This window comes from Capricornis sumatraensis, chromosome 1, assembly GCF_032405125.1.
Source record: "Capricornis sumatraensis isolate serow.1 chromosome 1, serow.2, whole genome shotgun sequence".
NCBI lineage: Eukaryota > Metazoa > Chordata > Mammalia > Artiodactyla > Bovidae > Capricornis > Capricornis sumatraensis.
This window is the reverse complement of record NC_091069.1, coordinates 566,764-674,737: the sequence shown is the minus strand read 5'-3', so window position 1 is coordinate 674,737 and position 107,974 is coordinate 566,764. Positions and strand designations below refer to the sequence as shown.

At 59.4% G+C, this 107,974-nt stretch overlaps 2 protein-coding genes and 1 pseudogene across 2 annotated transcripts; all 3 read right to left on the bottom strand.

The window, feature by feature from the left end:
- Positions 1 to 18,224: 18,224 nt before the first annotated feature.
- Positions 18,225 to 19,720, bottom strand: LOC138087336 (zinc finger protein ZPR1 pseudogene; annotated as a pseudogene).
- A 9,713-nt stretch (positions 19,721 to 29,433) lies between these two features.
- Positions 29,434 to 29,869, bottom strand: NRARP (NOTCH regulated ankyrin repeat protein). The gene has a single exon (XM_068987578.1). It carries the CDS (start codon positions 29,867 to 29,869, stop codon positions 29,525 to 29,527), a length of 345 nt encoding a protein of 114 aa, XP_068843679.1. The 3' UTR covers positions 29,434 to 29,524.
- Positions 29,870 to 34,600: 4,731 nt separating this feature from the next.
- On the bottom strand, positions 34,601 to 107,592 carry EXD3 (exonuclease 3'-5' domain containing 3). The gene is made up of 22 exons (XM_068975796.1): positions 107,342 to 107,592; positions 94,364 to 94,450; positions 90,666 to 90,730; positions 85,147 to 85,320; positions 84,658 to 84,825; positions 79,691 to 79,744; positions 78,003 to 78,142; positions 70,003 to 70,100; positions 66,514 to 66,587; positions 66,373 to 66,411; positions 64,859 to 65,025; positions 64,334 to 64,457; positions 63,955 to 64,165; positions 63,753 to 63,862; positions 63,126 to 63,288; positions 62,887 to 63,050; positions 62,260 to 62,427; positions 50,438 to 50,491; positions 50,178 to 50,309; positions 36,779 to 36,872; positions 35,167 to 35,205; positions 34,601 to 34,940 (listed from the first exon to the last, which is right to left on the bottom strand). Exons 2-22 carry the CDS (start codon positions 94,425 to 94,427, stop codon positions 34,654 to 34,656), a joined length of 2,589 nt encoding a protein of 862 aa, XP_068831897.1. The 5' UTR covers positions 94,428 to 94,450; positions 107,342 to 107,592; the 3' UTR covers positions 34,601 to 34,653.
- Positions 107,593 to 107,974: the final 382 nt, after the last annotated feature.

The window sequence follows — 107,974 nt, the reverse complement described above, 5'->3', positions numbered from 1 at the left end:
TCTAGCGCCACCTGAGAAGCCCAGTTTTAAGGTCAGCTTGTCAATTTCTGGGCATCCCTAGTGGCTTAGCTGGTGAAGAATCTGTCTGCAGTGCAGGAGACCTGGGTTCGATCCCTGGGTTGGGAAGATCCCCTGGCCAAGGGAACGGCTATCTGCTCCAGTATTCTGGCCTGGAGAACTATAGTCCATGGGGTCGCAAAGAATCGGACACGTTGAGTGACTTTCACTTCGCTTGTCAATTTCTGGGGAAATGAAAAAAAGTTTCCAGGTCTTGATGGAAATCACAGCGAGTCTAGAGATCAGGTTGGGGATAACGGCCCTCTCTTGTCTTTTCTGGGGCCGCTTTGGGTCTTAGTCGTGGCAGGCGAGACCTGCGTTGTGTTATGTAGGGCCTTCCATCCTGGCTCACGGGTTCTCCAGCTGAAGCACGCGGGCTTAGCTGCCCCAGAGCACGTGGACTCCTCCCCAGCCAGGAACTGAACTTGTGTCCCTGCATCGGCAGGCGGCTTCTTAACCACTGGACCACGAAGGATGTCCCTCTCGGCATGCTTTGGATAGCAGGGTTTTCCTAATAACAGTTCTTTATCAGGTAAGCCTTCTGCTGATATTCTCTGTCTGTGGCTCATCTTTTTATTATCTGGACAGTGTTTTTCCCAGAACAGAAAGTGTTAATTGTAATGAAGTAATGAGTTTATCCATTTTTTCTTTCATGGACTGTGCCTTTGGTTTTGTATATCAAAAGTCATTGCCCAACTAAAGGTCATGTAGATTTCCTCCTGGGTTGCCTGGAAGAAGTTTTGTAGTTTTGCATTTTACCTTGGGGTCTGATCCATTATCAGTTACTTTTTATGAAGGGTGCATTTTAGGTCTAGATTACCTTTTTTTTCATGGGGACGTCCAGTTGTTCTTGACAGAATCTTGTGGATTTTTCATTTCAGTTTGTCTTTTATCTCCAGATTTCCATTTACTTTCTTTTGTCTTTGAATCACTTATTACAAAGAAATATTATTTTCAGTCTTGAAAGTTTTAGAACCAAAGCATCTTCTCTTACTGAAGAAATGTTTGCAAACAGTGAAAAATGATGGAAGGCCACAAAAGCATTTTGAAGGTCCAGGGGCGAAGCCTCAGACTTGCTCCGGAAGCGTCAGTGGCTGAGATGAAGGGTCGCACAGGGACGTTCTCTTTCGAATGCCGAGCTGGGAGTCAGCTCTTGCTGCACAAGGATCAATCAAAGCCAAAACGACGGAGCCCGCAGTGGAAGCTGCGGACACACCTGGGTCTGTCCGGTGTGAAGCTCTGCACACACACCCTGACTGCCGGCGAAGATGGCAGCCGGAGGGAGGGCTTGGGTCCCCTGGAGCCTCGACGGACGAACTGCAGCCAGCGGCGGCAGCTGCAGTACTCAGAGCCTCCAGAAGGGGTCAGTACAGCTCGGGAGAGAAGCGCCCGCAGCCAGATTCCTCCGCGCTCAAAGCTGTGCCGCTTCAGCCGTAGGTGACACGCGCCGCCCGCGTGTTGCTCTGGGGCTCGTCCGTGACCTTCGGCAGCGTTTCTGCTACACGATGTGCCAGAGGAGAGGGAGGGAGGCTTGCCCAGCGCCTGGTGACTGTCCGGGGGTGTGAACTGGTGGTCTCCACCCTCTCGCCTTTGGAGGCTACTGGGTGGCTATAGGGTTCCTCAATTTTTTTTCTAGAAGTGATGGGATTATGCACCCACAAGAGCATTGTGGGGATACGTTTTCCGGAATGTACAAAATGCATAGAGTTTTTCTCGGAATGAACGTCTCCTTTTGCAGGTCTTGAAATAGCCCACAGTCACTGAGGGCAAGTCCGGCGACCCATTTGGAATTCAAGTTGTCCAGTTATGGGGCTGACGTCCAGGTGGGTCTTGAAGTGGTTCAGGTCTCGGGCTTCGGCCTCACTGGGGTGTGCCCCAGGTGTCAGAAGCGGGAGCGCCGTCTGCTCCGCGTCCCGGCCTCCACTGTGCGCTGCAGCCTTTCAGAAATTACTCTTCATTTTACTTTTGGCTTGCATGGCACGCGGGATCTTAGGTCCCTGACCAGGGGTTAAACCTGCAACCCCTGCGTTGGAATCACACTGTCTTAACCACTGGGCCACAGGGAAGTCACCTTTGTGCTGTAGCTTTTAATCCCTCGTTGACATTCTGAGTCTCAGACTGGCGGCAGGAAGAGACCAGGTGCCCTTTTCAGCGCTTCTTTGGGCTTGTTAATAATCTGCAGTCCATATTGCTGTTGTTGCTTTAGCTGCTAAGTTGTGTCTGACTCTGCGACCTCATCGACTGTAACCTGTCAGGCGCCCCTGTCCACGGATTCTGCAGCCAGGATCACTGGAGTGGGTTTCCATTTCCTCCTCCAAGAGATCTTCCTGACCCAGGAGTCAAACCTGAATCTCCCGAGTCTCCTGCACTGCAGGCAGGTTCTTTACTTGCTGAGCCACAGGGAAGCACCCCCCCACCCCACAACACACACACACTCAGAAATGTAAATATAATTCCTCTTTCATCATTTACGTTTTTGAAAATACTTAAAATACCTGCGTTGAAGTCCCTTTGTGCTGAGTCGAACATCCACCCTCCGTCAGAAACAGGTTTCGGGTTATTTTTAAACATAGTTTTCTTTGTTGGGCCGAGTCACATGGCTTGGATCTTAGACCTCTGCCTAGGGATTGAACCTGGGCCGTGACGGTGGGAGCCCGGAACCCTTAACCAGTGGGCCGCAGGGGGCTCCCTCCGAGACAGATTTTAGTGACTGTCCCCCCTTGTGTGTGTGTCACGCTTTCCCGTTTGCGTGTCTCCTGGCTTTAGTCTTGCCGCGGCCAACCTGGCTGGTAACAGATCTTCTCGGGTCACTCCCTGGCAGGTCAGCCCCAGCAGTGGGGCAGCTACGCCTGTGGCCTGTCCAGCTGCCTCTCCCGTGTGAGGACAGTTGGGGGGAGGTGTGGCAGGGCGACCCCGGCAAAGTTGCTGTAGGTTCCTATCGGTGCTCTCTGAGCCCCCACCGTATTTCTTGCATAAGCATTCCCGATGCCTTTGATCAGTTCCCAGGGTCCTGACGTTTCTGCTTGTGTGCTAGGTTCCTCGGGAAAGGCTTTCTGAGCTCAGTCCTCCGCTCTGGATGCCCCTCCACCTCTGCTTTGCTCTGCCTGTGGGCAGAACTCCGCACCCATGGAGCCATGCGGTATGTTCACTGTGTCTGGGCCCGGATCAGCACGGTGCTTGGGAGACGCACCCCTGTTGTGACGTGCAGCCGAGTTTCCATTTCCGTCACTGCAAGCATCTCGTTTTAGGCATCTTCTTCATCCGCCACACTGCCAGTACTTGACGTTTGCAATATTTTTGCTATTGTAACACCACCCTCAGTATTTCTGCACACATCTCCGCACACAGGCATGCACAGCAGTTTGGGTACTCTTATGCCTTGAACTGTGTCCCCTGCAAATTAATATGTTGGGTATAAATCCCAACACCTCTGAATATGACCTTATTTGGAGAAAAGGTCTTTCCAGAGGTAATTGAATTAAGTTGAGGACTTTGAGGTGGGCCCTCATCCAGCGTGACTGGCGTCCTTATAAAAATGGGAAGTTTAGACCCAGGCAGACATGCACAGAGGGGAGCGCTCAGAGTGTCCTGCTTTCTGCGACCCCACGGACTGTAGCCCGCCAGGCTCCTCTGTCCATGGGATTCTCTAGGCAAGAACACTGGAGTGGGTGGCCATTTCCTCCTTCAGGGGATCTTCCTGACCCAGGGATTGAACCCGTGTCTCTTGTGTCTCCTGCGTTGGCAAGTGGGCTCTTCACCACCGTGCCACCTGGGAAGCTCGTGCACAGCAGGGAGGCCGGGGGGAAGCCAGCCATCCACAGCGGCGTCCAGACGCCGGGCCCCCAGGGCTGAGAGGTAACACGCTTATGCTGTGTAAGTCACGCAGTCTGGGGTGCTGTCAGAGCAGCCCTAGGGAGGAGAACTGTGTGTATACCTTGGGGTGGATTTGGGGTCTCAGTCACTAAGCTGCACTGTCCCCAGAGACGCGGCGTCACCGCAGCACCCGGGAGAGTCCCTCTCGAGCCACAGCGGCACCGACCGTCGACAGTTGGGGTTGTAGAGGCGTCGCCTGGAGGTTTTAGCTTGCATTTCCTGGATGACTTTTATCAAGTGGCTGTTCAATGTTTCTTAAACATTTTGAAGTCGGTTGTCTTCTTCTTTCTTAAAACATTTTTCTTGTTAAAACCTGGTTGGTTTCAAAGCTGTGTCGGCATCCGGCGGGCAGCAGCCTGTGTGTGGGCACGCACCCTGCCCCATCGCAGGCTATCGCCAGGTGCTGAGTGCGGCCCTCCGCGCTATACAGTAGGCTGTCTTTTTCCTCCTGTTTCCTAAATGCCTCACGGATTCTGGGGGGCTTCCCTGGTGGCCTGGACAGTAAAGAATCTGCCTGCAATGCAGGAGACTCAGGTTCGATCCCTGGGTCAGGAAGATCCCCTGGAGAAGGAAATGGCAACCCACTCCAGTGTTCTTGCCTGGAGAGTCCCACGGACAGAGAAGCTTGGCGGGCTACAGTCCATGGGGTCACAGAGTCAAACACGAATGAACGATGGACGCTTCCGCTTTTCACACGTTCATAGGTTCTGGAGACGAGCCTGTTGCTGATGGTATGTTCCTCCTTGTCTTTCCTCTCCTGTAGCTGATGAACAGATGTTCCCGGATTTTAATGTTTTCATGTATATTACTTTTTTCTTTTTTTTTTTTTTTGGCTTTTTGTGTCCTTTTAAAGAAATCCCTTTTTACCCCTGAAGGCAGGAAGGCAGGCACCCATATTATGCTCAAGAATGAGAGTTGCTTGGCCTGCAAACCTCCCCTGACCAATTGAGTTTTCTGTGTCATGTGATGTGGGGTTGAATTTTGTTGTAATTTCGATGTGTTCTTCAGTGTGCCCTGAGCCAGGCGGCTTCTGGCATTAGCCGGGTCTCGCGGACCCTGGGCCCCCTCTCGGGCCCACTGTGGGCAGTGCTGAGTCTGGGGTCTCAGGCAGCACCTACTCCCACCAAGTCCCCACGTGTTCTCGGGCCTTTGTATTTTTCACAACAATTTTAGAGTCAGCCTGTCAAGCTCCTCCTGAACCCTGAGGATTCTGATTAGGGTTTCATGGAACCTATGAATCACTGTGATATCGAATCTTCTCTCCTCTGAGCTCGGCTTAGTGTCTATGAGTCTGCGTCTTTAAAAAACTCTTCTGCAGTGATTTCTTGTTTCATATGTAGAGGGTTCACACTTTTTAAAAAATATTTATTCCTAAGTCATTTAGGTGATAGTCTTTCTTGCGTCTTGGTGTATATTTTCCAGGGTAAAAGCGAACAGATGTCTGCCGTATGATGCAGTGTGGCGGCTGCTGTTGCTTAAACACTTGATAGTCATTGTTTCCTCATATGTTTAATGTTTCAAGAATATTGTGGACTATAGTAACAGAAGAGTGAACATCAACATCTTAGGAATCAGTGAACTAAGATGGACTGGAGGGAGACGGCCATTATATCTACTGCTGTGGAGAAGGAGACAGCAACCCACTCCAGTGCTCTTGCCTGGGGAGTCCCAGGGATGGGGGAGCCTGGTGGGCTGCTGTCTCTGGGGTCGCACAGAGTCGGACACGACTGAAGCAACTTAGCAGCAGCAGTGGGCAAGAATCCCTTAGAAGAAATGGAGTAGCCATCATAGTCAACAATAGAGTCTGAAATGCAGTACTTGGGTGCAATCTCAAAAACCACAGAATGATCTCTGTTCGTTTCCAAGGCAAACCATTCAATATCACAGTAGTCCAAGTCTATGCTCCAACCAGTAATGCTGAAGAAACTGAAGCTGAACGGTTCTGTGAAGACCTACCAGGCCTTCTAGAACTAACACCCAAAAAAGATGTCCTTCTCATCATAGGGGACTGGAATGCAAAAGTAGGAAGCCAAGAGGTACCTGGAGTAACAGGCAAGTTTGGCCTCGGAGTACAGAATGAAGCAGGACAAAGGCTAACAGAGTTTTGCCAAGAGACTGCACTGTGAAAGTGAAGTGAGGTCGCTCAGTCGTGTCCAACTCTGTGACCCCATGGACTGTAGCCTATCAGGCTCCTCTGTCCATGGGATTTTCCAGGCAAGAGTGGTGGAGTGGATTGCCATTTCCTTCTCCAGGTGATCTTCCCGACCCAGGAATCGAAACTGGGTCTCCTGCATTGCAGGCAGACGCTTTACCGTCTGAGCCACCAAACACCTTCTTCCAACAACACAAGAGAAGACTACACATAGACATCACCAGATGGTCAATACCAAAATCAGACTGATTGTACTCTTTGCAGCCAAAGATGGAGACGCTCTATACAATCAGCAAAAGCAGACCAGGCTGCGCAAGATGGCGGAGGAGCAGCTGGATGTGGAGCACATCTCTCTCCGTGGACACATCAGGGACGCGGCTTCAGACCCAGAAGTGCGAGTGGGACACCAGCCGAGAGCCGACTGAGGGCCTGACCAGCAGAAGCGAGTACACAGAACCTCGCAAAACTCGGTGGGATGAAGGAGCTGGCGGGGAGAACAGGAGTGTTGCTAGGACCGGACCTGCCCTCAGCAGGTGGGGGGACTGAAGCGGGGGTCCGATCCCCATATCAGGGCAGTTGTCTGAGTCGGAGGAGAAACATTCAAGGCTGAGAGTGAAGCCGCTGATCTGTGGCAGCCTAAATGGGATGAGATGGACAGTCCCTGCTGCAGCCACACACCCCGGACAGCTTTGCAGGCCCCTTGGAAGGTGCAGCGGCTGGGAGCTGGAGCTTAGGGATCGTGGAGCAACCCCAGGGCGAGGGCTGCTGCTGACTGCGGAGAGATGGGTCGAGGGGATGTGAGGGAGGAGATCGTGGTGGGAAACGCCTGTGGAAGAGAGCCAGGCAGCCGTGGAGCCAGGCGACGCTGCCGAGTCAGGGGCAGGGGGTGCAGCCAGCACCAGAGCCTCTCCCCACAGCCGGCACCTGCAGCTGAGCAGCAGAGAGGCTGGCCCGCCAAACCCCTGACGCACTGAACTGCGGAGCAGGACCCCACCCGGGGGGCCCTCTATGTGCCTGACATGCCCAACAACAGAGAAGGATCCCAGGTGAGGGAGCCCCCCAAGTGCCTGAACAGGCAGAGCTGTGGGGAAAGACTGGCCAAAGAGGCCTTCTGATCGCCAGCTACAAGAGGCTCGAAGAAAGATCGGCCCGTAACTCCTGCAGTGTAGGCAGCCCGTGCCGCTGCTCTCTTGGCACCGCCAGGGGCCCTGCGACCCAGGCAGCCGTGCCACCTTCACGCTCAGCCCTCACTGGGGCAGAGTGCCACAGGCAAAAACCGTCTTGCATGTGTTCACACGGGGTCACTTCAGTTGTGTCCAACTCTTTGCTGCCCTGTGGATTGTGGCCTGCCAGGCACCTGTCAGGGAGAAAGGGGTTCTCCAGGCAAGAATACTGGAGTGTGTTGGCCGATACTGGTTGCCACGCCCGTCTAGAGCTCTGTATTTCCTGCTGCCCTCGCCGCCAACTCCCCTGAGTCCCTGGTGCTGCCGAAGCCCCTGAGACCCAGGCAGCCGCGCCAGCTCCGCACCTGGCCCTCACAGGGGCAGACCCAAGCCCTCCAGGGCGGCCGCAGGAGCAAACCCCAGAGGACGACCCACGTGCAGAGGGGGAAATGAAACCACAGGTGAAACCCAGGGGCAGTGTGGCTAAGGACAAAGATCCCAAACCTTCCCACCAGCTGTACAAGCTGCAGATTTAATCCACACGCTCAACTAGGCAGACTCTGTGTCTACGGAACATATAAAAGGCCACTGAGAGCTCCCACAAAAGAAAACGCGCTAGTTCTGACAGCTGTGGACATGGGAGGCAAGAACACACAGGAGAAGGACCAGATTAGAATCTGAGCAGCCCCACAGCAGGTCCAGAGACCAGCACAGTGCTGGAGGGCGTCCTGGGGAGCTGGGGTGGACCGTGACTCCCAGCGAGGGAGAGGACGCTGACAGCAGCGACTCGAGAGAAACGTTTATCATTCTTACGTCTTGACTTGTTCTGTAGTTTCTTTTTGATTTTTATCCTTTTTCTTTCCTTTTTTCTTTTCTCCCCCCTCTTGTAGTTGTCAATTTTATTGGCACTATGAAATTTAATTAAGTTTAGAGTTTCTTTTTTTCTTTTCAATCACACTTTTTATTGGCGTTATAAATCTCTGCCTGTACGTTAGGCTGTTGGAGCTCTGTGGAGTTTTCCTTTTTTTTTTTTCTTTCCTCTTCCTCTTTAAAAATTTTTTTCAAACTTATTACTATTTTTTCTACATTTATTCCCTTGATTGCCTTTCCTACCGTTCTTTTCTCCTTGAAGCTAATCTTTAACACCTATAAATCTTACCTACCTCTATTTAACTTTGCATATCTGTTCTTTCTTTCTTTCCTTTCTTTCCTTTCCTCTCAACGTATTTTCCTCACTGTAGGATATTTTCCAGGTTGTGCGTTGGTTGGTTTTGTTCTTAACTGGTAGATATAACTTTTGGTTCCCTTTGTTCACCAGGTCAATCTATTGTACTTTATTTTTGTTGGACTCTTTTGGTTTTGCTTATACGTGTATATGCATACGTGTATATGCATACGTGTATATTCCATCATTATTTGCCTGATTTTGTAGCTGCCATTTGTCTGGGGTTTATCTTTGGTTGCTTGGTTCTGAATATTTGCTCTACTCTCACTTAAAGCCGTAACAAACCACTTTTGGAATCTTTGTTTCTGACCCGAGATCGAGCCCTGAGCCTTTGGAGTGGAAACACTGACTCTAAGCCCCAGACTACTGGAGAGCTAACCCTGGGGGTATCAGCAGTGAGAACTCACACCAAGGAAGCCACCTGAACACAAGACCCAGCACCACCCAACCACCAGCAGCACCCTGTGCAGGACGCCTCATCCAAACAGCAAGCAAAGCAAAAATACAAACCCAGTCATCAGCAGACAGGATCACCCCCTCACTCAGCCCTGCCCATCGGAGGGGAAAAAAAACTCAGCTCAAATCTCACTCCATAAGAAGCCTACACAAACCACTGCACCAATCTTTCTTCAAAAGGAAGAAAGAATCCAGCCGTGAAGCCTGGGAAAAGGAGACCTCAAACACAATAATAGAAAGTGATGAAAAGGCAGAGAAAGACTGCACAAAGAAAGTAACGAACTAGAGACACAGAAATCCGAATAAATGAAGAGGAAGTGGGCAAACGATTTGAAAAATAATTCAGAATAATGATAGTAAAGATGATAAAAAACCTCCAAAACAGAATGGGTACAATGCAAGAATCAATTAACAAAGACCTAGGAAAACTAAAGAATAAACTCACAGAGGCAAACAACGCAATCACTGAAATTAAAGACACTCTGTGCTCTGCTGAGTCGCTGCAGTCGTGTCCGACCCTGCGCGACCCCATGGACTGCAGCCCACCAGGCTCCCCCATCCCCGGGAGTCTCCAGGCAGGAACACTGGAGTGGGTTGCCATTTCCTTCGCCAATGCATGAAAGTGAAAAGTGAAAGTGAAGTCGCTCAGTCGCGTCCGACTCCCAGCGATCCCATGGACTGCAGCCCACCAGGCTCCTCCGCCCCCGGGAGTCTCCAGGCGAGAGCACTGGAGTGGGTGCCATTCCAGAAGGAATCAACAGCAGGCTATCTGAAGCAGGAGAACGGATGCATGAGCTGGAAGACAAAATGGTGGAAATAACTTCTGCAGATCAGAATAAAGTAAAAAGAGTGAAAAGAGCTGGGGGGCCTCAGAGACCTTCGGGACAACATCAAACGCACCAGCATTTGTATTAAGGGGGTCTCAGAATAAGAAGAGGAAATGAAAGGGCATGAGAAAATATTTGAAGAGATTATAGTCGAAAACGTCCCCAACATGGAAAAGGAAATAGTCAATCAAGTCCCAAAGGCACAGAGTCCCATCCAGGAGAAACTCAAGGAGAAGCACGCCAAGACACACACTGATCAAACTAACGAAGACTCAACGCAAAGAATATTAACAGCAGCAAGAAGCAGCAAGCAACATTGAAGGGAAACCCCACACATTTAGCAGCCGATCTTTCAGCAGAGACTCCGCAGGCCAGAGGGGAATGGCAGGATATATTTAAAGTACTGAAAGGGAAAATTCGGCAACCATGATTACTCTACGCGGCAAGGATCTCATTCAAAATTGATGGAGAAATCAAAAGCTTTTCAGACAAGCAAAAGTTAAGAGAATTCAGTACCACCAAACCAGTTTTACAACAAATGTTAGAGGGACTTAGAGTCAAGAAATACAAGAGAAGTGAAAGGGCTACACAATCAAACCCCAAACAGTTAAGACAATGCTAGTAGGAACATGTACCTCAGTAATAACTTTAAATGTGAACGGATTAAGTGCTCCAACCCAGAGACACAGACTGGCTGAATGGATACAAAACAAGACCCACATATACGCTGACTACAAGAAGCCACTTCAGACCTCAAGACACATATAGACTGAAAGCAAGAGGACGGAAAAATATCTTCCATGCAAATGGGCAGCAAAAGAAAGCTGGAGTAGCAATCCTCATATCTGACAAAATAGACCTTAAAATAAAGAAGAGTCCAAGAGATAAGGAAGGCCGCTACATAATGATCAAGGGGTCAATTCAAGAGGAAGACAGAGCAGTTATAAATATCCACGCACCCAACATGGGAGCGCCTCGACACATAAGACAAACATTGACCGACTTCAAAGGAGAAGCTGACAGTAGCGCAATAAGAGCAGGAGACTTTCACGCCCCACTCGCACCAGCGGACAGGTCATCAAAGCAGAAAGCTAATAAGGAAACGCAGGTCTTAAATGACACATTAGATGAGATGGATCTCGTTGATATCTTCAGGGCATTCCGTCCAAATGCAGAACACACCTTCTCAAGGGCACATGAAACATTCTCCAGGCTAGACCACATCTTGGGGCACAAATCAAACCTCAGGAAATTTAAGAAAATTGAAATCAGATCCAGCGTCTTCTCCAACCACAATGCTATGAGACTAGATATCAATTACAAGAGAAAAACTGTAGAAACACAAACACGTGAATATTAAACAATACATTTCTAAATAAACAACAGGTTACTGAAGAAATCAAAAGGGAAATAAATTCCTAGAATGATAGTGAAGACATGACAACTAAGAACTTACGGGTGCAGCAAAAGTAGCTCTAAGAGGGGAATCGATAGCAACGCGACCCTACGTCAAGAAACGAGACAGACGCTGAAGAGACAGCCTGACTTTACAGCTAAAACAACTGGAAAGAGAACAACCCCCCCCTCCCGCCAATAGCAGAAGGAAGGAAATCATAAAAACAGAAACAAATGGAAAAGGACATGAAGGAAATAACAGCAAAGATTAATAAAACTAGAAGCGGGTTCTTTGAGAAGACAACCAAAATTGACAAACCTTTAGCCAGACTCATCAAGAAAAAAAGAGACAAGAATCAAGTCAACAAAATTAGAGATGAAAAAGGAGAGGCTGCAGCAGACAGTGCAGAAATGCCAAGGATTATGAGAGGCTGTGAGTGGATGACCTGGAAGAAATGGACAGATTCTTCGAAAAGGTCAGTCTTTCAAGAATGAACCAGGAAGAAATAGAAATTATGAACAACCCAATTACAAGCACCGAAATTGAAGCTGTGATGAAAAAAATCTCCCAAGAAACAAAAGGCCAGGACCGGATGGCTTCACAGGAGAATTCTATCAAACGTTTAGGGAAGAGCTAATAGCTGTCCCTCTAAAATCTTCACAAACACTGCAGAGGATGGAACACTTCCAAACTCATTCTGCGAGGCCACCATCACCCTGACACCAAAGCCAGGTGAAGACACACAGAGGAGAACTGCAGGCCAACGTCACCGATGAACAGAGATGGCAAAACCCTCAGGGGAACGGTGGAAGGCAGGGTGCAACAGCCCAGCAGAAGCTCATACACCGTGGCCAGGGAGGGTATCCAGGGGTGCAGGGATTCTTCACTATATGCAGATCAACCAATGTGATACACCATATTAACAAAGTGAAAGGTAAAAACCGTATGATAATCTCAATAGATGCAGAAAAAAGCCTTTGACAAAATTCAGCACCCATTTATGATTAAAACTCTTCAAAAAATGGGCATAGAAGGAACCTACCTCAACATAATGAAAGCCATATATGATAAGCCCACAGCAAACATTATTCTCAGTGATGAAAAACTGAAAGCATTCCCTCTAAGATCAGGAGCAAGACAAGGGTGTCCCCCTTCACCACTATTCTTCAACATAGTTCCGGAAGTCCTAGCTCCAGGAATCAGAGAATAAAAAGAAATGGAAGGAATCCATATTGGAAAAGAAGAAGTAAAGCTATCCCTGCTTGCAGATGACATGATACTGTACATGGAAAATCCTAAAGATACGATCAGAAAATTACTAGAGCTAATCAGTGAATTTAGCAAAGTCACAGGATACAAAATCAATACACATAAATCACTTTCATTTCTATATACTAACAATAAAAAATCAGAAGAGAAATTAAGGAATAAGTCCTATTCATCATTGCAACAAAAAGAATGAAATATCTAGGAATAAACTTATCTGAGGGACAAAAGAGCTGCGCGCAGAAAATTATGAGACACTGATGAAAGAAATCAAAGATGACACAGACAGATGGAGAGATAGTCCACGTTCCTGGGGAAATGACTGTACCACCAAACGCCATCTGCATATTCAGTGTGATCCCTACCAAATTACCAACGGCATTTTCCACAGAACTAGAAAAAAAATTTCACAATTCATATGGAAACACAAAAGACCCCAAATGGCCAAAGCAATCTTGAGAAAGAAAAATGGAGCTGGAAGAATTACCCTTCCTGACTTCAGATTAGACACAAAGCTACAGTCATCAAGACAGTATGGCACTGGCGCAAAGACAGAAATACAGACCAACGAGCAAGACAGAAAGCCAAGAAATAAGCCCATGCACCTGTGGGTGCCTTATTTTTGACAAAGGAGGCAAGAAGATACAATGGGGCAAAGACAGCCTTTTCAGTAAATGGTGCTGGGAAAACTGGACAGCTACATGTAAAAGAATGAAATTAGAACTCTTCCTAACACCAACACAAAGATAAACCCAAAATGGATTAAAGGCCTAAATGTAAGACCAGAAACTATAAAACTCTTAGAGGAAAACATAGGCAGAACACTCGATGACATAAAGCAGTATCCTCTATGACCCACCTCCCAGAGTAATGGAAACAAAATGAAAATAAACAAGTGGAACCTGATTAAACTTAAGAGCTTCTGCACAGCAAAGGAAACGATTAGCAAGGTGAAAAGACAACCCTCAGAATGGGAGAAAATAATAGCAAATGAAACAACTGACAAAGCATTAATTTCCAAAATATACAAGCAGCTCATACAACTCGACACCAGAGAAACAAACGACCCAATCAAAAAGCGGGCAAAAGACCCAAACAGACGTTTATCCAAAGAAGACATTCAGATGGCTAACAAACACATGAAAAGATGCTCAGCATTGCTCATTATGAGAGAAATGCAAATCAAAACTACAATGAGTTGTCACCTCACACCAGTCAGAATGGGCATCATCAAAAAGTCTACAAACAATAAATGCTGGAGAGGGTGTGGAGAGAAGGGAACGCTCTTGCGCTGTTGGTGGGAATGTAAACTGATACAGCCACTATGGGAAACGGTATGGAGATTCCTCTAAAAACGAGGAATAAAACCCCCGCAGGACCCAGCAGTCCCACTCCTAGGCATACACCCCGAGGAAACCAAAGTTGAAAAAGACACATGTATCCCGGAAGCAACCTAGACGTCCACCGAGAGACGTATGGATAAAGAGCCTGTGGTGCACAGACACGGTGGGATATTACGCAGTCATAAAAAGGAATGCATTTGAGACAGTTCTGATGAGGTGGATGAACCTAGCGCCTATTATACAGAATGAAGTAAGTCAGAAAGAGAAAGAGAAATATCATATACTATCGCATATATAGGAATCTAGAAAAATGGTCCTGAAGAATTTATTTGCAGGGCAGCAATGGAGAAACAGATGTAGAGAATAGACTCATGGACACGGGGAGAGCGGAGGAGAGGGTGAGCTGTGTGGAGAGTAATACGGAAACTTACATTATCTTATGCGAAGTGATAGCCAACGGGAATTTGCTGTACGGCTCAGGAAGCTCAAAGAGGGGCTCTGGATCAACCTCGAGGGGTGGGATTGGGTGGGACATGGGAGAAGGTGCCAAAGGGAGGGGATATATGTGCACCTGTGGCTGATTCATGTTGAGGTTTGACAGAAAACAACAAAATTCTATAAAGCAATTATCCTGCATTAAAAATAAATTAATTAAAAACACACAACAAGACCGGGAGCTGACTGTGGCTCAGATCATGAGCTCCTTATTGCCAAGTTCAGACGTAAATTGAAGAGAGTAGGGAAAACCGCTAGCCCATTCAGGTATGACCTAAGTCAAATCCCTTATGATTATACACTGGAAGTGACAAATAGATTCAAGGGATTATATCTGATAGACAGAGCGCCTGAAGAACTATGGATGGAGGTTCGTGACATTGTACAGGAGGCAGGGATCAAGACCATCCCCAAGAAAAAGAAATGCAAAGAGGCAAAATGGCTGTCTGAGGAGAGCTTACAAATAGCTGAAAAAAGAAGAGAAGCTAAAGGCAAAGGAGAAAAGGAAAGATATGCCCATCTGAATGCAGAGTTCCAAAGAACAGAAGGAGATAAGAAAGCCTTCCTCAGTGATCAATGCAAAGAGATAAAGGAAAAGAACAGAATGGGAAAGACTAGAGATCTCTTCAAAAAAAAATAGAGATACCAAGGGAACATTTCATGCAAAGATGGGCACAATAAAGGACAGAAGCGGTATGGATCTAACAGAAGCAGAAGATATTAAGAAGAGGTGGCAAAAATACAGAGAACTGTACAAAAAAGATCTTAATGACTCAGATAACTGCGATGGTGTGATCACTCACTTAGAGCCAGACATCCTGGAATGCGAAGTCAAGTGGGCTTTAGGAAACATCACTATGAACAAAGCTAGTGGAGGTGATGGAATTCCAGTTGAGGTATTTCAAATCCTAAAAGATGATGCTGTGAAAGTGCTGCACTCAATATGCCAGCAAACTTGGAAAACTCAGCAGTGGCCAAAGAACCAGAAAAGGTCGGTTTTCATTCCAATCCCCAAAAAAGGCAATGGCAAAGAATGTTCGAACTACTGAACAATTGCACTCATCTCACACACTAGCAAAGTAATGCTCAAAATTCTCCAAGCTAGGCTTCAACAGCATGTGAACTGAGAACTTCCAAATGTTCAAGCTGGATTTAGAAAAGACAGAGGAACCAGAGATCAAATTGCCAACATCCGTTGGATCATCAAAAAAGCAAGAGAGTTCCAGAAAAACATCTACTTCTGCTTTATTGACTACGCCAAGGCCTTTGACTGTGTGGATCACAACAAACTGTGGATAATTCTTAAAAAGATGGGAATACCAGACCACCTTAATTGCCTCCTGAGAAATCTGTATGCAGGTCAAGAAGCTGTCAACAGTTAGAACCGGACATGGAACAACAGACTGGTTCCAAATTGGGACAGGAGGATGTCAAGGCTGTATATTGTCACCCTGCTTATTTGACTTATATGCAGAGTACATCATGAGAAACGCTGGGCTGGATGAAGCACAAGCTGGAATCAAGATTGCTGGAAGAAATATCAATAACCTCAGATATGCAGATGACACCACCCTTATGGCAGAAAGTGAAGAGGAACTAAAGAGCCTCTTGATGAAAGTGAAAGAGGAGAGTGAAAAAGTTGGCTTAAAGCTCAACATTCAGAAAACGAAGATCATGGCATCTGGTCTCATCACTTCACAGAAAATAGATGAGGAAGCAATGGAAATAGTGACAGACTATTTTCTGGGCTCCAAAATCACTGCAGATGGTGATTGCAGCTATGAAATTAAAAGACGCTTGCTCCTTAAAAGAAAAGCTATGACCAACCTAGACAGTATCTTAAAAAACAGAGACATTACTTTGCCAACAAAGGTCCATCTAGCGAAAGCTATGGTTTTTGCAGTGGTCATGTATGGATGTGAGAGTTGGACTATAAAGAAAGCTGAGAGCTGAAGAACTGATGCTTTCGAACTGTGGTGTCGGAGAAGACTCTTGAGGGTCCCTTGAACTGCATGGAGATCAGACCACTTAATCCTAAAGGAAATCAGTCCTGACATTCATTGGAAGGACTGATGCTGAAGCTGAAGCTCCAATATTTTGGCCACCTGATGGGAAGAGCTGACTCCTTGGTAAAGACCCTGATGCTGGGAAAGACTGAGGGCAGGAGGAAGCGGTGACAGAGGATGAGACGGTTGGATGGCGTCACCGACTTGATGGATGTGAGTTTGAGCAGCTCCAGGAGGTGGTGATGGACAGGGAGGCCTGGCGTGCTGCAGTCCATGGGGTCCCAAAGAGTCGGACACGACTGAGCCGCTGAACTGAACTGGAAGTGACAGGACTTTATTATGTGGGTTCACCACATTCTGGTGTTTTTATTTAAATTGAGGAGTAATCAACAGACAGTGAGATGCCAGTGTGTACACACCAGTGACAAATTCGTGTATCTATGACCCACATCACTCTTATGATAGAGAACATTCTTGCCACCTTGGAAGGATCCTGAGCCTTCATCACCCGCCCCACGCCAGGGAAGCTACTTTCTACCAGAGGGTGGTTTTGTCTGTTATAAAACCTCTAGAGCTTGGTAGAAATGGAATTACATGAAGGCTTCATCGATGTCCAGCTCCCCACTGCTAAGCTGTGGTCCTTTATAGGAATGTCTGAGCATTTTTAAAATGACAATTTGACAGATGTTTGGGGTGCTAAGGAATAGAGCTTCTACGAAGATTCTTGTATGTATTTTGTGTTCTTATGTTTTATTTCTTTGGAGTCAAAGGGTAGGTGGATACTTGCCTCTGTGAGAACGGCTAGACGGGTTTCCACGGCAACGACTCTGCCTGACACAGCCTCCTGCGGTGGGTGTGCGCGGTGGGCTCAGCCCTCAGCGTGGCCGGGCGCTCTTGGGCCTTTCCGTTTCAGCCAGTCTAGCCTCAGGCGGCGTCTGGCTGCTGTTTCGATACGTGTCACCCTGCTGACTGATCGTGCGGAGTGCTTTTTCACGTGCTTGTTGAGTGTTGGTGTTTGTGCGTGCTCACGAGGGCTTCCCTTGTGCGTGCTCACGAGGGCTTTTCGGGGGCTCAGTGGTAAAGGATCGGCCTGCAATGCAGGAGCCACAGGTGCCATCCCTGGGTCGGGAAGATCCCCTGGAGGAGGGCAGGGCAACCCACCGCAGTGTTCTTGCCTGGAGAATCCCATGGACAGAGGAGCCTGGCGGGCTACGGTCCATAGGGTCACACAGAGTCGGACACGACTGAAGTGACTTAGCACGTATGCACGGGTGTGTATGAAGTCTCTGTTCCAGGTTCACCCGTTTAAAAAACTGGGGGGTTGTCTTTTCCATTTAGTTCTATTTAAAAAAATTTTATTGGAGTACAGTTGATTCACAACGTAGTTTCAGGTCTGTGGCAAGGTGAGTCAAGTTACACATACATCAATCACCACTGTGGTGTTTTCTTAGATTCCTTCCCCAAATAGGCCATGACAGAGTATTGGGGGGAATTCCCTGTCGTGTATAGCAGGTTCTTATTAGTTATCCAGTTTACGCACAGTAGTTTGTAGGGGTTTGTCTTATTTAAAAAATAATTACTTTTTATTGAAGTATGGTTGATCATCTTCTGTTTTCTTAAATTAAGTCATGATTTATTTGGCGGTGTCAGACCTTAGTTGCTGCATGGGAACTCTTATTGGTGGCATGTGGGATTTAGTTCCCTGACTCAGGGATCGAACCCCAGCCTCCGGAATTGGGAGCCCAAAGTCTTAGCCAGTGGACCACCAGGGAAGTCCCGAGTTCATTTCCTATGTCTGTGAGTCTCACAGAGGAACTATACAAAAAAAAAAATCTTTTTTTTTTTTTTTTTTCGTTTCTGGGTTTCTTTCCACACCAATTCAAATCCTTCAAAGTAAGATCAAGTAACCCAAGAAGTTTGTATTTCCATCACAAACTGTTCAGAAAGTGTGCCCAGATCTCCGACTTAGACCAAGTGTCCTCCCTGCACGGGCAAGGCCTGGTAGGGGGGCAACTCCAGCCTTTTCCAAAAGCAATAAATAACCCCATCGTCTGAGTAGCACTGGAGGCTGGCCAGGAACCGCCACTGCTACCGCTGGGCAGGCAGCCCTGTCTCATAGCCCTCTGTCTTCATGTCGTTGAGCCCCAGCTCCTCGTTTTGGTCAAATGTGCGCTTATAATGCTCTACCTTCATCTCAGGATCATCTTCAGGTGCATACACTTTCTGCAAGTAGCTATTTCCTGCTGGATCATCCATAATAAAGTGAGCCTTCAAAATACCCTCGAGGATCTGGTCCAACTTCTGACTAAACTCCTGCAGTTTCTCCGTCTGGCCAGGACTGGAGCTGTCACCCAGTGTGAAAGGGTTCTTGGTTACCAGTTCCCGGATGTCTTTCAGCATCCCCTCCAGTGTGGTGAACTTGCCCCCAAGGACAGCCATTCCCAGTTCAAATTCCAGCTCTGGGATTTCCACACGGCATGTCTCAGACTTGAGCAGATCTCTGGTCATATCTGAGGGATCAGTGATGTGGAAGGTGATCCTGGTGCCCAAGGGCTCCACAGCTCCTCCAGATTTCACCTCGTTGGTCTGATGGCCGCAGTTCTCGCAGTTGGTAGCCATGATGATAACCTCCTTAAAGTGAGGGATTTGAACTAGCTTCATGTTGGTCTGGGCTGGAGCATTGCATTCTGGGCAATTTGTGTTGAACTGGAGCACTTCGTTTCTGATGTCTTCCTCTTCTGGCTTCTCTTCTGGTGCCTCTGCCTGGAGCCCCAGCATCTCCTCCTGCTGCAGAGTCCGATTATAGTGTGTGATCACCAGGGCATCATCTTTCCGGGGAGCATGTGGGTTTTCCACAAAGCTGTTCCCTGAGGGATCATCAATGATTAATGTGAAAGGAGAGGCCACTTGCTTTAGCTCTTTCAGTTTGGCAATGAATTCATCAATTCTTTCAGCCACGGCTTCTTCGTTCGCCCTTCGAGTGGGCTGATCCTGCTCCAGGCCAGAGATGGCGCGGCTAATCAACCCTTCAACAGTAGTCAGAGCTCCTTTCTGGCTGAAGGCAGGAATTTCAAAATCCAGTTCTGGTATCCTTGTGGTGGCAGAGTCAGTCTTCACTACTACATGCCCTCCTGAGCCCTGACAGTCAGAGTGTAGCGCACTCCCTGGTCCTGGATCCTGCCCGCCGACTGGATCTCCGTGTTGTTCCGGCCACAGTGCTCGCAGGAAAAGGAGCTCACGATTATTTCTCTGAAGAAGGGGATCTTGGTGAGCAGGAGGCGCGTCATGCCATTGCGGTAGCAGTTCATGCACAGCGACTCGATCTCAGTGGGCTGCTGCTCCTCGTCCTCAGCACTGATAGGCCGGAACAAGTGCCCGGGCCCGGGATCCCGAGCCGGGGCGGGCGAGGGAGCGGCAGCCGCCGCCGGGAGCCCAGGCTCCACAGCTCCACCGGCCGACATCACCACGCGAAGCAAAAAAAAAAAAAAATCTTAATGACTCAGATAATCACGATGGTGTGATCACTCCCCTAGAGCCAGACATTCTGGAGTGTGGAGTCAAGTGGGCCTTAGGAAGCATCACTGCAAACAAAGCTGGTGGAAGTGATGGAACTCCAGCTGAGCTGTTTCAAATCCTAAAAGAGGATGCTGTGAAAGTGCTGCACTCAATATGCCAGCAATTTTGGAAAACTCAGCAGTGGCCACAGGACTGGAAAAGGTCAGTTTTCATTCCAGTCCCAAAGGGCAATGCCAAAGAATGTTCAAACTACCGCACAATTGCACTCACCTCACACACTAGTAAAGTCATGCTCAAAATTCTCCAAGGCAGGTTTCAATAGTACCTGAACCAAGAACTTCCAGATATTCAAGCTGGATTTAGAAAAGGCAGAGGAACCAGAGATCAAATTGCCAACATCTGTTGGATTACAGAAAAAGCAAGGGAGTTTCAGAAAATCATCTAACTGCTTTATTGACTATGCCAAAGCCTTTGACTGTGTGGATCACAACAAACTGGACAATTTTCCAAGAGATGGGAATACCAGACCACCTTCCCTGCCTCCTGAGGAACCTGTATGCAGGCCAGGAAGCAACAGTTAGAACTGGACATGGAACAACGCATGCTTCCAGATGGGGAAAGGAGTATGTCAAAGCTGTATATTGTCACCCTGCTTATTCAACTTATATGCAGAGTACATCATGAGAAATGCCGGCCTGAATGAAGCCCAAGCTGGAATCAAGATTGCCGGGAGAAGTATCAATAACCTGAGATATACAGATGACACCACCCTTATGGCAGAAAGTGAAGAGGAGCTGAAGAGCCTATTAATGCTGGTGGAAGAGGAGAGTGGAAAAGCTGCCTTAGAACTCAATATTCAAAAAACTAAGATCATCGCATCCGGTCCCATCACTTCTGGCAAATAGACAGGGAAACAGTGGAAACAGACTTTATTTTTGGGGGCTCCAAAATCACAGCAGATGGTGACTGCAGCCATAAAATTAAAAGACACTTGCTCCTTGGAAGAAAAGCTATGACAACCTTAGACAGTGTATTAAAAAGCAGAGACATTACTTTGCTGACAAAAGTCTGTCTAGTCAAAGCTATGATTTTTCCAGTAGTCATGTATGGATGTGAGAGTTGGACCATAGAGAAGGCTGAGGAATTGATGCTTTTGAACTGTGGTGTTGGAGAAGACTCTTGAGAGTCCCTTGGACAGCATGGAGATCAAACCAGTCCATCCTAAATATCAGTCCTGAATATTCATTGGAAGGACTGATGCTGAAGCTGAAGCTCCAATACGTTGGCCCCTGATGTGAAGAGCTGACTCACTGGAAAGGACCCTGAAGATGGGGAAGGTTGAAGGAAAGGAGAGGGGGATGGCAGAGGAGGAGGCTGGATGGCATCACCAACTCAATGGAGATGAGTCTGAGCAAGCTCCGGGAATCGGTGATGGACAGGGAAGCCTGGCGTGCTGCAGTCCTCAGGGCTGCAAAGGGTCAGACACGACCGAGCGGCTGAACCGAGGCTATTTCTGTTTTGTCGATGAGTTCAGCTGCGCCATATTTCAGATTCCCCATGTAAGTGATAGCGTGTGATATTTGTCTTTCCCTGTCTGACAGTATGATAATCTCTAGGTCCGTTCACATTGCTGCAAATATTCCATCCTTCTTTAGTGCTGAGTAATCCTCCATCGTGTGTGTGCGCGCGTGTGTGCGCGTGTGTGTGCGCGTGTGTGTGTATATCGCATCTTCTTTAACCATCCTTCTGTGAACGAGCATCGAGGTTGCTTCCATGTTTTGGCTATTGTAAATAATAGTGCTGCTGTGAACACTGGGTGCATGTATCTTTTTGAAGTAGAGTTTTCACCTTTTCTGGATAAATGCCCAGGGTAATGTTTTATTTTCTGAACGTTAACTTGATGAGATGATTGTCTAAAAGCACCCTGGGGTCAGAGTCCCAGTTCTTAGGGCTCAGTGCCCAAGAGACAGGAATGGCTGCTGCTGCTGTTACTTCAGTCGTGGCCGACTCTGTGCGACCCCAGAGACGGCAGCCCCCCGTCCCCGGGATTCTCCAGGCAAGACCACTGGAGTGGGTTGCCATTTCCTTCTCCAATGCATGATAGTGAAAAGTGAAAGTGAAGTCGCTCGGTCGTGTCCAACTTGTAGCGACCCCATGAAGTGCAGCCCACCAGGCTCCTCCATCCATGGGATTTTCCAGGCAAGAGTGCTGGACAGGAATGGAGTGTTTTCTAAATGTAAGGGGGGGGGTCCTGTGCCCACCCTCCCCGGGCTCTCTGAGGGGCCCCTGTGCTGCCTGGACCTTTATTTAGGACAATTCTATTTCCAGAAATACTACCAATGAAAACTATCCTGTTTTGTGGTATCAGCCAGATTTTTCTAGTGGGAAAAGAAAAAGACCTACTCCCCTCTCCAGAGTCACTGCCACAGGTCGGTGAGCGTGGTAGAGGGAGTCAGAAACCCAGGGAGTGCTCACGGCAGTCCTGTGGTAGGTGACCCTGTAGCCCATGGGGAGGGCTAAGGTGACCTGGGGCGGGGGAGCCGGCGGGAGAAACATGGGGGCTGAGGGGAATGCCCTGTGTTTGGCTGTGTGGATTACCTGGGTGCACACATCTGTCCGTGCTTATCACACTCTAAATGGCTGCATTTCACTGTATGTAGATTACACCACAGTAAAGCTGATTTTTAGGGACGTGAATGATAAACTTAACGATTTTCTTTCAACCTTGATTAAAATGAGAAGAAGCCCCAAAAGACGTCTTGGGACACTTGAGAAGGAGACCTTTATTGACAAAATAACCTTGAGAACTCCAAGTCCTGGGTTACTCATTACTTTGACCTGAGATAAGGGAGCGGGAGGCGGGCGAACCGGCAACAGGCAGCAGGGCGCAGAGGCTGGCCCTCGTCCGTGCCCAGGCCTGCCCTGGGCACCCGAGGAGCAGGGCGCCCCGAGCGTGGCCCGGCCTCCCGCCTCCCGATGGCCACGCAGCAGCACTGTTCACCGGACCTGCAGCGTCAGCTCTCTGCTGGAGAAGCGGACGGGCGCCCCCTGCTTCGGGGTTCTCAAGGGGCGGTGCAAGTGCGATCTGTCGGCCCCGGCGGTGTGGCTCCCAGTGCCCACGAGGCTGGCTTTCGCCCACACCCAGGAGCGCTTCCGCATTTCAACTGTTAAGTCCATCGTCGGACAGTTTTGTTAGAAAGTTCTTCAGCAGAAACCTCCCGTCGGGCAAGAAGGCAGAGCACGGGACGCAGACGCGCCTGCCCGACGGCCCGGCCCGGACGCCGCTGCCGCGGGCAGGGGCAGAGCACCCCACGGCTGCAACTCTTCCTCCTCTGGCCTGCTCTACGCCGGGCCGTCACTGAATGAAGACTACCCTTCCCAGCCTCTCTTGCAGCGAGGTTGGTCATGTGACTGTGCTAGCCAATGGGATGTGAGGAGATTTAGCAAAAGAGGCTTCTAGGAAGTGCCCTGGAAGGAGAAGGCCCGGGCCTCTTCCGCTCCCCCTCCCCGCCCTTCCCCCACTCCTCACTGTTGGCTGGAATGCAGTCTTGATGGCTGGATAAGGGCTGCTGTTTTGAGCCATGTGAATGAAAGGCCCGCCCAGCAGAACAGCAGTCTGTACCCTAACGCCACACATACCAGCCCAACTCCAGCTACTCTAACTTCAGGATGAGAAATACACTCTGTCTGGCTTACACAGTATCATATCCCTTCGGAAAGTTTGTAGGACAGCTTGGGCATGGCTCCCTGGGGTGGTCTTGTTCACAGGGTACCAGTGAGGGGCCCCTCGACATGGAGAGGCAGAGTTCACCCACCAGGGGTAAACCTGGTCTCCAGGCCCCACGTCTGAGCCAGGCAAGAGTTTGGACAGAGAGAGGTCTTTTCCTCGGCCGTGCCCAGCACAGACACTTTCTGTGGAGTGGAGGACAGGGCAGGGAGATGGGCAGCAGATTGCAGCCCCAGGGCCAGCCTCCCCTGACCCCTGGAGCCGTGCCCACCACCGGCCCCTCTGCTGGGGCTCCAGGCTCTGCGGATGCTCCTCTGGCCCCCCACAGCTGGACCTGATGGTTCTGACGGATGCAGTCCGTGTCTTGAAGTGAGTGGCCCTGTCCACGGGGCTTGGGCTCATCCTCTGTCCTGCTGACTGTCTGCTCTTTGTGGCCCGGGGCCCTGGAATGTCCTTCCTTCCCCCTTTGACCAAATAGGAGACCAGCGCACTATAGCCAGTCACTCCACCAGGGCCGTGATGGGCTCACTTCCCCGGGCCCTGGCCTGGGTCTCCTTCCGGGGCCTGTAGAAGCCGTGATGGGCTGTACAAAGACCGGGTCATCAGCCGCTGCAGTCACGGACCTACAGGGCACCCTGAAAGGAATTCAGGATGCAAGACAGGCTGAGGCACTTTGTGCTTTGGGAAAGCAGGCCCCTTAGAGAGTTAGGTATATTTCAGGAAAACTTGTGGAGAGATTTTTGTGTCTTTCCATACATAGAAAAACGAGAAAATCATCAGTGCTCCCAGCTACCTTCTACTGAGATGTGTGCTTGGCTGCAGCACTACGGGCGTTCACCGCCCCCCCCCTCCCGCCCCGGGGGCTCCCCCGACCCCCCCACCCCCCCGGCCAGGTTACAAGGATGTGGGTGCTCCCGCACTCTTAGGGAGCAGCCCCTCACTCAGAGCTATGGGAAACTGTCTCCGGGACTACAGTGTTCCCTAAGATCCCGAATAAAACTCAGCTCAGGACACTGAAAGTTGTGCATTTTTCTTGGACCGTCGACCTGCTCCAGCGCCCTACACGCCAGGCAGCGGGCCTCAGCGGCCGCCCCTCCACAAGGTGCCCCCTGGCCCGGCTGACCGGGGCCTGCAGGGCGCTGTCCCCCGCGGGCACCCGAGCCAGGCCTGCGCCCACCCCGACCGCCTTCGGCTCGAAACCTGACCGTCGAGTCCCGGCCAAATAGGAGCTGCCCCGGGCCCCTCGGAGAAGACGAGGTCGCGGGTGCGCGGGGGACCCCCGGGCCGGGTCCGCGGCAGGCGGGGTTGCGCGGCCCGGGAGCCCCGGCCCCTGGCGCAGTGTCCGCGGCGGCCGCGAGGCGGCAGCACAGCCCGCGCCGCCGGCCTCCCCGCCCGGGTCCGAGCCGGGCCTTGGGTGCCGCTCGCCGGCCGCGCTCGTGGGCGCCCGGCCGGCGGCGGCTTCGCCCCGGCCCCGAGAGCCGGCTTCAGAGGCCACTCGCTTCCAGCCGTCGTCGCCCTTCGGACGCCGCGCGTCCTCTCCGGCCGTCTCGCCCCGTCCCCTTTCGCCGCGACCCGGGCCCCGGGGCACCGCCTCGGGAGGGCCCGCATCCAACCACCCGGGCCGGGGGGCAGCGGGGCCGTCGGGCTCCGCGTCCCGCCCAGTCCCCCGCCTGCGCGGGGCGCAGCGGCGGGCGCGGGGGCGGGGGCCTCCAGAAGCAGCCGGCCTCCCCAGGCCGCGACCCCAGAGCAAGAGGACAGCTGGTCCCTACCGCGCGCACCCCTCGGCCCGCGCGTGGGTGCGCGGGGCGGGCGCCCCCGCGGGTTCTGGACGCAGAGACCGGGCCTCCGGGAGCGCCCGCCGCCCGCCGCCCGGCCGGGCCCCACGGCCCCGCCGCCCCGCGCTGCCTCGCCACGCCGGCTCCCCCCGCGGGCGCCCCCGGCCCGCTCCCCGCCGCCCCCCGCCCCTCCTCATTAGCATAGCAGCTGCTCGCCGAGCGGACCCGCGCGCAGCAAAGGGCAGAGGCCTCGGGAATGAATGGGGCCCGCGGCTTTGGAGGGGGCGCGAGAAGAAAGATCGACAGACGGACGCGAGCCGCGACGACCCGACGTACAGCCAAGCAGAAGAATGCGCCGGGCAGAGAGGAGGGGAGCCCGGGCCCGCCGCGGCGGGGCGGGGCGGGAGGGGCCTCCCCAAACCCAGGAGCCCCGGGAGGGGGTGCCCGGGAGTTCTCGGGAGGAGCCCGCGGCGGTTCCCAGACCTCCCGGGGCCGCGCGGGCAGACTCTGGCCCCGGGCTTTGTTTCTCAGTTGCCCCCAGAGCCTGGCAAGCCGGGTGTAGGCCGGCCTCCTCCGGCAGGCTCCATGCGGCCCGCGGAGGCACTTGCCTCCGGCAGGTCGGAGCTGAGCGCCCTGTGCTGGCCGCAGGGCCTTCGCGGGGCAGAGCCGGAGGGCCGCCGGCGCCCTCGCCCTGCTCACCCGCTGCTTCGGCTCTCAGCTCCGGCCGGCTCTCTCCTGGCTCCCACGCCCGCTGGCTTTGGACATCACTCTTTCTGGCTGACCATTTCCCTGCATTTCCTGGTCTCTCTGGCATCCCCTCCAACAGTAAACACTTCCTGAGTCCCGCCGGGCTTAGGTCGGAGAGCCCGACAGTCGCCAGGAGCTGCCAGCAGTCCTGGCCGGGAGAAGGGCTCCGGCCCTGCCCTTGGTCGCTGGTCTGCCTGCCTCCTCCACGGCAGCCACTCCGGGGCTTCGCAGAGGCCCAAGGGCTGCCGGCCAGACCGCTCCCCCTGGGGTGCCCTGGCCGGGAGGCCTGGCCTGCTCGCACACACCTCGCACACACCGTGGGATCCTGGAGGCCGGGCGGGGGCGGGGGGGGGGTCACTGCACCTCTTTGTCACCCGGGCCACCAAGAGGCTTAAAGAGCTGTTCCCGCGCATCTGAAGCCTGAGGCGGGGTGGTGGGGACCCCAGGTAGTGAGCGCCCGGCCTTTGACCCCTCAGCTGGGGCCTGCGTCAGGAGCCTGCGCCCTCTCTTCGTTTGCTGATAGTTTTGACTCTCTCTCCTGTGGTGTCGGAGTGGGAAGTGGAGACGTGTTCCAGCCACTTGGGTGGCCAGGTAGTACCCAGGCCGGATGTCCCAACAGTGTCCAAATTCTTGCAGCACCTTTTCCTTTGGGGCCAGGCACCCCTCCCCCCAGGACAGACCTTCTCACTGGGCCTGAGCGGCCAGGTGGACACCACCTCCCCTGGGGGCTCATTTGCGTCAAATATTCCGTCGTCTCTGTGGTGTCTTAGGAGGGAGCCGGCCCGTCGGCCCAACACCAGCCGAGGGTCCACGAATGTCTGTTTAACCAACTGAAAATCCCCTTGGGAAATCCTCAGGGCGGAACAGAGCTGGAGGCGCAGAGCAGGAAGAGGGGAATGGCAATGCATCTTTGTGTCTTGGGAACAAAATGTGGCTGTAACCCTCCTGAGGGGAAGCTGTAACCCTCCTGAGGGGAAGCCGACGCCCTCAGGCTTCTGGAAGGGGTGTCTGAAAGATTTACAAGAACGAGTTTCCTTGTCACTCCCGAGTGGCAGTCAAGTTAAAACTTCGAGGCCTGGCTCTCTCAATCCCCTCTGGGCTGGCTGCTCTTGCAGGGGGAGGAGGGCTGGGGGAGTAGGGGGTGGCTGTCCGTCCCTTGAAGCCCCTCCTATACCAGCCCCAGGGGTGGACCAGAGTTGCCTTCGGGGTCTGTGCCCTGGGGGAGTGGCTGCTTGGGGCATGCTGGCCTTAACTCTCAGGAGGCACTAGGGCCAGAGGGGAAGAAGGGGCCTTACAGTCATCAGAAGCTCCCCCACATTTAAAGGGTACCCTTTCTGTGCAGCAGGTGGTCCAGCAGAAACCCACAGTAGCTGGGGGCGAGGAGACAAGAGGCGCCTTGGCAGGCTGGCTTTGGGGGTGGGTGGGGGGGAGTTTCCAGCAGAACTCCCAAAGGGAGGCTTTGGCTGCTTTGCCAGGAGCAGAGGAAGCGGCTCTGGGCGCCCTGGGGTGCTCCTGCGGCTGGAAGAAGGTGGGCAGGCGGGGTCCTCACAAGCCCTGTGCGTGGCCACTGCGGTGCCTCTGGGCTGAGCCCAGAGCCAGCTTCCCAGGCTCTGTCTGGCGGTGGAGACAAGCCAAGCGCCACGAGGTCGTCACTGTGAACAGCACGTCGTAGCCTGACTCTCATTCCGTGCCAAGCCCAAGAAGACCCAACAGACTTCTTTTTAATATAAAAACATCAATGAAAAATTTATTTATTTATAAATTTTTCATGCTGGGCTACAAGTCTATATCGTACACTCAGGAATGTGCTGCAGACTTCATCCAGTTAGAAGTGATCACACCGGGACCCATACACAGCTTCCACGTAAGCCTAGAAAGTCTTAACATTAATTAACATAATTAAGGTATTTGCATCTAGAAAAAAATATACAGAAAAACTCCTTTTGGAGTAATCTGTGCCTCAATTTCAATGTCTGCTTTTCACTGACATTATCAATATATTCTTCTCACACAAGGTTTTATAAAAAGCCACAGATGACTGCCCAAATCTGACCAGCCACGCACAAAGGGCCTCCACCCACCTGTGTCCTCAAGTGCTCCCCATTTTTGCACGAAGGGTCAGCAGCACTTCTACCCTGGGGAAGCCTCATTTAAATTTGAATAATTCAGCCTTCCTTTTATTTCTCAGGATCAAAACAACAAGGGGTGTGGGGTTGCATAGAAAATTGGAACCTCGGAGACCAGGAAGGGCGCCTTTCGGGACGAAGAGTGACGCAGAGGGACGGCCTCCGGCCTGGGTCCTCGCGCGGCCCCTCCCGCCTGGCAGGGCTTTCGGATTCGAATCGGGTCCTGGAAGCTCTAGGAGGCTGAAGAGGGCAAAGCGGCCCTTCAGCTCACTCGGCAAGTAGCACAAGAGATTCACAGTCTTATAGGCATTTTATAAAAATATAAATATGGGTACAGTTGCCTTCACAACGCTGGATACAACGCCCTTTAAAATGGGGTCTATAACCAAGATTTAAAAAATACACCTAAAACTTGGCTTAAAATATGTTAATATTTTATATTGTCATAAATGTTATGACATTTAATTGTGGCAAATCCATTTACTTTTTTTAAAAAAGTGTGCAATCGACTGTTAACTATAATAGAACTAACTAGAAAGGCTTGATCCCCACCTCCGCCACCGCCACAGCCGAGCACCCAGGCTCCCACGGGAGCTCTGAAAACCGGCGGGCTTGGCGGCTGGCGGCCTCTCACCGGAGAAGGCGGAGGGGGGCCCGGGGCTTCCAAAACTCACGCGGAATCGTGTGTGTGAGAGGGGAAGGCGGGGCGGGCGGAGGAGAGGAGCTGAGGGGGAGAAGCCGGAGGGGACGGAGCAGCGCGGGGGAACCCTCAGGCTGGGCGGTATTTTCAGTGCAACCAAGAAATGACAAAACTCAAGTTTTTAGTTTTCAGACTAAAAAAAAAAGTACATCTCCCCGCCCACCCCCCTTAACCACATTGACCACGCACAATATTTTCCAAACACAAAATTCAGGCGCACAAACATCACCCACAAATATGCACACACGTGATAAATAGTTTGGAGCCCGGGGGAACCGCAGAGCGTCTCCTCCGTCGCGCGTCGGCCACGGGTCCTTCCACCTTCAGGAGAAAACATTTCGAGCAGGAGGATCCGGTGTCTCGGGATTCCGAACTTGCTGGTGGCGAGACTCAAATTTCAAAGGGGCTGGGGCCCGCGCTCCTCCCCCCACCCGCGCGGCGGCGGGCGGGGCCGTGGGAAGCGCCCCGGCCGGTCCCCGGTGGCCGCGGGGGGAGGCGGCCCTGGCCCCCGGCCGCGGGCGGGCGGGCGCGGCCCCCGTGGGCACGGACGTGCGCGCCGGACTCGCGGTGGCCGCGGGCGCCGGGGGCCGGGCGCACACCGAGGTAGTTGGCGGGAAGGTACAGCAAGGAGGACGCGCGCGGGGCCCGCGTGCGGGCCGGGGTCTGGACCGGCATCACCGGCCTCCGCCGGCGTACTTGGCCTTGGTGATGAGATAGAGCACGATGTCCTGGTGGCCGCCGAACGCGGCGATGTGCAGCGCACTCCAGCCGTCGCGGTTTGCCAGGCGGATGTCCGCGCCGAACTTGACCAGCAGTTTCACTAGCTCCAGGTTGCCGTCGATGACCGACTGGTGCAGCGCAGTCTGGCCCTCTGGCCCGAACGAGTTCACGTTGAACTCGCAGTTGGTCATGTTCTGCAGCAGCGACTGCAGCTCCTGCGTGTTGCCCTTGCGCACGGCCTCCTGGAAGATGCGCTGCGTCTGCGGCGCCGAGCAGGTGGACAGCTCGGCTTGGCTCATGCTGCCGCCGGGCGCGGGCAGCGGCTCAGCGCGGGCGGCGGCTTCGGCGCGGGCCCCCGGCTGCCTCGGGGCGCGCCTCGGCGCATGGAAGGCGCGGCGCCCCCGGGCCCCGCACGCCACCCCTGGGCGCTCCGGGCGCTGGGGGCCGGGGGCCGGCGCCTCGGGACCCCCGCCACATCCAGCCGCGCCCGGCGGACGGGCGACGCGGGCGGGCGCTGCGCTCGCGGGGCCGGCCGGGCCGGGGCAGCGGCGCCGCGTTCCCGGTCCCTGCGCTCTCGGGCTGCGGCTGCACGCGCCTCGCCAGGCGCCGCTGCACTCGCCCGCCCGCCGCGCCCGGGCGCCTTTTACCTTCTTTATATTTGCATGACAATAGGCGCCCGTGACGCGCGCGCCCGCCGCCCGCCCATTGGGCAGCGCCCGCGCGGGGCGGGGCCGCGCGGGGCGTGTCCGGCGGGGCGGCCGCGCGGCAGGGGGCGCTGGCCGCCGGGGGCGCGGGGCCGGGAGCCGGGTGGCCGCGGGTGGGCGGGGGTCCGCGTCCCCGCCGCCGCCCCGCCCACGCTCCCTCTAGCCACCCGGGGAATTCCAAGGTCCGTGCGCGAACAAACCAGGCCCAGCCCGCGGCCGGGCGCGACCCCGAGGGGCGCGAGGGCCGCCTCCTCTGGTTGGGTCTTTGCTGGCATCTCAGACCGGGGCGGGGGAGCGCAGGGCTCGGGTAGAGACCCCCAGTCTCGCTCCCCGCTCCTGGAGTGCTAGCCGCGGACCCTCCACATCCCCAGCACCCCAGGCGCTCGCAGGGATGAGACCTGCCCAGCTCGGCCCGTAGGACACATTTCCCCCAGGGAGACAACTGCAGGACACCTCGGGACTGTGACCTCAGCCACGCGGGGCCTTTCCGCTGGAGAACCGCTCCCCTGGGGGCCTCGGTAGCTCCCTAACTTGACTGGCAAGAGGAGCCAGGCCCTGAGGTTTTCTCAGCCCTGCCCCAGAAGAAACGGGTCTGTGTGGCCCCTGGACTGGGGTCGGCCTGGCAGTCAGCTACACTGCCCTAGAGGGGCCTACCTCCTCTCCCGGGCCACCCCATCGGCGGGAACTGGGCCGGGTGAGGCCTGGCCAGGTGAGCAGTCCCAGGTAAGGTGCCAATGCTGCGCTGAAAGGGAACTCTGAAATGACTCACTCCCAAACAGTAAACCCGCTTTTTATTGACAGACACTAACACTGCCGCCAAATTTCCTCATTAGAATTTCACAGTTTATAGCTCTGCGGTGGTCGTTGGAAATTAAGGAGGAATGAGCCTCAGAGCAGTCGGCCTGGGGCAATGGTGCTTCCGCAGCCACTGGAATTCCTTCAGAGGCCACTTGGGATTCCTGGGAGGCAGCTGGGGAGACCACCCTGTTAGGCCCTGTTTGGTGATGAACTCGGTGGGTGTCTGTCCCATGTCCCCTAGGCCTGGAGACCCACGTGGGTGAGGTGGCTGCCCCTGCCTGGGGTCCTTCTGGTGGCCAGAGCCACCCAGGCCCCGTGCCCTGCTCTTCCCGAGGCTGGTGGTCCAGCCCCTCTGCTCAGCCGTGCTCCCCACTACACAGGTGGTTATGCCCTGAGCTGAGCACAGACCCACCCCAGGCCCTGTGCTCAGCCTGGCCCTGGCATGACTGGGGTGCTGCTGCTTTGGGGAGCCCCTCCTTTGCCCACTTATCCTGCAGACACACGTCCCTGGGCCCACTAAGGGGGCCTGGGGTCAGTGGCTGCTGAGCTGACCACCTTGAGAGTGGGGGTCCCTGTCCACTTCCAGCTACCCTCCCCGCCAGCCCCAGAGACAAGCTGTGGTTGGGAGGGAGGCGCTGGGCTCTGTGTACTCAGGCCCATGTTCGCCTCTGGAGTGGGGAGGGGTGACCCTGCAGCACGGAGGGGCCGCCACTCTGCAGGCAGGACCTCCTGCTGGTTTCGTCTGTGTTTTTTGTGTATCTGCCGGCTCGGCTGTGCCCAGGCCCATCCCCAGAAGGTGGTGGGTTCACAGAGCGAGGCCCCACCCAGGTGGGGGGCTCAGGCCCCCCTGGCCTGGAGAAGAGCGTCTGGAGACCCCGCTGGGCCCGGGAGCAGAGCCTGGGAGAAAAGTCCCATTGACACCCGCAGCGGGCGGCAGACAAAGGGGCCCTGTGAGCTCAGTGTGGGAACGTGAGGCCACCACCTCGGGGCATGAAATTGTCAGCTCGGTGCCCCCGGGCAGGGACAGTGTGGCCAGAGAGGCCACCGGAGCCCAGCCTGGGGTCACTGCCAGACCCCCCCGCCCCCCCCCCCCGCCCCGGCCTCAGCGTGGGTCAGACAGGTGTAGCCCTACGATCACACGGCCCCCAGCCCTCTGCTCGTTTGTGGGGCCGGGGTGATGGCCACCCTGTCCGCGGGGAGCCCATGGCCCCTGCTTCTCCGTGGCAGAGGGGAACTGTGCCTGGGGTGGCTGTGGTCCACACACCATGTGCCCAGGGCTGCCCGTCCGAGAACAGGACCTGAGAGGGGCGTGGGGGCGCTGGCTCCCGGAAGCACTTCCTGATGTTTGCTGAAGGACGGGTCCAAAAGGAGGACATTTGTTCCAAATGATGTGCCGGGCGGGGAGGCAGGGGTTAGGGACCCCGTCAGGCCCTGTCCTGGGGCTCGGAGAAGCCCCCAATGTCCATGACATTCCTTGGTGATGTCGTCACTTCCACAAATAGGCGAGGGGCTCACTGGCTGGGAAGGAGAAGCCCTCAGCCTTGGATCTGGGGCGACAGGCCCAACGCTGACCAGAAGGCTGGACCGACGTCCTCTTGGGAGCTGGCCCGGGGGTGTGACCCCAGGAGTCCAGGGTTGGAGAGGGTGACCTCCTCCCCCGGGGGACCCCTTTCCTTTAGAGGCTCAGAACAGTGGGTGCCGGGAAGCCCCTCGGCTGGGGAGGGCTGGGTGGGGCAGCGGGGAGGACCGTGCGGAAGGGGCGCTGGCCGGAGCCGGGAGGCCGCGGCCACCTTAATGCGCTCGGCAGGGGAGGGAGGCTGAGCGGGCCTCGGGCCGCGGGGCGGGGCCTCCAGCTAATTCATTAAAATGTGTCGGGGAGCGTGGGAAAGAGGAGAGCGTTTCTTCCCAGCAGCCCAGACACCTGGTAGAAGGGCGCGAGGATAGAGATCAAATAACAAACACCAGCCCCGGGCCAGCGGCCGCGGAGGAAGGAGCCCGGGGCAGGAACTGCGGCAGACAGTCCCCGCGGCCTGGCACCCGGGCGCAGCCCACCCTGCCGGCCCGGCGTCTGACCCCTAGCCCAAAGTGGGCCCGGCCGGTCACAGGGCGTGGAGGATGCTTCCCGCAGGCCGAGGACCGGGGAGGGGGCCGGGGCTTGGACGGGCTAGCAGTGAGCCTGAGTCCCCAGACGGACGGCAGCCAGCCTGGCAGCAGAGGGCGGGAGGCAGGAGGCAGGCCCGGCGGGGCCGTGCGGCCTGAGGACTGGGTCGTGCTCAGCTGTCCTGTCCTCTTCGTGGAGTGCTGAGTGGGGCTGGGGCAGACGCGTCTGAGGGCCTGGAGGGACGCGGCCCAGCCCTGAGCCTGTGGCCGTGGCTTCTGTCCGGGGCTGCGAGTCAGGGCAGAGTCCCCAGGACGCAGCTGGCTGGGACACCCCCTCCCCCCTGCCCCCCCCCCCACCAGCTTCCTCTTAATCCTGTGGGGGAGGAGTGGTCGACGCTGCTGTCCCAGGACAGGACATGGGGCCAGAGGTCCTGCTCCTGGAAGCAGGACCCCAGCTGCAGAGGGTCCCTGCCCCCGTGGGGGCCCGTTCACCCTGGCACCCATGTCCAGCCCAGGCCCTGTGACCTCAGGGGAGACGAGAGCCAGGTGGGCAGAGCGGCCCCGCACACCGCCCTCGTCCCTGGGTGGCCCGTCCCATCTGTGGAGTGTGCCCTGGCCCAGCGAGGCCCAGTGTTGCTGGGGGGCTGAGTGAGTCTGTGCCCGGCACATGGCGGGGGCTACACCCCAGGGGGCTCAGAGGCCACAGCCATCCCTGGCGTGGTCAGGAACACGGGGCGGGGCAGAGGGTGCAGACGCCCAGCCCTGCAGCCAAATCTGCGCTGGTTTCCGCTCTGGGCAGGAAGGACAGGAAAGGGATGTGGGCCAGGGTGGGTGCGCATTCCTGGGGCTGAGCCAGGGGGAGGCGGGCGAGGGCAGGCGGTGGTCTGGTCCCAGGCCTGCTGCTCACAGGAGATCCCTGGGTGCCCACCCCGGGCCCCCAGGGGATTAGCGCGGGGTCCGAGCCTGTGTCTCCCTGGGCGAGAGCGCAGATACTTTCTGCCTTGTGATGACGAGGCTCCGACGCACGCGGGTTCAGGGCCTTCTACACGGCAAAGACCCGAGAGGGGGCTGCCCAGCCCGATGGCTGAGGCCCCGCAGGGTCATGGCCTGGCTGGGCGGGGGCCTGTCTGTCCCCCAGGACCCTCTCCTGTGCTCGCAAGAGTCTGAAGTCCCAGGGGAGCTACAGCCAGCTTCGTTGGGGGAAACCAGGGAAGACCCTGTCCCAGGACCTGGGGGCCTGGCCCTCATCCTGGGGGGTGCGTGGTGGAGGGGGCGACAGAAACGGTCACAGCGCAGTGGGGGGACCCCCACCTCCCACCCCCTGAGCTCCAGCAGGTTTGGGGGGCCACCTGGGTCCAGCGCTCAGGCTTCGAGGGGCTGGTGAGCGCGGGGCAGGGGTGAGCGGAGACCAGAGGAAGGAGCCCGCGGCCACCACCGGTGCAGCTTCTGCGTGTTTACTCCAGGCGGCCCGGGCCCCGCTCTCAGGAGGGGCCGCTGGCTGGGCGGGGGGCGCCCTCCAGGACCTCTTGGAAGTTGCTGGTGACTCGGGCCAGGTGGGAACCTTCCCAGAAGACTTTGCCGCAGCCGGTGCAGCAGTAGAAATGCCGCAGCCCAGGCCGCCGAAGCACGCCTGCCGGGACGCCCGCCAGCTGCAGCTGGGTGCCGTTGGCCAGTGTGGCTGGGACGCGGGTCTGCAGATCTGCGTCCTCCAGCCAGCGGCAAGGGGGGTCGTAGGAGCAGCCCCCGGGGGCCTCCTCCGGGGCTGAGCCTGGACATGGAAGCGGCCACCCTGAGCCCTGCCCGCAGGCAGGCGGCCCCCATCCCGCTCTGTTCGCCCGCCCCCTGCCTCTCCTACTAGGAACCCTCTGGGTCACGGGGGACTGGCCTCTTCCTTCCCGGCCCTCCCCGTGGGGCACGGGCCCATTCCCTCCCCCCATCCTGGGGCTCCAGATGCCAGGGCCCCTCGTGTCCCTGGTGGGTGGCCCAGGGCTCACCTGCCTCCTGCTCACCATCGCTGTGGGGGCCCTCAGTGCCTGTCAATCAAGGAACTCAGGGTCAGTCCCAGGGAAGGGCGGGGGGCCCCAGCACCCACAAGGCACCTCCGAGTGCTCAGCCCCCACCCTGCAGGGAGAGGGCAGAGGGCAGGGGGTCAAGATGCTCTGTGCCAGCGCAGTTCCCTCCCACGGGAACTCACACCTTGGGACATTCTTGGGGCTCAAAGGTCCTTGGGAAACAAGTTCTGGGCACAAGATCGGCTGATTAGGGCACTTGGGGGCCTGAGAGCCGCGGGCCGGGCAGGGTGGGGGCGGCCCATCTGTGGCGATGAGCAGATAAGCCCACTGCCAAGAAGCGCGTTTCGCAACCAACCAGCATGGGGCAGGGCGGGGTGGGCAGAGGCCCAGGGGACCGTGGGGGCTCCGGGTGCAGGATAGACCCCGTGGGAGGCCCCACCTCCGCGGAGGGCACTGGCCAGCAGGTGGGAGAAGCTGCCCAGGCCCGCTGACCCTCTTAATTTGCTCGGCAAACATCACCCTGCAGATGGCTCCAGATTAACCGCAGCCGGAGGCTGAATGGAGGTGGCCCCCCGCCCAGTCCTGCTGCCTCCATGGGGCCCAGTGAGGCCATGACCTCAGGCCTCAGCTGACAGCCCGAGGGGTACTGCCCAGGGCCAGGGTGAACCTCCAGTCGGGGTGTTGGGGGCCCCCTACGGGGGCCACTGCTCATGTCCTGCCCCTCTCCCCGCCTCAAGCAAGTTGCAGCCGCTCTGCAGAGAGCAGAGAGCTGCCCAGGGCTGGACACTGGCCATCACCAGTGCTCATCCACTGTGCGGGCGGCCCTGAGACTTCGAGGGATGCGGGCAGGGCAGGAGCGGCCAGCAGAGAAGACGGCACCCGGGGGCACCAACTGTGCAGAGGGGCCCTGGGCTCAGGCTCCCTCCTCAGGCTGTCCCAAGAGGCCCTTCTTCCGTTCCCGCCTGCCCTCCACGCAGGGAAGCTGAGGCTGGGCCCCTGATCTGGACAACCGGGGCTCACCCGCCTTCCCGGGCGCCCAGGTTCCCCAACGTTCAGACTGCTGCTCGGCGAGGCCCGTGGTACAAGGGCAGGCAGGCGTGAGCCTGCGTGTGGCCGAGCGTGCGTGTGGCCGAGCGTGCACAGGCAGGCGTGAGCGTGCACGTGGCCGAGCGTGCACAGGCAGGCGTGAGCGTGCACGTGGCCGAGCGTGCACAGGCAGGCGTGAGCGTGCACGTGGCCGAGCGTGCACAGGCGGGCGTGTGAGGGTGCACGTGGCCGAGCGTGCACAGGCAGGCATGTGAGCGTGTGTGTGCTGCTGAGTGTGTCTTTGCCTGAAAGCGTGTCTTTGCATGTGTGCAGGTGTACTCCATGAGTGTGGCGGGGTGACTGAGCAGGGCCCACTGGGGAGAAGGTAGGGGACACGACCCTAGAGGCCCTGGGGGCCTGCGCGTGCAGGTCCCGTGGGCCAGAGGCCCCAGTCCCCTTCCTGGTGCCCCCCCGCCTGTGGGCACCGCCCTGGTAGCCCAAGTGGGTCAGCCCCAGGAGCACCCAGCGGCAGGACTGCCGCCCACAGACCCCACAGAGCCCCACTCACTGGCACCACCAGGGCCTCCCAGGTGGACGCTGAGCCGCACCAGCTGCTTCATCACGTCCTTGGAGACCTTCAGGTACTGGTCACAGTTGCAGGCCTGGGGGGCAGAGGAGGCGCTGGGGCCGCGGGGCATTCTCGCAGCCCCTCCGCCCCTAGCCCTGTACTCCCTGTGGTTCCGACCCAGCCCAGGGGGTTTCACAGACACAGGACATCTCCCTTCCTCTTGCCACAGGACGCGGGGCACACCACCTCCGGGGAGCCCTCCCCCACTGCATGGGCTCCGAGCTGGCCCGGGGTGGCCTCTTCCAACTCCTGAGCCCCTGCAGGGCTCTGCCACCAACCAGCGGTCCTCCCCAACCCCAGCGCCAAGCCTGGGCCCCGATGGCTCAATACTGGTGAGGGACGGAGGCCCTGCATTAGAGTTAAGGGGGGCGGCCCTATAGTTGCTCTGACTCCTCAGCCCACTTTGGAGCAGGCCAAGGCCATTCCGGCGTCCATGCTTCTGTGACACCTGGCCCTGCCTCCCCCCGGGGGTTGGCACCATCTGGAGCCTGCTGGGCACAGCGTACGTGCAGGGCAGGAGCCCAGACACGCAGGGTCCTGGTCTAGGACGTGCAGTGAGCTCCCGTGAAGACCTTGGCTCAGCCCCCCCGACCTCACCATCCCAGGGGTGGGATGGGCTTCCCGATGCGGCTAGCCCATCACTTCATTACGGCCACTGCCTGGCAGGGATCTAGACACAGGGTCCCCAGGGGCAGACAAGGTGGGCCAAGCGGGAGAGCGGGGGGCGGGGGGCGGGGGACTGACCGGCTCCCAGATGGGCACACAAAGGCGCCCTGTCAGCCAGGGGGTGAGCCGGTCCACGGGAGGGCTCCTGTTTGGTGCTCCTGGCACCCCCCTCACCTGGTGAGCCCCGTCAGTGCCCCGGAGGTGGAGTGCCTGGGGCGGGCAGTGGTGGGGGCCCCTGGAGCCATGGTTGGGGGGCTCCTGCCCCACCCACACATGCCCTCTTTCCCCCCAAGCCTTTCATCATGGAGCTGGGCCTCCAGCATCACAGCCAGGGGTGGGCAGGTGCCAGAAGGGCAGGGTCAATTTCCCAGAGCCCCCCGGAGGGCTTCCCCTCCCCTGGCCAGACTCTGGCACAGGAAGACACCTGGGTGCTTCTCCCTTTTGGTTGCAGGTACCAGGGGCGACTGGGCAGGAGTGTGGGCGGGGCCCCGGCTGCATGTCAGGCCCGTGGGCACTCCAGGCCCAGCCAGGAAGGAGCTGGAAAGAGGCGGGCCAGCTGGTCTCTGGGCTGGGCTGCTGCCTGGGGCCCCCAGAGGGTTAGCACCAGCAGGTACGGGAGCCCGGTGGGGTGGGGTCCTCTGATGGGGTCTGTGGTCTTCCCAGGACCCGGCAGTGCGCAGCCGGGGCGGGGCGCCAGCTCACGCTGAGTCACGCACAGACAAACGCCTGGTGCCCCGCAAGGCCTGCCCCACCCTCGGGAAGCGCCGGTGCCGGCTTTCCCACGGCCGCTGCCCACGGCCAGGCGGTCACCCCTGCCCCCACCGCCACGCCCAGCTGGAAGAGCCGGTTCCGAGCCGCCTGCCCGCCCTGTCTTGCGGTCCCCGTCTGTAGGAGGGCCCGTACTCAGGGCCTCCCTGTCCATCTCCTGTCCCCCGCAGAGTCCAGCCACCCTTGCCCGGCACCCAGAGCGGAGCCAGGGGCTGAGCGCCCACCCAGTCAGGGGCTGACGGCCCGTCCCCATGCCCCATGGGGGAGGATGGAGCCTCCAAACCCCTGTTCTGAAGGAGCTTCCCAGGGGCTGAGAAACCTGCTCACGGTCACCCATCCGCTGGGCAGGCATCCCCACCTGGCAGGGGCCTCAGCCCGCTGTGCAGGCGTAGGCAAGTGGTGTCTGAGCTGGGCCCACTCCCTGCAGGGGCTGTGCAGACCCCAGACTTGGACATCAGTGGATCTGGTCAGACACCAGCGGGGGCTGTGGGTGCCCCGGACAGTGTGGTCTCCTGGGTCCCTAGAGGTGTCTGAGACCCCATCCAGGCTGGGGGCCTGAGGGCAGGGCGGACCTCCACCCCCAGAGCCTGGTCAGGCAGGTGAGTGGGGGCAGGAGGGGTGGGCAGGCTCCTGACTCCCCTGTCCCGGGGTCCGCCTGGGCCTGGCTCCCACGGCGCTCAGGCTGTCTGGAGCTCATGCCCACTGAGCCGCCCGACTCCGGGTAGGACTAAGGCCCTCCTAGGCAGGGTCTGGAGCCCAACGTCAGGGAGGCTGCCTCCCCGGGGTGAGGCCGCCAGCAGGGACTGGCCCAGGCAGGTGCGCTGGGCAGCCCGCCCTCCACAGCCCTAGGAGGGCGGTGAGGGGCTACTCCGGCCACTTCCTTGGGAGGCATCCCTGCCCGCGATGGCCTGGCATGTCTGTGAGCCTCTGAGACAGAGCTGGGGAGGGGCGGCTGAAGAGGTGCTGGGAGCCCGTCCGCCAGCAGCCTGCTCTCAGCTCTGAGCCCAGGAGTCCCGGCCGCGGCGGCCGTGGCGGCACCTGCACCCAGCAGCGCCTGCCGAGAGGGAGGCCCCGGGTTTGCCCCGAGTCACTTGTCTTCAGGCACGCCTGCTCCCACCAGCCCAGGGCACACACACGCCAGGGCCCACGGTGTGTGCTGTGCCGCTGGGCAGGGACGGCTGGTGCGCCGGGGTCAGGACTGGGGGAGGGCTGCCACTGTGGGCCTGGCCGGGCCGAAGAGGCCAGTGGGAAGGCCAGGCGTGGGTGCCAGTGGCCTTCCCCTCACCCATGCTCTGCCCACGGGCCGCACACAGCCTGGTGCAAACTGCCTGTGAACACCCTTAGGCCTCCACCAGTCTTGGGCCAAGTCGGGGGCTGGAGCGGGCCACATGGGGGCCCCCAGGGCCCAGGGCATGAGACAGAACCAGCGCTTCTGAGGGGGCAGGCCCACAGGCTGGGAGCCTAGTGGAGGGATCCACTTCCGAGATCCTCGGCAAGGCTCCCTGCCCTGCCAGCGGCAAGCTGGGACTGCGCTCCTGGTGGCCCAGTGCCCTGGCGAACCCCACAGGCCTCGCTGCCCACCCCCAGTGGGAGCCAGGCCCTCCAGGATGGGAGATGCGGTCAGTCTGATACCCAGGCCCTGGAGGCCCCACAGGCAGGGAAGACGGGGGCTTGGGCTGAGAAGCTATGACATGCTCTAGAATAATACCTGTTCTGTACTCATTTAGAGCAAATTTACAGCAAAGCGTAACAAAGCAGAAAAAATAAACCTCATCTTCGCACAACCACGTGGCAAGAAAAGCACCCATGGGGCGGGGGGTTGCAGACGCCTTTCCGCGCACTTGGCAAGTGCCTCCCACTCGTGTCAGAGGCCTGGGGACGCAGCGGGCCTCAGCTGCAGGACACCAGTGTGTTCCCAGGCTCCGGGCCCCATTTGGTCCCTGTCAAGCTTCCCCCACCCCCCATCCTTGCCTGAGGTCCTGAGACCGCTGGGTCCAGAGGCCCCCCTGGGCCAGTTTGTGCACCATGACCCCCCAGAGCCGCCCCAACAAATGGTGCTGGGCGCAGGGACAAAGGGCTGCTATGAAAGACCCCTTGGTGGGGGGGGCGGGCCCGACACCCTGTGGATGGACTGGCGGTGATGGAGGAAGCGATTAGGCGTTGCCTGGGTCTGCCCTCCACCTCGCTCTCCCACGCTGTCCGGCGGCTCTGGAAGGGCCCTGGGTCATCTATCAGCTCCGAGTGCCCAGGCAGAGCTGCGCGCCTCCTTCCAGACCAGCCCTGGCCCCGGGCTGGGGGCTGGGAACCCTGCTGCCGCTCCACCGCCCTGGCTGAGCCCTCAGGCGCTGGGGGGGCGACCCCTTCCCCACCACAACATGTGGGGGCAGCAGGGCCCAGCCCAGGCCTCCCAGGAGGTGTGGGGTTGGGGTGGGGCCTGCTTGGGGAGGTCTGAAACCCCAGCCAGGGCTCTCCTGACCCGTGAAGCAGGCTCCAGTCCCCCGCCGGTGCCTCTGTCCCCGTTGCTGGAGACCCAGGCTGGCAGCCCCGCGGGGCCGCTCCATGCCTGCCCTGTCCCCCGGCCCAGGGAGGGCAGTTCCCACAGGCCCGGCCCCTCCCCCACACGGCCATGGCCCAGCCCCTTTGGGGGCCGCAGGCGGGATGGTGGGGGACCGGCCTCCGGCGCTGTCGGCACCCCAGGGGGCAGAGCCGGGTTGGGGCCCCGGAGACCACGATGGGGTCAGCTCTGGACTGGCGTGGATCCCTCTCTGCACGAGGGTGCCTTGGAAGCACCCAGGTCCTCAGGGTGCAAGAGCACCCGCCTCAGTGCGGCTGTGTGTGTCCGTGTATGCACATGTGTGTCCTTGTGTGTGTGTCCCTGTGTGCGTCTGTGTATGTGTCCTTGTGTGCACGTGTGTCTGTGCATGTCCATGTGCACATGTGTGTCCCCATGTGTGTGTCCTTGTGTGTGCATGTGTGTTCCTGTGTGCACATGTGTCCCTGTGTGTGTGTGCAGGTGTCTGTTTGTGTCCCTGTGTGCATGTGTCCTTGTGTGTGCACGTATGTCTGCGTGTCCGTGTGCACATGTGCATCCCCGTGTGCACGCGTGTCTGTGTGCACATGTCCTTGTGTGTGCACATATGTCTATGCGTGTGCACGTGTCCTTGTGTGTACACGTCTGTGCGTGTCCGTGTGCACATGTGTCCCCGTGTGCACACGTGTCTGTGTGCACATATGTCTGAGTGTCCATGTGCACGTGTGTCCCCATGTGCGTGCGTGCACGTGTCTGTGTCCCTGTGTGTGTCCTTGTGTGTGCACGCATGTCTGTGAGTCCATGTGTGCATGTGTCCGTGTGCACGTGTCCTTGTGTGTGCACATATGTCTGTGCATGTCCGTGTGTGCATGTGTCCATGTGCACGTGTCCTTGTGTGTGCACGTATGTCTGTGCGTGTACGTGTGTGCATGTGTCTGTGTGCACGTGTCCTTGTGTGTGCACGTATGTCTATGCGTGTCCATGTTCGCATGTGTTCCCATGTGCGTGTGCACGTGTGTGCATGTGTCTGTCCCTGTGTGCACGTATGTCTGTGTGAGTCCATGTGCACATGTGTGTCCCCGTGTGCATGCGGGCACGTGTCTGTGTGTCCCTGTGTGTCCTTGTGTGTGCATGTGTCTGTGTCCTTGTGTGTGCACGCATGTCTGTGCAAGTCCGTGTGTGCATGTGTCCATGTGCACGTGTCCTTGTGTGTGCACGTGTCTGTGCATGTCCATGTGCACACGTGTGTCCCTGTGTGCATGTGTGCACGTGTCTGTGCATCCCTGTGTGTGTCCTTGTGTGTGCACACATGTCTGTGCATGTCGGTGTGTGCATGTGTGTCCCTGTATGCGTGTGCACGTCTGTGTCCGTGTACGTGTGCACGTGTTGTTGTGTGTTCATGTGTCTGTGTGTCTATGTATGCACGTGTGTTCTTGTGTCCATGTGTGTGTTCCTGTGCGTGTGCACGTGTGTCCTTGTGTGCATGCATGTCTGCGTGTCTGTGTGCGCATGTGTGTCCCCGTGTGCATATGCATGTGTCCTTGTGTGTGCACACGTCTGTGCGTGTCCCTGTGTGTGTGTGTGTGCACCTGTGTCTGTGTGTGCATATGTCCGTGTGTCAGGTGAGGACACGAGTCTGCAGGAGTGGAGGTGCCCTCCTGTGCATGCACACACACATTCACACTTGGGGTGCAGAGGTGTGTCCCGGGCCTCCACTGTGGGGTGGAAGGAGCCGTGACGGGAGTGCTGCCTCTGCAGGCGGATGGGGAGGGGACGGGCACTGGGGACAATGAGAGGAAAGCACGTCTGGTGCCGCGGAAGATAAGCACGGGTCCGAGAAGCAGCCTGCATGATGGGCCTGACTGAGGGGCAGCCTGGCCAGCGTCGCCCCACTCGCCCCCCGCCTGGGGCCAGGGTGGGTCTGAGCCCCGCCCTCAGGCTCTGGGCTGCGGTTGGGGTCCCTCCTCGCCCCCCTGGTGCCTTGATCCTCTCAAGGCGTCCCCTCCTCTCCCAGCCGCAGTCCCAACCCAGGTCCACTGTGTGGGGACAGCGGGCTGACAGCTCAGGCCGCCAGGATAAGACCCCACGTCCATTCACCTGGATGCAGGTGTCCACCCAGGCAGGCAGAGGGCTGTGAGCATGGCCCAGATGGGTGGTGAAGTCCCCCCGGCCCCTCACAGTGGACGGTCGCAGCCCCTGTCCCACAGGGGCCAGCACGCAGGTCTCAGACCGCTGGTGGGAGTGTGCTGGCTGCTCCCGTCCACCGGCTCTGTCCTTGCCTTCGCCAAGTCCAGCGACCGGCCACCCGGGCCCTTAGGAGGGGCAGCGCCAGTGAGGGCTTCCCGGGACCTGCTCCCAAGCCGGGGGCCCCAACGCAGGGAAGGGGCATCGCAGAGCTCACTGTTCCCAGGGGACAGGCAGGCATGGCCAGGACCCCCAGTGTCTCTGAGGCCAGGGCGGGTGGGCAGCCACAAGCCCCAGGTTCACTCAAATACAATCTGGGTCAGAGAATGCGGCGGGACTCGGGTCCTGGGGCGGTTCCCCAACCCTGGGGCCCCCTCAGTCTACCCTGGGCGGCAGGTCCTTGGGACCCTACCCAAGCAACTCCCGAGGCGGCACACAGCCCCTCCCGCGGCTCCCAGTTACTTCACCAGGCACTATGCGCCCTTAGGCCCCCCAGGACCCCACTGGGAGCACAGGCGACCCCTCCCTGAGCAACCCCTCTAGGCGACCCCTCCCAGCGGTCCCCCGGGCGGCCGTGCCCCTTCACCGTCCCCAGGAGCCCGGGTGGCACCCCTTTCCCGGGGCTCCCCGGCACCCCCGGCGCGGCAGGCGCGGGCAGTTCCCAGACGGGGGAGGGGCGCGGCCGTGAGAACCGCCGGCGGCGGGCGCGTGGGAAAGCGGGCGGAGGGGCGGCGCGGGGGGCGGGGCGCGCCTGGGAACGGCCCCCGCCCCCGCCGGCCTTTGAAAGGGCCACTCAGGGCGCCCGGCCCGGATTCAAAAGCAAACGGCCGCCCGCCGCCTTCCCGCGCCGGCGGGGCGAGGTGGGGCGGGGGACCACAGCCGCCCAGGGCCGTGTGGGAGGGGGTGGGCGCCAGCCGGCGGGAGAGGGTTGCGGGCTGGGGAAGTCCGGGAGGGGCCGCCCCCGTGTGCCCCCGCCACAGGCAAGTAGGGCCTGGCCCTCAGACAGTGGGGGGGGGGCTGTCACCCACAGACCAAGAAGGGGGCGCCCCAGAGTCTTCCTCCAAAGGATGGTGGTACTCCAAGAACTGTGCTGGGGACCTGGAAGACTTCCTGGAGGAGGTGGCATCTAAACTGAGGCTTGGCAGGCCTGATGGACAGAGCACCTGCTCAGGTGCACCCATAGCTGGGGTGACATGTGGGATCCAGTGAGGTCAGCAAAGGCTGGCAGGAGCCGGGTAGCTGGGGGTCCCCGGTCCTTCCCTTCCTGCCCCTCCCAGGGCTACTGAGTCAGGCCAAGCCAGAGAGGACCCCTTTCCACCACCAACTGCTCTGCCCAGCCCAGCTCCTCCACTTCTCGGAGGGACCCCAACAGCGCACCTTCCCCCGCCCACTGCCCACCTTCTCCTGAGGCTCCTCGTTCTGGGTTGGCTGTGGGCTCACCAAGACCCCCACCCACCCAGGTCAAGACCCCACCAGCCACCCTGGCTCCCTTGGAGACCTTCAGGGCCACCCTTGGCCCAGATGTGCCTCCAATGACTAGCCCTGGTCAGGGTGGTGGGTGGGCGGAGGGGCTGCCTGGGAGGGGGCGGGAAGGGGTCCCCTCCCCCCAACTACTCTGTGTGGCCAGGGAGGGAAAGGTGGCCAGGGAGGCTGGGGTGACACGTGCCTTTCCTGGCGCCTGCCCACCCGCGGGTGCCCCCTGCACGGGCCATCTAGCCAAAGGCCACTGCCCTGTTAGCACATGGACGGGCTCGTGACCGCCCGGCAGGCCTCGCTCTGTCACCCCGAAGACCCTCCCGCACCCAACCAGGGCTGCACACTCCGAGGCCCCGAGCCTGTCCTGCCTGCTCCATCCAGGGCTGAGGGAACAGTGGCCAGGCCCCTGGGTCCATCTAGCCCTCTCCGGCACTAGCCCCAGCAGCAGAGGTGGGGTGGGTCCCCTGCAGGAGCAGCTGTGGGCAGCGAGTGGACACACAGGGCTGCTGGCGACGCGCCACCCCCTGCAGACCCCGAGGCCTGTGCCCTCCGGCTCTGGCTCCTGAGCTGTGAAGTCTGGCCTCTGGGGGAGGGTGTCTCCCGCCCTCCCACCAGCCCGGCCGCGGGGACCCTCACCCTGAGACGGGCCCTCTTCCACCCGCCTTGCTGCTCCGGCTGGGCCCGTGTGCCCCTCACCCTGAGGAAGGCAGGCCCTCAGCGCCCTGCCCTCCCTGTTCGTTTCTCTCGAGCTCACTGAGCGGTGGGTTTAGAGCGGGCCTTTGACGTGTGTGGGGCTCCCTGGTGGCTCAGGTGGTAAAGAATCTGCCTGAAATGCATGAGACCTGGGCTCAGTCCCTGGGTGGGGAGGACCCCCTGGGGAAAGGCATGGCAACCCGCTCCAGCGTCCTTGCCTGGAGGTTTCCACGGACAGAGGCGCCCGGCGGGCTGCAGTCTGTGGGTCAGAGGGTCAGTCACGGCTCAGGGCCTGACACCCTGACACACCCGGCCCGGGGCTCCTGCTGGCTCCGTGGCTGGCTCAGGCAGTGGCGTAGGCTGGGGGAGGGTGCCGGGGAACAGGAGCCCCCAGACTCTCGGGCGCCCTCTTGCTGCCCAAGGTGCCTTACTGACCCCGGGCCTGAGGATGGAGCCAAGGGTACCAGGCGGCTCCCAGAGGCCTGCCTGTCCTCTCCCACCCACACCGGCTCCCCTCAGGCCCACGTCACGCCGGCCTGGCGGGGGCCAGTGGTCATGGCTGGGGACCGTGTCCACCTCACGGGTCTGTGTACCAGGAGCCGGGCACCCCAAGGCACTGGGCCCTTCTGGGCTACACAGCTGTCCTCTGTCGGGTGAGGCCGTGCCCTTGGAGTGCCCACTTTGAGCGGGTCGGCCCTTTTAAACAGTGACCCTCTGGGGCTTTCCTGGTGGTCCAGTGGTTAAGAATCTGCCTTGCAAAGCAAGGGGAGTGAAAGCGTTAGTTGCTCAGTCGTGTCCAATTCTTTGCGACCGGATGGACTGCAGACTGCCAGGTTCCACTGTCCATGGAGTTCTCAAGGCAAGACACTGGAGCGGGCAGCCACTCCCTTTCCTAGGGGATGAACTTCCTGACCCAGGGACTGAACCCAGGTCTCCTGCATTGCAGGCGGACTGTTTACCACCTGGGCATCGAGGGAAGCCCCAGACATTCACTTTCGGAAAGGGCCGACCCGCTCAAAGCCGGAACTCCGAGGGCACAGAGTCATACCAGTCCAGTCCCTGGTCTGGGAAGATGCTGTGTGCCTCGGGACCGCGGAGCCTACGCAGCACAGCCACTGGAGCCTGCATCCCAGACACTGTGCTCCCCGAGACAGACGTCTGAGGACCGTAGCTTAGGAGCAGGCCCTGCGCACGGCAGTGGGGACCCAGTGCGACGACAGCGAGACTCACGGCAACGAGGACCCAGCGCGATGACAGCGAGACTCCCTTTTAGAGTGAGCACCTGTCAGCGTCCAGGAGGTGTATCCCGGGGGAACCCCAGACAGGGGGCAGGGGCCCCTCTCAGGAGCACATGGTCAGGACCGAGGTCCAGAGAGAAGCGGCCCCAGGAAAAAGGGAGCCAGGAGGTGGGTGCTCGCAGGGCACCTCCAGTGAGCAGGACCAGGGTCCTCCCGGGCACTGAGCCGGGCCCCCGCCCCGGCCACTCCAGGGGCCTCTTCACATGTCTTGGACAGCACGGGCCCCTGGGAGCCCTGCGGGAGGGCGTGAGGTCTACCTGGAGCAGGTGTGCTGACAGCCAGCCGGCCGGCACCTGAAGCAGTCCACTTCAGTGCAGGGGTGTGGGCGGCGCTGTCATGCCAGCCATGGGGCCTTCCTAAAGAAGTGGGCCACCAGGAGCGGGGTCCCGGGCCATGGGGGTCCAGGTCCCCAGGTCCCCCAAGAGCCGAGTGCTGGGACCCAGGCTGGGCTCCAGTGGAGCCGGGGCATTCCCAGAAGGGGAGGAGTGCGTCGAGAAGGTGGCCCTGTAGGCTGTGGGGAGGCCTGGGGCGATCTGCGGGGCCCACCTGAGTGCCCCCTCGGGGGGCTGTGCTGAGCTTGCCAATGACCCCTCACCCTGGCTGGCATCCTGAGTCTGGGGGCACGCTGGGCCCGTCGGCCCCCCCGCCCTGGAGGCCTGTGACAGGCCCCTCCTGTGGCCTCGGGAGCCAGTGGCCCCAGGTCCCTGCCTGCACAGGGTGGGGCCCCTCCTCCCGCAGCCTTTGTGCCTGCGTGACCCCGGGGGCATGGAGTGTGGGAACGGGGCTGGGGGCCGAAGAGCACAAAGGCGGGGAGTGGGGGGGGTGGGGGTGGGGGTGGGTCAGGGCTGCTGCCTCTTCCTGTCTGTCCCCACGTCTGTTGCTGCCCCTCAGGACACAGGGAGGGTCTCCACGCCTGGGGACGGCTGGGCACCGGTGACCCAAAGGCCCCTGTGTCCAGACTCCAGGCCCCCGTCACTGCGGGCCTCCCAGGTGTGGTGCGGACGCTGGAGGCCGCTGGCCCAGGGGCCTCTGGCGTGCTCAGGCCCCGAGAGCCCTTGCTCAGCCGGCTCCCCACCCGACATCAGCCGGGGCAGCACCCTCCTCCCTCCCACGGCCTCTGCCCAGCTCCGGGCTCCTGGGCCGTAAACCCACCCCGGAGGCCCCGCCCCGAGACGCTGACCCTGGCTGCAGGCTCCTCCCCCAGCACCGCCCCCGAGGGGACCCTCTGCTGAGAGCACCCCCCTGAGGTGGGGTGACTGTCCTCCTAGAGGCCACTTCTGGGGCCAACGTCACTGACCCCCAGGACACCCCTCATAGGGGCATAGCCCATTCCCCACCACAGAAGAGGGGGCTGCAGGGATGGTAAAACAGACATTATGCCTGACCATGCCTGGGTTCCTGCTCTGGGACGTTTTTTAAGCTTAAATTTCTTTGATAAGATCCTTTCCCAGGGCGGACGGCACTGGGAACGCCTGGCGGACGTTCCTGATGGACGGTCCCAGGCCCCAGTCACCAGCTCCGGGGGTCATGACCCTGCCCTGCTGGAGGGATCCAGCGCACCTCGCCCTCTGGGACCTGGGGTGGGCGGGCTGCCCCCCCACTGCCAGGGGCCGCCCCTGCGTGGCCGGGCCCACTGACCCCTCCAGCCTCACTCGCTCCCGCCGCATACCCCGATGTGCAGCCCCAGGAGCGGCCAGCGGGCTCTGGGAACGGTTCGTGTGTCCAGTGGGTTTTCCCTCTGGGAACAGCACCAAAATAGCAGAAGGAAGGAAAAGAAAATGGAAACTCAGCCTGGCGGCGGGAGCTCTCCAGGGAGGCGGCCAGGCTCTGGCCTGGGCAGGGGCGGTGGTGGCTCTCAGCCAGCGTCCAGGGAGCTCGGGCCCCGGGGGCACAGGATGGGACCCTGGTGGTCGAGAACCACACGGAGGTACCCCCTCGGTCAGTCCTATGCGTGCGGCTCTCTGCTGGCCAGTGGCCAGTGCCCTCTGATGTCCACCTGGGCTCAGGGGCCATGCAGGCCGGGGCTGTGGCCTCAGGCAGGGCAGGGTCCGCAGTCGCATGGAGCCAGTGGTCACTGTGCCTTAGGCCATCAACTTGGGGCATCCACGTAGCCTGGGCTTCCCTGTCCACTTGGGGGAGGCCCTGAGGCCAGCCGGCTCAGGCACCGGGAGTGAACTCACACAGGGAGTAGGGAGGCCACTGAGCTGGGCCGGGAAGGGAAGGCGTTCCCAGCCACCGTGCTGGGCTGAGCTCCTGGGTGAGGCTGGGAGTCTCATGGCTAGGGGGCTCTGGGCGGGGGAGGTGGGGTGTGTGGCCTGAGGCGCCCTGCCCTGGGGCAGGCATTGCCCGTCAGCAGGGAGCACTCTCCACTCACGGGCACTGGGCGCCGCCGAGGACCGTGGTGGGAGCCGCCGGCGTGGCCCCCGACGCCCGCGTGGCCCCCGACGCCCGCGTGCTGACAGGCTGTGTGCGGATTCAAGCACCCTAGCTCTCAGGGGCCCTTCTTTGCGTGTGGCCGTGCCTGCCTCCTGGGGTCCCAGCGCACAGCTGCGGCACTCCTGGACAGCGGTCTGCCACCGGGTGGGGGTCCTGCCCTGGGGTGCACTCAGCCCACCTTCCTCAGCAGCTGAGCCCCACTGGAGGCTGCTGGACAGCCCTGGGCCTCAGAGGCTCCGCAGGGGACCCCTCCCGACGAAGCCCCACCGGGTGCCGATACCCCGCCTCCCTCCTGGGCTGCAGCCAACAACGGGCACATGGTCTCTGCCTGGTGCCTGCCCCCTGCCAGCAGCCCCGTGGCCGCCCTCCTCTGTCCTCACTGCCCGCTGACCACATGTGGGATGCACACCTACCACACAGGGACCCTGCTGGCAGGACCCCAGCCAGGCAGGAAGCCCCTTTCCCCAGCGCCTACCCGGAGAGCCTGGTGCACCTGGCCCGCCCTCTAGACCAGCCTCCTGAGAGCCCACACCCAAGACCTGCCCTGCCGACGGCCTGGGCCTCAGCCGCAAACCTGGGACCCCGGGCCCCACCCTGCGGCGTGTCCTGGGCCCTCTGCACCCCACTTTCGCCCCCCGGCTGCCGCCACCGCTCACCTGGGCAGATACACCACTGACTGCAGGCCCCTCAGCTCCCTACTCGGGGTGAGGACGCCGACTCTCCCATCCACGGCAGCCGGGTCGGAGCCCGCGCCTCCCTGGGCCCTGCTGCCCCCAGGACTGTCTCCTGTCCCCGGGGGCACTGGCTGCTCCCCCCGCCAGGGTGCAGCTCTGCCCCCTTCCTTTGAACTGGCCCCACGCCACCCCTGGGGTGTCCTGCAGCCTGGCCCCTCCACGGGGCCCCCACTGGGGCAGGGAAGCGGTGCCGGGATGTGGCCCGGACTCTTCCTGCGAAGGGCAGCGACCACCCTCACGGATCTGAAGGCTCCACGGCTCCCTGGGGTGCCAGTGGGGTGTCCTCTCAGTGCCCCAACTCCGTTTTCTCAAGAGGACACACCAGCGCAGGTTCTGAAAAGCTGGTAAAAACGCCCGCAGTCTCCCCCGATGCCCTGGGGTCTTTGCCACAAATGCACCTCCCTTCCTCTGGAGGTTGGGGGGGAATGCACAGATCGGGGTGCTGCTCCGCCGAGCAGAAAACCAAGGCCCGGCCACACACGGGGTCTCGCCAGTCACCGAGCCTGGGCCGCACACACTGGCCCCTCGCCCAGCCTGGGGCCCGCGGCACCCACCTGGCAGCGGCTGAAGATGTCTGCGGGGGTGACACGCACGTTGAAATGCCTGAGGATGGCCTTCGCCTGCTGCTGGGCCTTGAGGGAGCAGTCCACTGCCAGGCAGCGCCCAGCCCCGACCTGGGCCCGGAGCTGCGGGCAGAAGCAGCCTTCGCGCGGGGTGGAAGCTAGGCCCCACCCCCCCAGCTGAGGTGAGCCTGGAGCATCCAGTCTGCCCTGGGCGGGGGCAGGGGGGGCAGCCTGGGCCGGTGGGTCCTCACCTTGTGGTACGGCAGCCCCGAGGTCAGGATGACCCTCCCCTCCTGCCTGGCAACCTGCGCAGGAGGAAAAGTCAGCAGGTGAGGCTGCAGGCCCACTCCCAGGGCCAGGCCCCTCTGCCCCAACCTTCGCCACCATCCCCCCTGCCCCCACCCCCCCCTTCACTGTCTCTCCTGCATCTGAAAGTAACAGAAAGCGGGAGTATCGGTGACACAGTGGTGATCGACCCTTTGTGACCCCATGGGCTGCAGCCCACCGGGCTCCTCTGTCCCTGGAGTTCTGGTCCAGGCAAGAACACTGGAGTGGGAAGCCACTTCCTTCTCCAGGGGATCTTCCCCGCCTGGGGATCGGGTCCAGGCCTCCTGCGCTGCTGGCAGGCTCTTCACCATCAGAGCCACCGGGCTCCTGCACCCTGAGCCTGGGCACCGCGCGCTGTGATAGATTTGGCCTTAGAGACATGCGAACCGAACCGCCAACGAGGTTAAATTTAAAAAGCCATTTCTATAAACCCAAAAGAGATGAGACACACGAACCACAAACAGAGAAATACTCCAAATGCCAGGAAGCCACAGCGAACTGACCCGGCGACTCTGGGGCTACAGATCGAACTGGAAGACACCCTGCAGTGACACCCGTTGGTGATGGGCACACCACCACGGCTGTTCTGAGACGTTTGTGGATTGTGACGTAAGCCAGATGGGTAATGCTGGTGTGGTGGTAGGATTTTCCAGCTCAGAGAAAGGAGATCTGGGAGAAAGTTAAGCAGATCACACAAGAAGCCCTAGATCTGAATGGAAAACTTCGGATGGGTGTTATATATATTTGATGGATGTTTCATTAGTCGCTCAGTCATGTCCAACTCTTTGCAACCCCATGGACTGCAGCCCGCCAGGGTCCTCTGTCCGGGGATTCTCCAGGCAAGAACACTGGGTGGGTGGCCATTCCCTTCTCCAGGGGATCTTCTTGGCTCCCTTAATAGGTGCTACATACACTTAGAGGCACTTCATCCCTGGCCCGCCGCAAAGGCCTGGAAACGAGAGCCAGCCCTGCAGCTCTGAGCACCCTCACGCAGGCTGACTCCTAGACAGGGCTCGTGCTAAAAGGAACCGGGGAGTTTCGGAGGAGTAGCTGATTCTAGATCTGAGGAGCTGGAGTATCTCTTTAGATGAGACAGCAAAGTTATCAGAGTCTACAAGGATCACACCAAAAGGGCTCAGGATCCACCCTGCAAGCCACGAGGGGCGCAGTGCGCGTCAACAACGTGACAGCTGTGACGTGTCCAGCTTGCTTCCTTTCCGTGTGTTATCTTTGGAGAGTGTGAGGGGCCAGCTCACTAGCGTGAGAGCTGAACACTGCAGCTCTGGGAAGGAAACGCCAGGGAGAGTCATGACGTTGTATTTGGCAACAATTTCTTGGCTGTGGCACTGAAAGCAAAGACAACACAATTAAAAATAAATTGGACTTTGTGAAAGTTAAAAAACTTTTGTACATCACAGGACACTGCCAAGAAAGTGAAAAAACAACCCACAGAATGGGAAAAATATTTGCAAATATATATCTGGACATCTAGGATATATGAATAACTCCCACAACTCAACGGCAGGAAAAGCAGGTAAACCAGCTAATATGTGGGCGAGGGACCTTGCCCTTCTTCTTCTCTGGAGAAAATGCACTTCTCCAGAGAAGGCACGCAAATGACCAGCATGCACACGTACGGATGCTCAACATGAGTCATCAGGGAAGCGTGGTACACTGGGGATCACTTCACATCTGTCAGGGCGGTTTTTATTTTTAAAGAGGAAAATAAGTGTTGAGGAGAATGCACAGAAGTCTGGAGCCTTACGCGTTGCTGGTGGGGATGTAAAGCGGTGCGGCTGCCATGGAGCAGCGCTGCAGTGTCCCCAAAGATCAGACGCAGAATCACCGTGCGGCCTAGCGATCTCCCGGCCAGGTACAGACCCACAGGAGCTGAGAGCAGAAGCGTGAACAGATGCTTGCTCATCACAGTGAACAGCAGGAGCGGATTCACAATAGCCAGATGGAAGCAACCCAAGTGTCCATCAGCAGATCACACACACACACACACACACACACACACACACGCACACACGCACAATGGAACTTATTCAGATTTGGAAAGGAAGTAAGACCCTATACAGGCTACAGCATGGATGGCCTTCGAAGACATTCTGCTCAGTGAAATTAGCCAGACACAAAAGGATAAATGTTGTATGATTCTACTTAAGTGAGGTCCCTAGAGGGGTTAAATTCATAGAGAAAGAAGGTGAACAGCAGTTACCAGGGGTTGGGGGAGGGGTGAATGGAGAGCGACTATTTAATGCTGCAGAAGTTCGGTCTGAGATGAAAGTTCTGGAAATAGATGGTGGCAATGGCCACACACACTGTGCACACACTTAATGTTGCTGAGCTGTGCACTTAGATATGGTTACGATGATCAATCTTCCGCCATATATATTTTACCACAATAAGAGAGAAAAAGCAATGAAGCAAGTGGTTACTTTGTAGTGGAAACAAAGACACATCTATGTGATGAATAAAAACAGAATCGAAAACAAACACACATAACCGAGGTGAATATGAAGAAAGACCCAGACAAGAGGGCAGTCGAGAACAGAGCCAGGAGCGACAGGGCAGAGGCGGCTGTCCAACAGCAACGGCAAGAGCAGGGGGCTCTTCTCAGAGTCCTGTCAGGCCGCAGTCACAGACCCAGCAACACGCCCTTTCAGGAGAGGGAGGAAACAGAATTTTCAAGGAAAAGCGGCCCCAATGAAAGGTCATAGCAAAGGAAATCCCTTAATAAAGAGTTCGCCTTTTCTCGGAGTGCCTGTGCATGTCCATACACCATAGATTCTAAGAGTCACTGAATACGTAAAAGAGAGGTAACGTCTAATTTGCAAAACTAAGGAAAACCACCATGTGTTAAAAATATTGGGAAATAACAGTAAGATGGAAAGCAGGTGAGAAAGCTAAAATGATCTGAAATCTCTGGATTAATTTTAACTTTACACGTTGTTAACTCAAATATACATGCTGAAATTTCCAGGCTAACCCCTGAAAGAACAGAAGTAGGATTTGTAACTTTGAAATTAATAGAGAGAAAAATAGAAACAAGGGTGAAAAAGAGAAAAGAACAGAAGAACCAAAGGAGAAAAAAGAACAGAAAAAGCAGGAGAGAGAGAGCAGATCAGTGTGTTCCAGCCAAACACAGACGAGCAATTACAACAAATGCAAGTGGACGGGACGAATGGGCTGGAAAACAAAGGCCGTCGGGCTAGACCTTGTAAAACCAGAAACAATTCATCACAAGAGCAAAGGAAGGCTGAAAGCAGAAGGATGAGAAGGTGACACGCAAGTCCTGCCCTGAGGGCGCTGGAGGAATGGCATCAGGGTCGGCTCAGTCAGATCTCACGGCGAGGCTGCTAGTGGAGCCAGAGGCTCATCTCGTAGGACATCTCGCTCAGCAGGGAGACATGAGAACTCTGGAGGCCGTGTGCACATGCGACTAACAGCCACTTCCCAGCAGGTGACGCGAGTGCGGACGTGACCGCAAGGAGAACCTGAGAAGCCCAGTGCCCCCCGGAGACTTCGGCACAGCTCTCCTGGGCATTGGCAAAAGTGGCAGAAAAGTGACCAAACAAGATCCAGATGATCTGAGGAAATACTGAGTGAGCTTGACCCACTGAGCGTGCCGAAGCAAGAGAGGGACGTGAACGTGGCTGGAAGAGGCTGTGGCCTTTTAAAGTCCACGTGGAACGTTTATAAAAAGCACCGTCTGCTTGGCTACAAAGCTAGTCCCCCCAGACGTCTAAATCGGCAGTATACAGCCTACAATTCACTTAGGTTAGAAGCAGATTCGTAAAAGATGCCAAAAAGCTCTGAAACCCCCAGCTTTCTGGAACTGAAAAACAGCCTTTCAAATAAGTAATTTGAACTCAGATTCAAAACTCAAAACCTATTAGCACTAAAAAGTAATGAAAAGACTACATATCAAAATGGATGGAACGCAGTGAAAATACTACTTCAAGAAAAAGTTACTGTCCTGAACGTTTACATCGTAAGATTTAAGCGGCTGAAAATTAAAGAGCTAAGCACGCCTCTTGGAAATAACCCCAAGTAAGCAAAAGGAAGGAAACTATAAAGATAAAAAGAGAAATTAATGAGATTAAAAACACACACAAAAATCCAACAGAAAGGACCAACAAAGCCGAATACCAGTCACTTGAAGGGACTCGTTCAGTTGACGAGCACTGCGTACAGTCAGGAAACAGGTGAAGCACAAGTGACAACAGTCAGAGTGAGGCTGATCGCGGCGAGGCCCTGCGAAGCTTCACAGGCAGCGAGACTTGCCTCGCCCCTGGAGCACCCAGCGAAAGGGGCACACTCCAGAGGAAGGCATGGCTTGCCGAGCGACTCAAGAAGACGCAGTCGGCTAAGCAGTCCTAAAACTATTAAATAAAAAGAATCAGAAACTCCTAGATTCCTCCGTCCAAAACACAAGGCTGAGGTGGCCTTGCAGGAACTCAGCCAGTGTCTGAGAGAAAAATCCAAACATCACTCAAAGTGGCAGAAAGCAGAGGAGGGAAAACTCCCCAGCTTGTTTATGAAGCAGAAGAGAAGATGGTGAGCAGGAGAAATCCTGTGTCAGAATGGTCCTGAAGACAGGTCCAGCCACGTGACATGCTGGCAGGCCGGGTGCAACTGGAATGCAAGGCTGGCTCCAAACTGAAAAGGCTCGTCACGTGCACAGATCACAGGGACGATGTCAATGGCTGCAGAGGCAGCATCAGGGAGAACTCAGCTTCTTTCGTGACGACGTGTGCAGCAGGCATGAAGCCTGCATCCTGCTGTGGGGGCCTGGGAGCTGCCACACGTCACGGAGGAGCAGCCCGTTAAGTCAGAACTGAGACAGCCGGCCACAGTTCCATCTGTTAACCCCACCAGGGAGGCCTCGACTGCTGTGAGAGGATACGGGACAGAAATGAGACCCGTAAAGACTGGGGAGGAAGGAATGAAACTATCCCTGTCTACAGATGGTTTGTCCGCAAAGGAGACCCCAAGAACCAACAGCCAACTCAGTAGAACTGAGGAGATTTCTGCGAGGTTTCCAAGGTAAGATCAATTCTCAAGCAACTAGGAGCTAAAGGTCCATGCAGTTCTGCGTATCAGCAGAAAATAAAGCAGCATCATGTGCTGCAGACCAACTGTGCCAGCCCAGTGGGCCTTCCGAGGCCAGGGTCAGAACTGCGGCTTTCCGCCTGGGGCCCTTCACAGGGGCACAGGCAGCGAGCAAACACAAGAAAGGCTGCCTGGCTTCACCGACACCCAGAGAAAGGTGAGCAAAAGTTCTGTGAGACGTGACTGCCTGCTGACGAGACTGGTGGAGAGGACAGTGAAGCAGCGACCTCGGCCGCTCAGGGGACGGAGCCCTGGGCACGGTTCCCGGCCCACCAGCCAGCCCCGTGGGCTCTCCTGCAGGACCTCCATGGGGAAGCCCACGGCCACGTTCTGAGGAGCAAGGCCACAAAAGGCCAGGGACACTAGTGACCCCTTTACCCGTGGAGACAGGTCCTCAGTGCCCTAAATCCACCAGGTCAGTGGCCCAGGTGCAGGACATCGGAGCCGCTCAGATGAGCCTTGGGGATGTGTGTCTGTCCTGGTGCCCCGTCTGTCGGGTCCCTGGGGCAGCGGGGCCAGCCAGAGGCACACTGAGGTTTGCTGCAAGGAACTGGCCGCAGACGTTAGGGGAGGGTGGGGCCGTCAGGCAGACCCTGAGCGGAGCGGCGGCCGCCCAGGTCGACCTGCTCCCACTCCGGCTCCCGCCAGGCAGGTGGCTGCTCAGCAAGACTGCGTGCTCCTCAGCTCCTGCCCAGGGAAGCCATCCATCACTGAACTTTGGCCTCTGCCTGCATCTGCTGGGGCTGCAAACCTCCCCAATCGTCACGCCCGGTTCCTCTTTGCTGGCCGGATGGCTCTCTGCTCGGCGGACTCTACCGCCTCACTCACACTTGACCCCAAGCAGCAGGAGGGCTGGGAGGCACCTTAGTGCAGCCTGGCCGATCCTTGACCGGTACCCAGGCTCATCCTTGAAAGGTCTGCTCCCTGCCAGCGCAGACACAGTCCCCGAGCTGCTGCTGCGGGGGCGGGAGCCTCCTCCCTTCCCTCGCCAGCAGTGCTGGCTTTCTTTGGAAGCATGTTGATAAATGCTAAGGGAGCCGCTGCTCCTTACCCCTCGTCCAAGGTAAGGAGCAGCGGCTGCGCTTTGCTGAAGCCGCCGTGAAGAGATACCCCACGCCCAAGGTAAGAGAAACCCAAATAAGATGGTAGGTGTTGCAAGAGAGCGTCAGAGGGCAGACACACTGAAACCATACTCACAGAAATGTGGTCAATCTAATCACACTAGGACCACAGCCTCGTCTAACTCAATGAAACTAAGCCATGCCCGCGGGGCAACCCAACACAGGCGGGTCAGGATGGACAGGTCTGACAGAATGGGGTCCACTGGAGAAGGGAATGGCAAACCACTTCAGTATTCTTGCTTGAGAACCCCATGCTGCTGCTGCTAAGTCACTTCAGTCAGGTCCGACTCTGTGCGACCCCATAGACAGCAGCCCCCCAGGCTCCCCCGTCCCTGGGACTCTCCAGGCAAGAACTCCGGAGTGGGTTGCCATTTCCTTCTCCAATGCAGGAAAGTGAAAAGTGAAAGTGAAGTTGCTCAGTCGTGTCCAACCCTCAGCGACCCCATGGACTGCAGCCTTCCAGGCTCCTCCGTCCATGGGATTTTCCAGGCAAGAGTACTAGAGTGGGGTGCCATTGCCTTCTCCGGAGAACCCCATGAACAGTATGAAAAGGCAAAATGATAGGATACTGAAAGAGGAACTCCCCAGGTCAGTAGGTGCCCAATATGCTACTGGAGATCAGTGGAGAAATAACTCCAGAAAGAGTGAAGGGATGGAGCCAAAGCAAAAACAATACCCAGCTGTGGATGTGACTGGTGATAGAAGCAAGGTCCGATGCTGTAAAGAGCAATATTGCTTAGTAACCTGGAATGTCAGGTCATGAATCAAGGCAAATTGGAAGTGGTCAAACAGAAGACGGCAAGAGTGAATGTCGACATTCTAGGAATCAGCGAACTAAAATGGACTGGAATAGGTGGATTTAACTCAGATGACCATTATATCTACTACTGCGGGCAGGAATCCCTTAGAAGAAATGGAGTAGCCATCATGGTCAACAAAAGAGTCCGAAATGCAGTACTTGAATGCAACCTCAAAAACGACAGAATGATCTCTGTTCGTTTCCAAGGCAAACCATTCAACATCATGGTAATCCAAGTCTATGCCCCGACCAGTAACGCTCAAGAAGCTGAAGTTGAACGGTTCTATGAAGACCTACAAGACTTTTTAGAACTAACACCCCCAAAAGACGTCTTTTTCATTATAGGGGACTGGAATGCAAAAGTAGGAAGTCAAGAAACACCTGGAGTAACAGGCAAATTTGAATTTGGCCTTGGAATGTGGAATGAAGCAGGGCAAAGACTAATAGAGTTTTGCCAAGAAAATGCACTGGTCATAGCAAACACCCTCTTCCAACAACACAAGAGAAGACTCTACACATGGACATCACCAGATGGTCAACACTGAAATCCGATTGATTATATTCTTTGCAGCCAAAGATGGAGAAGCTCTATACAGTCAACAAAAACAAGACCAGGAGCTGACTGTGGCTCAGATCATGAACTCCTTATTACCAAATTCAGACTTAAACTGAAGAAGGTAGGGAAAACCACTAGACCATTCAGGTATGACCTAAATCGAATCCCTTATGATTATACAGTGGAAGTGAGGAATAGATTTAAGGGACTAGATCTGATAGATAGAGTGCCTGATGAACTATGGACGGAGGTTCGTGACAGTGTACAGGAGACAGGGATCAAGACCATCCCCATGGAAAAGAAATGCAAAAAAGCAAAATGGCTGTCTGGGGAGGCCTTACAAATAGCTGTGAAAAGAAGCGCAGCGAAAAGCAAAGGAGAAAAGGAAAGATATAAGCATCTGAATGCAGAGTTCCAAAGAAAAGCAAGAAGAGATAAGAAAGCCTTCCTCAGCGATCAATGCAAAGAAATAGAGGAAAACAACAGAATGGGAAAGACTAGAGATCTCTTCAAGAAAATTAGAGATACCAAGGGAACATTTCATGCAAAGATGGGCTCGATAAAGGACAGAAATGGTATGGACCTAACAGAAGCAGAAGATATTAAGAAGAGGTGGCAAGAATACACAGAAGAACCATACAAAAAAGATCTTCACGACCAAGATAATCACGATGGTGTGATCACTCACCTAGAGCCAGACATCCTGGAATGTGAAGTCAAGTGGGCCTTAGAAAGCATCACTACGAACAAAGCTAGTGGAGGTGATGGAATTCCAGTTGAGCTATTTCAAATCCTGAAAGATGATGCTGTGAAAGTGCTGCACTCAATATGCCAGCAAACTTGGAAAACTCAGCAGTGGCCACAGGACTGGAAAAGGTCAGTTTTCATTCCAGTCCCAAAGAAAGGCAATGCCAAAGAATGCTCAAACTACCGCACAATTGCACTCATCTCACACACTAGTAAAGTAATGCTCAAAATTCTCCAAGCCAGGCTTCAGCAATACGTGAACCATGAACTTCCAGATGTTCAAGCTGGTTTTAGAAAAGGCAGAGGAACCAGATATCAAATTGCCAACATCCGCTGGATCATCAAAAAAGAGAGTTCCAGAAAAACATCTATTTCTGCTTTATTGCGTATGCCAAAACCTTTGACTGTGTGGATCACAATAAACTACAGAAAATTCTGAAAGAGATGGGAATACCAGACCACCTGACCTGCCTCTTGAGAAATCTGTATGCAGGTCAAGAAGCAACAATTAGAACTGGACATGGAACAACAGACTGGTTCCAAATAGGAAAAGGAGTACGTCAAGGCTGTATATTGTCACCCTGCTTATTTAACTTCTATGCAGAGTACATCATGAGAAACGCTGGGCTAGAAGAAACACAAGCTGGAATCAAGATTGCCGGGAGAAATATCAATAACCTCAGGTATGCAGATGACACCACCCTTATGGCAGAAAGTGAAGAGGAACTAAAAAGCCTCTTGATGAAAGTGAAAGAGGAGAGTGAAAAAGTTGGTTTAAAGCTCAGCATTCAGAAAACGAAGATCATGGCATCTAGTCCCATCACTTCATGGGAAATAGATGGGGAAACAGTGTCAGACTTTATTTTGGGGGGCTCCAAAATCACTGCAGATGGTGACTGCAGCCATGCAATTAAAAGACGCTTACTCCTTGGAAGGAAAGTTATGACCAACCTGGATAGTATATTCAAAAACAGACATTACTTTGCCAACTAAGGTCTGTCTCGTCAAGGCTATGGTTTTTCCTGTGGTCATGTATGGATGTGAGAGTTGGACTGTGAAGAAGGCTGAGCGCCGAAGAATTGATGCTTTTGAACTGTGGTGTTGGAGAAGACTCTTGAGAGTCCCTTGGACTGCAAGGAGATCCAACCAGTCCATTCTGAAGGAGATCAGCCCTGGGTGTTCTTTGGAAGGACTGATGCTGAAGCTGAAACTCCAGTACTTTGGCCACCTCATGCAATGAGTTGACTCATTGGAAAAAGACTCTGATGCTGGGAGGGATTGGGGGCAGGAGGGGAAGGGGATGACCGAGGATGAGATGGCTGGATGGCATCACGGACTCGATGGACGTGAGTTTGAGTGAACTCCGGGAGTTGGTGATGGACAGGGAGGCCTGGTGTGCTGCGATTCATGGGGTCGCAGCATTAGACACGACTGAGCGACTGAACTGAACTGAACTGAACTGTTAACGGAGCTCATCACAGAAAACAAAACCCACAGGGTAACCCTGCTGAACAACACAGCCACGTCACCTCCTTGGGAGTCTGCACAGGAAGCGCGTGGTTGGGAAAGAGCCACAGGAGAGAGGACATCCAGGGGCGTGGTGGGCCGCTGGCTAGAGACAGTATCTCCAGGAAATGCCAGAGGGCTCCACCTGCATGAGACAGCGCCACAGGTGCGAGAGAGGTGGGCACATCGCCCCACTGTCCAGAACGCTTCGTGACACACACAGGTGACAGTATTACCCCCCACCCACCCACGGTAGGGCAGGCATGAGGACAGGCCCTGGGAACTCCAAGCACAAGGCCGAGTGGACAAGTGGGCAGAGTCAGTCCGTAACCACAGGGGCTGGAGCTACAGCCGTGTTCCCAGGAAGAAGCACCTCACCTGCCACACCCCTAGGGAGGGCACTTGGCCTGCGGCCTCAAGACTGCGATGTTCCAGGTTCTGAGGTCCAATCCCCTGGCTCTAGTCCAGGTCCGGCTGGGCTTCAGCACCTGCTCCGTCTGGGCCATGCTGACCCCAGCAGGTCCCCAGACTGCCCCTCCCGCGGCCCTGCTGCATCTGAGGCGCCTGTTACAGCAGCACCGACTCTGGGCTCCCGTATCCACTGGTTCGCCTCCGTGGCTGCAGCCACTTAAGCGTGAACTCAAGCCGAGTTCTGCGGGGGTGGGCGTGGCCAGGCTCTGGGGTGCCCTGTGCTCTCTGCCCCGTGACTGCTGACGTCTCGTCTGGGGTCCTCAGGAAGCCAGGCTGGCCTTCTCATCTCAGCCTCTGTAAGCTAGAAACAACCCCCAGCAGGAGGACTGAAGGGTTTCCGACAGGGACAGCAGCCAGAGCCATTCTTGACACGATCACGCCTCCTTCCCTGGGAGCCAGGACCAGGCCTCCGGAAGAGCTGGCCGTGAGGGGCCAGGGCTGAGGAAGGTGGACAGCCTCTCATGGACGTGGGGGCCGGCTCGGGAGGCAGACGGCTCCCTCCTGGCTCAGCCCTACCTCTGCAGCCCCTCTGTTCTTCCGGCCCCAGCTTCCTCGTTAGGAAGGGTGGGAAGGCTGCCGAAACATCCAGCGGGCTGTGCAGTGTTCAGGGAAGGGCTGCCTGCCAAGCTCAGACCCCACTCCCCCCACCATCCCCTCCCCGCCCCATGCCCCAGTCACCCGCTTGCTGAGCCTGGCGACCCTTCCCAGAAGAAGGTGTCCAAACGCATAAGAGAAACCACACGTAACTACGTAATGTCGACCTGGCCGCCTCGGTACTCTTTCGTGGCTGCGCAAGTCACAACGGCCTGGGTGCCCATCACTGCCCGGCGGATGGATCCACTGTGGTCCATCTGATGGAATGTTATTTGGTTGTAAAAAGGCCTGAAGCTCTGACAGATGCTACAACGCAGACGAGCCCGGGAAACACCACGTTCGTGAAAGCAGCCAGGACCAAGAGGCCACGAGCAACAAGTCCCCTGGCACGCAACATCCAGAGCAGCCGGAAATCAGGCTGCCAGGGCCGGGGGGCGGAGCCTGGTCAGGGGCGGAGCCTGTCGGGACGGGGCGGAACCTGTCAGGGGCGGAGCCTGTCGGGACGGGGCGGAGCCTGGAGGGGGCCGCTTCACGGGAGGGCGGGGGAATGAACAGGGCCTAGAAGCCACCCTGGAGATACCTGCGCAAAGCACGCAGTGAACTGTGGGGAGAGGGGACTGCATCTCAGCGAACCCAGTAAAGAACGTTTGCCGGCCACGTCCTCACTCCTGCCCGCACCAGGCCCACCCCCCACAGGAGCCTGCAGACCGCAGGCCCGGACAGCTACAAACCAACCCGGCAACCGGGGGAGCCCTGCCCCACCTCGGGGTGGGGGGCACGTAGCTGGGGCGCTGCTGCCGCCACGAACACGCCCCTACCCCCGGGCCCGCTCACCTCGGCGGCCTGCCGGTGGTCCTCGCCAGAGTGCAGCACCCGCACGTCGACACCCAGGCAGCGGAGGGTCCGCCCCAGCCCCCCCAGCATGCTGTCACACACCACGCGGAAGGCCCGGGCTGGGACCTCGGGGGCCGTGGCCTCAGGCGAATGCTCCTGCAATACAGCCTGGCTCAGCAGCCCACCCCCCATGTGGGCAAGGGGCAGGGGGCAGGCGGGGAGGGAGGGCTCCCAGGGCGCTCAGCTCCTGTGAGCGATGTCAGAAAAGCAGGGAAGCCGGGAACACAACCCTAGACCCCCCAGGACCTCAGGGGGCTGGCACATGTCTCCTGGGGGTGGGGTGCACACTGGAGTGTGCCAGGGTCTCAGGGACACACAGGGACATAGCCAGAGGCTGCCCTGGGTGCTGGCGGGGGGCATGCCAGGCTGGGGACGCCCCCTCTCGTAGGACCCTAACCCCCTGCTTCTCTTCCTTTGGGGCAGAGGGTCCAGTGTGGATGGACACAAGCCCCCAGATGGCTCTCCCCAACCCCTACTCTGGGTCTCCAGCCCTGTGAGGTTCCAGTCTTAAGGAGAGCGGTTCTTCCCATGAGAATCCTGATAAAGGGCCTAGGGGGCTTCACCTACTTGCCAGGGGGAGGCCGAGGCCTTCTGCGGGGGTGGCTCCCAAGTCCCGTGTCTCTTGCTGCGTCCCAGCCCCAGGCTCCAGGGCAGGGCCCCTGGCAGGTGGAAGCGGGCAGGCTCTCTGCACAGCGCCCAGAACACCTCCAGCAGGCAGTAGGCATCCGCAGCTAGGGTGGGCAAGGTCAGCCTCAGCCTCCAGTGTGGGGCGTGTGGGGTCACGGGGCAGGAGAGGGGGTGCCCACCTGCATAGACCAGCTGCCCCTCTCCCAGCGGCCGCCGGTCCCAGTTGGAGAGCTGCTGTGTCTTGTCCAGGGGCTTGCCCAGCACCTGCTGCACCAGAAGGCTGAGGCCCCGTGGCCCTGCAGCCCCGTCCACAGCAGGGGCTGGCCTGTCCGCCACCCGCATCTGCAAGACAGCACCCCTGGGGGTGAGGCGCTTGACCTGGGGGGCGGACAGCACCGCACACGGCTGGCTGCCCCACGGGGGCCCCTGGACAGGCCCTGTGCCCGCCATGATAGACAGTGTCCTGAGAGGGGGTGCAGGAGGCCCAGGCAGGCTGTCTCGGGGTCTCAGGGCCTCAGGGCGGGGTCACCCGCCCACGGGTCAGCTCTGGGGCCCACATCTTAACCCCCAGGGGTGTGCTGAGAATCCTGGAGGCAGGGGCATAGCCAGGCTCGCCCTGGGAAGTGTGGGGATGTATGGCAACACTCTCTCCTGGGGGACCCTGTACTCTGGGTCCCTGGTGACCTGGGGCCAGGGATCAGGGCTGGGGCCAGGCAGGAACAAGTCCTCAGTGAGACCGCTGCCGGGCGCCACTGTGTGGGCAGCTCCGCAGAGCAGGGAGCCCCCAGCACACCCCCAGTGCTGACCTGTCTGTGCACCTGTAGCAGGTCCAGGCCGCCCTGCAGCTGCTGCCCGGCCTGCGCCAGGGCTGGGTAGGACGCACCCAGGCTCCGCAGGTCCCCCACCATCCCGTAACCTGCAGTTGGGGGATGCCACTGTGATGGGGGCCAAGGGAGAGGCCAGTCCCCCAGGTCCCGCAGGGCTGGGGCGAGGGCGGGTGCTACTCACCCAGCTTGGTGATGGAGGGATCTGAGAGCAGCCGAGACACCAGCTGGGAGAAGGCGCGGGGTGCCTGCCCTCCCGCAGGACTCGAGAGCCGGGGCAAGTCCAGCAGGAACACACGGCCCTCCACGGCCACCTGCATGAGCGACACCCGGGGCCGGCCGCCTGCGCCGAAAGACGGTCTCCACTCCAGGTCCACACCGACCACCTGGCCCGGCTGCAGACAGAGGGGCTGGTTGGAGCGGCGAGGCGAGCGCTGCAGTCCAGGGGAGGCGGCCTCTGTGGGGAGGGCTTGCCCAGCTGTGCATGCCAGTGTGGCTGGAGCCCCCGGAGGCCGTGGTGAGCAGCCCCTGACGCCAGCCGCCTGAGGGGGCCGGGCACACACCTGCAGGAGCGTGTCCTCGTGCCTGGCCAGCTCCTCCCAGGAGGCCAGGAAGTGGATGTCCTCCCTGGCAATGGGCAGCCGGTAGCAGTCATCCCGCCTGTCCTCTGAAGGTGCCTTGTCCGTCCTGGGGAGGAGCAGAGCTGCAGAGCCCCTGGTGCCCCCTTGGACATCCCCAGCTGGCTGCAGGGCCAGGGGAGCTCTCAAGGCCGGTATGTGCCTGGGGCCTTCGGGGTCTGCTTCCCACGCCTCTGCCCACGCACCCTGGGAGCGGCCAGGTCCCCAGGCCCCTCCGGGTTCTCTCCAGGGGCTATGTGGCCCGGCTGAGGCACCCGGCCGCTGGGGCTTTGCTGGAGCCTGCGGAGGGGCAGGACCTGCCCGTGTGTCTGCAGGCCACTCATGCGCCCTGCGCCCCTCCGCGGCCCTCCCTACTTCTCACTGCCAGCCTCCAGTCACTTTCCAAGGGTCGGGGCCCAAGGGCGTGTCCTCCTCCTGGTCCCCCTCCCCCGGAGCCTGGGGGATGCTCACCTCTCCTGGAGCTTGAGTTGGCTCATTTCCGCCACTACTGTGGCTGGGAGTCGCTCCTCAGGCAACGACAGGTCCAGGGCACACTGGGCGACCGCGGCCACATCTTCCTGAGAGGCCAGCAGCTGCAGCAGCTGCCCCTGCAGGCACTCGTCCTGCCCCACCAGGCCCTGGGGGACGGGGTGCGGGCTGCTCCACGGGGCTGGCCCCGAGGGACGGGCCCATCCTGTCAGCCCCCAGCCCAAGAGCACCCCTCAGACTGGCCCCAACCTCCCATCAGACCCGGCCCCGACCACCCCTCACGCCTGGCCCCCACCTCCCCTCACACCTGGTCCCGACCTCCCCTCTCAGGCCTTGAGACCCTTCATAAAGAGGTTTTCCTCTGGAGACCAGCGGTCCCCATGGCTGAGCCTCATGGTGGCCGAGCTGGCTTGGGCCAGCGCCGCCTCCCAGGGCACCCTCTCCTTGGCCCTCGTCTCCGCCCACATCTCTCCTGCACACCTGCTCACCCCCCTCAGCCTTGGCACCACTGTGCTGGGGGAGGAGAGGCCGCAGGGCCTCCACTTGTCTTCAGGGAGGCAGGGGCCGTGAGGGCTCATGAGGCCACGTGTCCTGTCTGTCTGTCCATCTGTCTGAAGGCCCACACGGCCTATAGAGGTCCTGGTGGGGGTGGGGGCTCCTCGGGGCCACAGGCCGCTGTGGACCCCACCCTCCTGAGGAGCCCCTGCTAGCCGGCAGGCGGGGCCACTTCCCCACATGGCTCTGTCCCCAGCAGCCTCGGTGGCCGCTTCCCGCAGGCTGCGGGTTCCCACGTGGACGACAATATGTGGAAACCCCTCCACATTCTTCAGGATGTCCGCTGCCCTTCCGGCCGGCTCGGCCTTGGCACCCAGGGGGGACCGGCCTTCCGGGCCTTGCCCGGGGGTCCGCGTTCCTCTCTGATGACTCACCAGCACCGGCCGGTCACTCGGGTTGGGGGGAGGGCAGGGGCAGGGGTGGCTCAGCACCGCCCTCCACTGGCAGACCCCGCACGGGCACTCAGCAGGAGGGTCCCTGGTTCCTGACCACTGCGGAGTGCCCCGCACACGGCCCCCCAGCACCCCCAAGAGCCCACCTTCCTCCCAGGCCACTTCGCCCAGAGCTGGGGACGGTTCTGCACCATGATGACCCCAGCCTCCAGCTCAGGACTGGGGACACAGGCTGCAGGCCAGTGTCCTGAGGGGATGGCAGTCCCTGGCCTGGGACTGGACCTCCAGTCCGGCCCCCGTATCACCCCAAGGGGCAGCTGCCTCCTCCTCAGGGTCTGTGGGCGCCCCAGGCCTCGGATCACAGAGCCATGGCGAGCAGGGCGCCCGAGGACAGTCTAGAATCTTCTCTCGGTGAACCTCTCTCCCTCTAGCACCTGGGAGCTCTGTCCACGGGCGGCAGGGAGGGAGGATCCTGGACTCTTGGTGATTCCGATTGTGTCCCACCCTGCCCCACGGGGGGTCATCATGTGCCGGGACCTCCGAGCTCACCTGCACCAGCTCAGCCCAGCTCTCCCGGGACATGCTTCTCTGCAAAAGTGGACACCAGTGTGAGCTTTTCTATCAGCAGCTCCGGGAGCAGAGAGCAGGCCTCGCTCAGAGCTCCCTCCGCCCCGCCCCGGGGCCACGCACCTCCACCAGCCGCTTGTAGCACAGGTACCGCAGGGCAGCCAGGCGCTGCTGAGTAACCACGTTGGGACACAGGGCTGAAAGAGAGGGTGGGCCCCGGCCGGGCTGGGTGGACAAGCGAGTGCGGGCTGGGGCTGGGGTCTCCCGCTGTCTTCCTGCCCCCGCCCCAACCCAGCACATTCCTCGCAAGAGGCCTTCACTCTGGCTGTAAAGGAAGGCGTCCCGCCCCGGGCCAGGCACCGGGGCCTCCGGCCTGCCCTCCCTTGGGGTCTCCTGGATCGGCACCTCTTGGGCTTTCCTGCATTTTTTCCAGGCAGCTGGAGCTTTTGTTTCTCCCCACGCCCCAACATGAGTTTCTTGAGAAAGGGGCTCGTCTTGCTCTGTGTTTACAAACTATGCGGACCTGTCAACTTCACCTTCACATTCTGTTCAGAGTCCAAGGCGGCCTGGGAAGGGTGCCCACGGTCCGCTCACCCCGCCCTCCAACCAGCTGCTGCTCCTCCCTCCTGGGGCCAGCTGTCCTCGAAGCCTGGCGGTCTGGGGGGTGCTGACCACAGAGCCTGCCTACCTGCAGGCCTCCACCGGACCCTGACCAGGACCCCCTGTTCTGGGCGTGGCCGCCCCAGCCGGCACCCTGCAACCAGCTCGGGGAGCACCCTCACTGCAGGGGCGCTGTCCAAGAGTGCAGAGGTCAGGGCTGCCTGGGGCCAGGGCCTGCCCACCACCCAGCAGCCTTCTCTCCCCTTCCCAGCAGGGGCAGGAACGCAGGATGCCAAGGGCTTCAGACCCGCGCCCCACAGGCTGGTGGGGCCAAGACTGCAGGAGGAAGGGATGGACGAATGAACTGCTTGCAGCAGGAGGGGATGGTCAGGAAGGGGAAAAGAGGCAGCCAGAACTGTTGCAGAATTACGTCTCCCTCCAGTGGAGAGGGAGACCTGCTTTCCTGAAGTTTCTACAATGTCACACATCACTTTGCCAATAAGATGCTTTGCCAACAGCCGATGGACACAGCATCACCCTCAGGCCCCCTCTGTACTGCCTGGCTCGTCTAAACCCACACGCCCCGCTGGGAGACAGAGCTTTCAAAGGAGAAGGCGCGGGTGAGCCAGACTCAGCCACCTCGGGCGGGCCCTGCTGCCTCTGCCGGATGCCTGGGCTCCACCCAGATCCAGGCCCAGGAAGAGAGCGCTGGGTGCGCTCAGGGCAGAGGGGCGAGCAGTCCCCACCCTGCACCATGTCTGACCGTCCTCCCACAGAGGGCACAGGGTCTGTCCACTCAGAGGTCCACACCAGGAGGGCAGCCACACAGCAAAAACAGCATGGACTCAACATAAACACAGAGAAGAGACCAGAGCAAGGAAGGGGGAACAGGCGATATCCAAAAGAAATAATGACCGAAAACTCCCAGGACGGATTGAAGACACCAATCCATAGATCCCAAAGTCCCATAACTCCCAAGTAAAAACAGTAAAGAGAAACCTCCAATGAGTCTCCTCACAGTGAACCTGCAGAACACCAAAGACAAAGAGGAGATACTAAAAGTGTCCAGAGGAGGAGAGACTGCTTCCAAAGGTGAGAAGCTAGATTTCTTCTCAACAACACATTCCAGCCCAGTCAGAGGGCTGACATCACAGCGAGCACGGCCTCCAATCACAGTGAGGTGAAGGGAAAACCAAAAGTGTCACAGCCTGGAAATGACAGGCACACTGCTAGCTCCTTTATAGGTAAAAGAATAAAATTACAGTGGAAATTAAATCTCGAGCTGAACAATACTGGAAGGAATGCATGCTGAAACTTGGGGTATATACTCAAGAAAGAAGGCCTAAGATTCCGTGTAGCGGGTTGAGCAGGGCACACAACTGACAGGATCAAAACCACCAAGATCAGGGCAACAGAATCAGTAGCAACCAAATGAAAGGAAACCTCTGGAGTGGGAGAAAATATTTGCAAACTATGTATAGATAAGAGGTTAACAGTCAAACCAGGTAAAGAACTCATAGGATTTAGTAGCAAAAAAAGCCCAAATAATCTGAATTTAAAAGCAAGAAGAGGAACTAAAGAGACATTTTCCTAAGGAAGACACAGAGACGGCCACCAGGCCAAGAAAAGGTGTTCAACACCCCAAACCTCCAGGGGCCGCAAGTCAAAATACAGAGAGGCACCTCCTCACAACTGTCAGAACCGCCACATCAAAACCAACAAATAACAAATGCGGGTGAGGATGTGGGGAAAGGGGAGTCCTCGTGCCTTTCCTTGGCTGCTCAGCCTACAGGATCATAGTTCTTCTACCCGGGATCGAAGCTGTGCCTTCTGTGGTGGACGTGCAGAGTCTTAACCACACTACCAGGGAAGCCCGCTGTGCACCGTTGATGGGAATGCAAATCAAACACTGGGGAGTTTCCTCAAAAAAGTTAAAGACGGAGCCAGCATACGGCCCAGCCATTCCACTTCCGGGCGTTTATTCACAGGCTACGGAACCAAAACCTCAAAGAGACATCTGCACCCTACACTGACTGCAGCTTCACCCACAACAGCAGGGGCGTGGAGACCACCTGAGTGCTCACCCACAGGCGGATGCGCAAAGAAGCTGCGTCACAAGCGCACAGCGGAGTGTTACTTTACTAGGGGCACCTTACGGCGGCCCGTTGGGAACCAAGTGAAACAAAGTCCTTGAGAAAACCACAGCTGAGTCAAGAGTCCTGCTTCCATCTGGAAAGGCAATCGAGATTCACAGGTCATTTCCACCAAACTTCTCAGGAAGAAAGAATTCCAACTTTTACAAACATCCTCCGTGAAAAGAAAGGACACCCACCGTGTTTTCAGAGGCCAGCGTTACCTTGTACACAAAGCCGAAAACAGACATCTCAGGAAGATGAAGTCTGAGTCCAGCTTCAGCTACGGACACAGATGCAAAGTCCTTTAAGTTAAAGCAAGGTTGGCAAGCCAGACCGGGTAGTGTAGAGGGCAACGCAACCTGGCGGAGACTCGGCCGTGGCAGACACCCGAGGATCACCTAATGTTACGCAGTCAGTCCATGCAACCCACCACAGTAACAGACCAGAGGGGAAGCAGATGGCATCTCCCCAAGACACCATCCCCAGGTCCATTCCTGGCTTCTGGGAGCAAAAAGGGGACCTGACATGATTCCACCTCCGTTTCCGATGAACACTCACAGGCCGGAAGCAAGAAGAGCTTCCACGGTCTCATGACGTGAAGCCAGACACCGCCAGTAAGTCTGTCCCCGAGACGCAGGACGAGGATGCTGCGCTCGCGGTGGGGGAGGGGTGGAGGTGCTGTGCAGGCTCGGTGGTCCTCACCCACGAGGCCCAGACTCCCCGGGGGCAGCCCAGAAGGGCAGAGAGGCTGCTAAGGGCAGCGAAGAGACCGGAAGAGACGCCGACCAGACCGAATGCTGGGGGGCGGTGGGCCCCAGAACCCCAGCAGTGCCCACCCAGCTCCCGCCCCCGAGCAGTGTGTGGGGGGCTCACTCACCAGGGCCCAGGCGGTACTGCTCCAGCAGCCGCAGCACCTGCCGGCCCAGGGCTCTGGGGCTCAGCCTCTCCAGCCGCAGGGTCGCCTGTGGGTACCGCCTGCAGGAGACACACGGCTCTGGTCGGCACTGCTTTCTCTCAGCCGACGCATTTCAAGGTCTTAATTTTATCAGCATCAGACGTGTGCACAGTTCAGAAGCCAAGTTTTCCTACAAGGCTCAGAGGAAGGCAGCCCATCACAGTCCCCTGCTCCACAATTCTGACATGGCTCAGATCCGCCCCGTGTTTCCAAGAACCATCTTGCACTGTGACGTCTGGAGGGTTCAGCTCTAGGCACTCTGCGCGGAGGCCTCACCATGGAAGGCTCCCCTCCCCAGACACGGCATCCTTGGTCCAGTTCGTGGGGCACCAGCTGCTTTCACAGAATTATAGCCACGCAAGTATGACTGGTGGTGGGTTCACGCTTGCCGGTCTGATTGCTGCCTCGGCCACCTGTCCTGAGGACGAGTCACTTCCCTCCCCACCGCAAAGAGGACAGCCCCTCCCTGTTTGGGTCGCACTGCACCTCTCCTGCCTCCAGGCTGTGGCAGAGTGACTCCGTGGGCAGCTCCCAGAAGCCAGGAATGGACCTGGGGATGGTGCCCTTCAACTCACACTGGACTGGAGGGCTGATAGTCTGAAACAACTCTCCCCTTGCGCTGGGCATCTGCTGCTCCAGGAACCCAGGGCCCGACTCCCGCTCTTTCTGAAGGTTCAAGGCCCTGGTCCTTGGTGGGGCCTCTCCCCATCCTCTCAGGACTGTGCCTGGAGTGAATTCCTCCACACTCCCCTCTTTCTGGAATCCCCATTATTTGGATGCTGGGTGATCTTGACAGAATCTGTTGGCTTATTATTTTTTTAAAATAAAAAAACCCTTTCCTCTCTGATTTTCCTGCTTTGGAAAGGCTAGGAAGAATCTTCCAAATATTTTACTGAGAGTTTCAGTCCCGTCCTGCCGTCACATTTCTATGGACAAGTCTGCTCTGAGTCCCGAAGGCACTCTTTGCACAGCTGTGGGCTATGTTCTGGACACGGAATCTCTCTGAAGTTCTCAGTTACAGCTTTCATACTCATCATGTGCCCTTCTACTTCCTCTGGGCTCCAGGCAGGCTGCCAGAGGTCCCCGAGTCCTGACTGGGTCCCTCTGCACAGGCAGCTTTTTGGGGTAGAAAATGACAAACTGATTCCGAAATCCGTATACAAGCGCAGAGGGTCCAGAATAAGACAAGAACGACTCTGACGCAGAAGAAAAGCATGGGAGGCTCCCGACTGACTCAGGGCTGCTGCAAGGCCATGGCGGGCAGACAGGCAACACAGACAGAGCAGCGGGACAGGCCAGTGACCCAGTGCACGGGCACACCGGGCGGAGGCACACACGCGGGCACACCTGAGGGAGGCACGCACGGGCACACCAGGCGGAGGCACGCACGCGGGCACACCTGAGGGAGGCACACACGGGCACACCAGGCGGAGGCACGCACGCGGGCACACCTGAGGGAGGCACACACGGGCACACCAGGCGGAGGCACGCACGCGGGCACACCTGAGGGAGGTACGTGCGGGCACACCGGGCGGAGGCACGCGTGCGGGCACACCTGAGGGAGGCACACACGGGCAAACCAGGCGGAGGCACGCACGCGGGCACACCTGAGGGAGGTACGCGCGGGCACACCGGGCGGAGGCACGCGTGCGGGCACACCTGAGGGAGGCACGCACGGGCACACCAGGCGGAGGCACGCGCGCGGGCACACCTGAGGGAGGCACGCACGGGCACACCAGGCGGAGGCACGCGCGCGGGCACACCTGAGGGAGGCACACACGGGCACACCAGGCGGAGGCATGCACGCGGGCACACCTGAGGGAGGTACGCACGGGCACACCAGGCGGAGGCATGCACGCGGGCACACCTGAGGGAGGCACGCATGGGCACACCGGGCAGAGGCACGTGCGCGGGCACACAGGGCGGAGGCACGCCCACGGGCACACAGGGCGGAGGCACGCGCGCGGGCACACCTGAGGGAGGCACACACGGGCACACCAGGCGGAGGCACGCGCGCAGGCACACCTGAGGGAGGCATGCACGGGCACACCGGGCGGAGGCATGCACACGGGCACACCTGAGGGAGGCACGCATGGGCACACCGGGCAGAGGCACGCGCGCGGGCACACAGGGCGGAGGCACGCCCATGGGCACACAGGGCGGAGGCACGCACGTGGGCACACCTGAGGGAGGCACGCACGGGCACACCGGGCAGAGGCACATGCGCGGGCACACCTGGCGGAGGCACGCCCACGGGCACAGAGGGCGGAGGCATGCGCGCGGGCACACCTGAGGGAGGCACACACGGGCACACCGGGCGGAGGCACGCGTGCGGGCACACCTGAGGGAGGCATGCACGGGCACACCGGGCAGAGGCACGCGTGCGGGCACACCTGAGGGAGGCACGCACGGGCACACCGGGCGGAGGCACACACGGGCACACCTGAGGGAGGCACACACGGGCACACCGGGTGGAGGCACACACGCGGGCACACCGGGCGGAGGCACGCGTGCGGGCACACCTGAGGGAGGCACGCACGGGCACACCGGGCGGAGGCACGCGTGCGGGCACACCTGAGGGAGGCACGCACGGGCACACCTGAGGGAGGCACACACGGGCACATTGAGGGAGGCACGCGCGGGCACACCGGGCGGAGGCACGCGTGCGGGCACACCTGAGGGAGGCACGCACGGGCACACCGGGCGGAGGCACACACGGGCACACCGGGTGGAGGCACACGCGTGGGCACACCGGGCGGAGGCACGCGTGCGGGCACACCTGAGGGAGGCACGCACGGGCACACCGGGCGGAGGCACACACGGGCACACCTGAGGGAGGCACACATGGGCACACCGGGTGGAGGCACACGCGCGGGCACACCGGGCGGAGGCACGCGTGCGGGCACACCTGAGGGAGGCACGCACGGGCACACCGGGCGGAGGCACACACGGGCACACCTGAGGGAGGCACGCACGGGAACACCGGGCGGAGGCACGCGTGCGGGCACACCTGAGGGAGGCACGCACGGGCACACCTGAGGGAGGCACACACGGGCACACCTGAGGGAGGCACGCGCGGGCACACCGGGCGGAGGCACGCGTGCGGGCACACCTGAGGGAGGCACGCACGGGCACACCGGGCGGAGGCACACACGGGCACACCTGAGGGAGGCACACACGGGCACACCGGGTGGAGGCACACGCGCGAGCACACCGGGCGGAGGCACGCGTGCGGGCACACCTGAGGGAGGCACGCACGGGCACACCGGGCGGAGGCACACACGGGCACACCTGAGGGAGGCACACACGGGCACACCGGGTGGAGGCACACGCGCGGGCACACCGGGCGGAGGCACGCGTGCGGGCACACCTGAGGGAGGCACGCACGGGCACACCGGGCGGAGGCACACACGGGCACACCTGAGGGAGGCACACACGGGCACACCGGGTGGAGGCACACGCGCGGGCACACCGGGCGGAGGCACGCGTGCGGGCACACCTGAGGGAGGCACGCATGGGCACACCGGGCGGAGGCACACACGGGCACACCTGAGGGAGACACGCACGGGCACACCGGGCGGAGGCACGCGTGCGGGCACACCTGAGGGAGGCACGCACGGGCACACCTGAGGGAGGCACGCACGGGCACACCGGGCGGAGGCACGCGTGCGGGCACACCTGAGGGAGGCACACACGGGCACACCGGGTGGAGGCACGCGCGTGGGCACACCGGGCGGAGGCACGCGCGTGGGCACACCGGGCGGAGGCACGCGCGTGGGCACACCAGGCGGAGGCACACGTGCGGGCACACCTGAGGGAGGCACGCACGGGCACACCGGGCGGAGGCACGCGTGCGGGCACACCTGAGGGAGGCACACACGGGCACACCTGAGGGAGGCACGCACGGGCACACCGGGCGGAGGCACGCGTGCGGGCACACCTGAGGGAGGCACGCGCGGGCACACCGGGTGGAGGCACGTGCGTGGGCACACCGGGCGGAGGCACGCGCGTGGGCACACCGGGCGGAGGCACACGTGCGGGCACACCTGAGGGAGGCACGCGTGCGGGCACACCGGGCGGAGGCACGCGTGCGGGCACACCTGAGGGAGGCACGCACGGGCACACCGGGCGGAGGCACGCGTGCGGGCACACCTGAGGGAGGCACGCGCGGGCACACCGGGTGGAGGCACGCGTGCGGGCACACCTGAGGGAGGCACGCGCGGGCACACCGGGCGGAGGCACGCGTGCGGGCACACCTGAGGGAGGCACGCACGGGCACACCGGGCGGAGGCACGCGTGCGGGCACACCTGAGGGAGGCACGCGTGCGGGCACACCTGAGGGAGGCACGCACGGGCACACCTGAGGGAGGCACACACGGGCACACCTGAGGGAGGCACGCACGTGGGCACACCGGGCGGACCTATGAAGAGTGCACAGCTGACGGGCCCACGCGCATGTGCACACCTGAGACCCCAGCCCCAGCCACAAGCGACCACCCTGATCCCCTAACTGTCTCTGCAGTTTGGCCCCTTTTCCGATGGTCACGCAGCAGGATCTCCTCTCACTCTGTAATCTTCGTCTAAGTTCCCCTGCATCCTTTCACGACTTTAGGGCACGTGGCCTTCTAGCTCTGAACAGTATTCAGCTGTCTTGCTGGACCACAGCTTACTTATCCCTCCAGCTACTGGGGGTTTCTTAGGTGGCGCTAGTGGTAAAGAACCCGCCTGCCAACGCAGGAGATGTAAGAGTCGCGGGTTTGACCCCTGGGTCGGGAAGATCCCCTGGAGGAGGGCAGGGCAACCCTCCAGCATTCTTGCCTGGAGAACCCCATGGACAGAGGGGCCTGGTGGGCTACAGTCCATAGGGTCGCACAGAGTCAGACACGACTGAAGTGACTTAGCTCGCCCACATGTCAGCTACTGGAGGACATCTTGGTTCCCTCCAGGCCTTGGCAACTAGGAATAGCATTGCTATGAGCACTCAAGTGCAGGTTTTTGTGTGGACAGGGGTTTTCAGTGCCTTTGGGTAAATACCAAGGAACATGGTGGCTTGGTATGACATGAGAACGTGGTTACTTTTGTAAGAAACCACCAAACTGTCTGCAAAGTGGCCACACCGTTTTGTACCCCCACTTGTGGTGATGAGTTTCTGTTGCTCCATGTCCTCACCAACACTCGGTGGTGTCAGCTCCTCTCCATGCTAGCAGGGGTGCGTGGTGTCAGCTTCTGTGCAATCTAATGGGGTGCGTGCTCATGATTCAACTTGCATTGCCCTGACGATATATGATGTACAGCATCTTCTCATGGGCTTCTGCATCATCTGTGTATCTTCTCTGGTGAGGCATCTATTTGGGATTTGGTCCATCTTTCAAATTAGGTTGTTTGTTTTCTTACTGCTGAGTTTTAAGAAAACTTTCTGTATTTTTGGATAACAGTCCTTTATCAGATGTGAATTTGCTAATATTATCCCACACTCTGAGCTTGTATATTCATTTTTCTTGATTAACACTTTAACATGTCAACTAATTTGATTGATAATTTTTTTTTAGTATTTTTGCATCTGTGCTCATGAGACGCACTGGACTGTAACTTGTCTTTCTCCTAATGTCCTTCTCAAGTTTTAGTACCAAGGCTTAAACTAGCTGATAAAACATACTGGGATGTGCTTTCTTTTTATAGTGTCTGAAAAATTTTTTGTAAGATTGATACGCTCTCTTCCTTAAATGTTTGAAGGAATTCACTAGTGAAGCCATCTTAGCCTAAAGTTTTTTTGTGATGAAGTTTTAAACTACTGATTCAATTTATTTAATTGAATGGTGAAGGACAGGGACGCCTGGCGTGCTGCAGTCCATGGTGTTGCAAAGAGCTGGACACGACTGAGTGACGGAAAACTACAAAGGACTGCTCAAAGTTTCCATTTTTCGGTTGTGTCAGCTACGCTTTGCAAGAATTTGGTCTATGACATCTAAGCTGTCAGATACACTTGCATTGTTGCAAACACTTCACATCATTTGCTGTCTGCAGAGTCTGTAGTGATGCCACCCTTTTCATTTCCGATATGGGCGATCTGTATTCGTATCCTCCTGTCTTAGCGTCTCTTTATGATCTGTGCCTAAATCAACTATCTTACTGGGAGTTACAAGATGGCTGTTTTGAACTTGACTGTTCCTTTCCGTGTACTAGCTGGCACAACAGTGTAAAGGAAAGTTTTCCTCCCCATCTTTCTGCATAAAACATGGTGGGATGTGCTGGGTTTTTTAAAATAATCTCTGGAAGAATTTTTGTCAGACTGGCATGGTCTCTTCCTTAAATATTTGAAGGATTCGCTAGTGAAGCCATCTGAGCCGAGACGCATGCAGCTTTACAAACCCAAGCTGCTGTGCTCTGTTACAGCCTATTACCGTCTATTACGCTCTATCACTGTCTTCATTCTCAGCCTCTCCCCACAGAGCCCTTGTCCCTTTCAGTGGAGGACGGTCTCTAGGAGCCAAGATCTCACTGCTGCATGTGCTCATCCCTGCAGGGTGTCACCGCTTCTGAGCCCTCTCAGGGCACAGAATGAGAACACCTTTTTAACAATCATTAATTTAAGCTGATATCTGCAGTTAAATCTGACCCTGAGGACCCTCCCACTTTCTGCCTGTGTCCCCCTCCCTCCTCTTCTGCACACTCATTGCTCCAGCTGTCTCTCTCTCCTTTCTGACACATAATGAGAGCAACGGCAGTCACGTGCCGCGCGTCTGGCCTGCTGCTTCGTCCATCCCGTAGGAGCTGCAGCCCCTAGAGAATCAGCCCCATTTTCTGGATGAGAAAACAAACCCAGAAATGGGAGTGCTTGCCCATGGCTCCAGGGGAGGGAGGGCCCGGGGAGACCTGCCACCAGAGCCCAAGGCCTGACTCTCAAGTGAGATGGTCAGGGCTGTGTGGTGCCAGGACAGGGCACCCAGACGGGGGACCAACGCTGCCGCCTGCTGACGGACCGGTGCCCAGGGAGCCTGGGCAGCCTCAGCACCGCTTCCCCTCACTCACTCCCAGGGAGGTGGGAGGAAGTCCTTCTTCCAGGTGCCCATGCGTAGGTGACACCCTGTGCCTCTCATACACACAGACACATACACACACACAGGCACAGGCACACGCAGGCACACACACACATGCATGCAGGCACAAACACTCAGATGTGTGTGCACACTCTTGCACATACAAACACTCATGTGTGTGCGCGCACACACACACGGATGCGCACACACACTCGTGTGTGGACATTCATACACATACATGCACATGCACGGGCACGCACACTCATGTGTGCGCACATTCACACACATGCACACACGTGCATCCGCACGCACAGGTGTGCGCACGCACACTCATTTGTGTGCGCACATTCACTCATGTGTGCGCACACACATGCACGCGCACGCAGGCACACTCATATGTGCATGCGCACACACAGGCACACGCGCGCACACACACTCATGTGTGCACATTCTCACACATGCACACACGTGCACACGCAAAACACTCGTGTGTGCGCACATTCTCACATATACATGCACATGCGCGGGCACGCACGCACACACACAGGTTCCCTGCTGGCATGCAGCCTTTTCTCTGTAACTGCCAGCACTCCAGACAGATTAATTAGATGAAGGAAGGAATGAAGGAGCCAGCGCCTGGATAAGAGGTGCGATCTCAGGACTGTGTAAGCAAAGGGCCCCCGGGGAGAATGATTTCTGTTTGACTCAGAGCAGTTAAGTCTCTCTGACCATGGCTGCCGGAGTCAGGCCCTTGGCTCCAGAAGCAGGCCCCTTGCTGACTGGCTGGGACACAGGTGGGTGAGGGCGGGCTGGGTGTGTGGCGGCTCCCCCACGGACCTGCTGCCCGTCAAGCCTCACCCCTACCCTGGGGCCCATGGAGCTCACCTGGCGACGACCCTGATGTCAAAGCCGGGCTGGCACCAGGCGTCCATGAGGGCCAGCAGCCTCTGCTGGAGGAGGGGTGAGCCGTCCACGTAGCGCTCTGTGAGGTCCACCCTGTCCTGCAGGAGCAGGGGCGCACACATCTGCGGGGAGACAGCCCCTCAGGCTGCGGCTCCATCGCAGCCAAGACCCAGACTCGCCTGTAGCCCAGCAAGGGAGTGGCCAGGGCGTCAGCGCCAAAGGACCCAGAGGCGGGTCTGCGCAACTCGCCTCCCCTGGGGAGCTCAGGGCCCCAGCCGTGTGTCTGAAGGCCTCGTGAAGGCCCACACCCTGCTCCGAGCTGTGCCCCATGCCTGGGCCCCTACACACACATCTATGTGTATTCACACACACCCCCAGTGCACGCACACATGCACACTCACACACATCTGTGTATTCACACACACCCCCAGTGCACGCACATACACACATACAACCATGTGTGTACACACCCTCCCCAGTGCACGTGCACACCCCCATCCATGTGCACACACACATCCATGTGCACACATACCCATGTACACACACAGACACCCATGTGTGCACACACACCCATGCTCACACATGTGCAGACACCCATGTGTACACACACCCATGCTCACACACATGCAGACACCCGTGTACACACACCCATGCTCACACACATGCAGACACCCGTGTACACACACCCATGCTCACACAGACACCCATGTGTGCACACACACCCATGCTCACACACATGTGCACACAGACACCCATGTGTGCACACACACCCATGCTCACACACATGCAGACACCCATGTGTACACATACCCATGCTCACACAGACACCCATGTGTGCACACACACCCATGCTCACACACATGTGCACACACAGGCCCTGCTGCTCCTTAGGCCATCCCTTGGGGGCTTGGTGGTCGCCCTCATCTCCACCATGAAGGATCAGAGGCTCAAACAGGCCCGGGGGCTCCTGGGGGGGCCCTGCTGTCCCTGAGCTGGTGGGTGAGCTCTGGGCTGGGGAGAAGGAGCAGGGTGGAGATCAACCACCGGCCATGGCCCTGGTGGCCCAGAAATGCCTGTTGTGTTGAGATGGCACCGGCATGTGGCCTGGTGCACACACACAAGACTCCCTAAGCTGCCCAAGCCCCTAGGAGGCCCCGAGGGAGCACCTGGGCATGGTATTGGGCCTTGGGAGATACTGGACGCTCCCCTTGAAAGAACCAGATCTCAAAAGGTCCCCTCCCAGTGGCCCTGCAGAAGTCTCCTCACATGCCCTCCCCTCCACCATGTGGTCACATAGGCCAGGCTGTCTGGAGACCAGACGGGACGTGGGCCCATCTGCCAGGCCAGGGCTCCAGGAGCGCGGTCCTCATGGGAGCTCCCATTCCTGAGAACCCTTCAGGCCACCCCAGAGCAGAAGACGGCGTGGTATGCCCCTAGTGACTGGCTGCTTTCTGAGCATGCTATACCAGCGCCTGGGGACAGCTCACAGGCACTCACTGGCCCCTCCCTGCCCCTCCTCACGTAATCAGGTGGTCACCTGTGACTCCTGCCCTCCAGCACCTCAGCTCCACCTGTGCGAACAAAGCCCACAGCTCAGTGGTGGGGACCCTCCCTAAACCACGCTTCTGGGGGTCTGGACACGATCTGATCTACGTGAGAAAGACTCGCACCTTCTCAACGTCGAGGTCCGCCTGCAGCTGCAGCTTCGTGCCCAGCACGATGGCCTGGGAAACAGAAGGCCTGGGTTACACAGGGCCCAGGGGGACAGGCAGTGTCTGTGTGTGGAGGCGTGTGCACAGGAGGCTGCCACCCTTCCCCACGGCCCCCAGTTGCCTCCAGTCACTGCAGGGACAGCCACCGGGCCTATCCAGTTCCAGCCACGTGGCCTCAGGCCGCGGGGCCTGGAACCAGGAAGCGTCCCAGTCCACAAGCCCCTGTCCCTGGCCAGGCTCCATGTGTGCTGCGGGGTGGCTGGAATCACCCCTGTGTCCCCTCGCACCCAGCTAGGGCTCAACGTAGATGGGGCCTCGAGGTGCTTGCTGGGCAGGGGGCCTGGGTCAGGGGTTGCTGATGAGAGGGTGGAGGATGGAGGGAGGAGTCGGGCCCCCATCACCCACCCACAGAGCCTGGTGGGGTGTGGACTGCTCTCTCCACTTTTCCTGGGAGCTCCCCCCCACCCCCGGCCCAGGAGCGTGCCGGGCACCTCCGGGGAGGGTCGGTGGGGCTCTGTGTGGTCTGGACGCCTGAGGGACGGTAGCCATGACCTGCGAGGCTCCTCCGGACCTCTGAGCGCTTCCCATAAGCCACAGCGTGAGCCCCAAAGCAACTCAGAGTCTGCTGGATGGAGCGCGCTGACCCCAGGTCCAGGGCGGCAGGCCGGGGGGTCGGTGCCTCGGGGGCATGCAGAGAGCTGCCCTGGGATCCATAGAACAAGCGGCTCTGAAGCCACGGGCTCGCAGGCAGACCCTCGGATGGGGCAGGGTGCGCACTGCGCGGTCTGCCCTGTCCTGGGCGTGCGACCCTCCCCGGACTCGGCAAAGACGCAGCAGCCCTGAGTGCCCGCACGTAGCGCAGGCCACGCTGCTATTAATAATTTCCATACATCGCACTCCCATTATGAGCAAAAATAACTGGCCAGGCGGCCCGGCCCCGCCCCCCGCAGCTCACAGAAAGGCCCAAAATAGCGGCCTGGGAAAGGCAGCTCCGGCAGAGGCCGGGATCGCGGGGCGGGGGCGCGGGGCTGGGGGCCTCTCCCTGCGCGGCGCTGACCTGGTGCCCCGCGGCCTGGCTGGAGTCCAGGAGCTCAGTCTTGGCCAGGCCACGGGGGGCCCAGGGCCAGGAGAAAGGGGTGCAGAGCTTGGGGGGGGGAAAGGCAAAATGGGGGAGGTGGTGGGCCAGGGAAGGGGACGCAGGCCTGGGGGCGGGGCCGGGGCAGGCCCAGGTGGAGGAGCAGGTGCAGGGCCGGGGGCGGGGCCAGGTGTCCGCGGGTGGGCTCCTTTCCCAGGCGTCCCTGCACCCTCACTGGATGCTCTGACCTCTTCTGGGGAGAAGACCCTCAGGAAATTGAGGGGGCTCTGGAACATGCCCAGGAAGGCCAGAGTGCACACGGTGGGCACCCCACATTCAGACCCCAGGCCGTTAGAGCCCGACCACCAGTGTCCGGCTTCCAGGCTCCCACAGGGCCAGCATCTGGACCTGGCTCGGTCAGGCCAGGCCGCAGTTGGAGAAGGGCCATGGGTGGGAGGACTGGGGGCCTGGGAACCTCCCACGCTCCAGGCCAGGCCCCAGGCAGTGGCCTGAGAGAGAACAGCAGAGGCAGCAAGGGGAGCCCCTGACTCCTCACCACTCTCCCGGGGGGCTGGTCTCCATCACCTGAGGGTCTGGCTCCTCAGCAGGCTACCCCCCATCCAAGAACTCCTCTGAGCCCCAGAGCTGGCCTCAGACTGGAGGGGCAGCCTCGGGTGATGGCCGGGGTCTTGGTCCAGTGGGGGTTAGGGCAGGCCAGGCACTGCCCCTCAGGGCAGCGGGAGGACAGCCTGCAGAGTCCGCCTGCCCCAGGCCCTTCTCTGTCGGCCGCACCCTCCTTCCCTCCCTCTTTTCTCTCCTTCCAGCCTTCCCTCCTCCCTCCCCTTCCCAGGAGACAGCAAGGCCCAGGGGCCCACTGGGCCGACCTGGCCTGGGTGGCTCACACACTGGCCTGCAGTCAGGGCCCTGGTACATGGTGCCCACCGGCAGGGCAGAGTGTAGGGGCCGCGGAGCAGGGCAGGCAGTGCTTGGAGTCTGGCCCCATCCACCCAGGTGTGTGGTCAGGCGTGCCCGTGAGGGGTGCACACCCCTGGGCACAGGATGACGCCCCCAGAGGGTCTGGGGGCCCTTCTCCTCTGCCTGCTTCCTCCGCGGCAGCCGGCCCCTGATCACGCCTGGCAGAGCCCTCTGTGCACCCAGGCTGCCCTCTTTTGGCCAGGCGGCCTGCATGGACACGAGAGTGTGGCCGGAGCACCGGGGCTGGAAGGCCATGGACTTCCCCAGGCACTGGCTGAGAAGGGTCTTCTCTGCCCCTCAGCCCTGGGGGGTCTGTGTCCTGGAGGCTGAGGGGGGCACAGGACGAAGCGGGGGCCGTGTGGCCTTATGCAGACACGGGAGGGTGCCCTGACGGCACTGCCCAGCCATCATGGTCACTGGGGGGAGGGCTGGCAGCAGAACCATCTCCTCCAGGAAGCCCCACCTTGGTTCTGTTGGGCCAAGCTGCTCATGGCTCACCTGTCTGTCACACAGGCCCTGAGGGTAGGGGGATCGCCTGCTGACCCAGGGGCCTGGGACTTGCCCCAGACGAGGCTGGACAGCCACAGTGGGAGGAGGGTAGGGGACGAGGCCAGAGCTGGGCCCCCCAGCATCTTGCCGGCATCACTGACCTCCGCCCAGGAACCCCAGAGCTGGCTGCTGAGAAGAGGGCTGCCCTGGGTGGGGTCAGGGTGGGGCAGTGGGAACCAGCTCCGGCCCCAGAGCTGCAGCTTCGGTGAAAAGTAACCAAGAGCGGACGGGCTGGGGCGGCGACAGGGACAGCGGGAAGGGCAGGCACGCCGGACCCTGACGGGCCAGCAGGGGCTGGGGCAGGTGCCCAGACCCGGGTCCCAGACCCCAGGACCGACCTGCCCCCCACCGCCACTGCTCGCCACGGGGCTTTCTGCCAAGGGACCTTTTCTTTCTTTTTTTTAAAGCAAAGCTATCTTTTTACCTTGATACGCCGTTTAAAAAACGTAAATAAAATAACTCAGCAGACAAAAGCGGGCATTCACGCAGCCGGAGCCCGCCGCCGCCCTCGACATGAAATATCGCAGCACATGAAGCCGTGAGTCCCCGCTAATCCGAGCGGACAGGCCTGAAGGCGGCCCCTCGGCGGCGCGGCGCGGGCACTGGAGCGTGCACCGCCTGCCGGGCCGGCCCGCTCGGGACAATGGCCTTTCTTCGCACGAGGGGCCTGCGCCGGACAAGAGCGCTCTTTGTGTGCCAGTCCTGCCTCGGAGAGCGAGGGAGGCGCATTCAGCCGTCCAGACGCTCTTTGAAAGGCCGGAGTGTAACAGGAGACGCGACACGCCAGCCTGCCTCTTCCCCCGCGGCCCGGCCGCCAGGCCGGCCCCGCACCGCCGCGTCGTGCCCGCGCGTCCTCCGCCCGCCGCGCGCCTCCGTTCCAAGGAGCCTCCCCGTCGGGGAGGGGGGCGCGGGGTGGGCCTGGGACCTCCTGGGCGCTGGCAGCACCGTCCCCGGTGTGTGGCCTCGTCTCTGGGCTCCACGAGGCAGCGGCGGAGGCGAGCCCTGGACCCCTGGACGCTGGACTCATCTCCCAGGGAGAGGGCCCCTCTGAGCCGGCACCCGCACCTCTGGCGCTGCAGCCGCTGGGATCTCAGCCAGGCGCCCGGCACCCCCGCCCCGCGCCGCTCATCCCGCCGCCGCCCCGCCCCCCAACCCCGCAGGGAGCCATCGCCGGAGCACCGGCCGGGCCAGAGCACGAGCTCGGGGCTCCCTCTTCCTCTCGGAACTTTCTGGGAGAACCAGCTCTGCTCACAGAGGAGTCAGCAAAACCACCGAGCTTCCAAACCCCCCACCCCGCCCCCCGCCCCCCGCCCCGAGTCCTCCCAGAGGCCTCTGCTACTAAGCCCACCGCGCCCCCCGCCCGAGGGAGCCAGCCCTGCCTCCTACCGCGGAGCAAAACACCCGCCCTCCGTGCCCGCAGCCACACGCATCACACGCACTGGGAGCTCCTGACCCGATGGACATGACTGAGAGTCTGGGCCCACGCCGGCATGACCTCCCACACCCGATCCTCTGAAAAGGACGCCTGTTGTGCCAGGGCTGGTCCCCGGCGGGGCTGGGGGGCTGGGGCTGGCAGGATGGTGACAGCGGGGACCTGGCAGGGCCCGAGGGAGTCTGTCCCTCACAGGGTCCCCACCACTCCCCCGACCCAGTCCAGAGTGGCCCAGCAAACAGGCACGGGTGGACCCCACCCAGAGTGCAGGCCCCCGGCTCCACGGCAGACACTCTATAGACACCTGCACACCCAGGCCCAGAAGCAAAGTGGCCAGTCCCCCAGCCCATCGTGGCCGCGCCCGTGGCTGTAGGGAGGGCCTGTCCTCAAGCAGAGGGGCCTCGGCTCCTGCCCGCGGGCCCCCTGCCTCCAGGATGTGCCAACAGGGGCCTGGTGAGCAGGAGTAAGTCTGGGCAGGGGCAGGAGGAGAGAGCAGGCCCAGGGCCTGGCCTGGGCCCTGGGGTGGCCTGGGTGGGCAGAGGCTGTGGCGAGCATCTCCCATCCTTGCCCCCCGCCCCTGCCCACACCTGGGAAGGAAGGACCCTGGCAGGTACTGTAGGTGAGGCAGGATGTGGGGGGCTGTGCCCAGACCTCTCAGATGGTCAGTGTGAGGGGCGCCCAGGACCCTCACACCAGGCATGAACCTGGGCTGGTCCCGGGGTGGCTGGTCCCCTGCACCCCAGACCTGCAGCCCCTACACAGCCCCCACGGTGGAGGGGACACTTCCAGAGTGGGCGTCTCACACCCCATCTGGCTCTCACCTAGCCCGCTGACCCACGTGGAGGCCCGGCCCATGGAAGAGAGGCCCAGAGCCACAGGGAAGGGCTTGCTCACCTCTTTGAACTTGCCCTCCTGGTGCAGCCGGTGGATGTGCGCCAGCACGGGGCTCCGGTCTGCGTCCTGCAGCTGGAAGATGCTGACCAGCGGCTCCACAAGGCTGGGGGGGCCCTCGGTGAGGAGCCGGACCGCACGGGCCTGCAGCGGCTTCAGTGCTCGGCCGCCCTGGAAGCCCCAGACCCGACCTCAGCGGAGGCGGCAGCTGTGGCCAGGGGCTGGAGGCCTTGGTGGGCCCAGTGCGGGGCAGCTAGTGCCTGCAGCCTCAGGCTGGTGGGTGGACGTTGTGGGTGGGCAGGGGCACAAACAAGGGAGTCGAGCCTGCCCGGCACATGCCTGTCAGAGGCCCTGAGCCCCACCCACCATCAGTAACCCCCACGTGGGCTGCGGGAGCCGGGTCAGGGGGGTGTGGGCCCCCACGTGGAGGGCTGGACAGGGCCAGAAGGGGTGCGACTCGGGAACAGGCCGTGGGCAGAGGGTGGGGCTCACCTGGGCGGGCTCTGGGCGTGGCTGTGCCTGTAGCCAGCGCTCCAGCTCGCGGGCCACCCAGGCCTCCAGCGAGGGGCCCCGTCCCCTGCAGCCCCGACTGGCTTCCAGCATGTCCAGGAGAGTGGTGAGCGGGTCGTCCAGGGCGGCGAACCCCTTCCAGGCTTCCTCTCGGAGCTGTGGAGACGCAAGGCCCCACTGTGGTGAGTCCTCACCGCCAGCCCTCCCACCAGAATGGAGCTGCCCCAAGGGGCTGGGCACAGGGGCCGGCCAGTCAGGTGGTCCCACAAAGGCCAGGCTTGACCCCCGGGCCAGAAGCTGGGTGGCACCCTCTGCACCCTGACCGCTTGTGTGGCATGCCTGGGACGTGGCAGTGGGCCTAACAAGGAAAAGGAAAGTGAGGTGAGGTGAAGTCGCTCAGTCGTGTCCGACTCTGCGACCCCACGGACTGTAGCCTACCAGACTTCTCAGTCCATGGGATTTTCCAGGCAAGAGTACTGGAGTGGTTGCCATTTCTTTCTCCAGGGGATCTTCCCAACTCAGGGATGGAACCCAGGTCTCCCGCATTGGAGGCAGATGCTTTACCCACTGAGCCACCAGGGAAGCCCCAGAAAAAGGAAAGAAAAACCCAAACTGGAAAGTGCCTTTTGTTTGCTTTTCTGCTGCTGCTCGGTCACTTCAGTCGTGTCCGACTCTTAGTGACCCCATGGACTGCAGCCCACCAGGCTCCCCCGCCCCTGGGGTTCTCCAGGCGAGAGCACTGGAGTGGGGTGCCGTCGCCTTCTCCGTGTTTGCTTTTCTAGAGACACGTAAGAGCTGAGCGACCAAAACAGCGCAGGTGTGTCTCCACCACCCATGTCCAGGGGAACAGCGAGCGTCATGGCGTCCTTCATGTGACCAGCAGGGCCCCTGGGCATGGCCAGCCTCTCGCCTCCAGCCCCACAGAGGGTGTGCAGGCAGCCATGGGCCAGGGCAGGGGCTGGAGGAAGACAGCACCCTGCTCAAGGCCCCAAAGAAGAAAGGCTTTTCCCAGGAAGCCCCCGTCCTGGGACCGGGGTGTCAGGGCGTTGAGTGCAGAGTGTCGCCAGGAGGAAGGCTGCCTCGAGGACCCTGTGAGCCCACGGAGCCCCCCCTCGCAGAGACGGGCAGAGCACAGGGCCAGCTCTTCCCTCTGAGGTGTCTGGTCTCCCCCTGGACGGACTCTCCCGTGCCAACCCGCAGAGGCCTGGGAAGGGCACGGGAGGTGGCGCATCCTCCGGAGGTCAGGCCCTGCTCCCTGGCCAGCCCGGGGCTCTACCCTCGACAGCGGGGGTCAGCTCGCTCACCCTCCCCCGAAAAGCCCTGCAGAGCAGCGGCTTCCAGGGGCCCCGTCCTGCTGCTGCCAGACACAGGGCCCCCAACCTAAAGCACTCAGAGAAGGGGTCAGGGGAGAGACTGCTTCACACCCAAAGCAGAAACGGCTGGGCACCTCCCCCAAGACCTCTAAGGAGCGGGCAGTCCCCCTCAAACTTCCCCAAGACCCCCGAGGAGCGGGCATTCCCTCACCTTCCCCAAGACCCCCGAGGAGCGGGCATTCCCTCACCTTCCCTGAGACCCTGGAGGAGTGGGCAGTCCCCCCCACCTTTCCTGAGACCCCCGAGGAGCGAGCTGTCCCCCCCACCTTTCCTGAGACCCCCGAGGAGCAGGCAGTCCCCCCACCTTCTCCAAGACCCCCGAGGAGCGGGCAGTCCCCCCCACCTTCTCTGAGACCCCCGAGGAGCGGGCAGTCCCCCCCACCTTCTCTGAGACCCCCGAGGAGCGGGCAGTCCTCCCCACCTTCCCTGAGACCCCAGAGGAGCAGGCAGTCCCCCCTACTTTCCCCGAGACCCAGAGGAGTGGGCATTTCCTGACCTTCCCTGAGACCCCAGAGGAGCGGGCAGTCCCCCCCACCTTCTCTGAGACCCCCGAGAAGTGGGCATTCCCTCACCTTCCCCGAGACCCCAGAGGAGCGGGCAGTCCCCCCATCTTCTCCGAGACCATTGTGGACATGGCCGTCGCACGGCCGTGTCGAGACAGGAGCTGCGCCCTGGGGGTCTGCAGGACTGGCTCCTGTGGTGCAATCATGGAGGGCCCTGGGATGCCCGGATCTGCTCTGGTGTAGTCCAGAGAGTGCAGACCTCCCTGAAGCCCCGTGAGCTCCCCAGGGCCCTGCTGACAAAGCCCGCATCTCAGCTCCCCCACCACATGCGAGGCCAGGGCCACCGCCGCCCTCTGACGCTCTCACCTGGGCCCCCGCCGCCCTCTCACCTGGGCCCCCGCCGCCCTCCGACACTCTCACCTGGGCCCCTCCGCCCTCCAACGCTCTCACCTGGGCCCCGCCGCCCTCCCTCCGACGCTCTCACCTGGGCCCCCGCCGCCCTCCCTCCGACGCTCTCACCTGGGCCCCCGCCGCCCTCTCACCTGGGCCCCCGCCGCCCTCCGACGCTCTCACCTGGGCCCCTCCGCCCTCCGACGCTCTCACCTGGGCCCCTCCGCCCTCCAACGCTCTCACCTCGGAAAGCGGAAAGCGTTCTTTCGGCCCAAGGCCCCTGGCATCACCCGCTTCCTGTCTGCGTGAGCCTTTCCCCCATAGACACCTCTGCCGTGCCCAGCCCGGGGCTCAGGGGCCACCGTCGGGTGGCAGGTCTCAGCAGGGGCATGGCCATGGCCCCTGCCCCGGGCGGGCTCCCCAGGACGCTCCTGGAGCCACATCCACTCACGTCTTTGTGACTTTAAAACTGCTCTTCTCCGGCCACTCAGCAGGGCTCTCGAGAACGAAACGCGGACTCTCCCTGGAGCGTCAGGTGAACGCTCTGTCTGTAAAGACCCCGGGAAGGGACAGGTCTGAGGGGCGCGAGGCGCAGTGAGCACAGGGGAGACCCCAGCCGGCCTTGGGTGCCGACACACAGGGCAGGGCCCCCAGGGCGCTTCCGCGTGTGCTCAGGAGGTCAGTCCTGGGGACGCCTCTGGGCCTGGCCCCTGGCCACCAGAAAGGATGAGCTGCGCTGAGATGAGCTCCCGCGAAAACCTCAGGACTCACGAGGAACACCCACCGTGGGGCGATCAAAGCTCCAAGAGTAAAGGACGACAAGACACCAGCTTGGGAATGAAGACAAAAAACAAACACATCCGAAATTACGAGAGAGAAGAGCAATCAGCCCCAAGTGAAGGACGAGACACAGAGGCCCTAAGCTGAGGCCGCGGCCGTGGGGGGATCGCACACACTGGGACCGGCGTCCCCAGCCACGCGGCCCCTCGGACGGGGCTCACGTCTGGCCCCTTGCCCCGCTCCTGGGCGTGCTGGGCGCAGCGTCCATGCGACGGCCCTTCAGGCCCGGCTCTGAGGCTCTGGCTGATCCCTCCCTCCCTCCTTCCCGCCTTCTGGCCCCCCCGCCCTTCCTGACCCCCACCCAGCTGGGACCTGGGCACAGCCCCTCCTTCCTACCCACATTCAGGAGTGAAGGCACGGCCCGCCGACTGCAGCGGGCTTGGGCCAGAGCCCAGAGGGCCTGTTAGCATAGCCGGGTTCCTGCCCCGTGGGGCTGGGGTGCGCCCAGGAGTGAGCGTTCCCAGCAGTCTCCAGAGTGCAGGCCTAGGCGCCACGTGGGGAGCACCGCCCTCCCCTGCCTGTCCCCACCCCGGCTCCCCCGGGGGACTCTCAGGCCTCCCGCCTGGCCCCGTCCTGCCCCCCGGCCTCAGCGCTGCCCCTCCTTCGCCTGCCCCTCTAGTCCCGGCTGACCCCCTCTGAAAGGCCAGACCACAGACCCTGTCGCGCCCTAGTTCTTTCCTCACAGGGCAAAGCTCCCAGGAGTCCTGCAGGGTCAGCCCTGCGACCCTGTCCCGTCCTGAGGCCCCTGCCCTGGGCTGCGCTGGCCTCCAGGGTCCCCTGCTAGTCTGAACCCCCTAGGGCTCAGCCACCACACCTCCCGCCGCCGCCCTGGAGGCTGGGAGGGCAGCGTCCCCCACACCCTCCCAGCCCAGCCCAGGCGCCCACCCCACCCCTCGAGGCCCTGCAGGGACCCCACCCCCGCCTCACCGCTGGGCCTCAAGCCTCACGTGTGTCTCACAACACTGGGCAACGTGTGCTGGCCCTGAGCAGGGGCCCAGGGTGTGCTCTGGAGCGTGGACGTGTGTGCTCTCCTGGTGGGACACCAGCCCCGAACAGGGGCCTCGGAGCATTTGCACAAACGACCACAGGACAAGCCCGGCCCTGTGGGAGCCAGAGCATGGCCAGGGGCCTCCCAGCCAGGAGGCGGCCCCGTGTCTCTCTGGAGATGAGGAGCATGCTGGTCACGGAGACACAGTGAGAATCAGACAGCAGGAAGGACGGCGGAATCTGAGACATCAAACCAAGACCACAGGCTCGGGCGGAGGTGGGGAGGGAGAGGCGGCATCGGCAACAGCCGCCTGGGCCCACCGCTGGGGTGTCCAGCGGCCGGAGGCGGAGGTCAGTCCTGGAGAGGGGCGGGGCAAGGGCCATGCCGCCCTCGCCCTCGGGGTCACAGAACCGGAGGGGCCTCGGCCCAAACCTCTGACGCACAGGAAGCGGGCACTCCCCCGGGAAATAGGTCCGGAATGAGTCGCCCCAGGGAGACCTGGGTTTCACCGCACGTTCCCAGTCCCCGGCCCAGCCCAGGCAGAGCCCTGCGGCGCCCGGCCTCAAGGAACAGACGGGTGGCTCCCCCCAGCTGCTTCAGCTCCACCCCACAGGAAACGCAGTCTCCCCCTGCAACAGGCAGGCGTGTTTCGATGGGAAGGCCTCACAGCCCCGCGGCCCAGCTTCCTGAGTCGCCCTCAGAGCCACAGGCACGGAATCGGGAAATCAAGAAGCTTCTGGCTTTTGCAGAAGCACTGGATTTCTCCAGCTAACAACCGGAGCCGGCTCTTCACAGGCCTACGTGGGTTGGGGAAGGCGGTAGGCAGATAACTGCCCGAGGCCACGCAGCTTGGACCCGCAGGGGCTGCCTTGTGCCCTGGGAAGCCCCGTGAACCTCTCCGGCTCACAGACAGGCCTCCCCTGAAGGCCTGTAGCCTTCTTGGAGCTCACCAGCCCTGGGGTCATGGGGTCGGTGGGGGGTGGGGGTAGGGAGGCCAGGCTGGCCCCGAGAGGATGGGCACCCCCCCAGCCACGCATGGCTCCCGCACCCCCTGGGGATCAGGGCAGCCTCACTCCTTGGGGCCTCGAGGGAGCTCGGTGCAGGGAGGAGCGGCTGGGGGGCAATACCGGTGCCACCCGGGGGCTGAGGCAGAGCTGCCGCCCTGCAGGGCCTCCGTGGGGCCCAGAACCACGGGAGGTCCCGGCCGCCTGCCGGCCAGGCCACACACACGGCTGTCCTCCGGGCCTTCGCACAGAAGAAGCAGAGTGCGAGGCCCGCCAGGTGCCCCCTGCTGCCCGCAGGCTGGTGGTGGGTACTGCCCTCTCCTCCTGCTCCATGCGTCCAACAGGCCTTGTCTCCCAGCCCCAACCTCACGTGACCCCCAGAACATTCGACGAGGCATCTCACCTGTCGCAGGTCCCGAGTGGACCACAGCGTCTGCAGGGTCTGCAGGAACAGGCGCAGGTCCTGGCCTGGGGGGACAGGGCAGGGCTGTGGAGAGGCTGGGTGTGGCGGGGAGCACGGCCCTGCGGCCCCTCCCCAGAGCTGGCCTGCTCCCCAGGCCTGGGGGCTTCCCGCAGTGCCCGCTGGGGGGCTTCCAGCTCAGCTCAGGGAGCCCGGATTCGCATTCCCGCCCCAGTGGGCCCCTGGTCCGTGTGAGCGGGGAGGCCTGTGATACTGACCTGGCTGGGGGGCACCCCCCCATCCTTGGCCCACTGTCTGGCCTCTGGCCCCTGCTGAGGCCCAACGCGGTCCCGGCCTCTGCCTCCCCGTCTTCCCTCTGCCCTGTCCTGCCCCTGGCGAGTCCCACCCAGGCCCGAGCCCCAAAGCCTCCCCGCCCCCTGCTGCAGAGTGGAGCGTGGGGTCCTGGAGTGGGCCCCTGCTCAGCCCAGTGCTGCCCGGGGCGGCGGGGGTCCAGGTGACTCTCAAGCTGGAAGAGCCGGTGCCCTCAGGCCAGGTCCCAGGTTAGGGGCGAGGAGGGCCGGCTGTCTGGAAAAGGTCACCGCTGCCTGCTCTGGGCTTGGGAAAGGAAGCTGCTTCTGAGGCCAGGGCCTGGGGACCAGCTCTGAGCTGCCCGTGGCCACCAGCGCCCCCTGGCTGCCTACCTGCTGGGCCTCTCCCTCACCCTCTGCCCTGCCAGCGGGGTTCCCGCTCCCCACGTCCTCCCCCTCACCGCAGCCCCCCAGCCTCCGCAGCCCCTCCCCCTCAACCCACCCCACCTCCACCAGCTGCCCCAGCCTGAGCCTGCAGGCCCAGCGCATCTTGCGTTGAAAGTTCTGCTGCACAGGTGTGGGCTGTCACCTGGCAAGCCCCTCGAGAAGCTGGGGACAAACCTGGTTCTTTCCCATCAAGGGCCGTGGCCCAGAGCCCGGGGAGGGTGGGCGTGAGGCCCGCCAACGGGGACGGTGCTCCTGGGGTGCCCCCACCCCAGTCCAGGCAGGAGGACCATCTGGCCCTTAGCCAGGATCTCGGGGTCAGACTCAGGACCATCGGTCCACACCCAGGGGAACAGGAGCTCAGGTGGCCGCACCTGCAAGGCCACTCGAGAGTCAAAGGGCAAAGGGCAGCAGCCGCTCCGCAGGGAGTCAGACGGATGGACGGAAAGACGGGAGACCTGAGCCACGGGCCCTGAGGACACGGGCTCGCAAAGAAGACGGGGGCCGTGGGGAACCCCAGAGGCCACAAGAGGGTCTGTCCCAGAAAGCAAGGCTGGCTGATCACGGAAGGCGTATCTGCCCTGCTCACACTGCCGCACAGGAGGAAAGCCACCCGACCCTCGCCCCGGACCCAGTGTCTCATGCAACTGCGGTAACTTGTGAGGAGTAACTCTAGTCACAGTTGAAGATATAAGCCAGCAAACTAGGAAGAGAAGGAACGTCCTCATGCAGGTTAAAGGTGTCTATAAAAACCCTCAGCAAACAGAGGCCTCAGTGATGAAAACGTCCTCCTGAAACGGAAACACCAGGAGGAGCCCCCTGTCCATTTGACACGGCGTGGGGTGATGCCAGTGCCGAGCAGAGTGAAGGCACCTGTAAGGCCACAGAGCTCAGAGAAAAGTGGAAACATCGGCGCTCGGACACATACACTCTGCTCCCTTCAGACGATGGGATATCACACAGCACGGAGAGGTGAGCTATCGAGCTGCGAGAAGACACGGAGGAAACCTGAGTGCAGACTACTGACAGAAGCCTCTGTACACAGAACGATCCTAACTCTGTGAGGTGCTCGACCTGAGGCGGGACAGTGCGTGGCGGGGGCTGTGCGTGACGTGGGGATGGGGCGTGACGGGGGGACAGTGCCTGATGGGGGGACTGTGTGTGACGGGGGGCTGTGTGTGACGTGGGGATGGTGTGTGACAGGGGGCTGTGCCTGAAGGGGGGCTGTGCCTGACGGGGGGACTGTGTGTGATGGGGGCTGTGTGTGACGGGGGGACTGTGCCTGATGGGGGGACTGTGTGTGACGGGGGACCGTGTCTGATGGGGGGACTGTGTGTGACGGGGGGACTGTGTGTGATGGGGGGTGTGTGTGTCGGGGGGACTGTGTGTGACGGGGGTACTGTGTCTGTCGGGGGGACTGTGACGGGGGGACTGTGTCTGTCGGGGGGGCTGTGTCTGATGGGGGGACCCTGTCGGATGGGGGGACTGTGCCTGATGGGGGGACTGTGCCTGATGGGGGGACTGTGTGTGATGGGGGCTGTGTGTGTCAGGGGGACTGTAACGGGGGTACTGTGTGTGACGGGGATACTGTGCCTGACGGGGGGACTGTGTCTGTCGGGGGGACCGTGTCTGATGGGCGGACTGTGCCTGATGGGGGGAATGTGTCTGACGAGGGGACTGTGTGTGACGGGGGGACTGTGCCTGATGGGGGGACTGTGTGTAACGGGGATACTGTGTCTGATGGGGGGACTGTGTCTGTCGGGGTGACTGTGTCTGATGGGGGGACCGTGTCTGATGGGGATACTGTGTCTGATGGGGGGACTGTGTCTTATCCCCTTTCCCAGCAGGATGGGCTCTAAGGCCCAAAGAAGTCACATAATGGGGGCCTCTGGGGAACAGCCTGGTGCTCCTGCTGAGGACACTCGGGCAGCAGTGGAGCCCACTTGTTAGGTTACTGTGAAGGCACCTGCTGGTGCCCCTTGGTGAGCCTGCTGGAGCAGCACGTGTACCTCAGAGGACCCGAGGGAGATGCCCTGGGCCCTGGGTGTGTGGGCACAGAGGCGGGACCAGAGCTCCGTCACATCACCTGCTGAAGGCACCGCCCTTTTGCTCATAGGTTGGAGGCTCCCCTCCCATAGTGTGCCCACTCAGGGACCCAGCCCAGCAGGGAGATGGCCCCTCAGGATGCTCAGGGTGGCAGGAAGGGGACCCCTCTCCAGCTGGACACAGGGTCTCGGCCTGGGAGGAGCCCCTGCTTCTCCAGCCTTGGTCTCCTCTCCCGTGTCGCCACCTGTCTTTCTGGCGGGGGCCTTCGTAGCAGCCTTCATGCGGTCCTGCGCCTGCCCCACCCACCGCAACACACAGAGCAGGCGCGCAGAGCGCAGCCCCGCTGAGCCCACAGACGCCGCCCGAGAGGAGCTAGGGGCTTCTGGAGGAGGGCCCAGGGCCGGGGGCCTCGGCTCTCTCGGGGCCACGTGGGGGCCAGTGCGGGCGCTCCTGCTCTTCAGACACCTGTCGGTCCCCCTGCTCCCGCCTTCCTGGCCAGACGGATGAGATGCCTTGCGCCCATATTTGGTGTGGGGCGCAGTGAAGGCTCCGGAGAAATCCACCTGCCCCTGCCCCCCCAGCCCCACCCACACGTGGGTTCCGTCCTTCTCCCGAGTTTCTGTGCAGTCACGGCTGGCCACCATGGGACCACGGGGTCACGTTTCCCAGGCAACGGGCGGTGCGCCCACGGCCCCCGGGGCAGGCGGCCATGGCGGCAGCCAGCGGCCTGCCCCGCCCACACCCGGGGCCCCTCTCTGGGCCCCAGGCCCACGCTGCCCCGATGCCTCCCACCTGGTGTCCCTGCCCCGTGCAGAGACCCCACACATCCCCCCCACGGCCCGCCCTGCACTGCCCCGCCGGACCTGGGGCCGTAAGGGGCACACGCTCACCCACAGGACTCACCACCAGCGGGCTCACCGGCGGGGTCAGTGGCAGCAGGCTTTTCCTCGGGGTCTCCAGGGTCCATTCTCAGGGAAGACGCAGGAGCTGCTGGAGACCAGTGGAGACGGGCAGTCAGGCTGCAGGCTCCACACACAAGGGAGAGACCCTGAAGGGCAGCCACACAGGGCCCACCTCTGTGGTTGGGAGGCAGGGGCTCGGGCGGCCGCAGCTTCCCTACTGGAGCCTGCCCACCGGCGCAGCCAGCTCTAAGTCATCCAGGCCAACAGCAAAGCACTGCCGCTAGTTCCCAGGTGGCCAACAGGCTCCTGCCAACACGCATTTCCCCCACACTTAGGGAAACGGGCCAGTGTGTCCTCACTTGAGGTGTGGTTTGTATCACGAGACTGTCGCAGCGCCTTGTTTAGACCCGGGTCCTGACGCAGGCCTGGGTCAAGGGGGGACCCCACCCACCCTCTGTGCCGTCTGCTCCCCAACCCACTCCGCCGCCCCGCAGGCCTCCACTCCCACAGGCTTTGGACGCTTACTGCCGAACTTCTCTCTCCCAGGCCGGTACAGCTGTTTCCTGACTCCAGTCTTACACTGACTGGCCGAGCTCAAGGCGGGAGCCGACCCCCACCCCGCGAGCCTGGAAACAGCTCTCTGAGGGTTTCCACCAAGTCTTCACAGGAGCGGAAGCAGAGCCCGGCTGAGCTGGTGCCAACTCCAGGCGCTTCTCTGCCTCGTCTGTTTGCTCCAGACTTGTGCCAGGCCGGAGCACCTCCCGCTGCAAACAGTGTCCACTGGACGTGTTCCAGGCCAGCTTCTGGACAAGAGGCCACGTACAAGTGTGCTTTCTGCCATCGAGGGATGCCCAGGGTTGGGGAGGGATGGGCCGGTTCCCAGCTGGTGGCAGTAGCCCAGCTAAGACCACTGACCTGGAGCCTGGCGAGCAGAACTTCCCGCTGAGTAGAGGAGTCTGCGGCCCAGGCACCAGCTGGAGGGGGCTGCTGGGGCCAGAAGTGCAGGTGAGAATGCAGGACCCCCAGAGCTCCCGGAGGCAGCTGTCCCTGGGCCAAGAGTTCGTCAGAGACACGAGTGATCAAGCGGTGCCGCTCACGCAGGGATCCATCCCAGTGATCACAGCGAGTGAGACCCACTGGAGACCCACGCTGCCAACCCAACCATGTAACCAGGCCCCTAAGCCCCAGCAAGTGCATGGGACACTTTGTAGGTTGAACCTCTCCAAGATAAAGATCTACCCTAACAAAGGTTCGTCTAGCCAAAGCTACGGTTTTCCAGTGGTCACGTACAGATGTGAGTTGGACCACAAAGAAAGCTGAGTACCGAAGAATTGATGCTTTTGAACTGTAGCTTTGGAGAAGACTCTTGAGAGTCCCTTGGACTTCAAGGAGATCCAACCAGTCCATCCTAAAGGAGATCAGTCCTGACTATTCATTAGAAGGACTGATGCTAAAGCTGAAACTCCAATTCTTTGGCCACCTGATGCAAAGAACTGACTCATTGGAAAAGACCCTGATGCTGGGAAAGATTGAAGGCAGGAGGAGAAAGGGATGACAGAGGATGAGATGGTTGGATGGCATCACTGACTTGATGGACAAGAGTTTGAGCAAGCTGCAGGAGTTGGTGATGGACAGGGAGGCCTGGTGTGCTGCAGTCCATGGGGTCACAGAGTCAGACACGACTGAGTGACTGAACTGAACTGACTGAATGGAATGCCAAGTTATGCCCCCTTCACCAGCTCAAGGTAATCAGAAACTGCCTGCTCACTAGAACAACTCAGCATTCTTCAGATAAAGGTAAGAGAACAGAGTCCCTACAACGTATCATTCACGATGTTCAGCAGAAAATATAACAATCACAAAGGAAAGCACGACCCACAGGTAAGCGGGAGGAATGCAGGAAAGCCCACGGCAGAAAGCAACCCGAAGGCGGCTCAGAGGTCGGGTTCAGCAAAGACTTTAGCACACCTATTATAACTGCGTTCAAAGGACGAATGAAAATCATGTTCCAAAAGTTACAGGGTAATACGATCTTCATGAAGCAGAGAGATAGAAATGGAAATCACGTGTAACTACATGAAAGAATGGGAACCCCTGATGGCTCAGCAGTAAAGAATCCACCTGCCAATGCAGGAGATGTCAGTTCCATCCCTGGATCAGGAAGATCCCTAGAAAAGAAAGTGGCAACCTACTCTAGCATTCTTGCCTGGGAAATCCCACGGACAGAGGAGCGCAGTGGGCTGCGGTCCATGGGGTTGCAAAAGAGTTGGGCTAAACCACAACAACATAAAAGAACTAAATGGCAATTCTCCAATAAAAAGCGTGAAAGGATAATAACTGAAATGGAAAATCCACCGATTGGGCTTGACAGTAGATTGGAGACGGCAGATTAAAGAGTGAGGGAATTTGAAGACAGATCAATAGAAATGAGGGCCTCCCTGGTGGCTCAGACGGTAAAGAATCCACCTGCAATGCAGGAGACCCGGGTTTGATCCCTGGTCAGGAAGATCCCCTCCAGAAGGGAATGGCAACCCCCTCCAGTATTCTTTCCTGGAGATTCCCATGGACAGAGGAGCCTGGTGAGCTACCATTTATGGGGTTGCAAAGAGTCGGACACGACTTAGCAACTAAGCATGCAGTCAAAATTATCCGATCTAAAGAGGGGGGAAGAGTAAAGAAAAAAAAGTGACACCACTTCTTCCCTGTTGGATTTCTTACAAAGCCATCACGAACGAGAGTGAACGCCACAGCCCTCCCCAGGATGTTCAGACAAGCTGGAGGAGGGCTGCCTGCTCCCAGCGGCAGCCCCTCCCGGGCCTCTGCCCGGCTGTCTCGGTCTGGACGGCTGCTCTCCAGCCCGGCGGCGCAGGATGAGCCCGGCGCCTCCTGCCCCCCTGACTTCAAAGCCTCCATCTTCTCAGTCTCCTCCCGACTCTAGAGGAGCCCACTCTCCACGAGCGTCCTGAGAACAACTGCAAGGAGGGTGCTCCGCTGCTCTCGGCTGTCTGCGAGTGTCTTCACAGACCCCCGGCCTGGCCAGAAGCCTGGCTGCAGGTGAGGAGCCATCCCCAGGGGTGACAGTGACGGTCCTTCCCGTGGTGCTGTGAGCTCTGAACCACCTGCCTCCTGACTGCAGCTGGGACTCCGCTCCCCTCCTGGGGGGCCGCCCCTGCCAGCATGCAGGTGCCAGGAGGAGGGGCAGGTGGGCGAGGTCCGCTAGGCGCCCCTGGGCTCTCTGCTCTTGGGGTCACTCTGACTTGGATGCTTGGCTTCCCGGAAGAACCTCTAATTTTCTTGTGTCTCCTCTTCTCTGCCTTTGGGGGAGATTTCTTGAAATTTATCTTGCCACTCTTTCGTTAATTTCTCATTCCTACTATCGGAATTTTCATAACATCCCCGACTTCCGTCTCCCTTCACCCTGAGGACATGGTGGCTTCCGTGCGCTTTGTTGGTCCGTATGGACACCTCCCTCCTGCTCACGGCCCCTTTCCTCTAAGACGCTTTCCTCGGGTCTGAGGGCTGCGGCCTACCCTGCAGGCCCTGAACGGCTGCCTGGGCCGGGGGGAAGGCACTCCTGGGAAGAGCCTCCCTGGGGGCACCGGTGCCTGGAGGGGTGGTCTGTCCGTCAGGAAGGAACCCTTCCTCCCCACCTAGGGTCTCGGGTACCTGCCCCATGCAGGTGTCCCCGAGGCCCTGTCTCCAGCCCTGGGCCTCCCGGCTCTGCAGGGGCTGGAGCCAGTCCTCAGCTCACGACAGGCCTCCTCCCACCTCTGTCCTCAGCGTTTGCTTTCCCCCTGGCTACAGGCACCTGAATGGACCTGGAGTGAGGCAGGCAATCTGGCCGTCTGCCCAGGCACCACTGGGAAAAACCCAGCTGCCCGCCCCTGCCTACCCCTTGCTGGGACCTAATCCCAGATGCCTTCTGCCCACCTCCCACGCCAAGTCTGGCCCAACCCTGGCAGGACTCGGGGTGGGAGGACTGCCACTCCCGGCGGCTGGGGTCTCTAATACAGAGGCCCCTCCTCACAGCACCCCGCCTCTGGGGGGCTGGGGGGACCGGTTCTCTTGGCTGCCACAACCTCAGGGCACCCACGGAGGGGGCGCAGGCAGGTGTTCACACCCGGAGGGGAGAGCAGTGCTGCGTTGCCAAGCGAGGCCAGAGCCGGCCTCTGGGCCCCTCAGCAGGCAGTGCCGTCCCGGGGTCCTGCCCACAATGGGGCCCAGCCAAGGCGCAGCGGGACGAGCGTGTCCTGCACGTGGGGAGGTGCTGCTCACACCCCTCACGCTCCTGTCTGGCGTGTCCACTGTCTGTCTGGCCCCTGGGGCCGCGCCGGGCACAAAGGCTGGTCCAGCTCCACAGCCTGCTATGCCTGTGACCCCACTGTGACCCCACCACCTCTGGGACCTGTCTGGCCTGGGGTGGGGGGTAACCCTGGGGCCAGCCAGAGGGTCCCCAACAGGAGGGGCTGGAGACGGTGCAGGGCCCCTCCCTGGGAGCCCAGCCTGGCTCCTCCTCTGGTCACCCTCATCGGCCAGGCCGCACTCAGGCCCCCGGGCTGAGCGCGTGTCTGGCCAGGCAGGCTCCATGTGGTTAACACCGCTGCTGGCTGTTTCTGGAGCCCTGAGCCTGCACAGCACACAGCCACGTCCACCCACCAACCCAGCCAATGAGCCCGGAGGCAACGAGCTCCTGCTGGGGCTGAGGCTGGGACCGGTGCATGGCTGAGAGCAGTCGGCTGCTTTAAGGAAACTCCAAACAGGCCTCCTCTCCTGGCCTCCAGTCCGGCTGCAGGCAGGGCCCATGGGGGGCCATGGGGCTTCTGAGAGGGCCTCCAGCCCATAGCCCCCTCCCTCCCAGCACAGTCCAGCCCCCAGGCCACTCCACCCTTGTGTGACCCCAGGGACATTTCCTCTGTGAACAAACGGAGGTTTTATTTTAGCAGTAAAGACCAACAGCCTGAAAACTCTGAGAGGAGCCTGGCAAGCTACAGTCCAAAGGGCTACACAACCGGACGCAGCTGGACACGGACACGGAGAGAGCACGCGCAGAGGCGAGCAGCAGCCAGGCCCCGCCCCCAGCCCCGCCCCCAGGGGAGCCGGCCCGGCAGGGCCCTACGCCTCACGCTCGGGCTCTTCCCACGTGAGCCAGTCGGGGTTCGTCCAAGCGCAAGGCCTCGATGGGCTTCTTCCCACTGCAGGCATCCACTTTGCTGGTCAGATATGCAGATGATACCACTGCAACGGCAGAAGGTGAAGAGGAACTAAAGAGCCTTGATGGAGGTGAAAGAGGAGAGTGAAAAACCTGGCTTGAAAGTCAACACTCAAGAAACTAAGATTATGGCATCCGGTCCCATCACTTCTTGGCGAACAGCTGGGGATAAGATGAAAACAGTGAGAGACTTTATTTTCTTGGGCTCCAAAATCACTGCAGATGGTGGCTGCAGCCATGGAATTAAGAGACGCTTGCTCTTTGGAAGAAAAGCTATGACCAGCCTAGACAGTGTATTAAAAAGCAGAGACTTTACTTTGCCGACAGAGGTCCATATAGTCAAAGCTATGGTTTTTCCAGTAGTCACGTACAGACGTGAGTTGGACCTAAAGAAGACTGAGCAATGAAGACCTGAATGTTTTCAAATTGTGGTGCTGGGACCCTTGAGAGTCCCAGTGGACAGCAAGGAGATCAAAACAGTCAACCCTGAAGGAAGTCAACCCTGGATATTCATTGGAAGCACTGATGCTGAAGCTCCAGTACTTTGGGCACCTGATGCGGACAGGCACCTCATTAGACTCTGATGCTGGGAAAGACAGAGCAGGGGAAGGCAGCGACAGGATGGGATGCCTGGATGGCATCATCGACTCAGTGGACACGAGTCTGAGCAAACCCTGGGAGACAGTGAAGGACAGGGAAGCGGGGCATGCTGCAGTCCACGGGGTCACAGAGCCGGACACGGCTGACGGGCTGAACGTCCACAACCAGGAAGGGGGCAGATGGCCCAGTGGCTGTGCTGTGGGAGGGCGTGTTTCCCAGTCTTCTCAACTAGGACTGACTCTGCAGTTCCAAGGGTTCGCTGTGGGCGTATTTCCACCTCCTTCTGCGGGGCCACTTTCCCACCTTCTCTCAGGGCACGCTGCCAATGCCTGGCCACGTGAGGCAGGCGATGGGCTCTCCTCTCAGGCCAGCCCCAGGTCAGGCGGACAGGCCCAGACCTTCCTTGGCCAGCAAAGCTCAGCTCTGGTCTGTTCCCGAGCCCCAGAATCTGAAATCAGTAACTACGTGCTTCTGAGATTGAAAACAGCTGGCAGCTACCAAGTTCAAGTTCACCCCATTGCAGCCCTTATAAACTGACCTCATTTTAAAATGAAACAAGCTGCAATGGTGGTGCTGGGTTTGCAGCGCACACCAGGCAAATAGGCCATCCCAGGGACAGGGGCCCTGGCTGACACCGCCTCCAGTTTTTGAACCTTCTCTAAATCAGAGGCACCGAATACAACTCATTCAGGTTGCGATTCTGCTGAAAGGGGCTATGCTGAGCCGCATCCCTGCAGGGAGCCCTGGCGTGTGACTGTCCGCCTCAAAGATCCTGGCTCACCCCAAAGGCTCCTGCTTCTCAGCTCCGCCCCACACCTGGGCAGGGAGCCCCTGTCAGACACCAAACCCACAGAGAAATGGACTCAAACCGGAGGAGGGGACGGGGCTTTCCAGAGAGAAGCCCTGCAGGCCAGACTGCTTCCTCCTGAGAGGTGGCTGGATTATCCACCTGGGAGCCAGCCCGGGCTGCTGCACATTCCAGGCCATGAGGGCCCCCAGCTGTGCCTCCACCCTCCTGCTTGGCACGCTGACCGGGCTGGCCCCCCAGGCAGAGGCGTCCTGAACTCTGCCCTCAGCCAGGCCCGAGGAGACCCAGAGGAGAAAGAGGACTCCAGCAGGCCCACCCTCGGGGCTGCTGCCGCCTCCAGCAGAGCCCCCAGCCCCCTGTGTGAGGCAGGAGGGGGCTCAGAGCAGGTGCTCCTGGCCGTGTCCCTTCCTGCCCCCGTCCCCCCGCCACACCGGCTCTTCAACCCCTCACGTCCACAGGAGGCCAGGCCAGGCTGGGGTGCGTCCTTCGGGCCTGTCGTCCCGCTCAAAGCGGCTTTGTGAACAGGTGGAGCCCAGCCGCGAAGCCTGAGACCCCGCGGGAGCCCAGAGGACGTGGAGGACGTGGCCTGGCTCGGGGGCACCGCAAGGAGAGGAGGGCCCGAGTTCCTGACCCCAAACCTCCTTTCAAGCAGCCAGACAGCAGGGCTTCAGGACCCCGCAGGAGCCACGCTGCTGCCCAGGCCCAGGCCTTCTGTCCACCGCCCATCCACCGCGCGGCCCAGGAGAGCGCAGCACGAGGCCTCTCCACACCGCGGGGAGTGACGGACGTCAGCGCCGCACTCTGCACTCGCCACCTCTCTGTTTCGCACAAACACGGGCGCTGGCTGCGGGCCTGGCGAGGGGGCTGCCGGCCCAGGCTCCGCCTCCCCGGGAGGACCCGAGCATGAGCTCGGCGGCGGGGCGGGGCTCAGCGCGGATCCGGGCGCCCGAGGCCCGGGGCCCAGCTCGCCCGTCCCCCTCGGCGCCCGCAACCCGGCCAGGCCGCCGCACACGCTTGGGGCGCCAGCAGAGAACGGCCGGCTTCTCTGCGTCGGCTGCGCTCGGCACTAGGTGTAAATAAAGTGTGCCATTAAAAGTAGCTTGCCTCTTCCTTTTCACAGAATTTAAAGGCACACCTGTGGCTCAGGTAATTCTGCTGGACACGCTGCTCTGGAGAAACGCCACTGACCAGGGAGGAGGGTGGCCCTGGCGGCCCCGGCTGCCTCCCCACCGCGACACCGGGGCCTCGGCAGGACGAGCGGATGCCCGGATCCTCAGCCACTGCCCCGCGTAATGGCTGAGGAGTCACCGTGCTGTCCCCAGTGCAGGACGGGGTCACCGCCCCAGGGCTGTCCCGACCCCCGAGACAAGGGGCGGAAGGCTGGGCCCCTGCGGATGGGGCAGCTCAGGCCTCTTTGGGGGGGGAATGGGGGGATGGGGGGGTGGGGGGGTGCCTCAAACGGAATTCAGCGAGTGTGCGTTCATCTCAGTGACGCTTTTAAAGCTTCATGGAGATGTAATCCACAGACCGTGGAACTGACTTCTTAAAGCGTACAACTCAGCATCTCTAATATATTCAGGCGTGGCCAACCGTCACCTCTAACCCAGAGCCACCGTTCCCGGAAGATCACTGCCCCCGCCCCAGCCCTGGCGGCTCCACCTGGTCAGGACACCTCGTGAAAACAGAGCCATCCTTTCTCCTCCAGCTCTGTCCACTCAGGACACAGCTTGTCCACACCGCAGGGCATCTGCTGTGGACCCAGCCGTGGCCCGTGTGGATGCCTGCTGGCCTCTCTGCAGTGTGCCAGGCCAGATGCGGCTGGCATTCGACTCTGGGGAACCTGTGGGCACCGCGAGGGCAGCAGCCGTGGGAAACTCCCCCGCAGGTGGGTCTTCACGCAGCCTCCTCGCCAGCACTGGGCGACGCTGGGCAGCCCGTTCTTCTCATTCCCCCTTTCCCAGGGGCTGGGCTTTCAACTTCTTGATTTGACTTCAGGATCGTTCCTTTCTTTAAAAATCAAAGTCGCCAACTCTAAACTCAGACAGTGACTTTCAGGGACACTGTGCTGGGGGTCTCTGGCCCCCTGGACCACCGCCCCGGCCTCCCACGGCGCAGCCCTTCCCCTGCAGCATGCAGGGGCCAGCCCCGGGAGTCTGGGCCACAAAGCTCTTCAGGACCCTTTCTCACTGGGTGCCAGGCGGCGGCAGGAGCGGGGCAGAGATCAGCGGTCAGCAGCCCCACCATCTGGGAGGAGGTTCCTGCTCCCTGCCTGTTCTGATTGAGGCTGGTCACAGCTTTTCTTCCAAGGAGCAAGCAAACCCCAGTCTCCTGCATTGCAGGCAGATTCTTTGCCACTGAGCTACCTGGGAAGCACCTTAAAAACTGCATTTTACATTGACTATTTAATGTCATGGGGACAAATCCTCCCCATGTGGCACGAAATTGTCACCAAAGCAGCTGCTGGGTACAAAGGGCCTCAGGCCCCGGCCCATTCAGCACTGGGGCCACCCGCCGGCCCTCTGGGTCTTCTCTTTCACTCTCTGAATCTTCTAGATATTACACAATGAACACACGCCACCTCGTATTCATGAAAAAATAATCAAACCACAGTTATTTTTGACAGTTAAACTACGATGGACTCTTAGCTCTAGAGAGGATGTGAGCACCCACCCGGGCGCCCAGGAGTCTGAGCCGCAAGGCAGGCCTCTCCTGTCGCCGGCTCTCCATGCCGCCAGGCACACCTGCCGTCTCAAGGGGTGGCTGGTGGTCCTGCCTCGGGGTGACCCAGGCTGCAGCCAGGGCCGGGGGCTGGGACCTTGGGCCCAGACAGCGAGCACTTCTGAGCCCGGCTGGCCTTCGCCCACCGCCTACTCCAACCGCCCCCCCCCCCCCCGCCCCAGGCCTGTTCTGACAGGAGGCCCCGATTTCCAAGGAGGTTCCCATGTTTATCAGGTAACATCAAGGTTCCATGTATATGCTGTTTACGTGTGTGGCTCTCACCTTTCATGAGTGTTCAGAATTTTGTTCACTTTCATTTCCCCTTACTCACTCTTAGCAAAAGGTTAGGTCGTCGGTCTTTCCAAAGAGCTAGTTTTGTGGGACCTCCCTGGTGGTCCAGTGAGGAGGACTCGGTGCTGTCACTGCTGTGGCCTGGGCTCAGCCCCTGGTTGGGAAACTAAGATCTCTCAAGCTCTCCCAGTTCAGTTCACTCAGTCGTGTCTGACATTTGCGACCCCATGGACTGCAGCATGCCAGACTCCCCCGTCCATCACCAACTCCCGGAGTTCACTCAAACTCACGTCCATCGAGTTGGTGATGCCATCCAACGATCTCATCCTCTGTCGTTCCCTTCTTCTCCTGCCTTCGGTTTTTCTAGCATCAGGGTCTTTTTCAATGAGTCAGTTCTTTGCATCAGGGGCCAAAGTATTGGAGTTTCAGCTTCAGCATCAGTCCTTCCAATGAATATTCAGGACTGATTTCATTTAGGATTGACTGGTGGGATCTCCTTGTAGTCCAACAGACTCTTAAGAGTCTTCTACATCGCAGTTCAAAAGCATCAATTCTTTGGCGTTCAGCTTTCCTTATGGTCCAACTCTCACATGCATACATGACCACTGGAAAAACCATAGCTTTGACTAGATGGACCTTTGTCAGCAAAGTAGTCTCTCTGCTTTTTAATATGCTGTCTAGGTTGGTCATAGCTTTTCTTCCAAGGAGCAAGCATCTTTTAATTTCACGGCTGCAGTCACCATCTACAGTGATTTTGGAGCCCCCCAAAATAAAGTCTGTCATTATTTCCATTGTTTCCCCATCTATTTGCCATGAAGTGATGGGCCTGGATGCCATGATCTTCATTTTTTTAATGTTGAGTTTTAAACCAACTTTTTCACTCTCCTCTTTCACTTTCATCAAGAGGCTCTTTAGTTCTTCTTCACTTTCTGCCATAAGGGTGGTGTCATCAGCATATCTGAGGTTATTGATATTTCTCCCGGCAATCTTGATTCCAGCTTGTGATTCAGCCAGCCTGGCATTTCACATGATGTACTCTGCATAGAAGTTAAATAAGCAGGGTGACAATATACAGCCTGATATACTCCTTTCCCAATTTGGAACCAGTCTGCTATTCCATATCCAGTTCTAACTGTTGCTTCTTGACCTGGATACAGGTTTCTCAGGAGGCAGGTAAAGTGGTCTGATATTCCCATCTCTTTAAGAATTGTCCACAGTTTGTTCTGATCCACACAGTCAAAGGCTTTAGCGTAGTCAAGGAAGCAGAAGTAGATGTTTTTCTGGAATTCTCTTGCTTTTTCTATGATCCAGCAGAGGCTGGCAATTTGGTTCCTCTGCCTTTTTTGAGTCCAGCTTGAACATCTGGAAGTTCTCTGTCCATGTACTGCTGAAGCCTGGCGTGGAGAATTTTGAGCATCACTTTGCTGGCATGTGAGATGAGTGCAACTGTGCAGTAGTTTGAACATTCTTTGGCATTGCCTTTCTTTGGGACTCAAGCTGTACGACATGGCCAAAAATTAAAAAAGAACTAGCTTCTGGTTTTACTAATTTTATACTTCCTGATTTAAGTATTTAATTAACTTTTCTCTTTTTTTCCTTCAGTTATATATATATTTTCAGATTCTCTTCCAATACAGATTATGACAAGATACTGAATATAGTTCTCTGTGCTGTACAGAAAATAGACCTGTGTTGTTTACCTGTTTTATGTAGAGTTGTGTGTACCCGTTAATTCAGAACCCTAACTTATACCCCCCTTTCCCCTTAGGTGATCCCAGGTCTGGCACCTACATCTGCGAGTCTGTTCCTGTTTCACTGACAGGTTCATTCCTGTCACACTGTAGATTCCACCTGTAAGAGGCATCACGTGCTGCTGTCTCTGACCTACTGTGCCTGGTATGATGACGTCTCGGTCCATCCACGTTGCTGCAAACGGCATCAATTCATTCTCAGTTTTTCTCTATATTAATTCCGCCTGCTTCCTTCCGTTTCTTCTGTTTATTTCTGACTTTGGGTGGGGGGGCCTGGTTTGCTCTCCACCAGAGATGAATGCTTTCTGGTTCAATGCAGGCTTCTTGGATTTGCCTTTTGTGGTAACAGCCCTGACGGTCCTCTTCCCGCTGGGTGGCCCTCCTCCTCCCTGGAGGCCCCCAGGCAGGCCCCTCCTTCTGGACTCCAGAAGCCACACCTGCCCGTCTGGGGCAGCACTCGCTTGCTGCTCTGTTCGTTCCAAAGTGACACACGCTTCTCTTCAGGCTGTTTCTGGCTCCAGGTTCATCGCTGCCGGGAGGCCCCCAGGCTGGCCCTTCCCTCTGGACCCCAGAAGCCACACCGGCCCGTCTGGGGCAGCACTCACTCGCGCCTCTGTTCGTTCCAAAGTGACACACGCTTCTCTTCAGGCTGTTTCTGGCTCTAGGTTCATCGCTGCCGGTTCACGTCATGTTTCCTTCCCCTTCTTCGCATTCTGGCTTCTCCTGGAGATGGGGCACAGCCTGGGGATGGGCCCTGGCCGCAGAGCTGTCGTGGGCAGGGTGCCACACGGCTGTGCAGGGGGCCTGCCAGTGGGAACTGGCCAGGGAGCAGCAGCGGCGTGGCCTCTGCTCTGAAACCGCACAAGGGGCTCCGTCTGTGAGAGCAGAAACAGGTGAGGAGCCGCCTGCAGGTCCAGGGCATCCGACGCCCGGCTCCCTGGAGACGCAGCCCTTCCCCACAGTGTCCTGCAGGACAGAACCACGAGCTCCCTGTTTAGAGTCTCCTTTCAGCTCCGAACCTCCAGGAGACGAATCCTGAGCCGCCTGAGCATGGCTGCCTGGAGTGCAGACTGCCCGGCCGGGAAGCCCTGCTCGGTCTAGGCGCCCCTCCCGGCATGGTGCCTTTCCTTCCACAAGGCTTGCTGCGGGGGCGGGACGGGCCCTCGGTACCCGGGCTCACGGTCGGTGGTTCGTGAGCGGCGGAAGTGGCGGGTGTGCTGAGCCCCCAGGAAACGTGGTCCCCCAGCACTGGGTCAAGGGGCTCTCCACGGGCTCGTGTGACGGGCACAGCCCGGGGGACCAGGCTCCGCGCGGTGACCTTGGACACCGAGTGCCTCTGTCACGCGTGAGCCTACATTTATTTTCTGAGAGGAAAATCTTATGTGGCATTTGGCTTTTTCCTTGGATGTGCCCACTGTTTACAAAGGGGACAACAACAACAACAACAAAAAACCCAACCTCTTGTCTGGGGCTAAAATCAATTCCCAAATATCCAAAACTCCTGCCCATTTGACTGACCCATGAGCTCCAGAATCAACCAGCTATTAAGTTTCTTGGGAAGCAAGTTCCAGGGCTAAGCTGGCCTCTGAGCTGAGTCCTTACCTCAGCAAGCGGTTCCCTCTCCTGGGCTCCCTCTGGCGTGCGTTCCCTCACACACTCACGCGTGAGCTGTGTGCTCCAAACGGTCTCAGCAGCGCTGCTGACGTGAGCGGCCGGGAGCTCTCACAGCCAGAGCTGGAACAGTGTCTTGATGGAGGCCGCTCCCAACGCCTCAACTGCTACTGGGGAGTAGATTTCAGCTCAGACACAACGAAGTGTTTCCGAACCACCTTCTTCAGAGCTGGAAGAACCTTAGAGGTCACTGAATCACTCCAACTTTCAGGGTATCTGTAAAACAGAAAAACTTGTAATTGAGACCTTCTTAAGGATTTTTTAATTAAACATTTCATTTTGAGATAATTTGTAAGAAACAATAGAGACGTCGCATCTACGTTTCACCCCAGATCACAAGCAGGGTGCCGTGTGGGCTGGAGGAGAGCCCTCGCTGGCCCCCGCAGTCGCCCCGAGGCCCTGACTGCGAGCGGCCCCGGCAATGCTGGGCGCATCTCTGTTCAATCACCTGTCATTTCAGGCAAGTTGCACGGATGGAACCACACAGTCTGGCCTCTGTGCGTCTGCGCTCACTTGGCACACTCCCCTGAGACACACACGAGTCGCTGTGAGTGCCCAGTGCCC

Excerpts from the sequence above, each read along its gene's own strand:
- NRARP (XM_068987578.1), bottom strand. The coding sequence starts at position 29,869 with ATGAGCCAAGCCGAGCTGTCCACCTGCTCGGCGCCGCAGACGCAGCGC.
- EXD3 (XM_068975796.1), bottom strand. The coding sequence starts at position 94,427 with ATGGACCCTGGAGACCCCGAGGAAAAGCCTGCTGCCACTGACCCCGCC. Across the intron at positions 65,026-66,372 it reads GCTGGGCTGAGCTGGTGCAG|GGCCTGGTGGGGCAGGACGA; the intron begins GTGAGCTCGGAG and ends CCCGTCCCCCAG. Across the intron at positions 62,428-62,886 it reads CCTCGGCCTCCCCCTGGCAA|GCTGTATTGCAGGAGCATTC; the intron begins GTAGGTGAAGCC and ends CTGCTGAGCCAG.